Source organism: Mobula hypostoma, chromosome 11, assembly GCF_963921235.1.
Source record: "Mobula hypostoma chromosome 11, sMobHyp1.1, whole genome shotgun sequence".
NCBI lineage: Eukaryota > Metazoa > Chordata > Chondrichthyes > Myliobatiformes > Myliobatidae > Mobula > Mobula hypostoma.
The window spans coordinates 16,148,265-16,262,479 of record NC_086107.1 but is presented as its reverse complement, the minus strand read 5'-3'; the positions used below and the strand labels follow the sequence as shown (position 1 = coordinate 16,262,479).

The window sequence follows — 114,215 nt, the reverse complement described above, 5'->3', positions numbered from 1 at the left end:
TCTCTCTTTCGATGATGTCTGATCAATTTACTGAGGTTCTGCGTTTATGGATTGGACTATTGTGTTTATGGACTGTAGACTTTTTTGGTCTTATGGTTTTTATATTCTGTGTTTTTGCCTGTTGTTTCTTTTTTGGAAGGTGAGGGTGGTTTGGGGACAACGTTCTTGTCTGTTTTGTTAATTTCCATGTGCAGGGGAAGGGGAAGTTGTGTGGGGGGACGGGGGAGGTTTATGATTGCTTTGCATTTTTTGGTCAAGGGAGGTGGGTTTGATTGTTTTTCTTTGAATATCATCCATGGTTTTTCTTTGTTTTGTGGCTATTTGGCGAAGACAAATCTCAGAGTGCGATAACAATTGAACCTTGGTTGGATCGCTGTTTGTCTGGTACCTCCCCCTGGACTTTTCTGCAATGGTTGACTGTACCCAGAGCTAAGCACCAGACGACATCATTCTCGGGATCTCAGAACTCGCAAGCCTCTCCACCACAAGGTGACGATCCTGTGCTGTACTCTTATGTTCCATGACACCCAATAAAATTGAAATCAGCTGGAACTGAGAGGAAACTCTCCATGGGCTGATGTATTATCCAACTCAAAGGAAGATGGCTGAGATTGCTTGAGACCAGTTTCATCATCTCCAGAATATGGCCGTAAGAGTTCCTCGTGGTGGTCTTCATGGCTTATGAACTGTTACATTGGTAACACTTCCTCCATTGTAAAGTCAGAAGTGGCTATGATCCCCCCTGATGGCAGAAGTCCATTTACAGCTGCTGAGATAACGTGCATTCCTGTTTGCAGCAAGACCTAAGACTACATTCAGCCAAAGGCTAATGAGTGGCAGATAACAGTTGTGCTCCTCAAGTGTCTGGGCTATCTGATTGATTCCATCATTCCCATTCAGAATGCATAAGGTGGTAAGGGGCGTTGATAGAGTGGACAACCAGTGCCTTTTCCCCCAGGGCGGAAATAGCTAATACTGGAGGGCACAAGTTTAAGATGATTGCAGGAAGGTATGAGGGGATGTAAGAGTTAGGTGTGTTACACAGAGTGGAACGTGCGTGCAACACGCTGCCGTCGGGTGGTGCGAGAGGCAGATACATTGGGGACTTTAAGTGGCAGTGCAGTAGCCTAGTGGTTAGTGTGGTGCCATTACAGTACCAGCAATCTGAGTTCAATTCCCGCCACTGCCTGTCGGGAGTTTGTATGTTCTCCAGGTGATCCTTTCTCTTCCCATATTCCAAACAAATACGGGTTAGTAGGTTAATCGGGTACAAAGGTATAATTGGATGGCACAGGCTCGTTAGACTGGAATCCTGTTACTGAAAACTAGGTAGGCACGTGAATGAAAGATAAAGGAAGGGCCATGTGGGAAGGAAGGGTTAGATTGAACGGAGCAGGTTAAAAGCTTGGTGCAGCATCATGGGGCTGAAGGTACTGTACTGTTCTATGTTCTTTCCTCTCCATTCTCTCACTTTTTCCCCCTGTAAAGTATTCCTTCTCACCTGCCCAAATACACTTAGTGGTCACTTTATGAGTAACCCCACCTGTACCTAATAAAGTGGCCACTGAGTACGTTTGTGGTCTTTTGCTGCTGCCCATCCACTTCAAGGTTTGACGTGTTGTGTATTCAGAGACGCTTTTCCGTATACCATTGTTGTAACGTTATTTATTTGAGTTACTGTCGCCTTCTTGTCGGCTTGAACAAGTCTAGCCATTCTCCTCTGACCTCGCTCATTAACCAGGTGTGTTTGCCCACAGAAATGCAGCTCACTGGAGTTTTAAAAAAATTTTCTCACCATTCTCTTGTAAACTCTTAAAACTGTTGTGCATAAAAATCCCAGGAGATCAGCAGTTTCTGAGATACTCAAACTACCCTGTCTGGCACCAACAGTCACAGTCACTTAGATGACATTTCTTCCCCATTCTGATGTTTGGTCTGAACAACAACTGAACCTCTTGACCATGTCTGCATGCTTTTATGCATTGAGTTGCTGCCACATGATTGGCTGATTAGATATTTGCAATAATGAGGAAGTGTACCTAATAAAGTGGCCACTGAATGTACCTCCCATGATTACCCCGCCATCTTAACTACAATTGGACCTTTCTACCAACCAACTAGCACGTCCTTGGAAGGTGGGAGGAACTGTGGTAACTGGGAGAATGTGCAAACTGCACCGTCTGTAACCAAAATCAGGATTCAACCCTTGTGCAAAAGCAGCACTATCTGCTGCTCTCCTAAGTAGCAAATAATATCCCTGTACTGACACAAACATCAACATTGAATTAAAGGAAGAAAAGAATTGGGGAAACACAAGGCAATAGAAAACTATTCGGCTGCTCAGCTCTGTAGAGTGATTCACTGAGATTACTGCCGATCTTCATTTCGCTGCCTTCTCCATAACTCCTAAATATTTGCCTTGCACACATTTTTTTTACCTCACTTTTCCAAAATATTCTGGTTCTGCTTTTGTGAAAGATAAAGAGGTTGAGATTGTCTTGTATAAAGAATACAAGACAACTTGGCATACTTGTCATAAATACTTCAAAATATAGAAACACACACAAAATGCTGGAGGAACTCAGCAGGCCGGGCAGCATCTATGGAAAAGAGTACAGGCGACATTTCGGGCCGACATCCTTCGGCAGGACTCTTATCCACAGATGCTGCCTGGCCTGCTGAGTTAATCCAGCATTTTCTGTGCGTTGCTTGGATTCCCAGCATCCACCGATTCTAAACGCAAACACGAGGAAATCTGCAGATGCTGGAAATTCAAGCAACACACATAAAAGTTGCTGGTGAACGCAGCAGGCCAGGCAGCATCTCTAGGAAGAGGTACAGTCGACGTTTCGGGCCGAGACCCTTCGTCCCGTCGAAACGTCGACTGTACCTCTTCCTAGAGATGCTGCCTGGCCTGCTGCATTCACCAGCAACTTTTATGTGTGATCCACAGATTTTCTCCTGTTTTGGAATATCGAAACGTACAGTTTTCTACAGATGTGCTATGCAGAGCCTTCGAACTGGCTACATTTTGTCCGGGGTGGTGGTGGTGGTGGGGGGGGGGGGGCAACTCCACAGGATTTAAATAAGCGACAGAATTGTAAACTGGCCAACTCAGTCACTGGCATTAACCTCTGCAATATCCGGGACATCCTTAAGGAGTGATGCCACACTAACGGGGCGCCCATCATTAAAGACCGCTATCACCCAGGCCATGCCTTGTTCTCACTGCTGCCATCAGGGAGGGAGTACAGAATCCTGAAGGCACACACTTCTTCCCCTCTCCCATCCGATTTCCGAAAGGACATTGAACCCATGAACACTACCTCATGACTTTTTATTTACATTTTTCCACTATTCATTTAACTAATTCACAGGTTTTATTATTATGTATTGCAATGTGCTGCTGCCATAACAACAAATTTCGTGACATATGCCGGTGACTGAAAACCCGATTCTGATGCTTCATTTGCATCATCGGCCAACGTAGTCCAAAGTCTCAGCCTGAAACGTCGACTGCACTTCTTCCTAGAGATGCCGCCTGGCCTGCTGCGTTCACCAGCGTCTTTGATGTGTAGTCCAAGGATTGTGCAAGGGGCAGCCCACAGGTATCGCCGTGCTTTCGGCAACAGCATAGTGTTATGTCTTGTAACCCCCAAAACATTAAAACTAATTGAAAGCAAAACAAAACACCTCGGAGCCGGTGATTATTTAAATTTCACTTTTAACTTTAAGCATGGCGCGCACACATGACATACAGCGTGATGACGCATACCATGGACGATATAGCACGAATCATTTTAAACAAGCAACATATTTACAATATTACAGAAATATTAAATCTACAGCGCATAGTATGACCACAACTGACTAACTTAAGGTTTCTGACATGTGAGAGGATCACCTGGAGGTAGCCTGTGCAAAGTCCAAAGTCCCTACGGACGTCAGCGGGCATTGAACCCGGTCTGTGAGAGGGCAATGCTAACCATTGTGCTACCCACAGTTCTGTCCGCATAAAGAGAAAATGTTTCTCTTTGTCTTATCAATTCTTAATAGCCCCAAGCAAGTCACTTAAAATACACGTTCGAGGGATCTAACATAAATTGTGTAATCTATTACTTAGCACATTAAAACCTGTTCTGGATACTATTCACTATTGGCGGGGCGCGGGTTTCCTTCCTTTGTGCTTATGAGGCACACCTTCTCTAATTAAAGCATGTACTGACTCCTTCCCTGCTCGTTCCTTCCCCAACCACCGAGCCGTGTTTATGTCTCCATCCTGCGCACATACAAATGCGCTTGTGCGCTGGCCTCGGGGCTGTTGCGAGGAGTCAAGGTTGTCAACCTCTGGATAGTTCCTCAGGAAGAAATTCCCAGCACGAAGGCGTTAGCTCTTACTAGCTCTTCCTTCAGTTAGTCCTGACGAGGGGTCTCGGCCCGAAACGTCGACTGTACTTCTTCCTAGAGATGCTGCCTGGCCTGCTGCGTTCACCAGCAACTTTGATCTGTGTTTTCTGTAATATACTTTTGGTCATTGTTTAAGGAATATGTCTGAAGGACCAATACACAAAAAATCTATTGAACAAGAATAGTGCCTTATTTTAAATTATTTCTGTGCAATGAAACATGCGGAAGCACGATACAGAGTAGATGTTAAACTGTATATAAATATATTAAAATGTTTGCATAATTGTGTTTTACTGTCAATATATAAAGGTTCCTAAACTCTGTAGATTTACAGAGCTCATCTTTTTCCACTTGAAATCACAGTTGACCGATTGCCAGAATGGATGTCTTCACTCTGTATTGAAATGTACCTGTCACGGTTTAACTCAGTCACTCTGGCTGTTTTAGCTACTCTGTGATACGGGCCATTGACGATTCCGTTCTCGAAAGCTGTTCAAAACACGGGCAATTGGTTGGTAGGCTAGAAGTGAACAACAATGTGGGGATGGATCGCAGAAAAGCGGTAATGGGGGTGGGAGGCGTGTGCAGGCGCGGCCGCCGGTCGCTTACACTGACTCAGCGAGACTTCCCAGCTCTCCCAACTCGGCTTCTCTCGGTCCAGCCCTCAATATCGGGCTCAAGGGAGGGTTGGAGAGGAAGGAAGGAAACGCACGTGGAATTGCCCCACCTCCACCCGACAGAAGTTCTTGAAGCCCCACTGCAGCCAGCAAATCCACCCACGTCCACGCCGCTAGTCTCCCCGAATGCTTGTTCACATATACGGACTGTCAAGTTAATCGGGTGTTCGGAATCTCGGAAGGTCCTGCATTATGTCTCTTTTCTGTACCACTCAATCTTCCTGCAGTGTTACTGTTTCAGCATACTTGATTTCTTTCTGGTCATGCCTCTTCGACTCCCCTTCCCGTTCCCACTGTAACCTGCTTATCCTCCACCTTGGTGCGGACACATGCAAACTAGATCAACCCCTCATATTCTACTTGGGTAGCCTACAATCCAATGGTATGAACCGTTGAGTTGTAGGCTTGAGACCCGGAAAAGGCCTTGAACGTAGACTAGAGAAGCTCAGAAGGTGGACTTGAATGTTTCAATTTCGGGCCCCTGTGCTCACAGTCCACCTAAGTTCTCTCTCGTTCTGTTTCCATCTGCCCACCACCCACACACCTATCCATCCTCTACCTATCCCCTTCTACATCTGGTTCCAGGTGCTTACAGTCCCTCCCTTATCCAGTTTTTCCCATCACCTCTGTCTCTTCCTTCCCTCTCCCCTGCCTCCACCTGCCCTTTTTCCCATCACCTGCCGACAAACTAGCCCTCCACCTCTCCCACTTAGATCCAGCTGTCTATTATCCCCACCTCACCAGTTTCTCCTATCACCTACCTGCCTATGTCACAAACCCTTCCCCTCATCCCTTTATACAGGCTATCTTCCCTCTGAGTTCTCAGTGTTGATGTAGGGTTATGACATGAAACTTCACCTCTACAGATGTTACTTAACCTACTAAATTCCTCCAGCAGGTTGTTCATTGTTCCAGATTTCAGTATCTTCAGTTCCTTGTATCTTCTGCAAACTTAACCATATGTCACCCTGTAATTCACTCTAGGTCATAAAACTGTGCAGAGAATATTCAAGGCTCCATCGTAGAAGACGATCAGACAGAGTGAACTTTTTCTGATTAATAAACATCTTCCCTTATATTATAAATTTCCATTTAAATTGATTAATAATTACCTTTCATATCTTGGGATTAAAATTACTTGTAAACATAAAGATTTATTTAAGACTAACTTTTTACCATTAATAGACCATATTACTCAACTTTCATCTAAATGGTTTCCCTTATATTTAACTTTGATTGGTCGTATTAATGCAGTTAAGATGTTTTTTTTGCCAAAATTTTTATATGTGTTTCAGGCATTACCAATTTTCGTTCCTAAATCTTTTTTTGATAAAGTCGACTCTAAAATTTCTTCATTTATTTGGCAGAATAAGAATCCGAGACTGGGTAAAATACATTTACAGAAAGCTAAGAGAGATGGAGGTTTAGCATTACCTAACTTTAGATTTTATTATTGGGCTATTAATATTCGACATATGAAATTTTGGTTACTTGACCGGGATATACTATTTATTCCTAAATGGGTAGCATTGGAATTACAATCTGTTCAGGGTTATACACTTGGTTCTATTTTAGGTTCATCTCTTCCTTTTGATTCGAAACGCCTTAAGCAGGTCTCTAACCCGATCGTTAAATATGCTTTGCGTATTTGGTTTCAATTCAGAAAATTTTTTGATCTTAATCAATTCGGGTTAGCGATTCCTATTTTAGGTAACATATTTTTTCCTCCCTCTTTTACGGATCGCGCTTTTCAAACTTGGAAGACTAAGGGTATTTTACGGTTTTTGGATTTATTTTTGGATGGTTCCCTTATGTCTTTTGAACAATTATCTAATAAATATAACTTATCAAGAATACATTTTTTTAGATATTTACAAGTTAGAAATTTCCTAAGTACTATACTTTCTTCCTTTCCAATGCTTCCTCCTATATATATTTTAGATTCGATAATTAACCTTAATCCATGTCAGAAAGGTGCATCGGCTATGATTTATAATATTATTATGAAACTCAGGAAAGCTCCATTTGATAAGATTAGGGTAGATTGGGAACAGGAATTGGGGCTTACCATTTCTGTGGATGATTGGGGGCAGATTTTACAATTAGTTAATACTTCCTCTATTTGTGCTAAACATTCCCTAATTCAATTTAAAGTGGTGCATAGAGCACATATGTCCAAAGATAAGTTAGCGCATTTTTACTCGCATATTAATCCTTTCTGTGATAGATGTTCGGGGCAGATAGCCTCTTTAACTCATATGTTTTGGTCTTGCCCTACTTTGGAAACTTTTTGGAGAGATATTTTCAATATTATTTCTAAGGTATTAAATATAGATATCTCTCCTCACCCTATTACTGCTATCTTTGGACTACCTAAAATTTCTAGTAATCTTTCCCCTTCAGCCCGTAGAATGATTGCATTTCTTACTTTAATGGCGAAAAGATGTATTTTACAACATTGGAAAGAGCTTAATGCTCCAACTACCTTTTTTTGGTTTTCTCAGACGATTTTATGTTTGAATCTGGAGAAAATTAGAAGTAACCTTTATGATTCTTCATTTAAATTTGAACAGATTTGGGGACCTTTTATTCGTTATTTTCATTTAATGTAATATTTACCCTTCTTGTTTTTTTTTCACTGTTTTAATGGAGGTCGGGATTGAGGACGTGATTTTAAGTTTAACTCTGTTTGGTTTCAAGTTAGCCCATTGCTTTGCTTTGCTTTTAGTTAGTTGCACGGTGGGGTTTTTTTTGGGGTTTTTTTTTCTTTTTTTCCATTGATATATATAAAATCTAGTATACTATTATGTTATCTTGGTTTCTTATGCTTAAATTACATTGTTTGTAGTATTTTCTTTTTGGTATTGTTATCTTTTGGAATTTTATTATACTTTAACATTGTATTAATGTTTATATGGCTTACCTTTTTTGTATACTTACTCAATAAAAAGATTTAAAAAGAAAGAAAGAAGACGATCAGACATTACTTTCTTCCAATATGACTATTTTAATAATTATTTTCATTTTAATTAGTTAATTCAAGTTTAATTGTCATTCATCCAAAAGTGAATACCCATGAATACAGCCAAACGAAACAGCAATACTCCAGGGCTATGGTGCAAAACACAGTAGCAACAGCCATACACAGCACAAGGCACATATAGTACATAAGATAGCAAACACATTCTGTATAAGATATCTGTAAAATATGGTCACTCAGAAAAAGTCCAAGACCTTGAGTTCATGAATGTTGCAGCAGTCTGTAGTTGAACACAATACGCTTGTCTTCTGCAGAGCGAACACCAGGGGGCAGCACTGACTCCAGCTTAGATACTGCGTCACTTCGCCCCCGGCACTCCGGTGGAGACCTCCGACTCGACGCTTCTCTCCTGGGCGGCTGTAAACAGTACTCTAATATTATTCTACAATTCCATGTGCTTTAAATTGGAATGGAACTTTATCAAGTGGCTTCTGGTTGTCTTTGAATAAATAAGTATTGTTTACACCCGTAGACAACCTGTATCTTTTAATCTTTCATGTTATCTGACACTAAAACAGAAATACTGTGGAAATACTCAGTTCGTTAAGCTACATTTGTATAGAGAAGGGACGACCTTGTATGCTGTTTTTTTCTCTATCCCTGGAGATAACTACCACTTTGCTCCTACCATAGTTTGCTTTAGAGCCTATTTCCTACTGACTACATGTAGAAATGTTCTGACCAGGTGAGAAATGGAAGCAGTAGGACATAATTCCAGGTTTGACATAATTGCATTGTCAATCAAGCTTAATGGAGATTGAATTTATGCACATACTACTTAAATTATCTTTTATTAGGACATGATGTTTTTTTCTATAGACTCTTGAGCAAACTGGCATTGTTAAATAGATGACTGTGAGTCATTTTACCCCACCCATTCACTCACCAGAACCACCGTTTACTCTTGCCCACTCTGCACACGAATATGTGGAACCTGGATCCACCAACAGACAACAACATACTTGGATTAAGTGTCAGCATTATCCCACCCATTCTCCAATTCAATGGCTAACATGATTTTTTTTTGTCAAGAAGTCCTGTTTTTCCTCTGCTGTTACGAAATTAAAAATCAAATGACAAATAATTACAATGTCATGAAGAGCACATATATTTTTTTAACATCAATGCCATCGGAAATGCTCCTAGTAATGGTGTGTTTGAAATAATGCAAACTGTAAGCGTGAACTGCAGCATTTATTTGAATACTGTTTGAATGCTATAAAACCACGGGCGTATTTGTGTGTGCCTGGCTATCTCCTTAATTTATGTAAACGGGCCACCTACTGTACATTTGCATTTTCCTCCAAAGATGTCACAATGATGTAGTCGTGTTTTTCAATGTCAGCCATGGCCGGGCGGACAGCATGCTGACTGAGATACTGTAGAACGTTCCAAGTTGAAGTTCACTTCAGAGCAGTGAAGGTAATTGTTGGATATGCCCCCTTCCTGGTGAGAAGTTGGCCAGCCGGTGATCTGGTGGCATCAGCACCGGACTTCGAAGCGGCTGGTCCCGGGTTCGATCCGGCTGGGTCCTTGCACACTGGTTGAGTGTCCAACGAGCAAAGCAGATAAAATGCTAACGAAGCTGCAGGGATTCCGCTCGATGCGCCACAGGGCGTGGGAAGAAACAACAGGTGAGAGGTTAAATGAGATCCCCCCCCATCACAGTTGGTCTTTTAAAGGAGAACAGATTATTTCAGGTGTCATGGGTAATATTTTCCCCTCAATAAATCCTATTGTTCATGCAATATGCTCGAGAGAGTTTGCTGCATGTATACTGGAAGTCGCTCGCTTTATTTCCTACGTTACTGTAGAAAGCGGGAATGAAGGGGACAGTCAAATGGAAACTGTAATATTTTGATTTTCTCTTAATAGAAGTGATATGACAGCGGCTACTTTACACTGTTTATTTATTTTGTATTGTGTTGATTTTATGTCTTGGAGCCACGCAGTATACAGTACTGTACCCATATCAGAATCAGGTTTATCATAACTCACATATGTCATGAAATGTGTCTTTTTTTTGCGGTAGCAGTTCAGTGCAATACATAAAATTACTACAGTACTGTGCAAAAGTCTTAGACACATCTACAGTATCTAACTTGGGCCGAGAGTGAGAAGGGGGCTGGGAGAGGAGACTCGTGGTTGGGGAGAGGGGAGGGAGCGGGAAGCATCAGAGAGACATACTGTGATGACCAATAAACCAGTCGATTGAAATCCAACGATTTTGCCTGGTGTCTCAGGGCTGGGTGTGTCTGCATCCGCGCCGCCCTACACTCAGCCCATTCTGACTTTAGCTGACCTGTGTCCCACACCCCTCCTGCGGCGCTCCAACCTCGCCATCCCCAACACCCTTTGTTCCCACTGGATCTACAAACTCGCTCTCCGCTCAAAGTCTTAGGCACCCTAGCTATACGTGTGCCTGAGACTTTTGCACAGTACTGTACGCAAAACTACAAATTTCATGTCAAATGTCGGTGATAAAAATTCTCATTTGAATTCCAGGATCGTGCCGTTTATTGGTGTAGAGTGAGTGCTCGTGGTGGTAGTAGTAGTGCGAACACACGAGCCGAGTCTGATGTTCTCAAGCGTCGTCCCTTGGAGGGTTTTCTGGTGGCTGTAGAGGCTGATCCGGGATCCACATACTCTGGTGCAGTGTAGGAATCCTGCCCCCTTCACCACTAGCCGATTACCACGTTAGTGTGGATTCCCTTAATGCGGAACGTCGGTGTGTGATGTTGATTAACTTTGGGCAGCCACCACGCGGTCCTTGACAGATCGGGGTCAGGGGCTCAGGGTCCGGTGCCAATGAGCGCAAGATGGCTGGGGACCCTTCACAGCGGCAGCCTTCCTCTGCCGTCACGGCCGTTGTGTTGTGTCATCATCTGTCAGCTCCATCAATGAGATCTTACTTCGACTGCTCTTTGTCGGACATCTCCGCCTCGAATTTGCCACCACGGTTGACCGCTGTAATTCGCAGTTCTTATTATTCAAGTCACTTTTTATTGTCATTTCGACCATAACTGCTGGCACAGTACACAGTAAAAACGAGACAACGTTTTTCAGGACCGTGGTACCACATGAATCAATACAAAAACCACACCGAACTACGTAAAGCAACACAAAACTGCACTAGACTACAGACCTACCCAGGACTGCATAAAGTGCACAAAACAGTGCAGGCATTACAATAAATAATAAACAAGACAATAGGCACAGTAGAGGGCAGTAGGTTGGTGTCAGTCCAGGCTCTGGGTATTGAGGAGTCTGATGGCTTGGGGGAAGAAACTGTAACATAGTCTGGTCGTGAGAACCCGAATGTTTCGGTGCCTTTTGCCAGATGGCAGGAGGGAGAAGAGTTTGTATGAGGGGTGCATGGGGTCCTTCATAATGCTGTTTGCTTTACGGATGCAGCGTGTGGTGTAAATGTCTGTAATGGTGGGAAGCGAGACCCCGATGATCTTCTCAGCTGACCTCACTATCCACTGCAGGGTCTTGCGATCCGAGATGGTGCAATTTCCGAACCAGGCAGTGATGCAGCTGCTCAGGATGCTCTCAAGACATCCTCTGTAGAATGTGGTGAGGATGGGGGTTAGGAGATGGACTTTTCTCAGCCTTCGCAGAAAGTAGAGACGCTGCTGGGCTTTCTTTGCTATGGAGCTGGTGTTGAGGGACCAGGTGAGATTCTCCGCCAGGTGACACCAAGAAATTTGATACTCTTAACGATCTCAACGGAGGAGTCGTCGATGTTCAGCGGAGAGCGGTCGTTCTGCTGCCGTATAACAACAAATTTCACGACATATGTCACTGATTCGAACTTCAGGAACTCCGATTCCTCTCCTCCATGATACGGTGATGATCCTCGGAAGAAGAATGGCCCTAAATAACAGAGCACCAAGACATAAAACAGACACGTGACTCATAACAGATGGACTGTCGTGACTAACGAGCAGCAGGGCAGGACAGTCACGAGAGCTTAGAGTAGTGGTTCTAGCCAGTTTCTCAACTTGGTCAAGGTTTTAGCAAAAACTTGTATCTCTATTTCTCCCCTTCCACTGAATTCTGCTCTTTGCTGTCCTCATTTATAATTGTTTTAGGGATCAGAGCTGTCTGTCCAAGTAAACACTGACGCCGATGCTCATACAGATGCCGAATCCAATTATGAAGAAGGAAGGTAGTAAAATAGCAACACTCATCAAAGTTGCTGGTGAACGCAGCAGGCCAGGCAGCATCTCTAGGAAGAGGTACAGTCGATGTTTCAGGCCGAGACCCTTCGTCAGGACTAACTGAAAGAAGAGCTAGTAAGAGATTTGAGAGTGGGAGGGGGAGGGGGAGATCCAAAATGATAGGAGAAGACAGGAGGGGGAGGGATGGAGCCAAGAGCTGGGCAGGTGATAGGCAAAGGGGATATGAGAGGATCATGGGACAGGAGGCCCAGGGAAGAAAGACAAGGGGGGGGGGCAGTGGATGGGCGTTCACCAGCAACTTTGATGTGTTTTGCTTGAATTTCCAGCATCTGCAGAATTCCCATTGTTTGCGTTTTTAAAATTCACTACTGCGAAGCCTCTTCCGGTGATGCCTACACCGAAGAAGCTTAGATCCTCTCTTCGACGGAGTTCAGTGAAACCATCTCTCACTGCTCCCCATCTGTAATTTCTTCGGCTCTTCAACTTTTCGCCCCATCCCTCTCCCTCATGTCTTCTCCTATCATTTTGGATCTCCCCCTCCCCCTTTCAAATCTCTTACTAACTCTTCCTTCAGTTAGTCCTGACGAAGGGTCTCGGCCTGAAACGTCGACTGTACCTCTTCCTAGAGATGCTGCCTGGCCTGCTGCGTTCACCAGCAACTTTGATGTGTGTTGGTAGTAAAATAAATTTGTTTCAGCCAGAACATCTGTCCTGGGACACTTATCATTTTACTTAAGCACCTTGCGAAAGGCAATTAGTTGAAACAAAGGGTCTACTATACTTTAACATGGTCTGTGTCACAACCAGGTGTCGTTTAGAAAAAAAAAGAGATGTTGTTTTCAGTTGGTTTGCGGATTTTATTCTCTTGGAAAACCCTCATAGGTATTCATTCAGTGTTCCTACGATTGCTTTTACTGTATGTCTAATTGTTTGTCTTTGTACCACCTCTGGGTTTTCAGGCGTCTCATCTAGGATCACGGGAATTGTTAAACTCTTTGTATTGATCACTTTTGTTCAATGTGGGGTATTTGAATTAACACGGGATTTTCAATGTCTTGTATTGTAGTTGTTGTCTTTGGGGGTTATTGGACACCGGGGCTGTCTAATTTACCCCGAATTCCTACATGTTCCAGTAGCTATTTCATGGGGGCTTGCCAGCCCCTCTCTGCTTGGTCATTGTCTGGTGAAACTCTGATCAGGTTCTTCTGTGTATCGTGAGAGATTTTAGTTCTTCAATACTCTGTATGGTTTGCCTGAGTTCTTGTTAGTTTCGTTGGTAAATTTCAGAATCAGGTTTATTATCACCGGCATATATCGTGAAATTTGTTAACTTGGCAGCAGCAGCAGTTCAATGAAATACGTAATATAGAAAAAAAACAAATTATGGTATACGTATATTGAATAGATTAAAAATCGTGCAAAAACTGAAATAATATATTTTTAAAAGTGAGGTAGTTTGCAAGGTTTCAGTGTCCATTTAAATAGTAATTCTGTAATTAAAGTTTATTTTGTGTGAATTGTCGGAGTTTTTGGGATTCCTGTCCATGAGTTCTGTAGTGACCCTGATAGCCTGTTCCGTACTAACTTCTGTATAGGACTTGCATTAGGCCGTGTCCAGCGGTCACACAGAGAGATGAATAGGGTAGATATGCTCAAAGTTCAAACTAAATCTATTAGCAAAGTACCTATATATCACCGTATGCCATCATGAGACTTGCTCATAGTAGATACAAAGAACCACGGTAGTATCAATGAAAAACAGCACACAAGCTAAACGGATAATCAGCCGATGTGCAAACGACTACAACTACGCAAATACAAAAAATCCGAAATGTAATAAATAATATTGAGAACATAATTTGAGGAGGCCTCGAAAGTGAGTCAAGGTTGTAGAATCCTTTCAGTACTGAGGTGAATGAAGTTATCCACACTGGTTCGGGAGCCTGGTTGAAAGGTAATAACTCTTCCTGAACCAGGTGGTGTGGGAGCTTAGATAATTCTCGGATTATTTTAAATAGGTATTGTTGTATGTACTGAGGTCCAGTGAAACGCGTTTTTTGGACGTGTCAGCCAGGCAGACCGTTCTATACACTGAAGTCACGCAGAGGTAAACGGAATATAGAATAAACATTATGTTACAGTTACGGAGAAATTGCAGAGGAAACTAGAATGCTGAATAGTGTGTTACCGGAAAGTGTGTGCAGGCATATAAACAAAGTGCAACTACCAGATAAAGAAGAAGAATAGTCCTTAACTCGGCAGTGAAGTTATCGGGAAACCGTCAGCCCGACTTGGAATCGAACTCGGGAACTCTTTTTCCGGAGTCCGGCGCTGATGTTATTGCGCCCCCAAGCGGGAAAAACTACGGGATAAGGCAAAGTTATTTCCCATGGTAGGGGATTCTAGGACAAGAGGGCACGACTTCAGGATTGAATGTCGTCCTTTCAGAACAGAGATGCGGAGAAATTATTTTAGTCAAAGGGTGGTAAATCTGTGGAATTTGTTGCCACGAGCGTCTGTGAAGGCCAAGTCATTGGGTGTATTTAAGGCAGAGATAGATAGGGTATTGTTTAGCCAGGGCATCAAAAGGTATGGGCTGAAAGCAGGGGAGTGGGGATGACTGGAAGAATTGGATCAGCCCATGATTGAATGGCGGAGCAGACTCGATGGGCCGAACGGCCTATTTCTGCGCTTATATCTTATGGTCTACTACGAACGAGGTTCATTGGGACATCGAGTTCATCTCAAGTAGTTCTTTCTCATCTGCTTCAGTGAATGTACCTCAGCGCTTTTCAAATGAATAAATTCTATTGGAATCGGGACTATATTTTATATATAGGTATAACATCGCTGGATTACGGCGGATAGGAGTGGTAAATCACAGTTTAGAAGAAATGGGAATTACCTATAACTAGGTGTTATTTCGCTTCAGGTCTTGCGGAAAGGCTAGCGAACTGTCCACTGGGAATTGTAGTCTAAAGCCGGAGACTTTCCGGAGATTCGAGTCTAAGGCTGAGCAAACACTGCCTATATTTCCCAGAGTGCCAAAACTCGGCACGCATGCGCACCACTTGCCTGGTCTCGCCCGCGAGTTAAAATGCCGAGTTGGGGGGGAAAGTTTGGCTTTAACTTCGTCCGAGTTCGAACGGCGGAGCCTTTGAGTTGAGAGCAAAGCCCGAACGTGGAGAGGAGGGGTTACACATGTTAGTGACCTGTTAGCGAACTTTTCAACTTCAGAACAATTTTATTTTAAAAGGAAAAACTTATGCGGGCGTGGATTTAAGTGACTACCATCCGGCCGGTTTGGACTAGACCTTTCTGTTGTGCGACAAGACTTCATGGAGACCGAGTCGCTCCTCCGTGGCGGCAGCAGCTCGTCGTACGGCGTGGACGAGGAGAGTCGCCGGTCGGATTCCTCGGGTTCCCGGAGCTGCAGCAGCAGTAACAACGGGCAGCTCGGTACGGTAGCGGGGTGGGTGGCTGGGGAGAGCCCAGGGAGTGTGCGCTCCATGTGTGGGGACCCCCGAATTAGAAACATATCTTCCCTCCCACACCAACATCCAACCCCAATATGTTTCTGCATCTCAAACTCCGTTTGCATGTCTCTGCATAAATAGGTAATTGAGCGGCCGGCTCGGTTGACTTTTACTGTCGTAAACATATGATTGTGCTTGCGAGGTGGAGGCAGCAATCGAAACATTAGTACAGGATTTCAAAGTCAAGTCGAGTTTATTGTACAGTGAGAAACTCTCAGCAGCGTCACAGGCACCGGGGTTTAGGAAACACACGGGATATGAATTGTATACGTCAGTGAAGGGAGAGAAAGGGGAAAGACCTGGCAAGAGCAAGAGCTTCCGTGCAAAGCCAAAGACAAGTCCGTGATGGTGTTCTGGAGTGTAGCATTCCTGAGGTCACGTTGGGATCACGCACACAGAGCGCTGGGGTGGGTGGGGGAAGAGAGACTCCAGTCAGGCTGCATCTGTGGAGAGGAATAAATGGTCGCGTTTGGGCGGAGACCCTTCATCAGGACTGGAACGAATCTGGAATTACGGGTGGGGGAGGGGAAGCTTGTGATAGGTGGAACCAGGCCGGTGGCGGGGTGGGGGTGAAGTGCGAAACAACCTGCTGGTATGAATATTGATTTCCCGCACTTCGGACACTTTCTCTCCGTTCCCCTATCTTTTCCATTCCCTGGCTCCCCTCTTGTCCCTTCTCCTCACCTGCCCATCACCTCCTTCTGGTACCTTTCTCCCATGGTCCACTGTCCTCTACTATCAGATTCCTATTCAGTCCTTTATCTCCTCCAACCTATTCCTTCCCACGCGTCTACTTCATCCCTCTTTCCCCCCCCCACCCCCACACCTTTCCTCTCACCTGTTCTGAAGAGTCTCAGGCTGAAATGTCAACCTTTTCCATAGATGCTACCTGGCCTGCTGAGTTCCTCCAGCATTGTGTGTGTGTGTGTGTGTGTTGCCTATCAGCTGCCAGCGTGTACTCCTCTCCCCAAATTCTTATTCTGATTTCTTCCTCTTTCCTCTCCAGTTCTGATGAAGGGGTGCCAGCCCGAAACATGAACTGCTTATTCCTCTCCTGAGATGCTGACGGAACTGTTGAGTTCCTCTTGCAGTTAGTGTGCGTTGATCTGGATTTCCAGCACCTACAGAATCTCTGGAGTTTCGGGTTACATTTGTGCAGGTTGATCGATAAACTGGTGTTTGTTGGAAAGTAGCTGTTCCCAAACCTAGTGGTGTGGGACTTTAGGCTTCTGCACCTTCCGGCTAAAGGTGGCAGCAAAAATGGGGCAAGACCAGTATGGTGGGGGTGATGGCTGCTGCCATCTCCAGCCAACACCTCCTGTCGATACGATCGGAAGTGAGGAGCGCTGTCTCCGTGATGGGCTGGTTTGTGTCCACGACTCTGGTGCTACTGTGCGTTGTATGTACTGTAATAAACCATCATGTTACCAGTCAGCAACACACACGAAATGCTGGAGGAACTCGGCAGCCCCAGGCAGCATCTTTGGGAGGAAAAAAATACAGTTAAAGTTTTAGGCCGAGACATGAAATGCCAGCTGTACTTTTTTCCATAGATGCTGCCTGGCCTGCTGAGTTCCTCCAGCATCTTGGGTGTGTTGCTTTGATTTCCAGCATCTGCAGATTTTCTTTTGTATGTTACCATTCAGAATACTTAGACCGGTGCATCTGTCGAAGTCTTGAAGCACTTTTGGTCTTGAATGATGTACTTATTTGAATAAGACTCCATCGGCAATTTCAGAATGTGCTGCAACACTTGAGATAGGAAACACCTCAGGCTGACATGCGGGGCAGGAAAATGAGTAGACCTGTAACAGGCTGAAGTAATAATTTCTTTCCTTAATTCAATAATATCAGGGTCTGATCTATAATACTGCTCTGTCAAGTGACAACATATGAGCCCCATGAAATAGTTATTTCTGCAGCTTTAGTTGTGATGTAACTTGAGCAGTGCTTCATAATATTCTTTCACAACACGCTCAGTAGGTCGGGCAGCATCCGTGGAAACAATGAGTCGACGTTTCGGGCGTTCCTCCAGCGTGTTGTGAGTGTTGCTTTAATCCCAGCATCTGCAGATTAGTTTGTGTCATCATATTCTTTACTGCTTACATTTGAAGTTAAACCATAAGAGCAAATTAGGCCATTCAGCCCATTGAGTCTCTGCTGTTCAGTCATGGCTGATTAATTTTCCCTTTCAACCCTGTTCTCCTCCCTTCCCCTTGTAACCTTTGGCACCCTCACTAATCAAGAAACTATCGACCTCTGCTTTAACTGTACCCAATGACTTGGCTCCACAGCCATCAGTGGCAATGAATGCAACAGATTCACCACCTTGTTGCTAAAGGAATGCCTCATTTCTCTTTATAAGGGACATCCTTGTAGTCAGATGCTGTGTCCTCTGGTCTGAGATTCTCCCATTATTGGAGATATCCTCTCCACATCCACTATAGGCCTTATGACAGGTTGCTGAAGGGTCTCTTTGTCCAAGGTGTTTGTTAAACCTATTAAGTATTAACTTTTAACAATGTCAAATGGTCTTTTTTACTCTTGTGCACAACATCATTGGGAGTTCAACATCTGACGATAAGCCTAGCCAAAATCATCTTCCAGGTACCTATGAAGATCCGACAAATCTAAGGCTTAGGTAGAGTAAGGGTTTGGTAGTGTCTCCTGGATGAGAGGTTACTAGGTAAGGCTGTGTGGCAGAATTATCAACTGATTGTCTCAACACTCATGAAATTGTAGAATTCTCCAACATTGAAGGAGGTATTCAGAGTAAACTGTTTTTTGATGGATCATCCCATTTAATTCCACACTGAACATTTTCTTGAAAATGCTGTAATATAATCCTGTTGAAACTTATTTTTAAAAATGTTATTTACTGATTTTGGAAAATCTGTTGCAGGAAATGGCTTTTCTACAGTATACGACAACTTTAACATTGAAGTTTTCTGATGGACCTGTTGGCTGGAATTGGTATTAATGTGCACTGTACAGCAGATTGAATTTTTTTTCTTTGTTTGGTCTTTTGTTTTTGGAACTATGTTTTTTTAGGAGACCGAAGGTGGAAAAAGTCACTGAGCTAAAATTAGTTCCTTCTTCGATGATTGAGTTGATCTGTTTTTCATGGCTGCAAGACCTCAACTTTAATTTTTAAAATTAAATTGACAGATGACCTCTACATTCAACAAGCTGCTGTGTTTATTGAGGATGCAATACAGGTATGTTTCAAATAATCTGTTCAGTGTTAAATGTTTTGAAGGCAGGGATTACTTGTTGCAAGACAAGGGATTACTTTAAGATTTATTTTCAAATGCAAGAGATAATGTGGCTAAGGTTTCACAGAACTTATGCAGCACATTTCCCCAAGTCAGCTCTGGTCTCTAGAGGAGTTCTGTTAGTTCCATTCCCCGATCTTTCTTGTTTTCGAGTTGGCGGTTAGGTTATGTCAGATAACCTGCCATCTTGTTAACTGGAGGAGCAGGCTCTAAGGGTTGATTTGACTATTCCTCATTTATATGTTCTATGAGAATAGAAGTATGTTCTCCCTACCAACCTTGTAGGCTTCAGAACTAAATTAAAACATCCTATCTCACTTAATTTGAATGAAGAATAAAATATGCCAGCAATTTTTTTTTTGCAGAGGAAGTGAATATCACTTATAGCAACAAATATTTTGGTTTCTGTCAGTATTATTTTGGCTTTAATTTAAATCACCGATCATGGAACAAAATTTTAGGGTAAAGGAAATGGTTAAATTGTAGCCTGGCTTTTGCAGATTATTCAGTTTCAGTGAATTAATGACTACCGACCCAATGCTCGTGTAAGCGGGCATGTGAGATATCTAATCAACTAGATTGTCAAAAAGGAAATGGGTGTCAGTGGTATTGTAATGAAGAATTTTTCTGTGCATTCTGGAAGTATTTATTTTGTAGAACAGTTGCAGAAGTGCACATTAGGCAGCTGGGGCACTATGCAAACAATTGATGGAGCACAAGAGAAGAGGAATGTACGCATTTGTATTATCAGTATCTCTCTAATATCCTAAAGCCAATGAAAAGTGGAGTTGTTTGTGTAGTGATGACATGAGAGCATGAATTTGTGGCAGACGCTCTGCGAATTATTCTGTGGGATTTATTGATTCTGATCATGCATTCAGTTGCAAATAAAGTGGTATCTGAGTTGAACATGGATCGCTAGCTGATGGTTTTAAAATGAAATAACTTTGTTCTCTACATAAGTAAGACCCGACGTAGACTGGGGGACCTCTTTGTTGAGTACCTTCACGCCATCCGCCACAAGCAGGATTTCCTGGTGGCCAAACATTTCAGTTTCACTGCCCATTCCCATTCTGGCATGTCAGTCTACTGCCAAGATGAGGTCACTCTTGCTTGGATGAGCCACACCCGATACTCCACCTGGGTAGCCTCCAGATGGATAGCAGGAACATTGATTTCTCTAGCTTCTGTTAATTTCTCCCCCTTCCCCCTTCTCTCTCTTTCTATTCCCTATTCTTACTCCCCTCTTACCCCTCTCTTCTCGTCTGCCTATCGCCTTTCTCTGGAGTTCTTTCCTCTTTCCTTTTCTCTCATGGTCCACTCTCCTCTCTCATCAGATTTCTTTTACTTCTGACTACCACCTCCCAACTTCTCAATTCACCCCACCCACCTACCTCCTCACCTTGCTTCACCTATCACCTTCTACCACGTACTCCTTCCTCTTCACCCGCCACCTTATTCTGGCTTCTTACTTTCCAGTCCTGATGATGGGTCTTGCCTGAAATGTCGGCTTGTTTCCTTTCTATGGATGCTGCCTGACTTGCTGAGTTCCTCCAGTATTTCGTATGTGTAACTCTACACTTTCCTCCTTGTGTTGTCATGGAGTTTCCTGAGACCATCACTGCAAACTGCTTTTCTGTCTGTAAACGCCTGAGCTCTCAGTGCTTCTTGGGTGGAAAACTTCCATTTATAAATCTATTGGCAGTGCTGAGAACTGGTTAAACCCACTCCAGGATGAAACAATTTTCAAAGAAAAAAATTAAAAGCTCTTTATTGGATAAAAATGTTACATTTTAGAAATGAAAAAGAACAACTTTGTTTTGATCGAAGGCTGAATTAGCTCCAAATTGCCACCCTGCTCTTCACGAAATGAGTAAAATTGCTGAGCATACACTCAGTGGCCACTTTATTAGGTACACCTGTACACCTGCTTGTTAATACAAATATCTGATCAGTCAGTCATGTAGCAGCAACTCAATGCATAAAGGCATGCAAACGTGGTCAAGAGATTCAGTTATTGTTCAGACCAAATACCAGAATGGGGGAGAAATGTGATTTAAATGACTTTGACTCATTTCGTGAAGAGGAACAGCAGACTGGAATGATTGTTGGTACCTGTCGGGCTGGTTTCAGTATTTCAGGAACTGCTGATCTGGTGGAATTGTCACGCACAACAGTTTATAGTTTACTGAGAATGGTGTGGAAAAACAAAAACCATCCATTGACTGGCAGTTCTTTGGGCGAAAATGTCTTGTTAATGAGAGAAGTCCGAGGAGAACGGTCAGACTGGTTCAAGCTGACAGGAAGGCAGCAGTAATTCAAATATACATGCGTTATAATAGTGGTGCGCGGAAGAGCATCTTCGAATGCAGAACATGTCGAACCTTGACATGGATGGGCTACAGTAACTGAAGACAACACCAGGTTCCACCCCAGTACTAATAAAGTGACCACTGAGTGTATTTCTGGCTCTCATTGATCAACCTGGCGTGCAAAACCAGAATAACAGCGGTGACATCGAGACACAAGACTGCAGATTTATGTATTTATTTAGAGATACAATGGCATGCAAAAGTTTGGGCACCCCGGTGAAAATTTCTGTTACTGTGAATAGTTAAGTGAGTAGAAGAGGAACTGATTTCCAAAAGTCATAAAGTTAAAGATGAAACATTCTTTTCAACATTTTAAGCAAGATTAGTGTATTATTTTTGTTTTGTACAATTTTAGACTGGAAAAAAGGAAAGGAGCACCATGCAAAGGTTTGGGCACCCCAAGAGATTTGAGCTCTCAGATAACTTTTACCAAGGTCTCAGACCTTAATTAGCTTGTTAGGGCTACGGCTTGTTCACAATCATTGTTAGGAAAGGCCAGGTGATGTAAATTTCAAAGCTTTATAAATACCCTGACTCCTCAAACCTTGTCCCAACAATCAGCAGCCATGGGCTCCTCTCAGCAACTGCCTAGCACCCTGGAAATCAAAATAATTGATGCCCACAAAGCAGGAGAAGGCTATAAGAAGGTAGCAAAGTGTTTTCAGGTAGCCGTTTCCTCAGTTCGTAATGTAATTAAGAAATAGCAGTTAACAGGAACGGTGGAGGTCAAGTTGAGGTCTGAAAGACCATGAAAACTTTTCGAGAGAACTGCTCATAGGATTGCTAGAAAGGCAAATCAAAAACCCCATTTGACTGCAAAAGACCTTCAGGAAGATTTAGCAGACTCTGGAGTGGTGGTGCACTGTTCTATTGTGCAGCAACACCTGCACAAGTGTGACCTTCATGGAAGAGTCATCAGAAGAAAACCTTTTCTGCGTCCTCACCACAAAATTCAGCATCAGAAGTTTGTAAAGGAACATCTAAACACGCCTGATGCATTTTGGAAACAAGTCCTGTGGAATGATGAAGTTAAAATAGAACTTTTTGGCCGCAATGAGCAAAGGTATGTTTGGAGAAAAAAGGGTGCAGAATTTCATGAAAAGAACACCTCTCCAACTGTTAAGCACGGGGATGGATCGATCATGCTTTGGGCTTGTGTTGCAGCCAGTGGCATGGGGAACATTTCACTGGTAGAGGGAAGAATGAATTCAATTAAATACAAACAAATTCTGGAAGCGAACATCACACCATCTGTAAAAAAAAGCTGAAGATGAAAAGAGGGTGGCTTCTACAACAGGATAATGATCCTAAACACACCTCAAAATCCACAATGGACTACCTCAAGAGGCGCAAGCTGAAGGTTTTGCCATGGCTCTCACAGTCCCCCCGACCTAAACATCATCGAAAATCTGTGGATAGACCTCAAAAGAGCAGTGCACGAAAGATGGCCCAAGAATCTCACAGAACTAGAAGCCTTTTGCAAGGAAGAATGGGCGAAAATCTCCCAAACAAGAATTGAAAGACTCTTGGCTGGCTACAGAAAGCATTTACAAGCTGTGATACTTGCCAAAGGGGGTGTTACTAAGTACTGCCATGCAGGGTGCCCAAACTTTTGCTTTGGGCCCTTTTTTGTTATTTTGAAACTGTAAAAGATGGAAATAAAAGAAGTAATCTTGCTTAAAATAGTAAAGAAATGTGTCATCTTTAACTTTATGCGTTTTGGAAATCAGTTCATCTCTTACTCACTTAGCTATTTATAGTAACGGGAATTTTGACCGGGGTGCCCAAACTTTTGCGTGCCACTGTACAGTGCAGAATAGACCCATCTAGGCCTTTGATCCATACTGCTAGCAACCTACTGATTTAGCCCTAGCCTTATCACGAGACAATTTATAATCACCGATTAACCTTCTAACCAGTGTGTCTTTGCATTGTGGAGGGAACTGGAACACTTGGAGGAAATTCATGGGGGTGACATACAAACTCCTTACAGATGACGTGGGAATTGAACTCTGATGCCCCTAGCTGTAATAGCATCATGTGAACTGCTACTGTACTGTTTTTACCCAAAACTTTTCTAATTCTGTCAGAAAATTCTTTCTACATTCCATTGCTCAGCAACCTTCAGGAAGGTGATTTATTTTTCTTAATTACTTTGCGGTGCTGCAAAGGGATCCAAGATCTTTGGAAGTTATTTGGTCACAGTAGCAAAATAAATGGCTCCATTATAACGTATGACATTGAGCGCACTAGTCGGCAGTGCCTTATTTTATCCCTGAAAATGTAATTGTATTGGAGGGCTTCCCGAATACTGGAAGGAGTTGTGCCAGAAGCTGCAGCTTGCATTCTGTCAACTCCAAGTTTGTAGAAGTTTTCAAAGCTGTCTACATTGATATTTCTTCCAAATTGTACAGATTCTACTTTTTTTAAACTTGTTTTCTAAAGCCAATTTAATGCATTATGGGGAATAGCTTGAACTTCCTGAAATATTTTAAGTCTACCTCCCAGACATCCCACCCTGCAAAAACTCATTTCAGGGAGGTAGCACCATCAATTTGTGGGAGACTCCCAGAACTTCCAGGAGAGGTGGGATGTCTGCAGTAGAGTAGCTCCTTAGCAGCTAGCCAGCTAGTTTAAATAACGTTAGCTATGCTAATGAACGAATGACACCTGTTAAACTCACCTCAACATGTCTTTTACAGTCTTAACCCACCATGCGCAATAGAAAAGTCACTGTTGCAAACAGTGCAGCGAGCAACACTGTCATTATTTTTGACCCCTATTAGGCAGGGGTGCACTTTAGTGTAGCCTGGGGTGACATATGTTTTATATTTTCTTTTTTTGGAACACTCTGCCATGGCGCGCGTGCGCGCACTCTCTAGCTCTGGCGCGTTCTCGCTCTTTCATGGTCTTGCTCGCTCTCGTGGTCGCGCTCGCTCTCGAGTTCTTGTCGCTCTGTCATGGTCGCTCTCGAGCTCGCTCTCGTGGTTGCTCTTGCGCTCTCTCGTGGTTTCTCTTGTGCTCACGCTCTCAAAAAAATTAATTTCCTGGACATTGTATATAATTTGTGGGCATCAGGGAGCCACTATTTATATGCGGGAGACTCCCGGAACTTCCGGGAGAGGTGGGATGTCTGACTTCCAAGCAGAGGACAGTATATTCTTAACACTATTTCCCCAAAGCATTTTCCTCTTCTGCATTATTGAAATACATGCATAATTAATTTGATTAAATTACAGTACAATAGTTTTTGAACAACATGTATGTTGCTAAAATTTATGCTAGCCCCATTTGTGAACAAGAAACATTCCTTCTGGATCTATTAATTTGGAGGAATATTAATTTGTGCTGTCCTTTGAATAGTTTATTTTACATTCTAATGCCCAAATGCTTTTTAAAATTTTTTTATAAACTAACCTGAAACTGGCAGCTATTCATTGAATTTGTTCTTTGTCTCATTTAGTCTTTTCATCTTGCTTTCAGTATCGTACCATAAATCATCGTGTAGATTCCCGATCTCTGCAACTTTATCAATGGTACTACTCAAAGCTGTGTCAGGGGTGAGTCCAGTACTAGATGAGCCTTTCATTAGTCTTTGCAATTTTTTTAAAAAGTTGGCTGTTGTGATGTTTGACAATTTTCAAATATATTTGCATGTTTATCGATTTTGGTGTTTTTTTTTAGATTAGATTATGTTTAGAATTTAAGTGAGTGAATTGTTTTTTGGCTGAAGTGAATGATGTGTTTTGAAATATTCAGAAAATGTTTGACTTGTCGCATTAGATTGTTAGAAAATTCACACGAATAGGTTGTAAAGGGATATGGAGCAAAGGCTAGTAATTATTCTTTTGGTTGGGGAGAGGATGGGAAATTCATTGGGTATTCAATGCTTAAACCACCATTCTGCAGGCAGGTGGAATAACATTTATCCAGAGATTTGCTGAAGCACAGGGCTATGATTTGCATAGCTGGAAGTGGCAATCTGGTTTTCGTAATAGTATCTGCATTTCTGCAAGTCACTGTTGTAAAACTAGTCCTGTAAGCACCACTTACTGTAATGTTGTTGCAGAACGTTGTTCAAATCTCAATGTGAACTCTAGTTGTAGAATACACTTCCTGGTGCTACTTCGACACGTCTTCAGTGGTAAACCCGGGGTCAAATCTGTGATTATTTTTGGCAGGTTTACAATTCTGATTGGGGAGAGATATCTTCAATAGATAATAGGTATGCCTCATGCTAGTTGTGGTGAGGTAATTTCTCTCGTCTGCTGGGCGTGTTTAGCCTGTGATAGGCTTAGGCTTGGAACATATGGAGAATAGAACAGTACAGCACTGGATAGGTCATTTGGCCCCCAACGTTGTGCCAGTCTTGATGCCAATTTATACTAAATTTCCTCCTGTGTAACATCCATATTGCTCCAATCCCCAATCCCTTCATAATCACATGTCAATCTAATGAGCCTCAAACTCCACTAGAATGGCTGACTGCAGTATTGCTCCTGATACCACTACTATTCCAGGCATCTACTGCTCTCTGTTTTTAAGAAAATACTTGCCCTCATGATGTCTTTAAATTGACCCCCCACCCCCAACACCCCAACCTTAAAAGTATGTCCTCTGGTGATGGACATCTCTACCCTGGGGAAGGATTGACAGTTGGAACTTATCTATGCCACTCATAATTTTTAAAATAAACTTCCTTTGACGTACCATGGAAAATAACCCAAGTTTCTCCAACCTGTCACTGTCGCTTACACCCTCTAATTCAGCCTGCATCTTGGTAAGCTGCTTCTGTACGCTGTCCACATCCTTCCTATAATGAGGTGACCAGAACTGCAGGCGATACTCCAAGTGTGGTCTGACTTAAGCTATATATGGCTGCAGCATAACTTCCTTTCTCTTGGACTCAACACCCCTACCAAATGAAGGGAAGCATTCCACGTACTTCACTCCCACCTTGTGTCTTCCTTGTCAGCTTATCCACTTGCACAGCTACTTCAGGTGAATTATGTACTTAGATCCCTGTACCTTGACGCTGTTAAGGGGTGTACCATAAATAGTATACTTCATCCTTTCATTTAGCCTAAATTGCAACACCTCACATTTCTTAGAATTGAACCTCACTTACCATGTCTGTCACTGATCTGTCTCCTGCTGTATTATTTGGTAGACTTTTACACTGTCCACCACTCCACCAATCTTGGTGTCATCCACAAACCTGCTGTGGCGGCAACTTGAGCACCACTTGGAGACTAAGCGTGGTGGGCTGATTGTATGATGTGCTCTCCAATCCAATAATAAGGTTCCAAAGTTGAAGAATACACTCGATCTTTTATTTAGTGACTAGCAAAACAAACAATCTTGAAGCGATAAAATGAACCTAAAACTTGTGATAAAACAAAATAAACAGTCTTGGCATATTAAATGTACTTAAACTAGGTGTTCTTAAATGTATGAAAGAATATTCAAACATATTTAATCGTATTCAACCGATTATAAGTGTGTTTAAACTTCCTTAAATGTAATTAAGTGGTCAGCAGAAAAGTTATAATTCCCGGCTATCTCTAACTCTACCCAAACTAGACTGGCTCCCAAGGGTAAAGCATGAATACGTAACTAAACTGCTTCTACCACACTCAACCCACGTAACTAGCTACTTAAAAAATGCACAACACAAAATGCAAGATTCAAGGTTCATTTATTATCAAAAGTATAAGTTACACAATCTTGAGATTTGCTTGCTTACAATACAGATAGAAATACCACACATAGACTCTACACTTGCTAAGCACCTTTCTACATTTTCATCACAATCATTCACGCATATCACAAACAACAGACGTCTCAGCCTGATCCTTGCAGAGCACCATTAGTTATGGATCTCCAGCCAGAAAAACGGTCTTCTACCTCTACCTGGTCTTCTATGGCCAAGCTAAGCTAGCAGTTCACCCTGAATCCAGTTACCAGGGATGCTGCCTTGAGTAGAGGGTATGAGCTACAAAGAAAGGTTGGACAACCTTGGGTTGCTGAACTTGCATCAGTGTTTCAATTTTATAGTTGGGGAGACTCCTGTTGTCTCATGTGGGAACTGTTTTTTGAAAGTTACAACTGCGTAGAGACTAAATTTTTCTTTTGCCTTGAACTTGCATATGTGAAATAGAAGTGTTTGAACCTACATTCTTGGTATACATGTGATTGTTGTAGTTGGTTACTACTGTATTTTGATCTCTTAAAGGAATATTTTGAGCGTCTTGAAGACGGCTATAGGCTGACTTTTTTTTAGATTTACTGTGTTGTGGACAATACTAATTATTTTTCTTTTCCACAGGTTTCTTTATGCTACTATATTTGTGATTTTGATTTTAGCCTTCTTTGAGAAACCTTCATCTCTGAGTGTGACATCAGATGTCCGATTTCGTCGTGTACTTTGGGAGCCTCCTTGTGGACTGACTGAAGGGATTGAAGCATTTTGTCTTATTGTATTTATAGTAGACGTAATAACAAAGGTAAGGCACTGATCATTGGCCATTTTGATCTTTCAATGTCCATCCAAGTTGTTGGATTTTCAAGTATTCCAAACATATTTTGAGAGTCTCTAGGCCAAGGATAAAACCTTGCAGCAATATTTATCCTTCTTGAAGCTTGTTTCATTTCAATATGCTTTAACCAATTTAACCCCATTAAACATCTTGAATATCCCATAAATTCCAGGCAGGAGAATGGGCTTGAAGAGGATAATAAATCAACCGTGGTAGAATGGCGGAGTAGACTCAGTGAGGACTAACGAAGGGTCTTGGCCTGAAACGTTGACTGCACCTCTTCCTAGAGATGCTGCCTGGCCTGCTGCGTTCACCAGCAACTTTTATGTGTGTTGCTTAAATTGGCTCCTATGTCGTTTGTCTCAAATATTGGTTATTGTAACTGGCATTTAAAATTCTATTCTAAGATGACTCAAATTAAGGCCAATAACTGAAAAATTATAAAAATCAATTTTATATTTCAGTTATTTCAATAGGATTCAACATTCTGAAAGTTTGTTACTGCTGGCATTTAGGGCAGCAATGAAAATTCTCCTCTGTCTGTGCCTGTACCATTGGACATAGATGTAGAAAGATTCTTCATTGCTGTTTCCATAACTATTGATTTATTTATTGATTGATTGATTGATTTATTTGGACTAGTCAGGTTTGTTAGCCTCAAGCTGAACACCCACACCTGGAGGACTAGTGAACTGCACTTAGTCTGGCCTCTACCCTTTGACCTGTTTGGCATGGGTGACCCTACCAAGAGCCAAGGCATAAAAGCCCTGATGCCGGCTAACAGAGGTTTCTGTGTCTTTGAGGCATGCAAGCCTCCATACCCTATGACAAGGTTGTGGTCTTGGAGGACATTCTGAAAGTCGTTGGCTAAATTGTAACATGCTTCTGGTCACTTAAGTGACATTGTGTTGCTCGCAGCAAGTCTCAACAACATATCCTCACCACGTCTTTTTGTGGAATGGAGTTGTAGGGGCATTGTGTGCTAGGACCTTGATAAAAGTGAGTTGGGATCAGAAAACTAGAAATGGTCAAGGTGGCAAAAGGCATTGGAGGTACCTTGATAAAGATGAGGCATTTGGGACCTGAGAGCTAGAAATTGTCAAGGTGGCAAAAGGCATTGGAGGTACCTTGATAAAGATGAGGCATTTGGGACCTGAGAGCTAGAAATTGTCAAGGTGGCAAAAGGCATTGGAGGTACCTTGATAAAGATGAGGCATTTGGGACCTGAGAGCTAGAAATTGTCAAGGTGGCAAAAGGCATTGGAGGTACCTTGATAAAGATGAGGCATTTGGGACCTGAGAGCTAGAAATTGTCAAGGTGGCAAAAGGCATTGGAGGTACCTTGATAAAGATGAGGCATTTGGGACCTGAGAGCTAGAAATTGTCAAGGTGGCAAAAGGCATTGGAGGTACCTTGATAAAGATGAGGCATTTGGGACCTGAGAGCTAGAAATTGTCAAGGTGGCAAAAGGCATTGGAGGTACCTTGATAAAGATGAGGCATTTGGGACCTGAGAGCTAGAAATTGTCAAGGTGGCAAAAGGCATTGGAGGTACCTTGATAAAGATGAGGCATTTGGGACCTGAGAGCTAGAAATGGTCAAGGTGGCAAAAGGCATTGGAGGTACCTTGATAAAGATGAGGCATTTGGGACCTGAGAGCTAGAAATTGTCAAGGTGGCAAAAGGCATTGGAGGTACCTTGATAAAGATGAGGCATTTGGGACCTGAGAGCTAGAAATTGTCAAGGTGGCAAAAGGCATTGGAGGTACCTTGATAAAGATGAGGCATTTGGGACCTGAGAGCTAGAAATTGTCAAGGTGGCAAAAGGCATTGGAGGTACCTTGATAAAGATGAGGCATTTGGGACCTGAGAGCTAGAAATTGTCAAGGTGGCAAAAGGCATTGGAGGTACCTTGATAAAGATGAGGCATTTGGGACCTGAGAGCTAGAAATTGTCAAGGTGGCAAAAGGCATTGGAGGTACCTTGATAAAGATGAGGCATTTGGGACCTGAGAGCTAGAAATTGTCAAGGTGGCAAAAGGCATTGGAGGTACCTTGATAAAGATGAGGCATTTGGGACCTGAGAGCTAGAAATTGTCAAGGTGGCAAAAGGCATTGGAGGTACCTTGATAAAGATGAGGCATTTGGGACCTGAGAGCTAGAAATTGTCAAGGTGGCAAAAGGCATTGGAGGTACCTTGATAAAGATGAGGCATTTGGGACCTGAGAGCTAGAAATTGTCAAGGTGGCAAAAGGCATTGGAGGTACCTTGATAAAGATGAGGCATTTGGGACCTGAGAGCTAGAAATTGTCAAGGTGGCAAAAGGCATTGGAGGTACCTTGATAAAGATGAGGCATTTGGGACCTGAGAGCTAGAAATTGTCAAGGTGGCAAAAGGCATTGGAGGTACCTTGATAAAGATGAGGCATTTGGGACCTGAGAGCTAGAAAATGGCAAAAGGGCATCAGGTGGGCCCAGCTGGAAGTGGGACAGGACTGGGCGAGAGAGCAAGGATAGTACTGAGGTAAGAATGAATCTGTTCATTGGGGTAAGGGCAGGTTGAAAGATGTGTATGTCTGAACAGTCCTGCTTATTGACCTTGGCCAGGAGGTGCTGTGTAAGTAAGAGATTATATCTATTTGTCACGTGTACATTGAAACATAATGAAATGCATTATTTGCATGAAACCAAATCAGGAGGATTGTGCTCAACAGTCCGCAAGTGTTATCATACTTACGGCGCCAGCGTAGCACGATCATTTAAACTGCATAAGGCTGGAAAACCATGGGGCTGGAAGATATGGAGGAAAGATCTCCCAAAGAAATCAAATAAGCTTCCGCTGACTGACTTTTCTGTGCCTATTTTGTGTTCAAGTGCACTTGCATCTTGAGTTCTATTATTTATTTATTTATTTATTTCACTACAAAGTGGAATAGGCCCTTTCAACCTTTCGACCCACACTGCCTCGCAACCCCGATTTAATCCCGGCCTAATCACGGGGACAATTTACAATGACCAATTAACCTAGCAACCAGTACATCTTTGGGCTGTAGAATGAAATCAGAGCATTGGAGGAAACCCCCATGGTCACGGAGAGAACGTACGAACTTCTTACAAGCGTTGCGAGACTTGAACCTGGGTGGCCTGTACTGTAAAGCATTGTGCTAACCACTATGCTACCATGCTGCCCTGAAATAGCATTGGTGCCGTGAATTGTTCAGTTCTCTGGGCGATTTGGGACTTCTGAACGTACCTTTCTTTGTGATTGTTTCTGTTAGTATGTGTCTTATCTCTGGAAAATTTTTTTAACCTGTATTTAATTTTTTTTAATGCAGAGTTATTTAATTGGATGGGAGGAATTTCAGAAATCAAAATGGCTGATTGCCTACATCCTTGTACTAGCTGTTTCTGCTGTAGATTGGACCGTCTCCCTGTGCTTCTTTTGTGAGGAGGTAAGATGTGTGTTTGCAAGTAGATTGGATGCAGAGAGCTGTTGTGTGGGATGGTTCTGTTTAATCCCACCGCTATAGAGAAGTGCTTCAAATCCTGTGACATCAAATTAGCCTAATTTTTTAAAAACTCTTTTGTGTTAGTAGCCGGTGTTATGAGTGAGTTTTGTCTTCAATAAAAGAAAATTGCTGGCTGACCCCTGTCAAGGAAGTGGCCACAATGTGGTGGTCACTGACACTTAAAGTCAGACAAGCCATCGAAACCAAACTCTGTAGTGCTCTTCACTTCGAATTGGTTTGTTCAGACATGCTTTCCACCATCTCATAGGTTTTCCAGCTGGAGGAATTGTTTTCTTTTTTAAAAATCTCTGCTACACATCAATGGGTTTTGCTCTCTTTATGGCATTGCTGTTCATATGAGCTTACTGTGTCCTGCTGAAGAGTCTTTGTGGTAACTTCTACTTTGAAAAGGGCACACTCGACAACTTCATGCCAAAGAAACAACTTCATCTCGAACTTCAAAACGTTACGTATATGCAGAGGGTTTCACAACCCGTACGGCATGGCGGGAACATTATGTACACGAGGGCCACCGGACGAACAACAAACAGAAGTAGACCCCCCCCAATATCCTAATTATTATTAACTTACTTTTAATTACGCTCACATTACAACACTTCTCCCCCTTTAAAATCCAACATCCCCAAATGTAAAAAACTAGGAGATAAAAACAGTGGGGTTATTAACTTGCGTACCCGTGTAAACTTATACTAGTACCTTAGCAACAGTTTACCAATACAAAACATCTGGAAAACATGACAGATTCAACATTCAATCTAACAGCGCAAAATAAACTGTCCCATCAAAGATTCAGTCTGTCAGGAGGTTTACGAGAGTGCTCTGATCTGCGCACTACCCTGGTGACCCAGCAGGCACCGCTGGTGAGGGTGTTTTGGGTGGATCTGGTGTTGGGGGCATGACAGGGGTCTGTGTGCCTGTGTGAGAATGTCCATCCTCCTCAGGGGACCCAGACCCCTCTGCCAGCATCTCGCCTTCTGGCAAAGTCACTGGTGGACATGCTTCCACCATAGTCTGTCTCGCCAATGGAAACCCCATGGAACTGTCTGCCTCTGAGCCGGTATCATGACGCAGACGCACATGGTCCTGATGTCTGCGGAAAACACGCCATCAGTCAGCTTAACAACATAGGAGACGGGACCACTCTGCTTAAGAATAACCCCAGGCAGCCATTGCTGATTGTTTCTCACATTGACATTGTCATCCGGTTTTAACTGCCTCTCTCGCACGTGTTCATCATGTCCCGCCTTCTGCTTTTCCTGCTTTCTCTCCACTTTCGTCTTCATGTCCGGGCGCAGCAGGCCCAATCTCGACTTGGGCCTACGCCCCATCAGCATCTCTGCGGGAGTGCGGGCAGTCGTAGTCTGTGGCAAGAGGCGGTATTTAAACAGGAAACGTGAAAGACGAATGCTAAGGGAGTCCCCTGTCGTCCGCTTCAGGCCTGCCTTCAATGTCCGGACAGCCTGCTCAGCCAAACCATTTGAGGCTGGGTGGAAAGGAGCCATCCGAATGTGATGAATGCCATTCTGTTGCATGAACTCACTGAACAGTTCACTGGTGAACGCTGGGCCATTATCAGTGACCAGAGTGTCGGGCAACTCGTGGACTGCAAACACTTGCCTGAGTTTGTCTGTGGTTGAGGGGGCTGTGATGTTGCTCATGATGTGAGGTTCGATCCATTTAGAATGCACATCTACCATGACAAGAAACATCTGCCCCATAAAATGGCCAGCAAAGTCCAAATGTAGCCTAGACCAGGGGTGGTCCGGCCACTCCCATGGATGCAAAGGAGCTGGTGGTGGCATATTCTGATTAGTCTGACATTGCGTGCATGATTTTACCTTGTTCTCCAGATCTTGATACATTCCTAACCACCAAACATAGGATCTCGCAAGGCTTTTCATTCGAGACACTCCTGGGTAAGCCTCATGAATTTTCTCCACAATCTGTGAACGGCCAGGGAGAGGCACAATGACCCTCACCCCCCAGAAAATGCAGCCATCCTGCAGACTGAGTTCTGTCTTGCGTTTAGCATAAGGCCTCAGTTCCTCTCCTTCCACGACTCTGGGCCAACCTTGTAAAAGAAAAGTCTTGACTTGGGACAGGACTGGGTCCCTCTCTGTCCACTGCTTGATCTGGGTCACCTTTACATGTGTGTCTGACAGCCTCTCCAATGTAAACACGGTCTCTGGAGGCACATGTGTAGTAACAGGTGTCTCAGGTAAAGGTAGTCAACTTAGTGCATCAGCATTTGCATTATTCCCACTATAGTGTACTGGTAGGCTGACAATGTAAGAGCCCAACGCTGTATCCTGGCTGAGGCTAGCGGTGGGATGCCTGTAGTCTCACTGAACAGGCTCATCAGTGGTTTATGGTCTGTATAAATTGTAAATGCGCGTCCATAAAGGTACTGATGAAAGCGTTTGACCGCAAAAACAATGGCCAGACCTTCTTTGTCTAGCTGTGAATATCCCCTCTCTGCAGCTGTCAGGCTATGTGAAGCAAAACCAATAGGCTTCTCTGAACGGTCCTCCATTACATGCGAGAGAACTGGCCCGACTCCATAGGGTGAGGCACCGCATGCAAGGGTGATCTCCTTGTCTGGGTCATAGTGAACAAGCAGCTTCGCTGAGTGGAGGAGTTCTTTCACTTCCTTGAAAGCTTTCTCCTGCTCTTCACCCCACTGCCACTTAGTGTCATTGTGAAGCAGCTTATACAGTGGGGTCAAAACCCTTGAGAGGTCAGGAAGAAACTTGCCAGAATAATTCACCATGCCCAAAAATGATCTGAGTTCTGTGACGGTCTTAGGGCCTGGGGCTTCCTTAATAGCTCTCACTTTGTCCTCCACAGGGCAAAGCCCCTCAGCTGTGATCTTGTGTCCCAGGTAAGTCACACTCGATGCCAGGAACACAGATTCTCCGCGTTTCAACCGCAGCCCTGCGTCTGAGAGCCTCTTCAGCACCCGTTCTAAATTAGCCAGATGCTCCGCCTCCGTAGCCTCCGTGATCAAAATATCATCAAGATACACTGCTACGTGTGGAATCCCCTGCAGCAAAGTGTCCATTGTCCTTTGGAAAATGGCAGGGCTGGGCGCCACTCCAAACACCAGGTGATTGTACTTGACTAATCCTTTGTGCGTAATAATTGTGACGTACTCCTTGGAATCCTCGTCGAGCAGCAGCTGTTGGTAGGTGTGGCTCATGTCCAGCTTTGTGAACAGCTTACCCCCTGACAGGGTCGCAAACAGGTCATTGGGTACTCCTCCAGCCTAGAGACCTGATTCACCGTAAGCTTATAATCCCCACATAAACTCACCGTTTTGTCTGTTTACCAGTCTCCCTCCTGACTTGGTGCACTTTTGCTGACTGTGACCCGATATCCTTGACATTATTAGCAGCCATCTCCATGCCTTGGGCAATCTCTAAGGCTTTCTTGAAAGTCAGTGGTGGGGTTTCCCCTAACAGGCGGCGTTGTATGTTGGCATTATTAATGCTGCACACCAATCTATCACGGAGCATGTCTTCCAACACTGCAAAGCCACCGACTGACCTGGCTTCCTGAAACCGCTGTGAAACTTGCACCGTTGGACTATCACAGAAGGTTTTGGATTGAAATGGTTCCCCACAATTTTCACTGGTTCGTCAAATGGAACTTCCCCCGGTTTCCGCGGTGCGGCTAAGTTCCTTATTAGCTTGTAAGTCTTTGCCCCACACACACTCAGGAGAATAGAGCACTTCTTGGCCTCCTCCGTAATTCCATTAGCACAGAAAAAGTATCCCAGCCTTTCCTCATACTCCGGCCAGTCCTCGGCTTCTTCCAGGAATTCACAGATAGTTCCAAACATAGCCATACTGAACGCGATAGCTCCCGTTCGAAAAAATGTGCCGATACGTTCACAAAACCAGTTCACCTCATCACCAAAAATATGTAGTAACTTCTACTTTGAAAAAGGCACACTCGACAACTTCATGCCAAAGAAACAACTTCATCTCGAACGTCAAAACGTTACGTATATACAGAGGGTTTCACAACCCGTACGGCATGGCGGGAACACTATGTACACGATGGCCACTGGAAGAACAACAAATGGAAGTAGACCCCCCCCCCCCCCCGATATCCTAATTAGTATTAACTTACTTTTAATTACGCTCACATTACAACAGTCCTGGACTGAAACGTCAGCAGTACTCTTTTCCACAGATGCTGTCTGGCCTGCTGAGTTCCTCCAGTATCTTGTGTGTGTTACTGTGTGTAACTCTGCTTTTGTGCTATAAGTGAATATATGTAAGAATTACAAGATGGTCACGTAATTTGTAACATCCTAAGATTGTGAAAGAAGGTCTTATAAATTGTATGCTAGGTGATGGTGGTTAACCCTTGACAGTCTTTTTGCATTTTAACTGGCTTTATAGGTGCTATATTGTTTGAGTTTCATTTGTACCTCTGCATCGTCACTGACCTTTGACACTTTGCTCTGCTGGCAGGAAGCCATGTTCTCCAGTGTGTGCAGTTACCTCTGTTTTCTCCACATGTTTGAGCTTGCCCAAGTTCATGTAGTAGCAGGTCGAGGAAACCCCCACGGTCACGAGAAGAATGTACAAACTCCTTACAGAGAGTGGTGGGATTTGAGCCTGGGTCGCTGTAAAGTGTTATGTTAAATACCCCCAATCTGTGTTGTTCATGAATCTGTACATTATTCTTTTTCCCCATTTACAGAAGGTCAGGGTAAGGAGAATTTTGCGGCCCTTCTTCCTCCTCCAGAACTCATCGATGATGAAAAAGACTTTAAAATGCTTGCGACGAACGTTGCCACAGATCGCCAGGTGAGACCTGCCAAACTACTTTAAACTTGCATTTCCTCCATTGTGCATTTAATATAAGAAACTGTAAATCCACGTAAAACTTTATACAAGTAGAAATGGTTATCTGGGTGTGGGCCTTTGTAGTAGCTGATAGATATTTAATAACACTGGACAAAAAGATTTTTTGAAAATGTTGCTTCATCAAATCTTTTTTGTTTATGATAGACAGGTTGAAGCTGAACACAAATATAATTTCAGACTACTTGTATCATGTAAGAATTTGGAGAAACAAGAAATTAACTTTAATCGCATAACGGTGCTGACGCTTTGCAATAGTTCAACTAAGCTAAAAATGCTTTGTTGATGATTTTCATTTGTACTCAGTGTTTGAGACTTCTCGCTGAAGTGTCCAACAATAATCAGCCAGCATTGATGGATTCCAGTTGCCCTGAAAATGTTTCTCCATGACCACAATGTCCCAGTGAAACCTTTCACTAACAGCACCAAGATTTGCAGGGAAGAAGTCTTAATGGGAATGAAGAAAATGAATCTTTTGTGACATGTCTTCATGGTTTTGTATGCTGGAAGCATGTTGCCAACCAGCTGTATGTACAAAGTGTAGTTTGTTGCTCTCTAGTCGCCAAGAAAATTTTCAGCAACATCCTTGAATGCCTTCTGTGTGATTTTTTTTTTTCTCCTGTCTGGTTCCACTAGAAGTTCTTCGAATTGCCTGTCATTGATCGGTTTGATTTGTGGACCAACAAAAATACCTTCCTTAGACTTGGTATCAGTTATTCTGAGAAACAGCTGTCTCAAATATTGAAATCCTTCACAGAAATTTATAGCCTTTCTAAAACCTGGCCTGCTATGTAGCATCCACCCTGTCTAAGCATACCTGGATAAGATAGAAAATTTTCAGCTTCTATTGTGGGCAACATTTTAATTGACTTGAATTACAATTTGAAGAAACAAATATAGGCAATTAAAAAAAAATTATTATTTTAAAGTGCATGATGGGGAAATTTCATGGTGATTTTCATGATCAACACCCCAAAATTCATAAGATACATCCAAAAGTATTCAGGAAGCAAAATCTTTATTGCCCAGTGTACTTGAGTCCAATTCGGGTGCATTCGGTTATTTGATATTTAAAGTACTTGCTGCAAAGCTTAGCAACCATGTCCCATGCACACATGATTGCCAGTTTTAGTGGGTGATTTTCAGATTAGAAATTCAGGTTAACAATGTGGAGGCTTCGCAAAGGATGCAGAAGAATTTTACCAGGATGTTGCGTGGATTAGAGTGCATATCCTTTAAGGAAAGGTTTGACAAACTAGGGTGCTTTCTTTGGAGCAGCAGAGGCTAAGGGCATACCTCAAAGTATTTGATAAAATTGAGGGATAGGTTGACAGCTGGTAGCATTTTTCTGGGGTTGAAATGTCTCATTCAAGAGGGGTATGCATTTAAAGTAAGACGCCTAAAGTTTAAAGGAGATGTTTGGGGCAAGTTTGTTGTTTTTACTCGGTGGTGGTTACCCGGAACTCACTGCTAGTGGTGATGGAGGAAGGGGATATAATGGAAGTATTTAAGAAGCTTCTAGATGTGCTCGTGAATGTGCAGAAAATGGAGGGATATGGACCATGTGCAGGCAGAAGGGATTTAGGGTTTCATTAGCCAAATTCAGTTGGCACAACATTGTGGGCAAAGGACCTGAACTGTTCTGTGTTCTAAAATCTTGCAAGACATTTTGTAACAAAATTGACTTTTTGTTTTATTTTGGTAGCTGAAGTTATTTTCCATATGCAAGTTGGTTTAAAAGTCTACAGTCAAGCTCAGATCATGGGCGTGGAATTAGCACACTTAGTTCTTGAGTCTGCTCCGCCATTTGACTATGGCTGATTTATTATCCCAACAACAGTCCCATTCTTCTGACGACTCCTCCCCGTAACCTTTGACATCCTGACTAATCAAGAGCCTGTCAACCTCTGCTTTAAATGTACCCAAAGAGTAGATCTTCACAGCTATCAGAGCTCCCTGGGCATTTAATTTATTTGTCTCAAACTATGGTCGTATGTAGGGAAGAGCATAAAGATTAAAACTGTAATGAAAAGTTAATTATGTTTGTGTTGTACTTCTCCAGTGTCATGCTGCTTTTGGCCTTGCACCTGCTGCTGTTCACAATGATTGCCATGTTGCTGTTTGCCCGAGGCCAGGTGAACTGAATTTCACAATTATAAGTTATTTTGATGAATTGTTCAACAATGGAAATCTTTAAATGTCAGTTGCGTTCACGTAACTCGAGCGGTTTCACTTCTCATTTCGTTCACCGTGACTCAGTATATTCTCACCATTTTTGTGTCCGCTCTGTGACTGAGTGGTAATGCTAATGTGTGACTAGTATTCAGTCCTCCTTACATTAGGATGGGAGGGGGGATGGAGGGAAGGGAGTGAAAAGGGGAAGGAGTGGAATTTTCATAATCAAAGGAGCTAAATTAGGAACTCTTATTGCTTCCTTTTTCTTTAATGTCATAGAATCATAGAGCAATACAGGGGCAAAAAATAATCCGCCTAGTCTGTGCTGCACTTTATTTTCTCTCTGCGTAGTCCCATTGACCCGCACCTAGACACCAGCCCTCCATACCCCTGTACCCCTCTCATCAATATAATTATCCAAGCTTCATATAGATGTTGCAATCAAGCCTGCATCCACCAGTTCTGCTGGCACCTCTTTCCACACTCTCCTTACCCTCTGAATGAAGATCTCCGTAAGTGTTTCACCTTTCACCCCTAACCTGTGACCTCGAGGTTATTTTGTTATGTCTACATTTTTAAGCTCTTCTATTTGTTTTCTTTGTCAGAGAGAGGCTGCCAATTCATTTTAAGTTATCAATATTATCTGGAACATTTTAAGACATAGGAGCAGAATTAGGCCATTCGGCTCATCGAGTCTGCTTTGCCATTCCACCATGGCAGAGTTATTATCCCTCTCAACCCCATCCTCCTGCCTTCTCCCCATAGCCTTTGACACCCAGTCTAATCAGGAGCCTATAAATATTCTCAATAACTTGGCCTCCACAGTTGTCTGTAGCAATGAATTCCACATACAAACCCCATTTCCGGAAATAGATCTCCCAGTGGCCACACATTTTAATTCCACATCCCATTCCCATTCTGACATGTCTATCCACGGCCTCCTCTACTGTAAAGATGAAGCCACACTCAGGTTGGAGGAACAACACCTTATATTCTGTCTGGGTAGCCTCCAACCTGATGGCATAAACATTGCCTTCTCTAACTTCCGCTAATGCCCCACCTCCCCCTTCTACCCCATCCGTTATTTATATACACACATTCTTTCTCTCACTCTCCTTTTTCTCCCTCTGTCCCTCTGTCTATACCTCTTGCCCATCCTCTGGGTTTTTCCCCCCCCTCCCCCTCTCCCCCTTTTCCTTCTCCCTGGCCCTGCTGTCCCATGATCCTCTCATATCCCTTTTGCCAATCACCTGTCCAGCTCTTGGCTCCATCCCTCCCCCTCCCGTCTTCTCCTATCATTTTGCATCTCCCCCTCCCCCTCCCACTTTCAAATCTCTTACTAGTTCTTCCTTCAGTTAGTCCTGACGAAGGGTCTGGGCCTGAAATGTCGACTGTACCTCTTCCTAGAGATGCTGCCTGGCCTGCTGCGTTCACCAGCAACTTTGATGTGTGTTGCTTGAATTTCCAGCATCTGCAGAATTCCTCGTGTTTGTGTTTTTAAACAATGATTGTGGTTCTATTTGTGAGCAAAGTCAAGATTATTGTTTTATATATGACAACATTTCTCCAAACCAGTGTGTAAAGCACAGTCATACACTTAACGCCCATTACACATGATAACTTATGAAGGCAAGGATAAAATCTATAGATGAATCACATAAATAACAAAGTAAAGTGCATAAATTAAATAATGTAAGATGCAGAATAGATTGACCAGCGACACTTCAAATACAATGTTCAGGAGCTAATGGCCTGGGGGAAGAAACACCTTCCCATCCTGACTGTTCTTATTTTTATGCACTGGAGTCCCCTGCCTGTTGATAGAATTCAGACTTTCCCTGAGCAGGTTTGCCATAGTATTGTCCTTGCTTCTTTCGTCCCAGTCTTGTTTATCTTATAACTGAAGCAGATTCATTGCCCTGCCCTGTTTTTTGCACTTGGAGCTTTATTTCCTGCCTTTGGGTCCACATTAAGGACAATCTGAGACCTGAGGTTTCAGTCAGTGTCTTCCTTGATTCAATCCACATCCAAACTTGGAAAGAGCATTGAAAACACAAGGTAAGACCTGTGACGTTTCTTTCCCAAAGCGCTGAAGATTGGAATATTCCAGCAAATGGTAGACTCTCTTGCTTGTCAGAATCATTGTCCTCCCTTTCCTCCTTTTGGGCTCATGACGAGATGATTTTCTGTGGTTGCTTTGTCCCAATGAGATGATGGGGCTGTGTAGAGAATGTTGAGGCCAAGTTGTTTGGACACAAGTAAAACAAAAAAAACTCATAGGTCAGGGAATTAGAGGATAGATATAAATAGGGTGGTAAGAAAAATGTTTTGTTTAAAACAATGTCAAAGACTATGTGGCAAGATTAAGATCAATGGATAGGCCAGTTTCCCCTTCAACCTTACCATCAGATTCAAGACTGACCACTCTACATTCTCTGTCAGTATCATATTTCTGCTCTCTTCCCTATATCCATCTTTGTCCTGAAGTCATTTGCCTCCGCATCCCTCAGTCACAGGAATTACCCAAGTTCACCACCTTGAGCGAGATGTTTTTTTCTCATCTCAGCCCTAAATCTTTTGCTTTGTGACTCTTCACTTTCAACGCGCTAGCTGGGAGAAACATTCTTCCCACATCCAGTCTGTCGAAGTTTTGTATGTCTTTATAAGATTCCCTGTTATTCTTATCTTTAGTGAATACAGTCCTAGGCCATTTAATTGCTCCTCCTGCAGACCCAAAATTATTTGTTGCACACCCCTTGTACAATATCCTTTTTTGTGTTAGAGACCAAAATTGTGTGTTGTACTCCTCAACAAGACCCTGTGTAAATGAAGCAGCTCTTTCTTGCTGTTGCACTCGAATCTTCTTGATACAATGACCAATGAATCAACTGTGGCTCTGCTGTTTTTTGCACCCGCATGATGGATGGCATGGTGACGTAGTGGTTAGCACAATGCATTACAGTACCAACGACCCAGGTTCAATTCCCACTGCTGCCTATACGGCGTTTGTATGTTCTCCGTGTCAACGCGTGGGTTTCCTCCAAGTGCTCCCATTTCCTCCCACACTCCGAAGATGGAGTGGTTGATTGGTCGTTGTAAATTGCCCCGTAATTAGGCTAGGTTAAAGTCAGGAGATTGCTGGGTGGTGTGGCTCGAAGGGGCGGAAGGGCCTATTCCACGCTGTATCTCAATAAATAAATAATAAAAATAAAAAGTATAAAGTTCTGGGGGATTATAAACTAACGTATGGAATATTTCCTCAGCTGTGTCTGGGGATGGAAGTTAACAGGCCCCTGTAAATTTATCAGCTCTCAGAGCCATTTATGTCCCTGTTATTTTTTTTTTAAAACCAATTAATTGTCCTTGTCCTTAGATGGTCCTTTGTGTGATCAAGCTGTTTTATTTTATATATGCATATTAAATATCATTGCAAGTTCAAAGGCATAATCATTGGTTAAGAATATTTACAATTGCATTTTCTTTCTAAAACAACATCTGGAACAAGAAAGAGGACAATGAGTGGAAGACCTATTTTAGGAATTGGCCAGATTCTGTGACCTCATTATTAGTGCTGCTAACAACAGCCAATAATCCTGATGGTAAGTTGAGGTTTTATTTATTGCCAAATATAATTGCTGTATCATGTTTATAATTGCTTAATGGGAAATATTTTGCTTCATCTGGGATGGGGCAGCACGGTAGTGTAGCAGCTAGCGTAACGCTTTGTAGCGCTAGAGGACTGGGTTCAATCCTGCTTTTACCTGTAAGGAACTTGCTCATTTTCCTTCTGTCTGTGTGGGCGTCCAACCGTGTAAGTTTCCTGGGAGGCTCCCATTTCTTCCCAGATTCCAAAGATGTGTGGGTTAGTAAGTTGTGGGCATGCTATGCCAGTTCCAGAGGTACGACGATGTAGAAGCAATGAAAGACTACACCCATTAGGATGGACAAACAACCAATATGCAAAAGTTAACTATGCAAATACTAAAGAAAAAAAAAGCAGTAAATATTGAGAACATGAGACGAAACATCCTTGAAAGTGAGTCCATAGTTTGTGGAAACAGTTCAGTGATGGGGTTAGTGAAGTTATCACTTCTGGTTCAAGAGCCTGGTTGGCGAAAGCTAACAAGAGAAAGCAATATGGCTTACACCAGAAGTGAACAGCAAATTAATTAAAATGGAATCGGACACAGGCTTGCCTGTTTCGGTCAATCCACAAAATGAGTTTGAGTGGCATTTCAAAGATACTGAACTGAAGTCTGTATCTGAAACCTTAAAACTATTGAAAAAGTAACTCCTCTGTGAACGATATTTGTAGCAGTGAAATACAATAACCAACAAACTGCATTGGGCTTGTACGTGGTTACAAACAGGAGGGCCAGTATTGATGGGCTGGAGATTCATCCACCGTGTGCATGCCACGTCCCCTGCAATAGAGTCAACCGAAAGTGAATTACAAAAGGTGCTGATGATACCGCAGCTGTATTCAAGGACGACAAGCTCAAACGTATTAAGGTTCAAATAGTGTTAAATAAAAATGCCACACCCAAGTTTTACAAAGCCCCTCCGATTCCTCGTACCATCCATGATCAGGTAGCCAGTGAGCTAGGTTGCATGGAGGCTGAAAGAAGTCTTTCCAAGGTTGTGTGGAGCCCATGGGCAATGCCAGTGGTCCCAGTAGCGATGAAGAATGGGTCTGTGAGGATCTGTCATGATTTTAAGGTCACCATCAACCCAGGATTAAAAGTAGATCAATACCCTCTGCCCAGGATAGAGGGTGTATTTGCACATCATTTTGGAGGGAAACACTTCAGCAAAGTGGATTTCATTGAGGTCTATTTGCCAATGGAGATGGAAGAGGAGTCCATAGTGTTTCTCACCATAAACACTCTCAAAAGGTTTTATCACTATAATAGGCTTATTTTTGGAGTAGCATCTGCACTTGCACTCTGTAAGGAAGCTATGGACCAGGTGCTACAAGGCACAAGGATTATGCACGTGTGCTGAGTAAGTTCAAACAGTGGTGGATGTCCCAAGGCCACAGGGCACGTCATGGTTACGGTCCTTTTTAGGATTGCCAATTACTGTAACAGATTTTTGCCAAACCTGGCTACTATGCTCCATATTAGATTATGAGTACACTCAGTCCTCTTTTATTGTCATTTAGAAATGCATACATGCATTAAGAAATGATACAATGTTTCTCCGGAGTGATATCACAGAAAACATTACAGACCAAAGATTAACACTGACAAAATCACATAATTATAACATATAGTTACAGCAGTGCAAAGCAATACCATAATTTGATAAAGAACAGACCATAGGCACAGTAAAAAAAAGTCTCAAAGTCCCGAGTCGATTGAGTCCCCAAGAGCAGGCGGCAAAAGGGAGAAACTCCCTGCCATAAACCTGCAGGCACCGTCAACTTGCTGATACCTTGGAAGCAGCCGACCCTGAGTCCATCCGTCCGAAAACTCCAAGCTTCTGAGCAGCCTGTCCGATACAGCCTCCTGAGCGCCTTCGACCTCTCCCTGGCCGCTGAAACACGCAAAGCCGAGGATTTCGAGGCCTTCAGCTCCAGAGATTCCGGTTACCACACAGCAGCAGTGGTAGCAAAGCAGACATTTCAGAAGTTTTCCAGATGTTCCGCTGTGCTCTCACATCTGTCTCCATCAAATTAGGATTGTGCACGGTACCCTAATTGACAGATAACAGACATCACCACCGAAGTGGCCGCGCGCGCTGCCGTCACGCCGCCATCTCTCCTCCCTCCTGGGAGAATTTACTACATATTACTACAGAGTGGGGATAATGGCATTGGACAAAGCAGAGTGCGGTGGCTTTCTAAAGGACGTAGGAAGTGGTGACATCAGACATTGTATTTGCACATTGCAGTCCACATTGTTCAATGAGGCTTGTCTGTGATGCTTCAACTTGTGGTGTTGGTACAGTCCTGTCACATGTTATGAGTGAAGGAAGTGAAAGTTTCCTTTCCCCTGCAGATTGTGCCTTGTTTCATCCAGCATCTGGTTTGGAGAGTGTTTACCCTCATTGCTGATCGTCAACCACCGGTACTCATTTTGAGTCAACATTATAGCACTAGAGGACCGGCTTCAGTCCTGTTTTTACCTGTAAGGAGCTTGCTCATTTTCCTTTTGTTTGTGTGGGCGTCCAACCATGCAAGTTTCCTGAGAATGCAGAGATGGGCTCTGTTTCTTGGAGGCCACAATTACAGGATCGAATTCAAGAGGACTAACCATGGAGTTGCTAATGGATTGTCCTACTTACCCTTGGAAGAGGAAATGTAAAAAAAGAGGACTCTCCTCTTGACTTCCTTGATGCAAATCGAAAGTCTCCCTATTACAGCAGAGATAATCTAAAGGGAAACCAGAAAAGACTGTCTCAGGTCTCCATGGCAATGCAAAATAGCTGTAATGTGGAGCAGAAATCTCAGTTCCCCAGTGTTTACCAGGGCCAGGATGAACTTGCTCTTATGTAGGGAGAGGTAAAGTCATAGTCATACTTTATTGATCCCGGGGGAAATTGGTTTTCACTACAGTTGCACCATAAATAATAGATAGTAATAGAACCATAAATAGTTAAATAGTAATATGTAAATTATACCAGGAAATAAGTCCAGGACCAGCCTATTGGCTCAGGGTGTCTGACCCTCCAAGGGAGGAGTTGTAAAGTTTAATGGCCACAGGCAGGAATGACTTCCTATGACGCTCTGTGTTGCATCTCGGTGGAATGAGTCTCTGGCTGAATGTACTCCTGTGCCCACCCAGTACATTATGTAGTGGATGGGAGACATTGACAAGATGGCATGCAATTTAGACAGCATCCTCTTTTCAGACACCGCTGTGAGAGAGTCCAGTTCCATCCCCACAACATCACTGGCCTTACGAGTGGGTTTGTTGATTTTGTTGGTGTCTGCTACCCTCAGCCTGCTGCCCCAGCACACAACAGCAAACATGATCACACTGGCCACCACAGACTCGTAGAACATCCTCAGCATCATCCGGCAGATGTTAAAGGACCTCAGTCTCCTCAGGAAATAGAGACGGCTCTGACCCTTCTTGTAGACAGCCTCGGTGTTCCTTGACCAGTCCAGTTTATTGTCAATTCGTATCCCCAGGTATTTGTAATCCTCCACCATGTCCACACTGACCCCCTGGATGGAAACAGGGGTCACCGGTACCTTATCTCTCCTCAGGTCTACCACCAGCTCCTTCGTCTTTTTCCACATTAAGCTGCAGATAATTCTGCTCACACCATGTGACAAAGTTTCCTACCGTAGCCCTGTACTTAGCCTTATCTCCCTTGTTGATGCATCCAACTATGGCATGGTCATCCGAAAACTTCTGAAAGTGTTGGAGGAGTTGCATCTAGGCTGGGTCAAAATGAAAGCATTGGGTCGAAGCTTTGTCTGGTGGCCTGGAATAGATCGGCAGATTGAACAACTCACCTTGCACAGTTTGGGATGCCAACATGCCCAGAAGATGCCAGGAGCAGCACCTCTCCGTCCCTGCATTGCCCTGGCTGTGGATTTTGCCAGACCATTCGTGAGCACCAATTACTTGGTAGTATTGGATGCAGCTACAAAGTGGCCAGAAGTGTTCCCAATTGCCTCCTCAACAGCCTCTCACACTGATGTTTTGAGAAGCCTCTTCTTAAGGACTGGTGTTCCAGAACACTTAGTTAGTGACAATGGACGACAGTTTGTTGCGGAATAGTTTCAGTCATTCCTGAAGACGAATAGAATTAGACATATGTAGTAACTTGTACTTTGAAAAAGGCACACTCGACAACTTCATGCCCAAAGAAACAACTTTATCTTGAACTTCAAAACCGTTATGTATACACAGAGGCTTTCACAACCTGTACGGCACGGCGGGCACACTATATGCAAAACAAACCAGAAGTAAAAAGAACGGAAGTAAACCCCCCCCCCTTTATCCTAACTAGTATTAACTTACTTTTAATAATGCTCACATTACAACACTTCTCCCCCTTTAAAATCCAACATCCCCAAATGTAAAAAACTGGGAAATAAAAACAGTGGTGTTACTAACGGGTACCCCTGAAAACTTACACTCCGTAACAGTTTACCAATACAAAACATCTGGAAAATGTGACAGATTCAACATTCAATCTAACAGCAACAAAAAAAGAACTGTCCTGTCAAAGATTCAGTCTGTCAGGAAGTTTACGAGTGCGCTGTGATCTGCGCACTACCCCGGTGACCCAGCAAGCACCGTTGGTGATGGTGTTTTGGGTGGGTCTGGTGTTGGGGGCATGAGAGGGGTCTGAGTGTCCATCCTCCTCAGGGGACCCTGACCCCTCTGCCAGCATCTCGCCCTCTGGCAAAGTCACTGGTGGACATGCTTCTGCAGTAGTCTGTCTCACTTTTGCCTTCATGTCCGGGCGCAGCAGGTCCAATCTTGACTTGGGCCTATGCCCCATCAGCATCTCTGCGGGAGTGCGGGCAGTCGTAGTCTGTGGCGTGAGGCGGTATTTAAACAGGAAACGTGAAAGCTGAATGCTAAGAGAGTCCCCTGTCATCCGCTTCAGGCCTGCCTTCACTGTCTGAGCAGCTCGCTCAGGCAAACCATTGGAGGCTGGGTGGAAAGGGGCCGTCTGAATGTGTTGAATGCCATTCTGTTGCGTGAACTCACTGAACAGTTCACTGGTGAACGTGGGGCAATTATCAGTGACCAGAGTGTCAGGCAACCCGTGGACTGCAAACACTTGCCTGAGTTTGCCTATGGTTGAGGGGGCTGTGATGTTGCTCATGATGTGAGCTTCGATCCATTTAAAATGCGCATCTACCATGACAAGAAACATCTGTCCCATAAAAGGGCCAGCAAAGTCCAAATGTAGCCTAGACCACGGGTAGTCCGGCCACTCCCATGGATGCAAAGGAGCTGGTGGTGGCACATTCTGATTAGTCTGACATTGCGTGCATGATTTTACCTTGTTCTCCAGATCCTAATCCATTCTTGACCACCAAATGTACAATCCTGCAAGGCTTTTCATTTGAGACACTCCTGGATGAGTCTCATGAATTTCCTCCACAATCTGTGAACGGCCAGGGGGAGGCACGATGACCCTCGCCCCCCCCCCAGAAAATGCAGCCATCCTGCAGACTGAGTCCTGTCTTGCGTTTGGCATAAGGCCTCAGTTCCTCTCCTTTCACGACTCTGGGCCAACCTTGTAAAAGAAAAGTCTTGAAGTGGGACAGGACTGGGTCCCTCTCTGTCCACTGCCTGATCTGGGTTGCCTTTACGGGTGTCTCTGACAGCCTCTCCAATGAAAACACAGTCTCTGGAGGCACATGTGTAGTAACAGGTGTCTCAGGTAAAGGTAGTCGACTCAGTGCATCAGCATTCGCATTATTCCCACCCGCTCTGTACACTATAGTGTACCGGTAGGCTGAGAATATAAGAGCCCAACGCTGTATCCTGGCTGAGGCTAGTGGTGGGATGCATCTAGTCTCACTGAACAGGCTCATCAGTGGTTTATGGTCTGTATAAATTGTAAATACGCATCCATAAAGGTACTGATGAAAGCATTTGACCGCAAAAACAATGGCCAGACCTTCTTTGTCTAGCTGTGAATATCCCTTCTCAGCAGCTGTCAGGGTACGTGAAGCAAAACCAATAGGCTTCTCTGAACGGTCCTCCATTACATGCGAGAGAACTGCCCCGACTCCATAGGGTGAGGCACCGCATGCAAGGGTGATCTTCTCGTCTGGGTCATAGTGAACAAACAGCTTCGCTGAGTGGAGGAATTCTTTCACTTCCTTGAAAGCTTTGGAGGAGTTCTTTCACTTCCTTGAAAGCTTTCTCCGGCTCTTCACCCCACTGCCACTTAGTGTCATTGTGAAGCAGCTTATACAGTGGGGTCAAAACCCTTGAGAGGTTCGGAAGAAACTTGCCATAATAATTCACCATGCCCAAAAATGATCTGAGTTCCGTGACGGTCTTAGGGCTTGGGGCTTCCTTAATAGCTCTCACTTCGTCCTCCACAGGGCAAAGCCCCTCAGCTGTGATCTCGTGTCCCAGGTAAGTCACACTCGATGCCAGGAACACAGATTCTCCGCGTTTCAACCACAGTCCTGCGTCTGAGAGCCTCTTCAGCACCCGTTCTAAATTAGCCAGATGCTCCGCCTCCGTAGCCTCCGTGATCAAAATATCATCAAGGTACACTGCGACGTGTGGAATCCCCTGCAGCAAAGTGTCCATTGTCCTTTGGAAAATGGCAGGGCTGGACGCCACTCCAAACTCCAGGCGATTGTACTTGACTAATCCTTTGTGCGCAATAATTGTGACGTACTCCTTTGAATCCTCGTCGAGCAGCAGCTGTTGGTAGGCGTGGCTCATTTCCAGCTTTGTGAACAGCTTACCCCCTGACAGGGTCGCAAACAGGTCATCCACCCGTGGCAATGGGTACTCCTCCAGCCTAGAGACCTGATTCATTGTAAGCTTAAAATCCCCACATATCCTCACCGTTTTGTCTACCTTCAAAACTGGAACAATGGGAGCTGCCCACCTTGAAAACTGGACGTGCTGAATAATGCCCAGCCTCTGTAAATGTTCCAGCTCCTCCTCGACTTTGCCTTTCATGGCATAGGGCACCGACCTGGGCTTAAAAACGTGGTGTAGCCTCAGGGTCGACATGGAGTTTCACTCTTACGCCCTTCAGTGTTCCTAGCTCAAACCCTGAAAACATCACTGTACCGCTGCAGAATGTCTTCCGTCTTGTGTGCATACTTAATTTCATGCAAGTTTAGCCAGATTTTGCAAAGCCAATTGTGACCCAAAAGACTGGGCCCCCTGCCCTTAGCTATCACTAGCCTGGCTTCAGCCTTCTGACCCCTGGCTGAAGTGTCCACATATATCACCCCTAAATGAGGTATGGGCTGACCCGTATAGGTCCTAAGTTTGAGCTTTGACAGTCTAACGGGAGGCAGCTTGGACCCCCATGTCCTCCTGTAGGTCTCCTCACTAATGACCAATGCAGTAGGCCCTGAATCAATCTCAAACTTAATGTCCTTTCCCCTGACATTGACTGTGGCATAATACGGTTCAGGTGGTTCCTCATCTGTTTCCAGTGCAAACATGTTGTAGGCACACGCTGCCTCTTCATCTGCTTCTTCTAGATGGTGTGTGGCTGCCTGATCCTGTTAAGCTTTCCCCTGCCCAGGCTTAATCTTACCCTTCGAACTCCTGCACTTTTTAGCTAAAAGTCCCTTTTTGCTACAAGCATGGCAGACGGTGTCTTTGAATTTGCAATCATTTGCGTAGTGCGTCGCACCACACCGGAAACATTCCACTCGCTTTGCCTGTTTACCAGTCTCCCTCCTGACTTGGTGCACTGCTGCTGACTGCGACCCCCCATGTCCTTTCTGGATATCCTTGACATTATTAGCAGCCATCTCCATGCCTTGGGCAATCTCTAAGGCTTTCTTGAAAGTCAGTGGTGGGGTTTCCCCTAACAGGTGGCGTTGCATGCCGTCGTTATTAATGCTGCATACCTATCTATCACGGAGCATATCTTCCAACACCGCTCCGAAATCACAATGCTCCGACAGCTGCCGAAGCTCGGCCACAAAATTGGCCACAGACTGACCTGGCTTCCTGAAACGGCTGTGAAACTTACACCGTTGGACTATCACAGAAGGTTCTGGATTGTAATGGTTCCCCACGAGCTTGACCAGTTTGTCATATGGAATGTTCCCCGGTTTCCGCGGTGCGGCTAAATTCCTTATTAGTTTGTAAGTCTTTGCCCCACACATACTCAGGAGAATAGAGCACTTCTTAGCCTCAGTAATTCCATTAGCACCGAAATAGTGCCCCAGCCTTTCCTCATACTCGGGCCAGTCCTCGTTTTCTTCCAGAAATTCACCGATGGTTCCAAACGTAGCCATCTGAAACGCGAAGCTCCCGTTCGAAAAACGTGCCGATACGTTCACAAAACCAGTTCACCTCATCGTCAGAAATATGTAGTAACATCTCCTTTGAAAAGGGCACACTTGACAACTTCATGCCCAAAGAAACAACTTTATGTCGAACTTCAAAACCGTTATGTATATACAGAGGCTTTCACAACCCGTACGGCATGGCGGGCGCACAATATACACAAAGCACACCGGAAGTATAAAGAACAGAAGTAAATCCCCCTGCATTATCCTAATTAGTATTATCTTTTAATAATGCTCACATTACAACAACATGCTACATCTGCACCACACCACCCTGCTACAAGTGGTTTGGTGGGAATGTTTCCCCAGAGTCTAAAGACTGGACAGTGAACAATGTCAGCAGAAGACAGTACACTAACTCTGAATCAGAAGCTCTCCAGCTTCCTCCTTGCATATCACAATACAGCACGTTCAACGACCAGCATTTCACCAATTATGCTGTTCAAGAGTATGCAGGATCAACAGCCGAGACAAACTTAAGGCTCAAACAAGGAGGTTCGATGTTTCACTCATGGACAAACGGTCCTGGTGAGGGTCGACAGGTGATCAAAAGTGAGTACTTGGAAAGATGAAGGTCAGAACTGAACCACTCTCCTACACAAAGGGGATTGCGTCCGATGTCTTCTGGAGAGGACACATTGATCAGATGAGGAGAGCCAAGTCAATTGTTAGAGAAGAAAAGTGTCCAGAGCTGTCAGAACTCCTTCCTGTACTCTCAGGGTTAAGTCCTACAATCACCACGGAAGAGGCCGCAGAAACCGAGATTGTTTCACAGCCACACACACAAAATGCTGGAAGATCTCAGCAGGCCAGGCAGCATTTATGGAAAAGAGTACGGTCGACGCTTCGAGCCAAGACCCTTCAGCAGGACTGGGGAAAAAAGATGAGTAGAATTAAAAGACGGGGGGGGGGTGTTGAAGTAAAGAGCTGGGAAGTTGATTGGTGAATGAGATACAGGGTTGGAGAAGGGGCAATCTATTAGGAGATAACAGAAGGCCATGGAGGAAAGAAAATCGTGGAGGAGTACCAGAGGGAGGCGGTGGGCAGGCAAGGAGATAAGATGAGAGAGGGAAAAGGGAATGAGGGAAAAAATGTGGTACAAGCTGGCTGTGAAGACATATTCCCAGGAAGGATACAGGGCTGTGGTAATGGGTCTGGGTAAGCATGCAGTTGGCGAGTTGGAGGGCTGCAGAGATCACAGAGGGAGCAGTGAGAAAGGGTTTCACTGAACTCCCGCCGAAGGGAAGACTTAAACTTCTTCAGGGTAGGCATCCTGGAAGAGACTTCGCAGTGAGGTGATCCAATCACAAACAAGAGATGATCTGCAGATGCTGAAAATCCAAGCAACACACGCAGAATGCTGGAGTAACTCAGCAGGTCAGGCAGCACCCCTGGAAATAAGTACAGTTGACGATCTTTACCCTCTCTCACCTTACCTCCTTGCCTGCTCATCACCTCCCTCTGATGCTCCTCCCCTCTTTTTTCCATGGCCTTCTGTCCTCTCCTATCGGACTCCCCCTTCTCCAGCCTGAATCTCTTTCACCAATTAACTTCCCAGCTCTTTACTTCCCCCCTACCCCTCCAGGTTTCACCTATCACCTTGTATTTCTCCTTCCCCTTCCCCAACCTTTAACTCTACTCTTCATCTTTTTTTCTCTGCTCCTGCTGTAAGGTCTCAGCCCAAAGCGTCGACTGTTTACTCTTGTCCTTGGATGCTGCCTGGCCTGCTGAGTTCCTTCAGCATTTTGTGTGTGTTGCTTGGATTTCCAGCATCTGCAGATTTTCTCTTGTTTGTTTCACAGCCACAAGTCTTGCCTGCCAAATGGAGAGACCTCCCTTGTCAGGAAAGATGCTATCCCACAAGAGGTACGAAATCCTTCACAGTGATTAAACCTTTAGGCCTGAATCTGATAATTTAAAATTTACTCTGCTGTTTATGTGTATATAGTAGTTGTATTATGTAGTGTTTGTGTGTGTTATTTCTTCCTTTTCAAATCTTTTTATTGTTATACAGGAAAAATAACATGAGTACATTGAAGTAACAACACTTACAATGCCTCAAAAAAAACATTATCTTAAACATTGAAAAAAAAATTTGTGATAACAAAAAAAACCTCCTAAGCAGAAAAGTGAGAGGAAAAAAAAAGAACCCATTAGGTGTACAACCCCGCAGTCATGTGTCATACAAAAAGCTTCTAAAAATAAACATCAAACCACCAGCAAGAGAAGAAAATATACTAAAAAAATTTACAATTAGATCATGGAAAAATTATATCAATTAACTCAAATGATAATAACGAGCAAATCAGCCCCATCTTTTCTCAAAATCAAATAAAGATTCATAGGTTCAAAGGTTACAAATAACTGTCTCGGCCTGAGACGTCGACTGTACCTCTTCCTAGAGATGCTGCCTGGCCTGCTGCGTTCACCAGCACCTTTGATGTGTGTTGCTTGAATTTCCAGCATCTGCAGAATTTCTGTTGTGTACAGATCTGTGTCTGATACTCTTTTTATCATAAAAATGACCGAACAATGGTGGTTGGACAAGTTCATAATGTTTCTGTAGTTATTGTTTGCTGCAACTCAATTCCTCCCCCTCCCCCCACTTTAAAAAAAAAACACACACACTAAGCAAATTAGGTTCTGGTTTGTGTGGTGGTAAAGTTCAGTGGTTATTTTTTTCAGTGGGAGGTTGGACATGGTTTTTGACGTTTGTAAATGGAAGGGGTTATTCTAGCACCAGATTCTAGATGTATCCAATGGCGAACAATACTGAAGTGATGTTTTCGCCCTCCCAGACCAAGGACACTGAAGACATAGTTCCTAACCCCTTGTTCTTATTGGTGAACGGAATTAACCAAAGGTTATAGTTCACTGTTTCCTGAGGTTATCATGCTTCTGATTACCATTATCTCCATATCTATGTTTCCTATCAGTATGCTTACGAAACAGTTGGCCAGAGTAAGTGCTAGAATTTGACTTGGTCTTCCTTGACTGCAAAGATTAACAATTTGCTTTTAAAAACTGTGTGCTAGTTACCCTGTACTGAATTATGTAATGCTTTTATTCCTCTTAGTGATGATGCCAGCTTATTCAAGAAACAGACTTCATGCACTTTTCTTCATCACTTTTAGCATTATTGGTAAGTTTTGTGCTTTGACTTACAATTTCCATGCATGCAAATACAACAAAGTGTCTTTAGAAGACCTGAGATTGGTTATACCTATATGAGTAGTGTGGAGGTGGCGAAAGAAACTCCATTCAACAGTTTGTGAACTCTCGATGTTAACGGCATACCAAATGGATGGTTATTTTTACTGGAGACCTGTCTGCCTTCAAGCCTTTCAATCTATCTCCTCACACCCTTGACTATTATATTATTGACTGACTTTGCTCTCGGGCTCTTTTTGCCACTCGCTATCTCCTTTCTTGGAAAAATCCCTGGTTGTGGAATTTTAATTTGCAAAGAAACTTGAGTTACTTTCATTTGGAAAGCTGTATAAATGTATATAAACATGAGAAAACCTGAAGATGCTGGAAATCTAAAGCTACACGTACAAAATACTGGAAGAACTCAGCGGGCCAGGTAGCACCAATGGAAAAGAGTGAACAGTCGACCGTTCAGGCTGAGACCCACAGGCCTCTTGAAAGGTCTTGGTCCAAAACATTGACTAATTACTCTTTTCTATAGATGTTGCCTGGCCTGCTGAGCTCTTCCAGCACTATGTGTATGTTGCTTTAAGTGTATATAGTTGAATTGCATACCCACATTTCAACATAGGTATACAGATTTAGCATTAGAATTTTATTTCAAGTCAGTTAACACTTCAGTCTGAATTTCGGCCCATTCCCAGATCAAACTTGACAATCAGTCATAATTAGGTAATGGATCAGATTCATTGGGCTGAATGGCCGAATTCTGCTCCTAAATCTTATGGTCTTATTCTGGACATTATGAAAGCATCTAGATAAGGTAAATACTTGTTTCTTGTGTTTAAAATGTAGCCTGATAGCTTCTAGAAAATTAATCTGGTCTTTCACAAAATTGAGATGCTGCTTTTTTTGTGCTTCCTCAGGAACCTACTTGCTAATGAACTTACTGACGGCTATTATTTATAATCAATTTCGCGGATATTTACTTGTAAGTATTCCTGTGAATGCTTTTCATTAACAATTACATTCAGAAGAATTCCCAAGGGCAAGAGGCTCTGGAATGAGGTGGCGCTCCATAAATCTCCTGGCAGTCATTTGGTTTCAGTATTAATGAATCTAGGATTGGTACACAAAGTTAGGTATTCCTTAAAGTTTTTTCCCCCCGGGATCTTTTGGTGGAATTAAAAAGAGACAGTTTTAATTTCCCTCTCTTGTTTGTTGGAAAAGATTTATCACATTGATTACTTGATGACTTTTTTTTTCCAGAGATTATGCGGATAAGTTAATTTGATGACACCAGTCTTATTTGAACAAGTATTTAAGTGTGCATTCAATCTCCCTTCTGCCTTATAAACTGTGGCAGTGTAGTATGTAATATCTTAGACATAAATTGTCCTGTTTTAAAAAAAATAATCAGAATGTGTCCCAAATGCTGCTGCTAAGAAGAACTTGCAAACATCTCATCTCCTCTGAAGTTTTAAGAGATGTGTAGTTGGGATTTTCATGTTACTGATGAGTTATTCTGGTATTTGCCTTTATCACAATACTTGACCTATCGGGGAAATGTTTTGATTATTAAATGTGTACTGAAGATTATGTTGTGGAGATGCTTCTTTAAAAAAATGGTGTGGGATGAGTGTACAATATTGCTATAAATAGTTCTTGTAATTGCTTTTAGTTATTGATTTGCCTTGCAGTTGTAAAACATTCATAACTTGAATCACAGAATCAATCATCCTTTGGAGTGTACCTGGAGCATTTTTCATTCCAAAGGGTAAAACATTATACTCAGACAGTCCAGATGGTGTGACAAATGCAGAGATTTCTCTAGCCCTTTCTGTCAAGGGAACACACCAGTACCCTTTTAACAGGTGTGGAGGGAGGAGGAGATGGCGGCGCGACACAGCGCGTGCGGCCATTCTGAATGAATATTGATTATGTGTAACTAGGGGCCGTGCACAATCCGGATTTGATGGAGCCAGCTGTGAGAAGCGCAGGGGAACATCTGGAGTAACTTCTGAAATGCCTGCTTCGCTGCTGCTGCTACTGTGCGATCGAGAATCTCTGGAGACAAAGGCCCCAAATCCTTGGCTTTGCCTATTGCCTGTTGCTGGGGCCAGGGTTGAAGCGCTCGGCAGAGATGGTGCTCGGTGTCGAAGAGGTGGGTCAGAGGTTCGGAGTTTTTCGGGTGGACTCTGAGTTGGACTGTGGTTGGATGCTTCCAGGATGCTGCACCGGCAAGTTGGCGGCGCTGGAGATTTACCGTCTGTGTGAGATGATGGGACTTCGGAGAGACTTTGAGACTTTTACTGTGCCATGGTCTGTTCTTATCAAATTACGGTATTGCTTTGTACTGTTGTACCTATATGTTATAATTATGTGGTTTTTGTTACTTTTTAAGTTGGTTTGTCATGTGTTTTCGTGATATCATTCTGGAAAAACATTTTCCAGGAGTTGAGGATGCCATCGTCTACCTGCTGAACTGTGTATACGCCCACTTCGACAAGCCAGCGAGCACTGTGAGGGTCATGTTTTTTGACTTCTCCAGTGCATTCAGCACCATCCGCCCTGCTGTGCTGGGGGAGAAGCTGACAGCGATGCAGGTGGATGCTTTCCTGGTGTCGTGGATTCTTGATTACCTGACTGGCAGACCACACTATGTGTGCTTGCAACACTGTGTCAGACAGTGGTCTGCAGCACTGGGGCTCCACAGGGGACTGTCTTGTCTCCCTTTCTCTTCACCATCTACACATCGGACTTCAACTACTGCACAGAGTCTTGCCATCTTCAGAAGTTTTCTGATGACTCTGCCATAGTTGGATGCATCAGCAAGGGAGATGAGGCTGAGTTACAGGGCTACGGTAGGAAACTGTATGCCGGATGATGCTGAGGATGTTCTACGAGTCTGTGGTGGCCAGTGCTATCATGTTTGCTGTTGTGTGCTGGGGCAGCAGGCTGAGGGTAGCAAAGACCAACAGAATCAACAAACTCATTCATAAGGCCAGTGATGTTGTGGGGATGGAACTGGACTCTCTGACGGTGGTGACTGAAAAGAGGATGCTGTCCAAGTAGCATGCCATCTTGGACAATGTCTTCCATCCGCTACATAATGTACTGGTTGGGCACAGGAGTACATTCAGCCAGAGACTCATTCCACCGAGATGCAACACAGAGCGTCATAGGAAGTCATTCCTGCCTGTGGCCATCAAACTTTATAACTCCTCCCTTGGAGGGTCAGACACCCTGAGCCAATAGGCCGGTCCTGGACTTATTTTCCATCTGGCATAATTTACATATTATTTAATTATTTATGGTTTTATATTGCTATATTTATATATTCTTGGTTGGTGCAACTATAACGAAACCTGATTTCCCTCGGGATCAATAAAGTATGTCTATCTATCTATGTATCTATCTATTATCATTTCTTAATGCATGCATTACTAAATGACAAAAGGGTACTGCGTGTCCTCATAATCATAATCATCTTTGTAAGGTATTTAGCCTTTCCCACCTTAGCAATACAGTCATCCACTCTCGGAATAGGATAAGCACCTGTCTTGGTCACTGCATTAACTTACCTGTAATCAGTACAGAATCTCATGCTGCCGTCCGGTTTAGGCACAATAACGCAGGGCGACACCCAGTCTGATGTTGAGGGCCTAATGATACCGTTTGTCAGCATGCCTCCAATTTCTTGTTCAGCCATTTTACTCTTTTCTAAATTCATCTTATAGGGATATTGCTTAAGTGGGTCAACTTGACCTAATTAAGCAAGCAAGTCAAACATATTAAAAATCTTCTCATTTTAAATTGTGAAACAAAGTAAAACATGAATCATTCTAATGGACATGTCACCTATTGAGAATAGATCTGATAAGATTTGGCATGAAGTAGATGGGTTGAAGGGTTTGCTTCTGTGCTCTATGACTCTGATTATTGGATTCGTGAAGTTTGGATATTTAGCTCCCGGGGTTCATAAAGATACAGGTTAAAATTAAAGTAAACAATTCAAAGAACTCTAATAGAAGGCTTTCTCTTAACAGGAGAAAAATCTGTTCGGGATAATGAGCAGTTTTTTAAAAAAAGTAATGTCAATCATGGTTACTGTACAAGTTAACCAGTTATTCTGAAAAACATCCAAGAAATTGAGACATTTAATAAACATTTGCCTCAATTTTGTAATTTTTACTGAGATGAAGTTATTACTCTGAAATGTTTGTTGCTTAAACTGATTATTTCCAGCATTATTATTTAATTAGATTTTGATTGAACAATGTGAAGTTAAGCATGCTAGGGCCCCTTCCCAGTGTGAGCATGTTTATTATTTCCTTTGGCATGACCCCATGCATTCTAATTAAATCTTTGCAGATTGGGGCGGCATGGTCGTGTACTGGTTAGCATAATACTTCACAGTACCAGTGAAAGGGGGTTCAATTCCTGCCACCACTTGTAAGGAGCTTGTACATTCTCCCTGAGACTGCATGGGTTTCCTCCCTCAGTCCAAAGACATACCAGTTAATTGGTCACTGTAAATTGTCCCATGATTAGGCTAGTGTTAAATTGGGGGTTGCTGGGCAGCACAGCTTGAAGGGCTGGAAGGAGCGCGGAAGGTGTTCCGCACGATATGTCAATAAATAAATTTCCCTTTAAGGTTTGTGTTCATTGTTTATTTCGTCTTTCTGTAGAGTTCAATTCAGACATCTGTTGTCCGAAGATGTCTGGGCATTCGTGGGGCATTTGAGGTGCTTTGTTGTGGTCGCTCAGCCAAATCTGGACGAAGGAATTCTCTGTAAGTTACTAAATTTGTAAGGCTTGTGTGGAAGTGTCATCTAAACCTGAGGTTGAAATATTCTTTTGTCTAACGTGGATTTGCTTTCTGCATTTTATTCTCTTGTATATTAATTCATGATGTCAAGGATCAACTTTATTTGCCATGTATATTTACACGTATTAGGAATTTGCTGTGGTGTGTTGATCAGGGCATGACATTGTAACCGGAACAACATTCAACAATTATAATGAACAAAGAATTGTATAAAAATGAATAATTATATATAAGTTAATAAAATTACTGAAGTTAGTGGTTAAAGGACAGATATTTATATAGAATATAGACTAGTACAGCACAGTAAAGGCCCTTCGGCCCACAATGTTGTGCCGACCCTCAAACCCTGCCTCCCATATAACCCCCCACCTTAAATTCCTCCATATACCTGTCTAGTAGTCTCTTAAACTTCACTAGTGTATCTGCCTCCACCACTGACTCAGGCAGTGCATTCCACGCACCAACCACTAAAAACCTTCCTCTAATATCCCCCTTGAACTTCCCACCCCTTACCTTAAAGCCATGTCCTCTTGTATTGAGCAGTGGTGCCCTGGGGAAGAGGCGCTGGCTATCTACTCTATCTATTCCCCTTAATATCTTGTACACCTCTATCATGTCTCCTCTCATCCTCCTTCTCTCCAAAGTGTAAAACCCTAGCTCCCTTAATCTCTGATCATATGGATATGGAATAAAATGTGCATAAATGCATGAATCCCAGCATGTATTTCCAATATAATCAGTTATAAAAATTAGTTTAAAGTACAGGTGTCCCCTGCTTTTCGAACGTTCACTTTAGGAAACCTCACTGTTACGAAAGACCTACATTAGTACCCTGTTTTCGCTTTCAGAAGGTGTTTTCACTGTTACGAAAAAAAAATTCAGCGCGTGATAAAAAATCAGCACGCGAAAAAATCAGCGCGCGATAAAAGGCAGCGCGCCCCGAGCAGCCGCTCTCCCCTGGATTCTCGCCGGCATTGCTTAAACACGAGCCTGTGAGCAGCCGTTTGCAAGATGAGTTCTATGGTATCGGAAAAGCCTTAGAGAGCGAGTAAGGGTGTTACACTTAGGGTAAAACTAGACATAATTAAGCATTTTGATCGTGGTGAACAAAGTAAGGACAACGTGAGTTTGGCTTGTGGAAGTTGATGAAGATGATGTTGAAGAGGTTTTGACATCCCATCACCAAGAACTGACAGATGAAGAGCTGATGCAATTGGAAGAAAAAAGGATAACAATCGAAAGCGAATGAGTAATGATAAAGTACGACTTTAATTTTGAAAGGGTACGTCAGTTTAGGGGATATTTGCAGGATGGTTTGAGTCCTTATTAAAGAACTGTGTGATAGAAAAATACGCGGGGCTCAGCACTCAAGCAAGCCTTCCACATCAGCCACAGCAGATGACGAACCTCGACCTTCGACATCGAGGCTGGCAGTCATAGGAGAAGATGAACTGCCTGCTCTAATGGAAACAGACGACGAGATGACACCCCAGTGTCCCACCACCCCAACCCCCAGGCCACGGACAGATATCGACTCGCGGAGAATGCAAAGGTAGCCGGGAGGCACACAGCACATCTTTAAGAAAAAGGCTCAAATAAACATGCTAATTAATTTGGCGCCGCCGACACGTAATTGTCGGCCCAGATCAGAGATGACGCAATCGGAAATCAGCACTGATCTGGGCCGACAATTACAGGCGGCACCTAATTAATTAGCATGTTTGTTTTGGCTTTTTTCTTACAGATGTGCTGTGTACCTCCCGGCTACCGCTGGACCCCTGCGTACTTCACGGCAATATATCGCTCAGCGGCCTGGAGGGTGGGGGCCACTGCACCACCCAAACTCCGACTCAGTCTAACACACCATCATCAGTGTGCTTGGCGCTGTCCCGATTCCCGTAAGTGATACTACACTGTACATACATTATTTCTACTTTATATCGGCTGTATATTTTTACATGTTATTTGGTATGATTTGGCAGCTTCATAGCTTAAAGGTTACTGGAGAACGCTTGCGCGTTTTTGCCGATGGCGCTTGCGTGCGATTTTCGCTCCAGAGGACAGTTCAGTAATGATTGTGGAGAAGTATTTCTACTTTATATAGGCTGTGTATTTATCATATCATTCCTGCTTTTACTATATGTTACTGTTATTTTAGGTTTTATGTGTTATTTGGCATGATTTGTTAGGTTATTTTTGGGTCTGTGAATGCTCAGAATTTTCCCATATAAATGGTAATTGCTTCTTTGCTTTACGACATTTTGGCTTACGAACCATTTCATAGGAATGCTCTACCTTCGGATAGCGGGGGAAACCTGTATTTACAGTGCAGTGATGGGGTAGTAGATACAGGAGGGGGTGGGCTAACTAGAGTGGTTGATCAAATTAACAGCCTGGGGGAAGAAACTTCTAACATGGCATGAAGTTTTTGTTTTAATAGCTCTATAGCACTCTTTAGGAGGCATCATTTGGAAAAGGCAGTTTGCGGGGTGGGTAGTGTCTGCAATGACTTTTTTCCCTGTCTTTAGCAATTTACTGGTAGATTTATGAACTTAATAATCAGTTATCTTGTTATATCAAATATCTGATGAACTAAACATTTGTAGAACTGTGTGATTGGAGGAAGTTGGTGATGAGCAAGTAAGCAATAAGATTGGGTTTTAAAACCCTCAACCTCAAGGGTTGTCATGGGAAGTCGGGAAGCAAATGCCAGCTGAGTGGGATCATGTGGTCTGGGATATGGCAGATCTGGATGGGATTTGGTTCGGATAGTGGAGGATTGCATGACACATCAGGATATCACAGTGGTTGAGTCCGAAGAATTTCCATCAAGACTGAGATTGAACCCAAGGGTAAGGAAGGTTGACGTGAAAACTGATTCTCTTTGAGTGCATTATGGTGCCGGAGATTTGGGATTTTCCCACTGTGGAAGGGTTGCAAATGAGCTTTGGCTGCAATGAGGTGATTTTAAATGTTCTCTTAACTTTCATTAGCAGAATGACGGTAAGCACCAACACTGTGCTCCAAGTCCTGCAAAAAGTAACCATGTCTCCAATGCACAAGCAAGAAATTATTAAGGTGAATGAAGTTTCCTTGAGTATGTGAGACACTCCTTGGTAAGAAAAGGGGGGCATCACTCTGAGAATATACACAGTAGCCACTTTGTTAGGTACAGGAGTGGAACCGGGTACGGTCTTCTGCTGCTGTAGCCTATCCACTTCAAGCTTCAACATGTTGTGCATTCAGAGATGCTTTTCTGCACACCACTGTTGTAACATTATTTGAGTTTCTGTCAGCTTGAACAAGTCTGGCTATTTTCCTCTCACCTCTCTCATTAACAAGGTGTCTTTGCCCACGAAACTGCAGTTCACTGGATTAAAAAAAAAAATTCTAAAAATTGTTGTGCGTGAAAATCCCAGGAGATCAGCAGTTTCTGAGACACTCAAACTACCCCGTCTGGCACCAATGGTTCCCAGTCACTCAAATTGCATTTCTGCCCCATTTGACGTTTGGAACCTCTTGACCATGTTCGCATGCTTTTATGCATAGAGTTGCTGCCAGCTGATTGACTGATTAGATATTTGCATTAATGAGCAGGTGTACCTAATAAAGAGGCCACCCACCGAATGTATAACGGAAATGTTCTTTGAGTTCTCACCTGAATTGTAATTTTCCCTTGCTTCATTACATCTGAGGAGGCGGATCGATCAAGAGTAGAAATTGTTGGCAAATGTGACCAAATAGGTCCAAATAGAATGTCTGGAACTCGGCTGAAATCACCTGACTCAGAGTGAAATGCTTTTTCAGCTGCTCAAATTGATATCGGCTGCCATCCAAGAATTCTTCTCTTGTTACTGCCTGCTTAGCTTGTTGGCTGAAAAGAGGCCATGTGCGTAGGGTATTTTATGCCGGGTTTAAGGGTTATTGGGGGAAAATCTCAAGTAAGTTTGGGCATGGGTTTTATTTATCTGTTGGGATGCAGCATGGAGTAGGCCCTTCGGCCCTTCAAGCTGTGCCGCCCAGCAACCTCCGGATTTAACCCGAGCAAATCACAGGACAATTTACAACGACCAATTAACTTGCCAACAGGTACATCATTGGACTGTGGGAGGAAGGTGGAGCACCCAGAGAAAACCCAGGCGGCCACGGGGAGAACGTACATACTTCTTACAGACAGTGGCGGGAATTGAACATGGGTTGCTGATACTGTAAGATGTTATGCCAAGTACTGTTACCATGGCCACCCCAGCTTGGAGGTGATGGGTTCGTCTGCAATTCTGGCAGCTTGCCAATATTTGTGAATTTTTAAAATCACTTTAAGTACGATAATGGCAGCAGTTGGAATGCGAATACAGTGCATTTATTTATATTAGAGCTTATTGAATAGTAGTTCTGCTTTGAAGCCTCTTTTTCACAAGAATGTAATCGGTGATGGTGTCTGTTTGCCAATTTGTAATTGCTGCAATCATTTGTACTTTTATAGCAAGTCAAGGCGTTCACTCATGACTGTGTTACAGCAGAGCAGTTTCGACTCCTCTTTGATGAATTGCAGAAGGAAACCATGAAAGAGGTTTGTGATCAAGTGGAATTAATTCTTTCAACACAACCACGCAGCACAAAATGCCGGAGGATCTTGGCAAATCAGGCAAATGATAGGGGAAGGGGAATGTGGTGGTGGGGGGGTGGGAGGGAAGAAATGATATGAAAATCTGGGAGGTGTTGGGCGCAACAATTAGGAGACTGAAGACACCCAACACTTTAATTCTGATTTCCATTCAGTTCTGACATGTTGGTGCATGGCTGCCTCTTGCGTCACAATGAGACCACTCTCAGTGTGGAGGAGCAACACCTTGTATTCGGTCTGGCTAGCCTCCAAATGATGGAATGATATCAATTTTTCATTCCAGTTTAAAAAAAAAAAAAAAAATTCCCACCACTTTCCTCTTCTTCTATTCACCACTCTGGCCTCTTACTACTTCTCACCTGCCTATCACCTTCCCCTGGGTCCCCTCCTCCTTCCCTTTCTCCTACGGTCCACTCTCTTCAATCAGATTCCTTCCTCTCCAGCCCTTTACCTTTCCTACCTTGCTGGCTTCACTATCACCTTCTAGCTGTTCTCCTTCCCCTCTCCCCACCATTTTATTCTGGCTTCTTCCCCCTTCCTTTCCAGTCCTGAAGAAGGGCTTTGGTCTGATAACATTGACTGTTTGTTCATTTCCATAGATGCTGCCTGACCTGCTGAGTTACTCGAGCATTTTGTGTGTGTGTTGCTTTGGATTTCCAGCATCTGTAGAATTTCTTGTGAATCTAATTCCTCGTCAATTTAGGTTTGGGATTGACTGATCTTGGGTATGAGATGAGATGTTCTTTCTGTGTACTGAGTTTTTGAAAAAGGATCTCGTGTTTTCCTGGCGTATGCGATACATAAACTCTTGGGTTTCCATTATAGTCCAGGTGTCGGTATTAACTGATGTTTTGATGACAGACTCCACCATCTTCATCAGGGATGATGCATAGACAGTCCAGTCCGATGGTATATACTGTATACTCAACTCCCATCATGCGTCCCTCGTGATTGGTTAGTCCTCAACCAATCAGGTTTCCGCTGTCCCACCTTCTTTAAAATTGTATTCCAGTCGTTAGAGCGAGACCTTCATCTTATATAACCAAATAACAATTACAGCACAGAAACAGGCCATCTCGGCCCTTCTAGTCCGTGCCGAACGCTTACTCTCACTTAGTCCCATCTACCTGCACTCAGCCCATAACCCTCCATTCCTTTCCTGTCCATATACCTATCCAATTTTACTTTCAATGACAAAGCCGAACCTGACTCAACCACTTCTACTGGAAGCTCGTTCCACACAGCTACCACTGTCTGAGTAAAGAAGTTCCCCCCCCTGTGTTAGCCCTAAACTTTTGCCCCTTAACTCTCAACTCATGTCCTCTGGTTTGAATCTCGCCCACTCTCAAAGGAACAAGCCTATCCACGTCAACTCTATCTGTCCCCCTCATAATTCTCTTGTCTTACTTCAGTGCTCTGTCACCAGGGTGTCTCAAAAGCCATTGGCACGGCACAGTAGTTTTGTGCCATCAAAGTCAGTCATATGGCCATTGCATATGCAAAAATTCTGGTACCGCCAATTTCTCTGGGTAACCCAAATTGTTAAACCTCCTCTGGTCCCCGATGCGGGTTTCCACCGTACCCAATCTGGCTGATAAACGCTGCTCTGCACACCCAGGGAATCCTGTAAACCTGTTACCCGGAGAAATCGGCGGTAGCTGAACATTGCATGTGTAATGACCACAAGATAAACTTTAACGGCCTGCTGAAGGAAGCCATAGATTGCAATACAGAATAAAAACTGTACAATACAGCGTTACAATGTGTGTGTTTGTGTGTGTGTATTTTTTTAAACGAGCAGTGCAAGAAGAGAAAACGGAAGTAGTGAGGTAGTGTTTGTGCGTTTAATGACCACTCAGAATTCTGATGGCAGAGGGGAAGAAACTGCTCCTGAATCGTTGAGTGTGTGTCTTTAGGCTCCTGTGCCTCCACCTCGACAGCAGCAATGAGAAGAGGGCATGTCCTGGGTGACGGAGGTCCTTAATGATGGATGCTGCCTTTTTGAGGCACCGCTCCTTGAGGATGTTCTGGATTCTGGGGAAGCTAGTGCCTATTGAACCGTTTGAGTTTACAACTTTCTGCAGCTTATTTTGATCTTGTGCAGTGCCCCCCCCCATACCAGACAATGATGCAGCCAGTTTGAATGCTTTCCACCGCATCTGTGGAAATTTGCGAGTGTCTTTGGTGACATACCAAATCTCCTCAAACTCATCATGAAATAGAGTCGCTGTGGTACCTTCTTAGTACCAGCATTAATATGTTAGGCCAGGCCCGGGACCGATCCCTCCCTTCTCTGCATATGCATGTGCCCAACTAAGAACTGCTTAAATGCTGCTTTTTTATCTGCCTCTACCATCACCCTTGGCAGTTCATAGCCGGTTCCTATCACTCTGTGTATTTTTAAAAAAAAAAAGCCTCTCTCCTTTGTACTTTTCCCTCTCTGTGTCCTCTACTACTATACATTTTAATCTGGGAAAGAGGTATCTATGCCTCACATTATTTTATGAACTTTCAAATCTCTGCTGGTGTAGTGTTTGTCCAAACTCTCCTCGTAATGCATGCTCTCTGATCATAGTCATAGTCATACTTTATTGATCCTGAGAGAAATTCGAGTCAGGATTAGGGTAAACCTCTTCTGCACCTTCTCCATGATGGGATGGAGAAAGAGAGGAAGGAAACTGAACATAATTTTGCCATTCTTGATTTTGTGTGTGTGTATGTTTGTCACCGCTGGTGTTTAAAGCAGCCATGAATATCCTCCATCTCTGGTTGTTCCCTGAATATCCACTCAGATTTAGAAGGATCCTTTACTGCTGCCTCTGTAACAATTTTGTTTTACCAGTCAGGGTTGTTAGCCCTGAGCTGAACCCCCAAACTTGGAGGACCGGTGGACCACTCTTAGTCTGGCCTCTGCCCTTTGACCTGTTTGGCATTAGTAACCCTACCAAGAGCCAAAGCACAAGGCCCTGACTCCAGCCAACACAGTTCTCCCGGGTTTTGAGGCATACAAGCCTCCAAGCCATGACAAAATTGCAATCTTAGACCATAAGACAAAGGAGCAGAAGTAGGCCATTCGGCCCATCGAGTCTGCTCCGCCATTTTATCATGAGCTGATCCATTTTCTCCTATTTAGTCCCACTCCCCTGCCTTCTCACCATAACCTTTGATGCCCTGGCTACTCAGATACCTATCAATCTCTGCCTTAAATATACCCAATGACTTGGCCTCCACTGCTGCCCGTGGCAACAAATTCCATAGATTCACCACCCTCTGACTAAAAAAATTTCTTTGCATTTCTGTTCTGAAAGGGCGCCCTTCAATCCTTAAGTCATGCCCTCTCGTACTAGACTCCCCCATCATGGGAAACAACTTTGCCACATCCACTCTGTCCATGCCTTTTAACATTCGAAATGTTTCTATGAGGTCTCCCCTCATTCTTCTAAACTCCAAGGAATACAGTCCAAGAGCAGACAAACGTTCCTCATATGTTAACCCACTCATTCCCAGAATCATTCTAGTGAATCTTCTCTGTACCCTCTCCAACGTCAGCACATCCTTTCTTAAATAAGGAGACCAAAACTGCCCACAGTACTCCAAGTGAGGTCTCACCAGCGCCTTATAGAGCCTCAACATCACATCCCTGCTCCTATACTCTATTCCTCTAAAAATGAATGCCAACATTGCATTCGCCTTCTTCACTACTGACTCAACCTGGAGGTTAACTTTAAGGGTATTCTGTACGAGAACTCCCAAGTCCCGTTGCATCTCAGAACTTTGAATTCTTTCCCCATTTAAATAATAGTCTGCCCGTTTATTTTTTCTGCCAAAGTGCATAACCATACACTTTCCAACATTGTACTTCATTTGCCACTTCTCTGCCCATTCTTCCAATCTATCCAAGTCTCTCTGCAGACTCTCCGTTTCCTCAGCACTACCGGCCCTTCCACCTATCTTCGTATCGTCAGCAAACTTAGCCACAAAGCCATCTATTCCATAATCCAAATCGTTGATGTACAATGTAAAAAGAAGCGGCCCCAACACTGATCCCTGCGGAACACCACTGGTAACCGGCAGCCAACCAGAATAGGATCCCTTTATTCCCACTTTCTGTTTCCTGCCAATCAGCCAACGCTCTATCCACGTATGTAATTTTCCTGTAATTCCATGGGCTCTTATCTTGTTAAGTAGCCTCATGTGTGGTACCTTGTCAAAGGCCTTCTGAAAATCCAAATATACAACATCCACTGCATCCCTACCACTAGCCTACTGGGTAATTTCCTCAAAAAATTGTAATAGGTTTGTCAGGCAGGATTTTCCTTTAAGGAATCCATGCTGAGTTCTGCCTATCTTGTCATATGCCTCCAGGTACTCTGTAACCTCATCCTTGACAATCGACTCCAACAACTTCCCAACCACGGATGTCAAGCTAACAGGTCTATAATTTCCTTTTTGCTTCCTTGCCCCCTTCTTAAATAGCGGAGTGACATTTGCAATCTTCCAGTCCTCCGGAACCATGCCAGAATCTATCGACTTTTGAAAGATCATCGCTAATGCCTCCACAATCTCCACAGCTACTTCCTTCAGAACACGAGGGTGCATTCCACCTGGTCCAGGAGATTTATCTACCTTTAGCCTATTCAGCTTCCTGAGTACTTTCTCTGTCGTAATTGTGACTGCGCACACTTCTCTTCCCTGCCACCCTTGAATGTCTGGTATACTGCTGATGTCTTCCTCAGTGAAGACTGATGCAAAATACTTGTTCAGTTCCTCTGCCATCTCCTCATCTCCCATTACAATTTCTCCAGCATTATTTTCTATTGGTCCTATATCTACTCTCACCTGTCTTTTACTCTTTATATACTTGAAAAAGCTTTTAGTATCCTCTTCGATATTATTTGCTAGCTTCCTTTCATAGTTCATCTTTTCTCTCTTAATGACCTTCTTGGTTTCCTTTTGTAAGGTTTTAAAAACCCCAATCCTCTCTCTTCCCACTAATTTTTGCTTCCTTGTATGCCCTCTCTTTTGCTTTAACTTTGGCTTTGACTTCTCTTGTCAACCACGGTTGCATCCTTTTTCCACTCGAAAATTTCTTCTTTTTTGGAATATACCTGTCTTGCATATTCCTCATTTCTAGCATAAACTCCAGCCACTGCTGCTCTGCTGTCTTTCCCGCCAGTATCTCTTTCCAGTCAACTTTGGCCAGTTCCTCTCTCATGCCACTGTAATTTCCTTTACTCCACTGAAATACCGACACATCAGATTTCGGCTTCTCTTTTTCTAATTTCACAGTGAACTCAATCATGTTATGATCACTGTCCCCTTAGGGTTCCTTCACCTCAATCTCTCTAATCACCTCCGGTTCATTACACAGTACCCAATCCAGTACAGCCGATCCCCTAGTAGGCTCAACAACAAGCTGTTCTAAAAAGCCATCTCGCAGACATTCAACAAATTCTCTCTCTTGAGATCCAGTACTGACCTGATTTTCCCAATCTACTCGCATGTTAAAATCCCCCACAATTATCATAACACTGCCCTTCTGACAAGCCTTTTCTATTTCCAGTTGTAATTTGTAGTCCACATCCCTGCAGCTGTTTGGAGGCCTATAAATAACTGCCATCAGGGTCCTTTTACCCCTGCTATTTCTTAGCTCAACCCATAAAGATTCTGCACCTTCCGATCCTATATCACCTCTTTCTAATGATTTAATATCATTTCTTACCAATAAAGCCATGCCTCCCCCTCTGCCTACCTTCCTATCCCTCCGATACACCGTGTATCCTTGGACGTTCAGCTCCCAGAGACATGCATCCTTTGGCCAGGTCTCAGTGATGGCCACATCTTCTTGTAGGATTCTCGATCATGACTTGAACTTAATACCCAGCTCAGTGCTGGAAATCTTTTTAGTCCTATTTTGTGTTGGGTGGGACATTTGTGTGTTTGATAGAACTTGAACAGCAGTAACTTTGGGCTTCAGTGGGAATTGAGCTCTGCATGAATCCTTGTTTTAATTTTCCAACACTGTAACGACTGCATAGTCATGAGATTTAGTGGATGAAAAGATTATACTTGCTCATAATTTAGAAAGGCCTCTCAAACTGACCTGTGTCTGGTCACTGAGTAACACACACACACACAAAATGTCGGCCTGAAATGTCGACTGTACTTTTTTCCTAGATGCTGCCTGGCCTGCTGAGTTCCTGCAGCATTTTGTCTGCGTTGCTTTGGATTTCCAGCACCTGCAGATTTTTCTCTTGTTAGTGTCTACTTACCTCTCACTTCGTATACTGCCTGCTTCTTGTTGCTTATCTGCCATCCTTCCTAATACCCCCTTTTCTTCAAAGAGCACAATTTTTGAGAATGACTGTGTAGATTTATTAATGTTAGTTTAGATTAGATTGAGGACATGCAGTCCTCTTTTATTGCCATTTAGTAATGTATGCATTAAGAAATGATACAATGTTCCTCCGAATGATATCACAGAAACACAAGACAAACCAAGACTAAAAAAAACTGACAAAAAACACATAATTATAATATATAGTTACAACAGTGCAAAGCAATAACGTAATTTGATAAAGAACAGATCATGGGCACGGTAAAAAAAAAGTCTCAAAGTCTCTCAAAAGTCCCATCATCTCATGCAGACGGTAGAAGGAAGAAAAACTCTCCCTGCCATGAGCTTCCAGCGCCGCAAACTTGCCGATGCAGCATCCTGGAAGCACCCGACCACAGCCGACTCTTGTTCCGTCCAAAAACTTCGAGCCTCCGACACCGAGCACCATCTCTGCTGAGCGCTTCGACTCCGGCCCCGGCAACAGGCAAAGCCGAGGATTTGGGGCCTTCCCCTCCGGAGATTCTCGATCGCACAGCGGCAGCGAAGCGGGCATTTCAGAAGTTTCTTCAGATGTTCCTCCGTGCTTCTCATGTCTGTCTCCATCAAATCAGGACTGTGCACAGTACCTACTTACAAATACGATATCATTTCGGAGCGGCCGCGCGTGCTGTGTCGCGCAGCCATCTTCTCCTCCCCTCCCTGTATTAACCCTGAATCTGTAATTAGCTTGGAATTTTTGCAATTTCTTGTGTTCTAGACAGTGAAATATTCATCAGTGTGAAATATTTTTTGAATTAGTATTTCAGAGTCGGGTTCAATAGCACCGGTATATGCTGTGAAATTTGTTAATTTTACAACAGCAGTATAGGTTTCTGTAACTCTTTCCTGATGGTAGCAATGAACATAGACCATATTCTGGGTGGTGGGGATCCTTGATGATGGATGTCGCTTTCCTGGGGCATCACTCCTTAAAAACGTCCTGGATGGTATGGAGAGTAGTACCCATGATGGAGCAGTTTAATTTGACCTTACTTTGATCCTGTGCAGTTGCCTCTCTCCCAACCAGACGATGATGCAGCCAGTCAGAATGCTCTCCATGGTATTATTTCTGTAGAAATTTGCAACTGTTTCGGGTGACATGCCAAATCTCCTCAAACTCCTAATGAAATATTGCTTGTTCAGAAAATTCCTCTAAAATTAATATTGTTTCTATCATTTAACTTGCCTTGCTCGCACAGAATTATCTTAACGGAGATGCTATTGTTTCAGTTTCTATAGGTTTGCAATCACAACTCATTGATTTCTAGTACATGAAAGTGTGGTCTTGGGAATACCCTCGTCAATTGAGTTTTTTGTTTAATTATAAACCTTTTATCAGAAATTGAGTAATCTCATGATCTGGATTTAACAAAACTGGTGCAAATCACTCTATGGCAATTTTTGCGATTTAATTTTGGGTGATCAAAAATCGATATTAATGCATTTCTTCCTTTCAGCACCCATTAAAGCCAGAATATCGATCACCGTTCCTGCAGAAAGCACAGACTCTGCTAAGTCACTACTACACTGATTATTTCGGGAACCTAATGGTTGTGGTGCACTTGATTTGCATATTTGTAAGTAGCTACACCTTACTTCTGTGGAATTCTAAGAAAAAGTGGGCATTCCAGCAAATCAAATTTCAAAGTAATTTCTTTAAATTGAAGAATGCTTATGTCACTGTGCCTCCCCAAAGTTCTAAGCTGAAGAAAGTACATTCGATCCTTTATTAAGGAGCCAGCAAAACACACTGAACTGAATGATAAAACTACTGAAACTAAAACTTAGCGATCTCACTCAATAAGCAGTCGAAGCATTTTCAAATGTACTTAAGCCAAGTGTTAAACATATTTAAATGATAAAGGATGCAGTCAACAATACAAGATCATTCCTGGCTGCCTTCCTACTCTAAACTGACAAAAAAAAATGACCTAAAGACAAAGCACGTCTACCATGCTCCAACCCATGTGACAAATTACCTCTAATAAATGTGCAACACAAAATACAATATAGGCAAATAGATACTGTACATTGCTCCCACACTACTTTTAATCCTCTAGCTCCATATGTTTCCGCTATTGTATGCTGGTCATCAGCCACTATAACTGTTGCAAAAATGAAATAGTGCACTTGGACTTCAGTTCCTTGTTCAGCTAAAGGACACGAGGAAAGTCCTTAAATGCAGGAGTGGAAATGTAGCAGTGTAAGATGAAATGCAGGTCATGAAAATTCTGGTAACTGACTTGCCGTGTTTTAATAGGTCGCATTGGTACTTGATGCAGAGAAGCCAATTTCAAAGCGTGATGAGTTCTTTTCCGGGGTAAGTCTTAAACGCATTTACTTTGGAAAATGAGCAGATTTTTTTTTCATATCCTTTCAATCTTTTAAATGACTGAAAGAAAATAAAACTTGTTATCTTGGGGCTTTTTCTCAGGTTGTGAATGGTTCCTTTGTCCTGTATTATCTGTTGGAAATGGCATTGAAAATCTTTGCTCTTGGCATTAAGGGTTATTGTTCGTACAAAAGCAATTTATTTGATGGGTTGCTAACTCTCATTCTAATGGTAAGTGTACTTCTTTATTCTCAATGGGCAGAATATATATGTGCTCTTGGCTGTTCATGAATTTAGTACATGAATGAGTACTTGAAGATTCTTAAGCTTACAAGATGGGCACCACGGTAGCATAGCAGTTAGTGCGACACTATTACAGCTCAGAACTTTCCGGAGTTCAATTCCGGTGCCATTCTGTAAGGAGTATTTGTACGTCCTCCCCCTGGAATGTGTGGGTTTTCACCGGGTTCTCTGGTTTACTCTCACCGTTCAAAGACCTACCGGGTAGGTTAATTGGCCATTGTAAATCGTCCCGTGATTGGGGTGCGGTTGATCGGGTTTGTCGTGGGTTGCTGGAACGGCGTTGCTCGGAGGGTCGGAGGAGCTGACACTGCACTGTATTGCCATATAAAATAAAAGCTATTAAATTCATGACCCGCCTCAGCACTTAATAGATTAGCTTGTAAGAGTTTAATACCGTGTCTGTATTATTCTGCAGAGAGAGATTTGCTCAAGTTGTTTTGCCAGTGTTACACTAGTTGTGCAAAAGCTCGTGAGAAAATTGTTACAGCAGTTTACTGAACAGCTTGAAAGTCAGGTTCTATATGCACATAGTGAGATGTGTGCTTGTTAATGGTGTTATCATTAACACTGGGAGTCGTGTCAATGATTTAAGTATTTGCAGTGCACGGTGTTGGAATAATTTTGAGACTTCAGGCGGCCACTCCCTCGAGTCTCTTTTCCTAAACCTGCTCTGACGTATTCTTTGGCTGAATGTCGACTGACAATTTAATTTGCCTGTTTGAAGTACTGCTCATTTGCTGTCTGGGGTAAAGGTGAATGAGAAGAACAATTTCTAAATGCTGAACAGTGTGACCATGAATGATTTTTGATCTTTTTTTTCCTCTCGTATGTAGATTCTACAGCTGTCATCTCTTGTACAATATGGCTTTCCTCATCCCGGATGGTACGCTTTGAATTTATTATCAATTAATAACTATTAAATCATGTTTCGGGGCAGCAAGTACTAGTTAACATAACATTATTAAAACCCCAGCGACCCGGGTTCAATTCGTCTACTATATGTCAGGAGTTTGTACATTCTCCCTGTGACCACGTGGGTTTCTTCTGGAGTGGGGGAGATCCATGGATTAATGCGCCACTTGGGCGCAAGTCGGGGGCTGATCACCCCCGGCTGGGTCGACTGGGCGAGGGTGTCTGATGATTAAAGACCCGAAACACCCTAAGACCCCGGGTTCATCACTGAAGACTTGTCCGAGCAGCACCAGAAGGTGTATTTTACAACTGTTTCTTCCCATGTTGGAAAGATTTAAAGGTTTGTATGTTAATTAGTCACATGGGTGTAATTACGTGGCACAGGTTCATTGGATTGGAAGGGCCTGGTACTGTGCTGCATCAATAAAAGATCAAGAATGTCAATACTCTGTTCCTACTAGATTTACAAACTCGCTCTCCGCTCCACGTTGACAGTACTGTGCAAAAGTCTTGGGCACATGTATGTAGCTAGGGTGCCCAAGGCTTTTGCGCAGTACTGTCAACATGGAGTGGGGAGCATTTATAAAATTGGCGGGAGCAAAGGATGTTGAGAATGGTTAGAATGGAGTGTCACGGGAGGGGTGTGGGACCAGTGGCAGAGAAGGAGCACCAGGAATGGGGGGGTGGGGGGGGCGGGTGGCACGAGAGCAGACACACCCAACCCTGAGACACCAGTCAAGGCCATTTGATTCTAAATAGGTTTATTGACCATTGCAGAATGTCTCTGTGAGGCTTCCTGCTCTCTTGCCTCTCCCTTCCCCTTTTCCCAACCAAAATTCCCCTCTCCCTGCCCCCTTCCGACTCTCAGTCCACAATGAAGACCCATATCAGAATCCGGTTTATCATCACTCATGTATATCAAGAAATTAGTTTTTTTTTTGCAGCTGCAGTACAGTGCAATAAATAAGATTACTACAGTACTGTGCAGAAGTCATGGGTACATATAACCAGGGTGTCTTAAGACTTCTGCACACTACTGTACACAATTTGTCTACACTTCAGATCATTCTCTGGGCAGTTAGTATTCTCGTAAGAGCACATTTTTTAATAAGTAATATGTATCTTGATCATTCAAAGTAGAACTAAAGGACAATAAATGGATGTTCTTTTTACCTCCCGATATGAGAGAAATATATTTTAAAAAAAAGATGGCTTTCTCTACTGATGGCACTCATGGCTTTAATAGTATGTATGTTTTCTCATCTTTTCAAAACCTAAAAGACTATTCTACTTTGCTTTCACCAGAATTGTGAAACTTGTAAAGTGTAAACTTGCATAAAAAATTACATCCAATCAGATTCTTTGAACGATGAATATTCAAAAGACATGAAGTACTGCTTAAAAAGTCAAATGGGCATATTGATCTGTAGGTGAGAGAACAACAACAACACTGGCCTTTTGAAATTTCAACTTCTAGCTTTTTCACATGCACATTTTAACTCTTCACTCCACACTGCAAAGTTGCTTGCATATTAAGTTTTGGTTGAGGTCTAAAAGATTGGGGAATGCATGGTGACACTTAAGATTCAGATTTATTTTTCACGTGTAGAGGTTACTTGAATACAAACAAGAACCGCTGAGAGACTAAGCCAGGTAATTGTGACTGTATGACGCACTTAAAAATAAGAAATTTCCAAATTGAAAAAAGTACATTTGATCTTTTATTACGAAACCAGCAAAGACGAATGATCTCACAGTGATTATTTAAAGAAAAACTTAACTAAATTAGTGATATAATGGTCTAATTAGCGGTCTAATAATGATATTAGTGATAATAAGCAGTTGAATAGCATAAATAACAGTCGAATAGCATAACTGTGATGTTAGCGCAACTAAGCGTTCAAATTAGTTAGAGGTTGAACAAAATTAGCAGCGAACAATAAAATAATCATTCCCAGTTGTCTCTAACCAAACTAGACTGGGCATTTAGAGAAACATGGTCTGATCAGGGACAGTCAGCATGCCTTTGTGAAGGGCAGATCATGTCTAACAAGCCTGATAGAGTTCTTTGAGGAGGTGACCAGGCATATAGATGAGGGAAGTGCAGTGGATGTGATCTATATGGACTTTAGTAAGGCATTTGACAAGGTTTCACACGGTAGCCTTATTCAGAAAGTCAGAAGGCATGGGATCCAGGGAAGTTTGACCAGGTGGATTCAGAATTGGCTTGCTTGCGGAAGGCAGAGTGTCGTGGTGGAGGGAGTACATTCAGATTTGGAGGATTGTGACTAGTGGTGTCCCACAAGGATCTGTTCTGGGGCCTCTACTTTTCATGATTTTTATTAACGACCTGGATGTGGGGGTAGAAGGGTGGGTTGGCAAGTTTGCAGACGACACAAAGGTTGGTGGTGTTGTAGATAGTGTAGAGGATTGCAGAGAGACATTGATAGGATGCAGAAGTGGGCTGAGAAGTGGCAGATGGAGTTCAACCTGGAGAAGTGTGAGGTGGTACACTTTGGAAGGACAAACTCCAAGGCAGAGTACAAAGTAAGTTGCAGGATACTTGGTAGTGTGGAGGAGCAGAGGGATCTGGGGGTGCATGTCCACAGATCCCTGAAAGTTGCCTCACAGGTGGATAGGGTAGTTAAGAAAGCTTATGGGGTGTTAGCTTTCATAAGTCGAGGGATAGAGTTTAAGAGTCGCGATGTAATGATGCAGCACTATAAAACTCTGGTTTGACCACACTTGGAGTACTGTGTCTAGTTCTGGTCACCTCACTATAGGAAGAATGTGGAAGCATTGGAAATGGGAACAGAGATTTACCAGGATGCTGCCTGGTTTGGGGAGTATGGATTATGATCAGAGATTAAGGGAGCTTTACTCTTTGGAGAGGAGGAGGATGAGAGGAGACATGATAGAGGTATACAAGATAAGAAGAATAGATAGAGTGGATAGCCAGTGCCTCTTCCCCAGGGCACCACTGCTCAATACAAGAGGACATGGCTTTAAGGTAAGGGGTGGGAAGTTGAAGGGGGATATTAGAGGAAGGTTTTTTACTCAGAGTGTTTGGTGTGTGGAATGCACTGCCTGAGTCTGGTGGAGGCAGATACACTAGTGAAATTTAAAAGACTACTAGACAGGTATATGGAGGAATTTAAGGTGGGGCTTATAGGGGAGGCAGGGTTTGAGGGTCGGCACAACATTGTGGGCCGAAGGCTGTACTGTACTGTGCTGTACTGTTCTATGTTCTATGTAAACAACAGCTAAAACAAAGTGTGAGTATGTAACTGTACTCATTTGCTTCTACCACACCCCAACACACAAGACAAGTAGCCATAGGAAACCCACAACAAAACAAAATAAAGACAGAAAATAGATACATGGCTCCTACAACATCTACATGCAAACATACTTGTATGTATTCTGCCTCACTTCCTACACTAATAACTAATTTCAGAACTGATTTTAAAATGTGATTTAAGAAAGTAGATCTAGAGCTCGTATAAATGTGCTTTGAAGTGTAAGGGGGTTTTGTCTTTTATGTTACTGCAGAGGCTAATTAAAATGGTTTCTTTGTTATGTTATAATCGGGAATGCTTTGTTATGTTAAACGCTAAGAAAGGGGGTGATAAGAGGATGTTACGAACCAATTGGGATAGTTGATATGACTTTGGTGTATCTGGAAGATTTGTATGCACGGGGTTTTGAGGCAGAAGGCGGGAGAGAAAGACAGAGGATGGACCAGGTGCTGTGAGTCCACTAACGGGGTCGGACCCCGAGGAGGGCGTTCGGCGAGGAGAGGAGACGGACTCGTGTAGAGCGTCTGGTCGACCACCGTTATTGGTCCCAGGCGGCCAGTGGAGGTGGTCGAGGAGTCGAAGGAAGAAGAAGAACGGTCTTGAGCTCCAACTTTTTTGTGCACGAAGAGATTGAACTTTGATAAGTGTGGCGCCTTTTATTTTCCTTTTATATTTTATTCTCTAATAATTATATAGTTCCAGTAATATCTATAAACTGTAAATAACTTAATCGTATCTGGTGTATTGTCTGTTATTTGGGCGGGGCGGGGTACATCACACAGCATCCACACAAACTATTACCCAGTTTGGTGGGGCCGAGGGCTGTTTCCCTAGACAACAGTGAGCCGAGCGACCCTGAGGCTGGCCGGGGGGGCTACAGAAGTATCAAATGAAACTTCAGATGTTCCATTGCTGGTGGCTATAAAAGTTTTATTAGTTGGATGTGCCTCATGAATGCCTTTTTGCCACAGCTGTCTATAGTTTGTAAGAAATAATTGATCTTTAAAACATCTCATCCCTCCAGGAATCCAGATTTGCATGGATTGCTCACTGTTTGGGAGACTGTTCGACTGGCGAACATGCTCGTAGTTTTCCGATTCCTTCGGATAATACCCAACATCAAGGTAATTTTTAGATTATGACATGCTGACGGCATTGTACTTTTGTTTTTGAAAGGGGAGTAGGTGTTTGTAAGATTGAGGTTTCATTACACAATCAGTTCAATTATTATACTTTATTGTCGCCAAACAATTGATACTAGAGTGTACAATCATCACAGCGATATTTGATCCTGCTCTTCATGCTCCCTGGAGTACATATCGATAGTAAATATTAAAAAGTTAAATTATAAATCATAAATAGAAAATAGAAAAGGGAAAGTAAGGTAGTGCAAAAAAACCGAGAGGCAGGCCCGGATATTCGGAGGGTTCCATTGAAATGTACATTTTCTCTAAATCTTGAGTATTTTTAATAAATTAGATTTCATGTCTGAACTGCATGTCTGTTTCAATGTGAAATTGTGAAGTTATCCATAACAAGATGTAATATTACATTCTCTGTATGAAAGAGTTAGGTGTTTCCCAGTTTGTCTTAACTTTGATCAGCTGTGCAGTTTAATAGAAATGCCCGAAGTGATTGGATTTATTGGTAAAGTGCATCAATATGCTTGATTATGCTGGAAAATTTTCCTGCAGTCTGAAGAGGGGTTTCCTTGAGTCTTTTCCATTGTCTACCCTGGTGGGGGGAAGTTGTGGATTCTTGCATCAGTGATTATTTACTATATTTCAAAAGGAATCCTGCACTTTGTCATCCACTATTGGCTGTGGTTTTGTCATGCGGTTAGTGCAGATGTTGGGTTGAGATAGTATGGCCTGCCAAAAGCTTTTCTATCCTTATTAGTTTATAATGTTAGAACTTTGTTTTCAGAATTCCAAAGTTTCCATGACAGCAACTCAACAGGAAATCTCAACAGAGTAACTTAATGTCAAATATAAATTCTCAAAAGGCATTTGTTTCTGAACATGGAAAGTATGATTGCAAATAGATTTTGACTCTTTGTTCAACTATTGTACGTAGTTTAGAATGGTAGTGGGTCATTTTAGGGTGTTAAGGCGGCTCAGTAGCATAGTTTGGGGTTTGATTTCTGTTGCTGTTTTTAATGAGTTTATGCATTTTTCCCATACCCATGTGGATTTCCTTCGGGTGCTCTAGTTTCCTCCCACGTTCCAAAGATGATGTGGGCATGTTTTGTAGCAATACTTGGCTGCCCTCAGCACATTCTCAGACTGTGTTAGTCATTGACACAAAAACAACACATTTTACTGTATGTTTCAATATAAGTATGGCAAATAAAGCTATCTTTATTTGTAGACATTTTTTGCTAGGTATTTTCATGGCCTTGTGTTTGATGAGAAAATCCAAGTGGAGGTATACTCCCATTTTCATGAGTGTAACGTGTTTCTGTAGACCAGTGGTCCCCAACCTCCGGGCCGTGGACCGATACATTGCCGCGAAGGATGCAGTTGTGGCCGGAACGCATCCAGCACATCTTTAAGAAAAAAGCCGAAATAAACAAGTTAATTAATTAGGTGCCGTGCGGCACGTATATATTGGCCCAGATCAGAGGCGATTGCCGATTGCATCGCCTCTGATCTGGGCTGACACTTATGTGCCAGGCGGCACCTAATTAATTAGCTTGTTTATTTCAGCTTTTTTCTTAAAGATGTGCTGGGTGTGTTCCGGCCACCGCTGCATTCTTCGCGGCCCGGAGGTTGGGTACCACTGCTGTAGACTACTCCAATTGACAATAATTGAACGCGATTTGTTCCTGAAGACTTTTGAATCTAGAAATGTGCGCTTTACATTGTGATGTCCGTTCTGTATAAGTTGCCTGATTTGCATGCTGGCATATTTTCAGGTATTTACTGTTTGTATTTTGTAGTTGACGGCATTAGTGGCTAGTAGTCTTCTTGATATGATGAAGAATCTGAGAGCTTTTGCTGGAATTCTTGTGGTAAGTATTGAAATTTTAATTTAACACTGTTACCCATTGTTAAGAAGACGATGCATTTTAAATTGTTAAGAAATGGGATAGTTTTAAAATCTCAAGCATGCTTGTGAAATAGTTTTAATGGGCACTGTCTGGTTTGAGGAGAGTGCAACTTCATCTTCTGTCAGTGTAGCCGCTAACCCGATGGCATAAACATAGATTTCTCTAACTTCTGGTAGTTTCTCCTCTGCTTCCTTCTCTCTTTTTCCATTACCCTTACTGGCTCTCCTCTTAACTTTTCATTTCTCCTTACCTGCCCATCACTTCCCTCCTCCTTCCCATTTTCCAATGATCCATTCTCCTCTCCTGTCAGATCCCTTTGCCTTCAGCTCTTTACCATTTCCACCTGTCACCCCGCAGCTTCTTACTTCATCCCCCCTCCCCCCACCCATCTACCACCTTCTTACCTGGTCACACCTATCACCTGCCACTTGTACTCCTTCCCCTCTCCCCACTTTTTTATGTTGGCTTCTTCCAGTCCCAGTGAAGGGTCTCGGCCCAAGATGTCAACTGTTTATTCATTTCTATAGATATTGCCAGACCTGTCGAGTTTCTCCACCATTTTGTGTGTGTGTTGCTGTGGATTTCCAGCATCTGCAGAATCTATATATTGGCCTTCTATATATTGGCGAGACCCAATGCAGACTGGGAGACCGCTTTGCTGAACACCTACGCTCTGTCCGCCAGAGAAAGCAGGATCTCCCAGTGGCCACACATTTTAATTCCACATCCCATTCCCATTCTGACATGTCTATCCACGGCCTCCTCAACTGTAAAGATGAAGCCACACTCAGGTTGGAGGAACAACACCTTATATTCCGTCTGGGTAGCCTCCAACCTGATGGCATGAACATTGACTTCTCTAACTTCCGCTAATGCCCCACCTCCCCCTCGTACCCTATCTGTTATTTATTTTTATACACACATTCTTTCTCTCACTCTCCTTTTTCTCCCTCTGACTATACCCCTTGCCCATCCTCTGGGTTCTCCCCCCCCCTTGTCTTTCTCCCTGGGCCTGCTGTCCCATGATCCTCTCATATCCCCTTTGCCAATCACCTGTCCAGCTCTCGGCTCCATCCCTCCCCCTCCTGTCTTCTCCTATCATTTTGCATCTCCCCCTCCCCCTCCCACTTTCAAATCTCTTACTAGCTCTTCCTTCAGTTAGTTCTGACGAAGGGTCTCGGCCTGAAACGTCGACTGTACCTCTTCCTAGAGGTGCTGCCTGGCCTGCTGCGTTCACCAGCAACTTTGATGTGTGTTGTCTGCAGAATCTCTTCTGTTTAAGTTTGAATGGCGATATGGGGTGGCTGACTTTAGTTTCCGTTTTCAGGCTAATGCGAAAACATTTCTTATTCTGCCTCCCTTGCTCTGAACATTTTTATGTTCTGGACTCTTACCAATAACCGAGGGCTCCGTAGACCCCAGGGTTGGGAAACCTCTGCTCAGCGAAATCTTTATTGAAGTGTTTGTTTGATCTTGTAATTTTGCTTGCATTATTTTTGACAATTACAATTTGTAAGTTTTCTCATTTCTCCTTTTCTCTGCAATAACATCTCAGCTGTGGAGACGCATTTTTAAACATCCACATTTCTGAGGTATTTCTCCCAGCCTTGTGGTTCAAGCAATCAGTGAGATCTTTTTGAATCAATAAATTGTGTAGGCTTGCTTCAAGCTCTAGAGCAGGGGGTCCATGGAGCCTTTACTTAATGGTAATGGTCCGTGGCATATGAAAGGTTAGGAACCCCTGTTTTGGAGCCCAGATGCCTATTGGGCTGGAGCATGCAAATTTCCAATAATTATACTTCCCATCGCATTATGAAACTACTGAGTAATATGTGGGATTCTCTATTTTCACAACCAATTTGGAGGAAGTGTGGGTCATAGGGTTGGGGCTGAAGATATTTTCGAGAGCTGGTGCAATGCATCTTTATGGAGCTAGGCATCTGTGCTTTGTCATGGGAAGTGACTGTCAGTACAGATGCTTGTGGTGTGCCCTTCCCTTTCTTCCATGGTCTTCTACCCTCTCCTATCAGATTCCCCCTTCTCAAACCCTTTATCTCTTTCACTAATCAACTTCCCAGCTCTTTACTTCACCCCTCCCCCTCTCCTGGTTTCACCCATCACCTACCACCCTGTACTACTTCCTCCCCTCCCCCCACCTTCTTGCTCTGACTTTTCATCTTTTTTTCCCCCAGTCCTGATGAAGGGTCTCGGCCCAAAACGTCAACTGTTTACTCTTTTTCATAAATGCTGCCTGGCCTGCTGAGTTCCTCCAGCATTTTGTGTATGTTGCCAAATACAGCTGTCACTTCACGGAATACAGCATTTCCCTTTTTATGTTCTCTAATTTCTACAAGGCTTAACACTCATTGTTCCAAGTGCTATTGTCTTTCTGTTGCAGGTTGCATATTATGTGTTTGCAATTGTTGGTGTCGTAATTTTTAAAGATAAAATACCAGTTCCCCATAACTTTACAAATTCAAGGTAAGTTTGATTCTGAATACAAATCCTTACGTTTTTTAGTGGGTCTTAAACTGTTGGTAAAAGTGTATATTCAAATGGTTCAACTTAATATCAGAGAGTGTATACAAAATACAACCTGAAATTCTTGCTCTTCACAGAGACAGCCACAAAATTAGAAACCTCAGAGAATGAATGATAGAAATAGCAGAACCCCAAAGCCCGAAATAAATAATAAATTGCTTTTGTCATGTGTCCACTATTTTGGAAGTGGACAATACACTTTGGGTCTGATTTGTCCTCTTCATAGCCTAAACAAGTTTACTGTGAATGACCTGGGCACAGGAACGTCAGGGAACGTGGGACTTGGGTTGTCTGCAGATGGGTGGGATGTTCGTCCAGAAGTTGGCTGACAAGCCAGTGTGGATGAAGGTTGGTGGCTCAGTGAGAAGTCTGTGGGTTCTGGAGTGGGAGTTCCATCTGGGCAGGAAGAACAAGGTTCAATGGACCCCCCCCCCCCCCCCCGGTTTCACAAACTGGTGAGATCAGCGTTTGATGCCTGGTGTCCAGGGCTCCGTCATCGGCAAATCCAGAGATCAAGGCCTGGTGATCGATGGGTCCTGTGCTCGTTGCAGAGGATCAAATTGGAAGTCCTGAAGTTGTTTGGTCGGAGCCTGGGTCTGTAAATCTCTGCGAGTCTGCTGGGGTACTCAAAGGCCCACTGCCTGCATGTTTGAAGCTGATGGAGGCTGAAGAAGACTGCCTGTCTTGGGGTTAGAGGATTGTGTATGCTTCTGAGTTGGAGAGAAGTATGCAGCTTGTTTTACTGTGATCTGTGTTGTTGTTCTGAGCATTGTGGGCATATTATGTTGGGGACCAAAATGTGAGGGAACTTACAGGCTACTCCCAGCACGCTCTTGGGGTGTTGGCTGTGAACACAAGTGATGCACTTCTCTGTTTTGATGTATGCACGACCAATAAACTTGACTCTTGAATGAGCTTGTAGTGCAGTAGGGATATGAGTTGTGAAAACCTGGCAAAAGGAGTTCAGCATGGGGAAGTATGAAGTCGTGTACCTTGGTAACCAAAAGGCAAATTATCTGCAAATCAATGGAGTTGAGAGGGATCTAGGCGTTATAGTGCGTAAAAAGTTAGCAAGTAGGTCGACAAGCTGTTACAGAAGTGAGCGCAGTGTTGAGAAGTGCACGGTCATGCGCTTTGGTAGAAGGAATAAATACGTGGTCAGTTTTCTAAGTGGTGAGAAAATTCAAAAATCCGAGGTCTAAAAGGGGCTTGGGAGGCCTTGTGCAGGTTTCCGTAAAGGTTAGTTTGCAGGTTGAGCTGGTGTTGAGGAAGGCAAATGCACTGTGAGCGTACATTTTGAGAGGACTAGAGTATAAAAACAAGGATGTAATGCCGAGGCACTGGTGAGACCTCACATGGAGTATTATGAGCAGGTTTGGGCCCCTTGTTTAAGGAAGGATGTGCTGACATTGGAGAGAGTTCAAAGAAGGTTCATGAAAATGATTCCAGGAATGAAAGACTCCTCATTTGAGGAGCGTTTGATGGCTCTGGGACTGTACTCAGTGGAATTTCAAAGAATGGGGCAGGAGTTGGGGATATCTCATTGAATCCTACTGAATGTTGAAAGGCTGAGATAGTGTATGTGGAGAGGATGTTTCCTGTAGTGGGGGAGTCTAGGACCAGAGGGTACAACCTCAGAATAGAGGAACATCCAGATAAAACAGAGATGGGGAGGAATTTCTTTAGCTAGAACGTGGTGAATCTGTTGAATTTATTGCCACAGGCAGCTTTGGAGGCCAAGTCATTGGGTATATTTAAAGTGGAGGTTGATAGAATCTGGATGTCAAGGTATGAAAGGTTATGGGGAAAAGGCAGGAGAATGAGGTTGAGAGGGAAATGGATCAGCCATGATCAAGTGCCAGAGTAGATGCATTGGGCCAAAGGAGCAGAATTAGGACAATGTCTTCTGGTCTTGTATATCCAGTCACAGTTTGTGATGTTGAATGGAGGGTCTGGCTTGTGGATCCTAGTGACCAGCTCCTGCTATTTTCTTGTGTTACTATGTTCAGGTAATGGCCATGCACAGCTACTTCCAGTTGAGAACAGCAACTGGTGATCAGGATGGGAACGTATCCCTCAGTCATAAGTCTGAGGCCTGTTACCTCTGTCTATTCATCCCAGTTTGTATAGTTCAGCTACTCTTAACAGAGTGATTTGGAAAGGGAAATGCAGCTAAGATTGGTATGAGTGAATGACGAGGTTACAGGGCCCTCAAATATACAAATGAAAATGATTTTGTATTGCATTAAGAAAGCATTTTTCCTTTCTGCTCTGTATTTTGCTTGGACTCTCATTCACTAACTTTGTATATCACAAACAACTCGTTTAATCGGATGTGAAAATATTGCTCTTTAATGTCAGAAATTGAGGCTGGTGCTATTTGTGCTCTTTGCTTTTAGTTTTAATGAAGACACCCCAGAGAACCTAACACGTCAGTGTGGCACCTATGAACAACTGAATTATTGGCCCAACAATTTCAATGACTTTGCTGTAAGTTGCCACATTCTGTGTCAAAAATGGCTGAAGTTGTTTCTGCCATGAAGCTTGGCTCCTGATAATAACCGCCAACTGTATGTATTAGATGCTTTCAGGAATGAATGGCTGTAATTGGTTTCTGTTTACAACAGGCTGCTTTGGTTACCTTATGGGATGTAATGGTGGTGAACAACTGGCAGGTTTTCCTCGATGTTTTTTCAAGATATGTAAACCCGTGAGTACATTCCCTGACCCACTGGGTTGCTCCAGGTTTTTGTTTGTTGCTGCTGTTTATATTAAAATATTGATTTTGGCCTGTTCTTATTGCCAACAGTGAGAGTGGAGTTTAACCCGTGTGTGGGGTATGGTACAGAAGTTGTTACTGCATTATCATGTGTGGAAAGTGGAACTATATTGTATGGTTTAAAAAAAAAGTGACTTTGATTTCCAAAATGTTTTCTGTTTATTCTGCAGAGATGCAACCTGATCTGCTGAGTTCCTCCAGCATTGTGTGTGTGTGTCTTTGACTGTGTTGGTTTTCAAGATTCTGATGAAATTGATCATGAATGGTTACTTCACCTTTTCTTTCTCATAACATATATCAAAGCAGCTTGCTACCTTTTGTTAATAGGCCCATGCACATGATTAAATGTTTCCTCCTTGGGGCCTTAGGCCATTAATGACCTTCATTCAAAGTCAATGATATGGTTGAAGTTCATCAGTATTTCTGTAATTCCTTGTATCCACTGTACAGTGGATTGGCCTATACAGCTTCACCATAGCTCTGTAAGCTAGCTTTGCCCGTTTCCATCTCTCGCGATGGGGATGTTGGGTTGGACTTTGAGAGGCAAAGGCTTCTTAATGTGTCAAAATCTAAAGTTTTTGAATAACTCCAATAAGCTTGAGAAATCTCCTTCCCACCCTCCCCCCACCTTCTTTATAGGCCCTCTGCCCCTTCCCTCTTCAGTCCTGATGAAGGGTTCCGGCCCGAAACGTCGACTGATCGTTTCCATGGATGCTGCTGACCTGCTGAGTTCCTCCAGCGTGTTGTGAGTGTTGCTTTGACCCCAGCATCTGCAGAGTATTTTGTGTTCAGAATTAGGCCACTTTGCCTATTGAGGTAAAAATGGCATGTTTTCAACTGATGGTTGCCCCTTCTGTCTCCAGGCTTTCAAGGAAGTGTTTAACCAAACTTTGTGTATTTTATTTTCTGCATGTAGGGGAAACTCATTGGATTTGATTGTCCCTTGAATTATGTATTTTTCTAGAGTTGTCAGCATTAAAACACGACTAATATCTGGGTTGTTTGGCTAATGACTTCCAATCAGTTTTTTTTGTCTCTGTTTTGCTTATATTTTTTTCTTTGTATTATTGACTGGCACCATTGGTATTGGTAAGGCTTGCTGTATTTCTTGCTGAACTATATTTGCATGTTGTCATGAAGCGCCACCATGTGGCCAAATTAAGCAATGAAAGGAAATACAGAGGATGAATGGCTTTTGAATAGCAAACGATCGCAATGACTTATGAACTTGTGTCAGATAGGGTAGACTTTGTAGCTTAAATTTTATTCTTTCTTGGGATATAGACTAAGTATTGAACCTCCCAACCTTGTGGGGAATATGTATCTAATGTACTGTTAGAATTTAGACAAAGAATTTGGCAATGAAACTGTGGATATGGTAGTATTAATGACCTACTTCCATGCTGTGACACTGCCTCTGTTTGTTTAGGATGGTGTGTGTTAGATATGTGGGTTATGACCAGGTGGATTCGCTTAGCACTATAGCGGAAGGATGTTTATTAAGTGCGTCAAAAATCAAACTTACAAAAATTTCTGAAAATAGCAAAAAGAAAGCTGCCAATATTTACTAGAAGATATATACCAGAGAACACAATAGTAGACAATAGACAATAGGTGCAGGAGTAGGCCATTCGGCCCTTCGAGCCAACACCGCCATTCACTGTGATCATGGCCTATCATCCACAATCAGTATCTAGTTCCTGCCTTATCCCCATAACCTTTGATTCTGCTATCTTTAAGAGCTCTATCCATCAGTACTTGAAGTACTGTGTCCAGTTCTGGTCGCCTCACTATAGGAAGGATGTGGAAGCATTGGAAAGGGTACAGAGGAGATTTACCAGGATGCTGCCTGGTTTAGAGAGTATAGATTTTGATCAGAGATTAGGGGAGCTAGGGCTTTACTCTTTGGAGAGGAGGGGGATGAGAGGAGACATGATAGAGGTGTACAAGATAATAAGAGGAATAGATGGCGTGGATAGCCAGTGCCTCTTTCCCAGGGCACCACTGCTCAATACAAGAGGACACGGCTTAAAGTAAGGGGTAAGAAGTTCAAGGGGGATATTAGAGGAACGTTTTTTACTCAGAGAGTGGTTGGTGCATGGAATGCACTGCCTGAGTCAGTGGTGGAGGCAGATACACTAGTGAGATTTAAGAGACGACCAGACAGGTATACAGAGGAATTTAAAGTGGGGGGTTATATGGGAGGCAGGGTTTGAGGGTCGGCACAACATTGTGGACTGAAGGGCCTGTATTGTGCTGTACTGTTCTATGGTTCTATCTCTTACTTGAAAGCATCCAGAGACTTGGCCTCCACAGCCTTCTGGGGCAGAGCATTCCATACATCCACCACTCTCTGGGTGAAAAAGTTTTTCCTCAACTCCGTTCTAAATAGCCTAACCCTTATTCTGAAACTGTGGCCTCTGGTTCTGGATTCACCCATCAGCGGGAACATGCTTCCTGCCTCCAGCGTGTCCAATCTCTTAATAATCTTATATGTTTCAATAAGATCCCCTCTCAGCCTTCTAAATATACAAGCCCAGTCGCTCCAATCTTTCGACATATGACAATCCCGCTATCCCGGGAATTAACCTTGTGAACCTAGGCTGCACTCCCTCAATAGCAAGAATGCTCTTCCTCAAATTTGGAGACCAAAACTACACACAGTACTCCAGGTGTGGTCTCACCAGGGCCCTGTACAGCTGCAGAAGGACCTCTTTGCTCTTATACTCAATTCCCCTTGTTATGAAGGCCAGCATGCCATTAGCTTTCTTCACAGCCTGCTGTACTTGCATGCTTGCTTTCAGTGACTGATGTACAAGAACACCTAGATCTCGTTGTGCTTCCCCTTTTCCTAACTTGACTCCATTTAGATAATAATCTGCCTTCCCGATCTTACCACCAAAGTGGATAACCTCACATTTATCCACATTAAACTGCATCTGCCCACTCACCCAGCCTGTCCAAGTCACCCTGCATTCTCATAACATCCTCCTCACATTTCACACGGCCACCCAGCTTTGTGTCATTGGCAAATTTGCTAATGTTACTTTTAATTCCCTCATCTAAATCATTAATACATATTGTAAACAGCTGCGGTCCCAGCACTGAACCCTGCGGTACCCCACTGGTCACCGCCTGCCATTCCGAAAGGGACCCATTAATCGCTACTCTTTGTTTTCTGTCAGCCAGCCAATTTTCAATCCATGTCAGTACTCTGCCCCCAATACCATGTGCCCTAATTTTGCCCACTAATCTCCTATGTGGGACTTTATCAAAGGCTTTCTGAAAGTCCAGGTACACTACATCCACTGGCTCTCCCTTGTCCATTTTCATAGTTTCATCCTCAAAAAATTCCAGAAGATTAGTCGAGCATGATTTCCCCTTCGTAAATCCATGCTGACTCGGACCGATCCTGTTACTGCTATCCAGATGTGTCGTAATTTCATCCTTTATAATTGACTCCAGCATCTTTCCCACCACCGACGTCAGGCTAACCGGTCTATAATTCCCTGTTTTCTCTCTTCCTCCCTTCTTGAAGAGAGGGACAACATTAGCCACCCTCCAATCCACAGGATCTGATCCTGAATCTATAGAACATTGGAAAATGATTACCAATGCGTCCACGATTTCTAAAGCCACATCCTTAAGTACCCTGGGATGCAGACCATCAGGTCCTGGGGACTTATCAGCCTTCAGACCCAACAGTCTATCCAACACCATTTCCTGCCTAATATAAATTTCCTTCAGTTCATCCATTACCCTAGGTCCTTTGGCCACTATTATAGCTGTATACTATTTTTGTCCGGTGTGAACTCTTAGCAGCTCCAATCTCTCTGCTACTGAGTGATGATCCCTGTTTATTAGGCGCCAGGACATATCATCTTCAATTACCTGCTAAGTGAATTTAAGACTACACATGAATTAGAATCTGATGCACCCCACAATGTAGTTACAGTCATATTACAAATTAAACAGATGTATTCTCCTTAAATACAGCATGCAAACAACATATACACATTTGCACATCCCATTACCAAAGAAGTAGAATACTCTGCCGTGTACGGGGGAAAGGCACCATCAAGCCATCCCATTAGGACCCATTATGAGAATATATTGGGATAAGACATTGAAGTGTGCACACTTAGCGCAATGACAGCAGAATGACAAGGTGGTGTGTGCGTGCGCAAGGAGTGCATTTACCAAGCGCTCTCTGTCACAATGTATGACCTGGGGAATTTATAGTTGGTAGCTGAGCACTTGTGTGTTATTTCAGCACTTTGAGGTACCTGTCTCATAGTGGGGCAGGTCCTCAGCCAGGAAAGTTTGGCAGTTCAATTGAAGATACTTCTGTGCAGATGGTTGACAGTTTAGTGCTAGACTTGACTATAAAAGTGGTTCCTATTCAGGCACAGGACCTCTAAATTTGCCTTGGTATGGGCGATTGGGTTTGGCATGTTTTGTCCCAGTTGAAAATTTACCATGTTTCTTTTGCGGTCACAAGAGACAAGCCAAAGAGATGAATAATAGGTACTTTTAATTCCCCCTGTACTGATACCAGCTCTTTATTCCTGGTCAATTTACTGACTATTTATACAATTTGAACTGGTCCCGTAATGTAATGTAAAATTGCCTCAGTGTTGTACTTGTATATTAAATTTGTATTTTATATATGATGGCTCTTTATTCTTTCCTTTCATCCTGCAATTCTGCATACATTACTCTGACAATTATTCTTTTGGCCTTTCGCTTAACCTAGTTATATCCCTTGCAAATTGCCCTCCTTCTTGCTTTCTTGCGTCTTTATATAGTCTGTCATGTGCTACATGCTAGCAACTTAAATGCATCGAATCCGGCCAGCTCCTTGCAAGTTTTCCATCCGTGCTCGGTTAAATGTTGAGCTAGTAACTCACCACCGTTAAAAAAAAACAGATTAAATGTTAAAGAGATGGCGAGGTTGCCAACCTGTGTGGCGCAAGATGTGGAGATGATCAATAATTGGAGATGCAAACACGAGGAAATCTGCAGATGCTGGAATTTCAAGCAACACACAAAAAAGTTGCTGGTGAACGCAGCAGGTCAGGCAGCATCTCTAGGAAGGGGTACAGTCGACCCTCCCCACCCCCTTTTCTTTCTCCCTAGGCCTCCCGTTCCATGATCCTCTCATATCCCTTTTGCCAATCAACTGTCCAGTTCTTGGCTCCATCCCTCTCCCTCCTGTCTTCTCCTATCATTTCGGATCTCCCCCTCCCCCTCCCACTTTCAAATCTCTTACTATCTCTTCTTTCAGTTAGTCCTGATGAAGGGTCTCGGCCCGAAACGTCGACTGTACCTCTTCCTAGAGATGCTGCCTGGCCTGCTACATTCACCAGCAACTTTTCTATAATAACTAGGGATACTGCCTTTTGTTTTTTAAACTTTTCCCTATCTGCTGAAAGCTAACTTGTGTTTCTCTTTCTAATTCTAACTAAGTCCTGGAGTTGAAAGATTAACTGATATTACTCCCATAGATGCTGCCCAACGTGCTGAGTGTTTCCAGCATTCTGTTTTGGTTGCTTTCACACCTGTTAGTGGCAGGTTTGGCCACAATTCCCTCTCTCTTCAACCCTGTCACTGAATGCACCTTGTAAACAGTTGACATTCCAGCCCTGATCCCTGTGGCATCCTATTAGTCTGAAGTTGGCAACCTGCAAAATGACCCATTAATCCTGACTGTTTTAGTAATTAGACAATCTTTGCTAGTTATTTTAATTTATTTCTTTGAGATACAGCGTGGAATAGGCCCTTCTGGCCCTTTTTAGCCCCGCCGCGCAGCAACCCCTGGTTTAACGGTAGCCTAATCTAGGGACAATTTGCAATGACCAATTAACCTATCAACCAGTACATCTTTGGATGTGGGTGGAAACCCATGAGATCACGGGGAGAATGCGCCTTAGAGGTAGTGGTGGGAATTGAACCTGGGTCACCTGTATTTAAAAAAACGTTGTGCTAACCACTGTGCTATCATGCCACCCCAGTGTCATAACCCTGAATGTCATAAGCTCTTGATTTGTGGAATAAGCTTAATATTTTCCACCTTTTTATCAAATGCCTTTAGGAATCCCATTGCTACAGTTCCCACTGTAATCCATTTTGCTGATTGCATCTACAAAAAAAAAACATTTTATTCTGGCACTTTCCTTTCATAAAATTATGTCAATTTGAGTTTTTGAATAGCCTAATTTTAGCCATTTCACGTAACTTAGGATAACTCATTTGCAAAACACACAAAATGCTGAGGAACTCAGCAGGCCAGGCAGCATTTGTGCAAAAGAATATAGTCGATGTTTCGAGCTGAGATCCTTCATCGGGACTGGAGAAAAAAATGAGTCAGAGTTAGAAGATGGTGGGAGGAGAGGAAGAAAGAAGGTGAAATCGGGGGTGGGCGTGGTGGTGATGGTGTGGATGGGAGAGGTGAAGTACAGAGCTAGGAAGTTGATCAGTGAAAGAGATACAGGGCTGGAGAAGGAGTATCGGATAGGAGAAGGCTTGGAAGAAAGAAAAGGGGGAGGAGCACCAGAGGGAGGTGATAGGCAGGTAGGGAGATGAGGTAAGAGAGGGAATGGTGAAGGGGGAGGGGGCATTACCAGAAGTTAAAGAAGTTGATGTTCATCCCATCAGGTTGAGGGCTACCCAGACGGAATATAAGTTGTTGCTCCTCCATCCTGAGTGTGCCTTCATTGAGGCCACAGACTGACAAGGGGATGGGAAGTGGAATTAAAATGGGTAGCCACGGGGCGATCCTGCTTTTTCTGGCAGACATAGCATAGGTGCTCAGTGAAGCGGTCTCCCAGTCTACGTTGGGTCTCACCGATTTACAGGAGGCCACACTGGCAGCACTGGATACAGTAGATGCCCAAAATGTTGACTGTTTATTCCCCTCCATAGAAGCTGCCTGACCTGTTGAGTTCCTCCAGTGTTTTGTGAGCATTGCTCTGGAATTTTTTAAAATTATCATCCATGGACTCCTCCTTTCCCATTTGCCATTCTGTTATTTTGGATAATCAGTTGCAATTCTGGAAGTTTTGTAGTTAGTCTACCATCCAATTACTGTTGCGAAGAATGGGTTTAAGTTAACATCGTTCAGGGTGGTGCTGAGTTCATGCAGTGGAACGGGAGCTGTATGAACCTTTTGCCACAAGAACTGTAGCCGAGTTCCTTGTGAAACAGTGGATTCTGTTTAATTGGGACACATCTTGGTACATTGGGTACATTTTGGCCCAATTATGTAGCTACCCCAATTAGCTGAAATTTCATCGAAATGGCTAAAAAGGTATAAAATATACAAACTACCATTTAACTGAGTAACAATTAAGTATTTAAATGAAATACAGAACAAATTGGAACACTAGCAAAACTACTACAGTACTATAAAACTGCGTATTCGTTCTTAATGGTTATCTACAGAGAAATTCATCCAGTGTATACTACTTTTAACTGTAAATGAGCAAAATCAGCACAGACACCTAGTGCAGGTAATGGACTGTCTTCATACAATGATTTAGATGATTGCATCCTTCAGATCTTCATTTTCATTGTTAACATTCAAGATGATTACCTTGTAGTAGTGAAGTCATTTCATATCCACTCCTGGCTGTTTCTGGCATCTCCAAGTCTGAATGCTTGAAACTGCGGTGAGCAAAACAGTTCTGAATTTGTTTTTTTTTCCCTGCTTATTTCTGGCCAATATCATTGATGAAAATCACTGATTTTTGAACACAAACACAAGCAACTGACGCTATTTAAAATTGTTCACTCTGAGCACTGTGTAGTGTGTAAGAGCCACAGAAATGCCAGTGACTGACGCTAGTTAGAAACTGTTCAGCAACAGCCTTCTGTCCCAGTTAAGAGGCATAGTGTCCCAGATAAAGGAAGGGTATCCTGGCTATTTTCTGAATTAGTTTTAGTTCTCTTAAGAGTTATCCCAAATAATGGCTACCTCACTTTACCGATGGCCCAATTGATAGGACTCCACTGTATTTAAAATTGAATGTGAAATGAAGTGGAGATTTTGTCCTGATTGTATTCGACTGTGTAATTTTGTGACTTAGTATCATTGACAAAAACCCAAGCAATGTAAAGCAGCAGCAATTTGTTTAAATTTTGTGTACATTTTTCTGTGTGTTTTTGGGTTAGCGATTTATTCCATTCAGCAAGAACACTTTAATAATGGATGGCGTCTTGTTTAATTTCTGAGGTCTTTGCCTTTTCATCCTGCAGGTGGTCCAAGCTCTATTTTGTAGCTTGGTGGCTGGTTTCCTCTGTTATTTGGGTTAACCTCTTTGTGGCTTTGATTCTTGAGGTAAGTATAATTCAAAAAAAAAAGAGCAAAACTACTTACTGCAATAACTCCTGTCTGTTGACAAAGTTCCACTTGAAGGGGATCATTTTTTAAAATTAAGGCTTTGGATTAAAAGCTGATTTCCTGACTCAAAGTAGGAATTGAAAATGCAAGCACGTCTGGGAATGAAGAATTGTCTTTGCGATTGTATACAATTAAACCTTAGTTAAATCTGTGTTGATTTGCCCTTTCACTTGATGTGCAGGTTCTTCAGTGACCCTGCATCCCCGTCCAAGTACATGCTCCATGACTGGAAGACCATCAGAATGCAAAGCACTTAGTTAGCCTTGATGTGAACTATCTGTAAGCAGGAATTGAACACAGTTGGTGGCGACTCTGCTGCTAGTTTGCACAGACAAGGAGGTCCGATTTTAACTGAATGTGGCATTAACTCTATATTAGAATGTTTGAACTACAGTGCATTCTATATCTTTATGAAGATTTTTAACATGGTATTTTTTAATGGAATGTATCACATGACATACCCTTCTGCTTGACACAGAACTTCATTCATAAATGGGATCGGAGCTATCATCTGTCTGTCTCAGATCAGGAATCTGAGTATCAGATGAGTGTGCAGGATATGTTCAGGTGAGTACCTTCCCATTTCCTGTGGATCTTTTAGAATTTTTGTCGTCCTCCTTCAGTAAGATTGAGGCCGACCCAATCTTTGGGCTCACAACCAATTCCCTGCCCAATCCCTTTTGACTCTCTTGTAGCTAAAATGTCTGTTGGTCTCAGCTCCTGCAGCTCTCTGGGACAGGGAGCTCCAAACATTTACCATCAGAGTTATTTTGGTCCCGAATGGCTGACCCCTTTTCATGAAACTATGGCCTCCAATAAATCCAACAAGGGAACCATTCTCCTGGCCAGTTCTTGATTTTTACGTGGACTGAAATGAATTTGGTGAAGACTGCCTTCTGTTAAGTTTGAGATCTCAGGTGAAATCTGGAGCATTTCTGCTTGAATGTAATTGTGAATGCTTCCACCTTGAATTTCGTGGTCAGTTGAAGGACAGGGATGGTCTTGGAGATGTTTCCTCCCAGTTTCCGTTTACCATTTTCAGGCAAATGTGATCAGACTGCACACTTTGATCTATTACCTATGAGATGGCTTTAGCTGTTGATTGCATGCATGTAACTCAGCCTGACTGCCAGTTTCACTCAGCTGGGCTTTATTTTAAGATGGGTTTGATAATATGTAATCAGTGCTGTACCGGTACTGAGGCCCAAAATCTTTTACTATTTAAATCAATGACTTGGGTGAAGGCCAGAAGTGTATTTGCTATTTTTTTCCACAGCGCATTAATAGATAGGAAAGTAAATTGTAAAGAATACGTGAGTAGGCCTCAGGGAAATGTAGAAAGATGAAGCGAGTTGGCAAATGCAAGCATAATGTCAATTTGTCCACTTTAACACAACAACTCAAAACAAATTATTATTTAATTTATAACTGATTTGCAAAATGGAGATGCAAGGCGATCTGGAGGTCATAATTTTTGGATAGCATCCTCAGATTTTCTAAAGGCCTGAATTTGGGTGTTGCGAGTAAATACAGAGGATAACAGTATTGTTATTTCCAGCAAGTAGAATTGAAAATGAAGATATGGAGATTATGCTTCAGAGGCGAACATCCTAATGTTCTTTCCCATCCCTTAATTAAGGACACTTGTTTAGGTTCTCCTCTGGATGATTCATTGAGATCTCGATTTTTCTCAAAGAGTTGGGAGATGGTATTTGTCATTTGTAACAAGAAAAAGAGATGGATTGCTTTTGGAAAGCACCAGTATTCACCTTGGTTTTATTTGGAACATAATACAACACAGTACAGGCTCTATGGTCCACAATATTGTGCTGATCTTATAGCCTGTTCTATGATCAATCTAACAGTTCCTACCTACATTGCCCTCCATTTTTCTCTCAGCCATTGGCCTAAGAGTTTAAATGTTCCTATGTTTTTTGTATCACAAATGTCACCAATGTTTTTGTGACTTCTGGTAATCTCGTCTAATTCCAAATTTTTAAAAAATATTAGGGATGATTTGGAGGAACCAACTGAGGAAGCGTTGTTGGAGAGACTGCGACAGCACCCACACCTCCATTTACCCAAGGGACCCATGTAGTCTTCTCTCTACAGCACAAGAACACTTTTTGGAATGTGACTTTGTTTCTGGGCTTTGTGCAAGTGCCTCGCTCTCACGTGGTTTGGGTGTTGTACGAATTGCTGACCTTTAACGATTGTCTCTAGAACTAAACGAGCAAACAAAGTTGTTTCAACTATTAACGATGACCCTCAATTTCCGATAGTATCGCATATGGTTTGTAAATGCACATAATTCTTTTTATCAAATATTTGAGATTTTTAAACACTTTTTTCCAGTCCATTTTAAATGCTGTCAATACTTTGTTCAGTGGTTTCAGAAAAGAATGACTGTAAAACAATGGGAAAACATTGGGGGAACCAAATGCAGCTGATAAATCTTCAGTGCATAAATCTACCTTGTCCTCTCCATACTTGCTACTTGTTTCATAGGTCTTGGTATTTTTCACTATTTGTGGCTTCATCTGAACTAAAGCGCTGCAGTGGGGGAAGTTGTTTATAATGGAGATACTCTGTCATTTTGGAAATGTTCTTTAGGACTTGCAACATATGGATAACGCTTGTACACAATACTTGAAATGACTGCTAGTTAAACTTGGTCAGAGGAAAAATAACCTATTTTGTATGATATGAATTAAAGGCAACTATTTTTCTTATTTGATCTCGAGTTTGTGTGTTAGTGCCAATTGCTACTTTACGATGTCAACCCCCCCCCGCCCCCAAAAACCGCTCGGAGACTAAGCACGAGGACAACACTATGACACAATAATAAAGTTTGAAAGAGTACATTTAATCCTTTGTTAAGAAATCAGCAAAGACGAACAATCTTTGTAGCAATAAAAAACAAATGGAACTAAAACTAGTGCTATAATGAAATAAGCGGCGTAATAATGATATAATAGCAATCTAGTGGGAAATAAACAAGCTTAGCATTCCAAGAGCAATCAACAAAAAAAATCATTCCGACTGCCTCTCTGGTTCTAGTTCAGAATAAATTGAGTTAAAGACAAAGTATGAATTCGTAACTATACTCATTTGCTTCTACTACACCCCAACCCATGTGACAAATTACCCATCATAAATGTGTAACACAAAGTACAATACAGACAGAAAGTAGATACATGGCACCTGCAGGCAGGATATCCTGTGGGAAGTAACTCCCCAAAAATTTCCACATGTTCAGGGCACATTGGGAGTGTGATGCAGCACTTTTGAGGACAGAGGATCTATTGAATTAGTTTTGCAATAACCAATTAGATTATGAAGACATGCAGTCCTCTTTTATTGTCATTTAGTAATGCTTGCATTAAGAAATGATACAATATTTCCTCCGGTGTGATATCACAAAACACAGGACAGACCAAGACTGAAAAAACTAACAAAACCACATAATTATAACATATAGTTACAACAGTGCAACAATACTATAACTTGAAGAAGTCCATGAGCACACTAAAAGTTCAAAGTCTTTCAAATGTCCCACATCTCATGCAGACGGGAGAAGGAAGAAAAACTCTCCCTGCCATACCCGACCATGATCCAACTCTTGAGTCATCCGAAAACTTCGAGCTCTGATCAGCTCTCCGACACCGAGTACTGAGCGCCATCTCTATCTGAAGGATTCAACCTCCATCTCGGTCACCAACAGCAGGCAAAGCCGGGGATTTTGAGGCCTTCTCTCTGAAAGAATCCCGATGCGCAGTAACAAAAGCAGCTAACGAGCATTTCAGAAATTTTTCCAGATGTTCCTCTGTGTTTTCACGTCCATCTCCATCAAATCAGAATTTTCCACGGCCCCTATTTAACAGATACGATATCATTTTTCACCGGAGGGCTGCCCATGCGCGGCACACTGCTTCTCTCTCCTCCCTTAACTTGCCAACTAGTACATTTTTGGACTGTGGGAAGAAATTGGAGCACCTAGAGGAAACCCACGTGCATACGAGAAGGAATGTACAAATTTGCTTGTAGAGGATGCTGGAATTGAACTCCGAACTCTGAACTCCGACACCCTGAGCTGTGATAGCACCGTGCTGTCAGTTATGCTACTGTGGTGCCCAATGAGGTGTCAGTTCCTAAACACCATTGTGCTTTGCTTCAGTAAAAGCTTTAGTTAAATATCTGAGATCTGAACTGGTTAAGTACTTGGGCAGGTACAAGATCATTGCAAAACCTGAACCTTCAAAGACCCAGCATGCATGCAGTGCAAATGGCTACTTTGTGTGTTACGTCATTCCTATTGAGACTTAAATGAGCAGCTTCAAATTGCCCAAATTTCCTCAGGCAACATGGGTTTGTGAAAAATTAGTCTGGTGTTTAGCTGAAGACAATTCCTTGCAGATAATTTCCACGTTAATGTCCTGTTCTAAAACTCCCTTTAATTCGTAGCTGATCTCTTGAATCTATTTTATCCAGATCAGTCAATAAAAAGCTGTTCTGTGTAGTTTCTTCCTCCCAACACCAGGCCTACATTCCTTCAGGTCATAGTTTTTCAATGTGATGAGGGCTTCTCCGCTGACCACCATTTTGGGCCGCGTTCCAGACCTGCACCATCCTCTATCTTTTCCTCCAGCTCTTCTGCCAACCACTTTAAATCACAACCACTTGCCTTTTGAAATTGCTGGAAAGAAAGTGGGTATTGGCCTGCATGAATTTTATCATTGGTGGTGTATGACGTGAGTGATCATGGTCGACGACAATGATTGTTCTTGGCCAATTTTTCTACAGATGCGCTTTGCCATTGCCACTTTCTGGGCAGTGTCTTTACAAGACTGGTCACACCAGCCATTATCAATACTCCAGAGATTGTCTGCTTGGTGTCAGTGGATGCACAACTAGGACTTGTGATAAAAGACTGAGACATAAGAAATTGGACTAGAATTAGGCCACTTGGCTCATTGAGTCTGTTCTGCCATTTCATCATGGCTGATCCAATTTTCCCCTCAGCCCCACTCTGCTACCACCTTCCTGTATTGTTTCATACCCTGACCAATCAAGAATCTATCTACCTCTGCCTTTATATATACATAAAGACTTCTCCACAGCTGCCTTAGGCAATGAATTCCACAGAATCACCACACCCTGACTAAAAAAATTCCTCCTCATCATTGTTCTAAAAGGACACCCCTCTATTCTCAGGCTGTGTCCTCTGGTCTTAGACTCTCCCACTATAGGAAACATCCTCTCCACATCCACTCTATCAAAACCTTTCAACATTTGATAGGTTTCAATTAGGATGCCCCCCCCCCCATTCTTCTGAATTCTAATGAATACAGGCCCAGAGCCATCAAATGGTCTTCATATGACAAGCCGTTCAATCTTGGAACTATTTTTGTGAATTTCCTTTGAACCCTCTCCAGTGTCATAAGATATGGAGCCCAAACCTGCTTACAATACTCCAACTGAGGCCCCACTAGTTCTTTATAAAGTCTCAACGTTACACCCTTGCTTTTATGTTCTAGTCCTCTTGAAATGAATGCTAACGTTGCATTTGCCTTCCTCACCACAGACTCAACCTGCAAATTAACCTTAAGGAATTCTGTACAAGGACTTACAAGTTTCTTTGCTCCTTAGATTTTTGAATTTTCTCCCCATTTGGAAAATAGTCTACCCCATTATTTTGTCTACCAAGTGCATGACCATACTCTTCCCAAGACTATATTCCATCTGCCACTTCTTTGCCCATAACCTAATCGAAGTCCTTCTGTAGCCTCTCTACTTCCTCAAAACTACGTGCCCCTCCACCTATCTTCGTATCATCCACAAACTGCAACAAAGCCATCAATTCCCTCATCCAAGTCATTGACATTAAATGTAAAAAAAAATTGGTTCCTGTGGAACACCACTAGTCACCAGAGGCCAACCAGAAAAGGCTCTCTTTATTCCCTCTCTTTGCCTCCTGCCAATTAGCCACTGCTTTATCCATACTAGCTGCTCACTTGGCCATCCACCACCTGTCCCATGGCTCCATGTGACCCTGTTCGGGGTAGCATAGGGAGGAGTGCCTTTCACCTCCTTTGGTGGAGATGCATCTCCACCCTGCCACCCACAAAATTTTGTATATGTAACATTAACTTCCATGAGCTGCCTGTTCATGTGAACACAAGTCTGGTTCTGATTGCTATCGTTGACAAGTCAAAGCATCATCCTTGTAAATATCCTTCGCTCCCTTGGACGTCTTTCCATCCAAGGCTTTATGCAATTCCAGCATTGACCTCCTTCGTGTTCCTTGGCTGTATACCTGAATCACTTTATCTCCCTGTTCTGTCACTTTTCAGGATCCATAGTCCCTCTGTTCCTCCACAATCAAAGTATATTAAAGTCACACCTATAATGCATGGCCCACCACTTTGATGCCAACCATTATGCTTTTCTGTACCAATTCTATATGCCTTCATTCTGTACCTTATTTGACTGCTTATTTGGTGCTCCTTAAATGATGCTGTTCCTGTCTTCACCACCTCTGCTGACAGCTCATTCCAGATACTAACTAATCTTTGGGTGAAATATTTACCCCTCAGATTCCCTTTTAAACCTCCTCCCTTTCACCTTAACCCTATCCCCTCTTGTTTTAGACTCCGCTATTGAGGGAAACAGGCAGTACCTCATTCATATCACCTCTCTGCCTCCTTCACTCCAATGGAAGACAGACTCAGACTATCCAATGTCTCTCTATAACTTGAGTCTCGGCAACAGACTTGTGAATCTATTCCTGCACTCTTGAATGTTATCAAATTTCCTACAGTATCTGGACCGGAACAAAGTTCAAAGTAAATTTATTATCCAAGTACGTATATAATCATATTCTACCCTGCGATTCACCTTTCTGTGGGCATTCACAGTAGAACAAAGAAATGGAGTTGTAGAAAAGTACAGCACAGAAACAGGCCCTTCAGCCCATCTATTCTGTGCTGACCCATTTAAACTGCCTACTCTCATTGACCTGCACTGGGACCATAGCCCTCCTACTTACTACTTCCTACCCATTACACTGCTGGTGTCTAAGGCAGTAATGAAGGTCATCCATCTCAGGTGGTCAGGGCTTCTTTCATTGTGTTAGTCGCTTCCTCTCGGGTCTCACTGCTGCCAGTCATGCAAGCCCTGGATTGAGACTCAGGAATACCGTCTTACTCAGACGTAGAAGGATTCTTCATTGCTGTTTCCGTAACAATTTTTTCTTACCATGCAGGGTTGTTGGCCTTGAGCTGAACTGCTGAACCAGGAGGACTGGTGGACCACTCTCAGTCTGGCCTCCACCCTTTTACCTGCTTAGCATGGGTGACCTGACCAAGAGCCAAAACATAAAGCCCTTACTCCAGCCAACACAGCTCTCCAGATCACTGAGGCACGCAAGCCTCCAAACCCATAGTCCCCCATACCCTTACTCTCCACGTGCCTACCCAAACTTCTCTTAAATGTTGAAATCGAGCTTGCCCGCACCACTGCTCTGGCAGGTCATTCCACACTCACGACCTTCTGAGTGAAATACAATAGAATCAATGGAAAAACCCCTCAAATTCCCTTTTAAACCTTCTCCCTTTCACCTTAACCCTATCCCCTTTTGTTTTAGACACCGCTATTGAGGGAAACAGGCAGTACCTCATTCATATCACCTCTCTGCCTCCTTCACTCCATTGGAAGACAGACCCAGACTATCCAATGTCTCTCTATAACTTGTCTCTCTCATAAACAATACTCCAAGTGCAGCCTGACCAATATTTTGTACCCAAAAATCCTCAGTGCCTCAGCATACGAAGGCAAGTGCCACCTCCACTGCCCTCTCAGTGGTAGTGAGGAAGGCATTTGGTGTGCTGGCCCTTATCAGCAGAGGTACTGATTGTAAGAGTTGGAGCTTGAGTTTGGTAGTCATGAGGGAAATGATGCTGAGCTGAATGATCAAACATGAAATTTTTGAAAGACTGAGCAGTAAGAAGTTGTTGAACAGCCTATTGTCATACCCGTTATGTTCTTATTTCAGAACAGTAATATAGATTTGTTTCTGCACATACACCAGGTTAGCACTAGATGGCATTATTCCTGTACATTTCATTGCAAGACTGGGGCAGAGGGAGGTGAGCTTTTAGCAATGCACCTACTTCAAAATATTACATTTGTAAATATTGTCGGGGAAAAACAAGCAACGACATTTGCTCTTCTCACTGGGGCTTTCTTGTTTCAATACGCATCAAGCACAAAAGTCTGAATGATTGCAATTATTTCAAAATATGCACTGTGGGAACCAACTGGGTTAGATTTACAGTGGGTTTTGTGGATTTAAGTTCATATTTGTGCTCGTTTGTGGGTTGTTTTGATTAATGAATGTCCTTCGGGTTTATGGAAACTTTACTTGAAATGGTTTAATTTTCAGTTGGTTCGTTTTCTGTCTGCGCTTAAGCTTGTGTTTGATGGCTCTGTGCCTGTACTTGTTGGAGTTTAGAAGAATGAGGGGGGCAGTGGGGGAATCACATTGAAACCTATGGAATATTGAAAGACCTAGATTGAGAGTATGTTTCCCATAGTGGGGGAGTCTAGGACCAGAGGGCATAACTTCTGAATACCAGGATATCTCTTTAGAACAGGGATGAGGAGGAATTTCTTCAGCCAGCGGGTGGTAATCTGTGGAACTCATTGCCACAGATGTGTGTGGAGGCCAATTCACTGGCTACATTTAAAGCAGAAGTTGATAGGTTCTTGACTAGGAAGGCATCAAATGTTTTGGGGAGAAGGCAGGGGAATGGGGTTGAGAATAAATCAGCCATGATGGAATGATGGATCAGACTTGATGGGCTGAATGGTTTCAAACTACTCTTTTGTCTTATAGTCTCGCAACGTCTGTAATCCATATGGAATATGAAGAGATAACGTTAGTGCTATTGAAGTGATTTAAGATGAAAGGAGACTTTCTAGGTAAATTAGTCCGGCTGTTGCTCTTTTGGGAGCCTAACATTCACAGTAAATATAAAGAAACACAATAGAATCAATGAAAGACTACACACAAATGATGGACAAATAATGTGCAAAAGAAGGCCAAGTGTGCAAATACAAAAATTTATAGTAAGTAATAAATAATATTGAGAACATGATTCCTTGAAAGTGAGTCCATAGGTTGTGTGCAGGGTTGAGGTGAGTGAAGTTATCCCTTCTGCTTCAGGAACCTGAAAATGGAACATCTCTTTTCCCAAAGGAACTCCTAGTTCATATGTTCCTGGCTCCACGATTCCCCCTTTCAGGCTGAATAGCAGCTTGTGAATCATCTTCCAGATGGGATCATTACGCACCGTTGTAGTAGTGCAGTGTAGGTGGATAGCAGCTTAAATTGGAATGTTTCAATACAATACAAACATTTTGTTCTGGAATGGGGATGAGAGGCACAGCACTCTTCAGAATGATCCAACATTTGTTTATTTAGAAAAACAGCATGATAACAGGCCCTTCTGGTCCAACAAGCTAGTGCTACCTATTTAAGCCTATGTGACCGAATAACCTGTTAATCCATGTCTTTGGAAGTTGGAAGGAAACAGGAGCACTGTAGCAGTAAGTGTCAAACTTACCCGCTCATTGAAACCACTGCCTTGTAGGAGTAGTCCATGTAAGGACCATTGCAGTCCCTGCCACTACCTGTCATATAGCTGCTTGTAGACTAATTGTGTGGGTACGTGGCCAAGTGGTTAAGGTATTGGACTGGCTACCTGAAGGTCTTGAGTTCGAGCCCCAGCCGAGGGAATGTGTTGTGTCCTTGAGCAAGGCGCTTAACCACACATTGCTCTGTGATGGGACTGGTGCCAAGCTGTATGGGTTCTAATGCCCGTCCCTTAGACAACATTGGTGTCGTGGAGAGGGGAGACTTGCAGCATAGGCAACTGCTGGTCTTCCATACAACCTTGCCCAGGCCTGCACCCTGGAGAGTGAAGACTTTCCATGGTCTCGCAAGACTAACGGATGCCTTTAATTTTTAAAGACTAATGAATTGGCGGAAACGTTCAGAATTCGCAACCACCAACAAGGGGTTAGGATTCACTTTAAGAGGCTGGTGTGACGTGTTGAGGTAATTACATAAAGAGTTTTACCATGCTTTGGGCTCAGTTTTTTGGTTTTCAATAAATGAGTTGCTATGGATTTTCCTGAACATAAAACGCCTCCACCGTTTTACTTGTGAAAGCCTACATGATAATGTCATGCCATCAGTGGAGTTTAAATCTAGCGCACAGTATCACGTGACTGCTTTTGCCTTCTGGGTCACTATGGACAAGGTAGCTGCTGTTATCACGGAAATGGTAAACAGTGGCAGTGTGCTGCAGTAGAAGGGGCACGGGTGCACACTTTAGTTAAGTATTTGCCACTGTCTGAATACTTAGTGTCTGTCTTGTCCTGTAAATCAACAATTAACCTACTTACCGGTAGTGAGTGTCTTCTGTCCCCACTCACAGAACTCACAAACCTGACTTCACACAAGCACGCGGAGGAAGACCACATGGCCACGGAAAGAATGTATAAACTCCTTACAGACAACAGTGGGAACTGAACCCGTAATGCCTTCTCAATCCCATTCTTCTGTCTTCACCCTGTAATCTTTGTTACCCTTACTAATTAAGCACCTATCACCCTCCACTTTAAATACATCCAATTGTTAGATAGAGCTCTTAAAGATAGTGGAGTCAAGGGATATGGGGAGAAGGTAGGAACGGGGTACTGATTGTGGATGATCAGCCATGATCAAAGTGAATGGTGGTGCTGGCTCGAAGGGCTGAATAGCCTACTCCTGCATCTATTGTCTATTTCTGCTTGGCCTCTACAGTCAACTGTGGCAATGAATTCCATAGTTTCACTATACTCTGGCTGAAAAATATTCCTTCTCATCTCTGTTCTACTCTGAGGCTATGCCCTCTGGTACTAGACTCTCCAACTATTGGAAACATCTTCTGCACCTCCACGTTATCTGGGCCTTTCAATATTCCGTAGGTTTAAATGGGATCCTCTGCCGCCCCCCACCCCCACCTAATGGATTTATGTCCACAGATACTTAAGGAAAAGAGAGTAGGTGGTTAAAAAGTCACATGGAAAGCTATCCTTTATCAGCCAAGACGCTACATAGGGAATAGTTCGTCCTAGAACTGTAATCTGGTCAAGTGCAAACTAGGGCAGAAATGTCAAATACCGGAGATCATGCATTGAAGTTGGCAGGGAGAAAGTTAAACGGAGATGTACAGGGCAAGTGTTTTATACAGAGAGAGGTAGGTGCCTGGAATAGGCTGCAAAGAATAGTGGTGGAACAAGATATGATGGTAGCATTTAAGAGACTTTTTGATAGACCCACTAATGTAGACATCAAGTCAAGTTTATTGTCATTTAACTAAAAACATGTATATTGTCAAACAAGACAACATCTCCCTGGAGGCAGGCTGTAAAGCATATTAGTACACGCGCGAGTGTGAGGCCTCCGTCGGTCAGAGTTAACCATGAATGTCACGTCCTTGCTGTCCAGGTACACAAGCCTGGGGCAGTACGATATGGAGGGCAAGCTGTTGCCCATGTAGGAAGCTCCCCCTCTCCATGAGGAACCCAAAGGAACGGCAGAGACTGATACAGTTTGGTACCAGCAGCGTTGCAGGAGTTGCCAGTCAGCATTGACCTCAGTGCAGGACTGCCTCAGGGACTCCGGCTCTGGAGTTTTCCCTTGGGGTTTACTCCTGAAGCCTTCCCCATGAGTGGGTATAGCCGCAGGGCAGCGGAGGTTTGAGATCAGAGTTTTCCTTCTCCTAGACGAACTGCCAATCACAGCTGATGAGCCCTATCTGCCTGAAACAAATGGTTTTAAGGTGCCAGTAACCCACTTTTGCCCCTCAGTAGAGACAGTTTCGCTGGACATAGTTGCTAAGCCACATGTGAAGGCCAGGGGCTGGACTTGGTTGTGGGGCCATTTGGGGCACATGCCTTTGGGACTATTTAATAGGTATTGGGAGCTTGTTCCCATTACCACTCCCCCGGCTATGACAACCTTAAGGACACATAAATACACATATAGCACACAATAACTTAGGAAAGTAAGGATAAAATCTACAGATGAATTATGCATAAATTAACAAAGTAAAGCGTATAAGTTAAATAATGTAAGGTGCAGATCAGATTAACTGGTGACACTTTGAATGCGATACGGTAGGGAGTTCAGAACCTAATGGCAGAACATAGAAGAGTGCAGCACAGTACCGGCCCTTCAACTCATGATGTTGTGCTGACCCTATAACCGATTCAACAATTGACCCAAGCCTTCCTTCTCACATAGCCCCCGATTTTTCCTTCATCCATGTACCTATCTAAGAGTCTCTTAAATGCCCATAATGTTTCTGCCTCTATCACCAACTCTAGAAGTGTGTTCTATGCACCTACAGCTCGCTATGTAAAAATCTTAACTCTGACATCACCCCTACAGTTTCCTCTCAACTCATTAAAATTATGCCCCTTCTATATGAATGGAATGGAGGGATAAAGATCACGTGCAGGCAGATGTTCAATTTCAAGTTTATTGCCACCTGACTGTACATATATATAGACTACTGAAACAATGTTCCTCTAGATCATGGTGCACCTACAAAACATATAGCTCACACGGCACATAAAACAAAATATTACCATTAAAACAGTACTGTGCAAAGGTCTTAGGCACATATATATAGCTAGGGAGCTTAAGACTTTTGCACTCTGCTGTATTAATTTTGTGTACTGAACTTTGCTGCTACAAAAAAACTTAATTTGGTGACATATGAACGATGATAAACCTGATTCTGATATGGGTCTCTATTGTGAATAGGGAGTGGGAAGGGGGCAGGGAGAGGGGAATCATGGTTGGGAAAAGGGGAAGGGAGGGAGGGAGTGAGTGGGAAACACCAGAGCGAGAAAGACATTCTGTAATGATCAATAAACCAATTATTTGGAATCTGGTGTCTCAGGGATGCATGTGTCTGCACCGTGCCAATCACCACCCCTGGCACTCCTCTGCCTCTTGTCCCAAATCCTTCGCACGGTGCTCTGCCCTCACCATTCCCGACATTCTTTGTTCCTGCCGGATTTACAAACTCGCTCTCCGCTCCATGTTGACAAATACAGAATCAGAATCAGGTTTACTATCACCGGCATACATTGTAAAATTTGTTGTTGTTGCAGCCGCAGCGCAATAAAATACATAATAATAGCAAAAAATGAATTGCAGTAAGTGTATGTGTGTGTGTGTGTGTGTGTGTGTATATGTTAAATAAGTAGTGCAAAAATAGAAATAAAAATGGTAGTGAGGTAGCGATCATGGGTTCAACGTCCATTCAGAAATTGGATGGCAGAGACACTTTATCTATATACATGCCTAAGATTTATGCACAGTACTGGAATTTAATGAAAATATAATTCAAAATTGCATGTGATATGCAGCATACATAAACCATAAACAGCTCATTGTCCTAGTGATGAAAACCCGGTGAGTGCAGGGAATTCATTAGTCTCACGCCCTGAGGGAAGAAGCTGTAACCCAGTCTGGTAGTTCTAGTCCTGTACCTCCTGTACCTCCTGCCTTCCTTCCAGAAGCAGTTTAATTTCATTTGACATCATGTTTACTGCAGATATTGTAGGCTGAAGGGTCTGATTCTGTGCTGTACAGTTCTAACACTAATTGTTCCACTGAATATCGCATGCACTATAGGAAGAGTGGAAAGGCCAGTGAGAGAGAGAGAGAAAAGGTTTACAACGATGTTGCTAAGACTAAAACATGTTAGTTATGAAGAACGTTACTGGAGCTTGAGGACCTGAGTTATACTTTGTACTTTATTGTCGCCCAACAATTGATACTAGAACGTACAATCAGCATAGCGATATTTGATTCTGTGCTTCGCGCTCCCTGGAGTACAAATCGATAGTAAATATTAAAAATTTAAATTATAAATCATAAAAAGAAAATAGAAAAGGGAAAGTAAGGTACTGCAGAGAAAAACCTGAGAGGCAGGTCCAGATATTTGGAGGGTACGGCCCAGATCCGTGCCAGGATCCGTTTAGCAGTCTTAACACAGTTGGAAAGAAGCTGTTCCCAAATCTGGCCATATGAGTCTTCAAGCTCCTGAGCCTTCTCCTGGAGGGAAGAGGGATGAAAAGTCTGTTGGCTGGGTGGGTCGTGCTCTTGATTATCCTGGCAGCACTGCTCCGACAGCGTGCGGTGTAAAGTGAGTCCAAGGAAGGAAGATTGGTATAGGAAAGGGTGAATAGGTGAGGGCTTTACTCTATGGAATTCAGGAGAAAGAAGGGAGGTCTTATGGAGATATACAAAATTATGAAGGATATAGATAGGTAAATATATGCATGCTTTTCCCCTTGAGGTTGGAGCTAGAGGTCATGGGTTTCTGATGAAAGGTGAGATATTTAGAAGGAATCTGAGGAGGATTTTCTTCATTCAGAGGTGTGAGTGTGGAATGAGCTGCCTATGGAAGTGCTGGATGTGGGTTTAATTGCAGCATTTAAGAAAAGTTTTAATAGGCACATGGATGAGAGGGGTATGGTCAGGGAGCAGGTGGCTGGGACTAGGCAGCATGGACTAGATGGCTGTTTCCGTGCTGTAGTTCTCTCTCACATGGTGACTCTGTGAATTAGAGTAGCATGTTGGAAATTTGGAAATGAGGGGAGTTAAGATTGAAGTGTATACAATTTTCAGGGGTCATCTCCCTTGGCGATAGGATCAAGGAGCTGGTGGTGAAGGGAACTGAACCAGTGACAGAAGGAAGAAAGGAAGAGGAGGAAAACTTCCTTCATCCTAGGGCGGTCGGGATCTGGGACTCTCTGCCTGAAAGGGTGGTAAATGTATAAGTGCTTGCTATATTTAAATCTTAGTCCACAGCATGGGAAAAGACTGAGTAAATCTTTTATTGACCAGTGTGGACCTGATGAGGTGAATGTGCTATCTTTGACTCTATAATTCACATGCACACCCAAGACACTCTTCTGAATGAAGATTTCCAACACTAATTATCAATGGATAACCCCAGGGTTATTGCTTGCACTTACTCTGTTAATTAATGAGATTTTCACTTGGGGGAGGCCATCTGTAAGCCTCAGTTAAGAGCCATGTGAACTCGTCATTCTGCAGTGTTCCAGATGGGTCACTTTTACTTTGTAGTTAACATGTTGCTGACCCATAAAATTAATATTTTTTTTGCAATATTAACTATTTACAGTACAAGATAAAATGATTAACCTTTTACTACCATCTTTGGCCAGCCTGTTTAGATTTTACCCAGCCATTTTTTATTATCCAAGATGGCTTCCAATCTGAATTAGCCAGCCAGCTACTCAAGGGAATGCAATGTTTGCTTAATACAGCTCGTTATTCAAAGACTGGTTAATTTGTAACCTGGTGAATGGTAAAGGTGAAACTAATGTGTTTTGGAACAAACTTTTTTCTTAAAAAATAAGCATAAACTAATTAACCCATTTTTTTAAAAAAAGGTGTATTCAGCATTGGGAGTTAATAGCGCATTAAAGAATTTACAAGCGTACTGAAGGCAGCCTTTTGATGACTTTGTGCCAGTCTAAGCAAAAACATTTAGTGGACTCGTTTCCTACAGCGGGGTTGTTGCCTGGTTATCAGCGTCCTCCCTATCTCCTCACCTGTTGCTTACTGATGGGGCTGTCCGAGGGTGCAGCTGTGCACACTGAGCTGTCCGCGCCCGAGTCCCGGCCACGTGACCCACGCCACCTCACAGCCGCCGTGTCCGACCCTGGCAAACCAGTGCCACTTCCCCCCACCCTGGTGCCGGCTTTGTCCCCCCCGCTCGCTCCTCACACAAAGAGCGCATTTTCGAATGCAGAGCCAGACAAAGAACGCAGCCGACGATTCCTGGAGCCGCTGCGCACTTTCGAGCTGGGTGGAAAAACAGAAGTGGTAGAGAGAATATACTCTGACTGAGCGAAAGTGACCTGAATACAAAAAGTAACCTGAGGTTCTTAACTAGTAATTTCTATACCATATGGACCCTGCTCATCTGATCATTAAGACAAAGGCCGTGTATGAATTTGATAAGTGAATGAGGTATTCAGTGCACCACATGAACCCCACGCTGCTTTTTCATGTGAGAATTAAAATGAGCATTTGAACACACTTTGTAATGTGCCCTGGCTAATTGGCACCCTTGGTCTGCGGAGCTCGTATCAAAAACCCTTCTAAATCTTTCTGCTTGGCGGAGCGAGGTTCTCAGCTTCTTTGAGCAAAGGTGCCGATGGCAAACAATGGAAGTTAGATCAAAGTGACTAACAGAAGGGCATAATAAACCAGATGAGCCGCGCTTTAGACAGTGCCACCTTGCACAGGAAGCGATCTTGCCCTGCTCTAATCAGGTTTCACTTAATGAAAACTCTTTTTGTCATCGGAACTTCATTCAATGCTTCTGGCTTCTTCTGGAGAGGGAGCACCTGCCCGAGTGTTTTTTTTTGAAGCAGGTTATCACTGACTTGAGACCCGGCTGTTAATCCATAACTCAGTCAGGTGACTTTTGTACACCTGCTGTGCAGGTGTGTTTGCAGCTTAATAGAGATCTGGGCTTTTAGCTGATCTGAGCATTGGCGGGACTAAAGTTGTTAAACTGTAAAGGGGGGGGGGGATGTTATCCTCGGCGGTATTTTTTTTGCCTCTGAGGTGGCAAGCTTCGGGTTCAAGTTCCACTCCTCCCCAGCGCACAAAAAAAATCCAGTGTGGCATTGCAGTGCGGCGGAGAAGGAGCACAGGAATGCTGAAGGGTCTGCAGTCTGGCTGAGGCGTTCGCCCTTGGCTCTCTGCCGGTTCACGTTCAGAAGCGGAGATCGAGTGGACAGCTGGAGACTTTCCTACCCAGGGCAGAGAACTTCGAAGTGAATTCATGATCAAAATACGTACATATCACCATGCTCTTTACCACAAATGGTACGTTTTCCCACCCACCCTGAGATTCATTTTCCTGCAACTGTTCACAGCAGGACAAAGAAACACAACGGAGCAATAAAAAAACTACACACAAAGAGCGATAAACAACCAATACGTACAGAAAGACAAACTATGCAAAATAGACAACTAACTAACTAAATAAATACTGAGAACATGAGTTATAGGACCCTTGGGAGTGAAGAAGGGGCATGGTGAGCAAGCAGGTAATTAGAAGGGGCATAATCTTAAAGTAATTGGAGGAAACTATAAGGTGGATCTTAGAGGTAATTTTTTTTCCACAAAGAGTGGTGAGTGTGTGGATCGCATTGCCAGGGGTGCTGGTAGAGGCAGATACATAAGGGACATTTAAGACACTCTTAGTTAGGCACATAGATGATAGAAAATTGGAGGGCTTTGTGGAAGGAAAAGGTTAGATTGATCTTAAAGGAGGATAGACTGTCAGCACAACATTGTGGGCTAAAGGGCCTGTATTGCGCTGCTTCGTTCAATGTTCTATGTTTTTGTAAAAGATTCTGTGCACAACTTTGACAAGAAGTGGGGTTAAATCCATTGCCTGATATTCGTTCCTCAAGTATTATCACTAAAAAATGGATTACCTGATTATTATCGTAATGGCTGGTGCTTCTCATAGAGTCTCTAACCCTTTCCTATCCACTTACCCATCCAAATATCTTTTAAATGCTGTTATTATTTCTGTGTAAGTTAGTTATTGGGTCGCCGACTTTCAAACAATGACTGCATGGTGAAAGTACTTCATTGGCTGTGAGTCCATTTGGGACATCCTGAAAGGCACTATTAAAATGCAGGCAGGTCTTTTTTGCAGGCACATGGGCTTGAAATTCTACAGTTAGGGTGAGATGCTCTTCAGCTCTGCATTGGAATATCAATTTCACAAACTCTGTTCTTACTAAAATAGTCCATGTCCAGAAGCTCTGTTACAGAGGGAGGATAGGTTACTTGTGTTGATTGTGATAGGGCAGCGTATGTTCAGTGCGAGGGCTTGATGCTGCAAAGTTCCAAGGTGACATTGTCTGAAGATCAGGCTTTATTTAGAGAAACAGCATGGTAGCAAGCCCTTCCAGCTAACAAACCCTCTTTGCCCAATTAGAACATCGAGAGGAAGCCCATGCAGTCCAAGGGAGAACATGTAAACTCTTTAAAGATGGTGGCAGGAATTGAACCTGGGTCATTAGTGCTATAAAAGCGTTATGCTAGCTGCTACACTACCATATCGCCTCTAAAGCATTGTGTGCTTCCTCATTTTTACAAGAGAATCATGGTTTGTATTAGAAAATATCCTAGGTGCTGGGGTGGGTGGTGGGAGACATTAGGACCATAGGCCATTGAGACTTCAAGTACAGTACTGAGGTTTAAGGGAATGTATTCTTTCACAAATTCTTATAACCTAGAAGGAGGCTGTTCAGCCCATCAGGATAATGTGCTGTCCCTCAGTGCAACCCTATTTCCCTATACTCCACTCTTTTGGATTTTCATCAAATCCAGCCTGATTCTCCTACGCAAAGGCATGTTTACAGTGTCCAGGTCACCTACCAACCAGCATGTGGAAACAGAAGCATATGGAGGAAGCCTATGTGTTCATAAGGAGAGCATGCAAACTTCACACAGGCAGCATCAGAAGCTCAAGGCTGAATTAATCTTGGTCTCAACACAACTTTTCCACTTCTGTTCCCAAACTTCAAAAATCAGATCATTTGAAGTATTGATCTTATTTCAAATGTAAGACCATGGACTTGATTTTTTTTGACACAGGAGTAGATGGCCATTCAGCCCATCCAGTCTGCTCAGCCATTCCATCTTGGCTGATTCATTGTCCTTTCAACCCCATTGTCTTTTCTTTTCCTCTTTAACCTTTGCCCTTACTAATCAAGAACCTGCTGACCCCCACCTTAAATATACCCATTGACTTGGCCTTCACAGCCATCTGTGGCAATGAATTCCACAAATTCTTCCTCAGCTCTGTTCTTATGGGACATCCTTGTATTCTGTGGCTGTGCCCTCTGGTCTTTGACTCCCCCACCATAAAAAACATCCTCTCCACGCCCACTCTATCTAGGATGGCCCACTGAGTCAGTTAGCTTGTAGAAGAACAATCTCGTTTGTGTTGCCTGCCCATTTTTTCCCCTGTTGTATTGTAAATTATTCTCTCTGAAGTGTCTGTCCACTTCCCCTTGAAAGCTCTGGTTGATTCTATTTCCGCCATCTCACTTGCAGTGAACATCATAACATAGAGTTCAAGGTTCAAAGTAAATTTATTATCAAAGTACATATACGTCAGTGGGCATGTGGCCAAGTGGTTAAGGCATTCGACTAGTGATCTGAAGGTCGTCAGTTCGAGCCCCAGCCGAGGCAATGTGTGTTGTGTCCTTGAGCAAGGCACTTAACCACACAGTGCTCTGTGGCGACACTGGTGCCAAGCTGTATGGGTCCTAATGCCCTTCCCTTGGATAACATTGGTGTCGTGGAGAGGGGAGACTTGCAGCATGGGCAACTGCTGGTCTTCCATACAACCTTGCCCAGGCCTGTGCCCTGGAGAGTGAAGACTTTCCAGGCACAGATCCATGGTCTCGCAAGACTAACGGATGCCTTTACATATATGTCATCGTATACAGCCCTGATATTTATTTTCTTGATGGCATTCACAGTAAATACAAAGACACACAATAGAATCAATGAAAAACTGCACAAAGACAAACAACCAATGTGCAAAAGACAACTGTACAAATAGAAAAAAGAAAAAATAGCAATGATAAATAAATAAACAATAGACATCGAGAACATGAGATTGTAGAGTCCTTGAAAGTGAGCCCATAGGTTCTGGAATCAGTTCAGTTTTGGGGTGAGTGAATATATCCCTCTGCTTCAAGAGCCTGATGGTTGAGGGGTAATAACTGTTCCTGAACCTGTTTAACCTTCTGAACAGTTGTCCTTCCTGAACATGTACCTCTTTCCTGTTGGCAGCAGCAAGAAGGGAGCATGGCATGGATGGTGGGGGTCCTTGATGATGGATGCTGCTTTCCTGCAACAATGCTCCTTGTAGATGTGCTTAGTGGTGGGGAGGGCCATATCCACGAGGGAATGGATTACCTCTTGGTGTATCTTTTTTAGCACAGTTCTCTTGTATCTTTTGCCTAATGTCTTACTTCTGTTTTCCTCTGTTCCTTGAACCATTTTTTGATGGTAATCTCCTTTTTCTACACAATGGCCTCTGAGGAAGAACCCACGTGACTGAATTAATGTTAAGGAGGTAGACAGCCCGTTGGCCCAAATGGTCCATGTCAACTAGAACACCCTTCTAAGCTAGGTCAGTTTGACTGTGTTTAGATCATAACCTTACCCATCCATTTAACGGTCCAAGTTTTTAAAAAATGTGTTAACGCACCTGGCTCAGCCACTTCCTCTGGCAGCTCATTCTGTATACTGACCACCCTCTGGGTGAAAAAGTTGCCCTCTCGGGTTCCTATCAAATTTTTCCTCTCTCACTCTAAAACTATGTCCTCTAGTCCTTGATTCCACAACCTTTGGAAAAAAAAAACTGTGTGCATTGATCCCCTGTATGCCCCACATGATGTTATACAACTTTGTAAGATCACCCCTCATTCTCCTAAGTTGCAGTGAATAAAGTCTCAACCTGCTCAATCTCTGTCTATGCTCAGTCCTTTGAGACCTGGCAACATCCTCAGAAATCTCCCCTGCATTCATTGCAGCTTAAAGACACCTTTCCTAAAGCAGCATGACCAAAACTGAACACAATATTCAATTGTCTTGTCCAGCTGCAAAAATACCAATCCTGCTTCTATACTCAATACGTGACTGATGAAAGCTAGTGTGCTAAAAGCCTTCTTCAGCACCCAGTCTAGCTGTGGCACAACCTTCAGAGAACCATGTACTTGTACTCCTGTGTCCCTCTGATCTACAGCATTGCCCAGGCCTCTACCATTCACAATGAATGTCCAACACTTAATTGCCCCCCCAAAGTGC

The 114,215-nt window shown here is 43.1% G+C and overlaps 1 protein-coding gene across 1 annotated transcript; it reads left to right on the top strand.

Moving 5' to 3' along the window:
* Positions 1-15,400: 15,400 nt before the first annotated feature.
* On the top strand, positions 15,401-95,911 carry tpcn2 (two pore segment channel 2). Its single transcript, XM_063061701.1, has 25 exons — positions 15,401-15,770; positions 19,016-19,065; positions 24,978-25,054; positions 27,823-28,000; positions 31,364-31,480; positions 36,272-36,378; positions 38,498-38,570; positions 42,116-42,209; positions 53,673-53,738; positions 54,673-54,737; positions 58,438-58,541; positions 61,571-61,655; positions 63,061-63,147; positions 71,035-71,154; positions 71,838-71,897; positions 72,012-72,140; positions 73,046-73,095; positions 77,448-77,547; positions 79,365-79,436; positions 81,874-81,956; positions 84,416-84,506; positions 84,644-84,726; positions 93,052-93,133; positions 93,675-93,763; positions 95,207-95,911. The coding sequence occupies exons 1-25, from the start codon at positions 15,650-15,652 to the stop codon at positions 95,292-95,294; spliced, it is 2,271 nt and encodes a 756-aa protein (XP_062917771.1). The 5' UTR covers positions 15,401-15,649; the 3' UTR covers positions 95,295-95,911.
* The last annotated feature ends 18,304 nt before the right edge of the window (positions 95,912-114,215 follow it).

What these genes read in the sequence shown, in the direction of transcription:
- tpcn2 (XM_063061701.1), top strand. Translation starts at nt 15,650, where the DNA reads ATGGAGACCGAGTCGCTCCTCCGTGGCGGCAGCAGCTCGTCGTACGGC. An exon ending in TCTGGACGAAGGAATTCTCT is followed by an intron (nt 58,542 to 61,570) that starts GTAAGTTACTAA and finishes AACTTTCATTAG; the next exon opens with CAGAATGACGGTAAGCACCA. An exon ending in AGAAGGAAACCATGAAAGAG is followed by an intron (nt 63,148 to 71,034) that starts GTTTGTGATCAA and finishes TCTTCCTTTCAG; the next exon opens with CACCCATTAAAGCCAGAATA.